Source organism: Tetrao urogallus (assembly GCF_951394365.1).
Source record: "Tetrao urogallus genome assembly, chromosome: 26".
NCBI classification, from domain to species: domain Eukaryota; kingdom Metazoa; phylum Chordata; class Aves; order Galliformes; family Phasianidae; genus Tetrao; species Tetrao urogallus.
This window is the reverse complement of record NC_136839.1, coordinates 1,911,297-2,053,253: the sequence shown is the minus strand read 5'-3', so window position 1 is coordinate 2,053,253 and position 141,957 is coordinate 1,911,297. Positions and strand designations below refer to the sequence as shown.

Here is a 141,957-nt window from a genome sequence, read left to right as displayed (position 1 = left end):
GGGGGAACAGAGACGGAAAATGGGATAATGTTTCCCTCAGTTCCCATTGTCCCAGAGCTGGACTTTGTTTGAGAGGAGGCGATGATTTACCCTGGGGCTCGGGGGGGTTGATTTACAGAGCAGTAAAACCCAGCAGCATTGTCTCCATCGTTGGGGCTGTTTATTTTTTCCCTTGGAAAAGCTGTATCCGTTATCTTCCTTCCGCTAGAAATCCCATCCGAGCTGATAAAAGCTCCTTACTGCTCCTGGGGGGGGGGTTTGCACCGTGCTCAGGGCTCTGTCCATCCCCAAGCCCTGCTCACCTGCATCCACTGAGGGGGGGAGATGGGGAGGAAGCCAGGTGTGGTGGAGTTTAATTGGTTTTAAATGAATATGGAGGAGGCTGAAAGGTGTAGGGAGTGTTCTTGGTTTCCTTGGGAAGTGCTTGCTGCTGCCAGGGGCCAAGGAGAGGTCTGTGGGTTTGTTCCAATTAGGGGTAACAAAGCTGTGTTTTCCTTTCCCCTCGGCCCTAGCAAAGTGTTGAACATGCTGTGGGTCCAGGTGAGCTCTCTCCCAGTGGGAACATCCAATGAGGGCTGCAGCACGGAATGGGTGGGAGAGCAGAGCCAGGAGCCCCACAGGCACAGCAGGTATGGAGCGGGGTGTCAGCCAAGAGGGGAGGAAACAATGAATAAAATCATGTAAAATCTCCTATGAGCTCTGTATGACGTCTCTGGCACAGGAGCCCACTGCTGGATTTTCCTAGGAGACCCCACTGCTGCCTTGCTCCATATCACCAGGTAAGGCTGTGCTGGGGGTGCCCAAAGCCTCGGGGTGTGCAGAACTGGGGACTGGGGACACAGGGAGGTGATGGGGATGTTTCCAGGCTCTTCAAACTCCAGCAGGAGTGGAGAAGAGGAGGGCTTTGCTCAGCTGCCAGCGGAGGGGAAGCAGGTGGGGATGTGGCGTTTGATGGGTGTCGAAAGCATCACGATGTGGTGTCAGCCTTGGGGACGGACAAACAGATCCCACAGCACCAGGAGCTTGGGGTCAGAGAACCAAAGTGACAGCCTGAGACACAACGCCTGCAGGGCCGGAGGCAACAGCATCAATCCTCCCTTCAGAAGGCTTCATTTCCATCCCCAGCATCGCTCCTTTTCGTTTTGCATGTGTCAGCAACAGCCAGCGGGGCCGCTCTGCTGTCACATCCCCACGCTCTGTCCCTGCACACATCGAGCAGACGGAGACGTTTTAATTAACAAAATCACAGCGTCGCGTCTCGGTGCCGGATTGAAGAGGCAGCGCTGGGAGCGAGCGGCTGCTTCCATGCTGTTGTGCCCAGAAAGGCCCCACGTCCCCAACGGGCGGCTGAAGGTCACACAGATGGGTGTTTGGTTGTGTTTTTTTTTTGCCCCTTGAGTCATTTTCCATTTGATTAAGGAAAGAGATGCGTGGCAGCAGGAGTTGGGAAATCTCAGGCTCTATCTTGAGATGAACTGCGACTTGCAGTGCTCGTGCACGGAAGATGCTCCTTTGTTCTCTGTTCATTTGTAGGGGGAGAGGAGCCAACGGGCTGGGCAGAGATTTCTCAATCCCAGTGAAAGTCTTGAGGTCACTTTTTGAGTCTCTGCTGCTGCATCCCGCTGCAAGAGAAACACAAACTCATGTGGAACGTGTTTAGATTGGAGCTCTGTTACCAACACCAGATTTCAGCAGGATGGTGCTGAGCCTTGGCCAGATATCAGCTTTCCCCCTCTCATCTATTTATCTGCTGCAAATTCATCGAACACCTATTCCTGGTGCCAGTCATTTAACCAAAGAGCAAACTGATTTACCTGGTGAATGAAACATCTTCAGTATGCAGACCCTCCTTTCCCCCTTCTTTTGCTCCATGCCGGCCAGCTGCTGGGCTTTGCAAAACAATTTGCTATGACCGAATGCTACACAGCTGTTTCTCACTGTGAAATTCTTCAGAGGTGGATTATTTGTCACTCCTCCAGCTTAATAATAATAATCCATTAATGCATTTCTTTGTCATCCTTTGAGAGAAGAAAACGCTCCCATGTGGTTTTACGGCGGCGGCGCTTTTCCACGCACGCACGCAGAGCTCCATCTCGCCCAAACAGCTCCCACAGCGCTGAAAATGAAGTCTTAAAATATGACAGCCTGGGTCAGGAGTGTCTTAAAACCACTGCATAACAGGCGTGTAAAAGAGATGGGGAAAGTGAATGTTTCCGATGTGCCGGCGGCCGCGGAGGCCCGGCTCCCTTTGTGCTCTCTGGGAAACTTGTGAAAATATTAGTTCTCCATCAGCACTGGATCACGGTTGTCCCATGGGTTGGGGGGGGAAGCTGTGGTTTGTCTCTGTGCATCGCAGCACAGCTGGAGGGCGGCGGGCAGATGTGTGATGAGTGCATCCTATTCCAGATGTGCTGTGTGAAGCTGTGCCTCTCGGGGCTGTGCACGGTGCCACCTCCTGCATGCAGACATGGGGCTGCTCGCTCGGGTTGGTGGTTTCTGCCCTTGCTGCAGTTGCTCTGAGCCAGGTAAGGGCTGAGGCAAAGGCTTCATCCATCCCTCACCATAGGATGCCACGTGCTCCAGCCCATGGACTGCAACAGTCGCAGCACTGTGAGATTGCAGCCTGGCCAAACCCCTCCCTGCAAGCCTCTGGGGGAGTGAAGGAGCAGTGGGTGCTCAGCGTGGCTTCGCTCTGTGCACCTGGCCGATGTTGTCCCCATGTGCTCCCCACGTGGCTGCATCCAAACCTTGCATTGCAGCCACCCACACTGGGGGCATCCTTCGATCAGCACCAGATCAGCCTCACAGCCAGCACCCCACAGCCAGAACACTGAGGTTCCCAATTCCCAGTGGCAGCCTTCCCCTGAGTTGGCCAAACCTTCCTTATAGAACCACCAAGGTTGGAAAAGACCTCTAAGATCATCCAGTCCAACCATTCACCTATCACCAGTATTTCCCACTAAACCACATCCTTCAGTACAACATCTAAATGTTTCTTGAACACACATCCAAGGGCGATGACTCCACCTCCTTGGGTTGGCCAACCCTTCATTGAGTTGGCGAAAGGTTCTTGCGCTTGACCTGCAAACCTCCCCTCCCCATGCCCCATTTCACCCCACAGCACCAGCACTTTCCAACCCAATGGGCAGTGAGGATGCGTAGTGTTAAATTTTTGAGATGCTGCTGGGATCAAGGGAAGGCAGGGGGTTGTGGAAACCCCATAGGTGGCCAGCGCTGAAACTCTGTGATGCACAGCTTCAAATGAAGGCTCAGATCCACTGAAATGCAACCTGCTGGGAGCTGGATGCTGCGAGTGAATTCAGCGCAGAGCAACATTGGTGCCAAAATTCGGACAACTTGCTGTGCTTCAAGGAAATTAAAAAGCCCTTTCTGCTGTTTTTGCTTACCCAAATGCTGGCAGCCTCAGCTGACCCTGCGCACCGAAGGAATCAGCGTTCTGAGCAGGCTCAGGGTTGGATTTGCTTCTTACAGCTTCCTGTCCTGATGAGAAAGGCAAAGTTATTTTGGGAACATCATGAATGAAAACCGAGAGGTGACCGAGGCAGCCGCGGGGTGGGAGCAGCCAGAGACAACACTTCTACCCACAGAAGATGCTCCGGAGGCTGTTCGCCTTTGATTCCTTCTCCCCAGTGCAATGAGGAGCAATTATCCTTCCCATAAAAGACTCCTTCTTTTAGGGGACTCGTAGTGACTTCAAAGAAAGGGCAGGTCTCTCTGGGGAACAAAGTCGTCGTTTGAGTGACTCTGGGCTGATGAAAAGCGCCCGCCTGCTGCTGCCCAGCCCTCTGCACCCACCAAGGGTTGGTTCAAAGCGAGCAGCCCCAGAGGATAGTGCATTCCATGCAGTGATCCCATGCTGCAGGACCCTGTTCCAGCCAAGACCTGAAGCTCTGGTGCTCACCTGGCACTGCCCATAGGGCTGAGCTGCATTTTGGGACTCACTCCTTGCAAACAGGAGCTGCTTCCCAGCTGCTGCTGTGGATATAGGTGGGAGGATGGGCTGGAGGCACAGGGACCCCATACTCAAACATTGCAGCAGCCTCGTGGGGAAGCAGCCCGGCTTCCCAAGCTCTCAGCATCCAATTGCCAGCAGCCCCGTGGGATGTGATGTGCTGAAAGGATCCCCATTTCATCCCTCATGTGCAGAAGGAGAGTACAAAGAAGCCACACAAGCACCAGAAGCCTTGCTGGAGCCACTTGGGGCTGTGCTACCCCATGCAGCGATGGGAGGGAGCTGGGTTGCAAAAAGGCAGAAGGCACCAGAAAAGCTCTCTGGTTTCAGGTGTCCTGAGCACTGCTGACTTGATCTTATCTTCAGCTCCAGGTAGGGGTTATCTCTGCTCCCTGTGATGAAAGCACTGTGAGAGACAGTGCTGGCAGGAGAGGTGAGGTGAATGCCATTTGATAACACAGGTGTCTGCCTTTACTTGGGATAAAGGCAGCCCTGAGGTGCATGCAGAAAGACCCCTGTCCCACCTTGTGTCCCTGCCCCTGTTGTCCCCTGCATCCCCAGCTTGGGTACAGGACACCTCTGCTCCCCCACCCCAGCTCCCCATTGCTTTGTACTGATGATCTGCAGCCTCCACCTACCATCTCCTCCAAGCTGGAATTCCCAGCTTCTGGATTCAGCCACCTCCACGTTTTGGTCGGATTTCAGAGTCCAACACACTTTTTCAGGACCCATTTTTCTCCCACTTCACTCTGTCCCATCTCAACCCAGCGTTAGCAGTTAGCAAAGCTGAGGCTGCAAGCAGAAGCCTGGATGTGGTGGGGGATCATGCAACGAGGGGCTGGGATGTAAATTTTGGCAGAAACCCTCTCTGAGGCTTTCTGGCTCCCAGCGATGCTCCAATCTGCTAATTGACTGCACGCATCCCAAGCTGAGCTCTGACTTCCAGCTTGTGCATCGCTCAGCACAGCCGCACGGATGCGTGGGATGCGCAGCATCCTTGTGTCACGTTTGTAGGGAACAATGGGGCTGCTGAGCAAAGCCAGCCCTATACGGGGACACCACAGGCATCACTCTGTGTCTCCCCTCCCCAAGAAGCTGCATAGATTCATTTTCCTGGCAAATGAACAGTGGGTAAGGGGGCAAATAATGCTGGAGCCCAGGTGGCCCTTATCACTGCCCAGTCCCAATGGGATGCTGGCAGGGGGATGGGGAGGGAAAGAGGGAATGAGTGGTCTGGGAGTGCTTGCTTGTGGGGATTAAAGGCTCAATCTTGAGATGAGAGAAGGAAATGAGAATTAAATCAGTTTCTAGCGCCTGTTCGATGTTGGGGGAGGATTTATGGCTGGGGTTGGGACGGCAGCACAGCTGGCGAGGGGACCCTGCAGTGAGGGAGGGTCTGGGGGGGAGGCAGTGGGGGTCAGGGGCCCTCCTTGCTCCTGGAGCAGGGAACAGTACTAGGCAACTGGGTTCTTATGGGTACAGGGTATTGTGGGGGGAACAGAGGTGCCATGAGGCTACACCCTAGGGGAGTCTGGGGGGTCTGAATCCCAGGCCATGGGCATTGTGGAAGCAATAAGATAAAGCCCTTCACCTGCTGCCCTCACCTTTCACACCTCCCCTGTGCCCCCAGCAGCTGTGTGTGTCAAAGCAGCGTTAGGTCCCCCACTCCCTCCCTCCCTAAATCCCACCTTGCCCAGCCTTTCCTGACCCCCGTCCGTCACTTTTCTCTGCCTCCATCTCCTTTTTCTCCCTCTCTCCCTTTTCCTTTTGTTTTCCCTGCCTGCCATCATTCACCACACAGGATGTTGAGCTGAAAAAGCTTCATCCACCCCATCGCCAGTGGGGCAAGGACACAGTCATCACCGTGCCCCCACCAGCAATGGGGTGGCAATGGGGCGCCTGGCAGGAGCTGCCCATAAAACGAAGAAAGTTAATCATGGAGCTAATTGAAACCAGCAGCTCTGGCGCGTTCTGAGCAGAGGGGAGGAAGGAAGGGGGTGGGAAGCTGGGGCTGGGTTGGGTGGGGGGTGGTGTCTTTGGGGTTTTGTGTTTGTGTTTTTTAAGCCATGGAACAAATCCATATGGTTGCGCAGGCAATTCCCAGGAACTCTTAGCCTGGGCTCAATCATGAAATGTCTCAATCCTTTCACTCCGAGTGTAAAACTGAGGTTCTTTGGGAGGAAATTGTTTGTTTGGTGGTGCTTTCCTGAGGCTGTGCAGGCAGCTCTGCCATGGGGGGTATTTCCCTCCCCCCCCTCTCAGAGCTGTGTGGCTGTGATCCACCCCCAGGAGGATCGTGCTTTTTGCCCATCATCCCCATGCGTGGTGTGGGACTGTGACACCCATCAGACTCATGGATGGGAGCAGGCTGGATGTCTTCCCCATGTCCCTGTGCAGCGTGGGTCCAGGGCACCCGTCAGACTCAGAGATGGGAGCAGGAATGGGTGGGTGAGGGTCTATGGGTGCTGCAGTCCCATCACTGTGCTCTCACCAGCTCCACTGCCAGCGCTGTGTGAGTCTCATCCCTCCCTCACTAATTTCCCTCATTGCACCCATAATAATTAACGCATCCCCAGCCCAGGCTGCCCTCCTGTTTCAGCTTAGAAGCCATCACTCGGTGCTGCAAAGCATGGGCAGGTTCAGCCCACTGCTGGGTGCTGCTTCCCATGGGATGTTTGGGAAAACCTGAATGGTGCTGAGATCCATGTGTGTGGATCTGCAACTCTTCTCCACCTCCAGGCTCTGACCTTGCAGCCATGTGAGCGATCCTTTGGGTGCTTTCCAGCGCTGAACCGAAGCATCTCTGCAGAAAAACCCTGATTATTCCAGGCTGCAAAGCAGGTCTGCAGCAATTAGAGATGGAACAAAACCCTTCCAGCTCCGGAGCCGCGCAGGGGAAAAACGAATTTGCGTGGGATGGATTTGAGCTTGAAGACAGACTGCCCCAGCCCTGAGCACTGAGGGTGGCAGAGACGTGCCCAGGGTGGGGAGGGGGCTGCCATCCCCACTGCCTTCCCACGACCCTCCTGGCACCCGTCCCGCTCACAAAACCAGAACTCCTTATTCCTGAGAACTTAATCCGGTAGTTTTGTGCAGCAAAACTCCAGCGGCCGTCAGCTGGGAGCGGGGGCTGCGCTCGGCAGCACGGGAAAGTCTCGTTTTGCATCTAATGAAAATTTCATTCTTGGTTGTTCTTTCTTTCTTTATATACATATATACATTATTTTTTTTTCCCTCTTGACTACAAAAAGGAGACGTTTCCAACACGCAGCAGCTGGAGATAAAAACGGATAAAATATTTATTCTAAAATGAGACAGTAATAAACGAACCTGGGAGCTCGTATCTGAGAAGGATTTACGTCTGCTTTGTCTTTCAGATGGGAAAAATGAGTCAGCCCAGGGCTGCAGTGAATGCACCGTGCTGCTTTTTCCACCTTTCAAGGGAATGAGAGCCCTGTCAGCCACCTTGCAGCCTAGGCCTGGGTCTCAGCTGCTTTTTGCCCCTGAGCAGAGGACTTTTCCCATCTCTTTGGAGCAGTCCCATCCCACGGCGGGCGCAAAGCCGGACTTCCATTTGCCTGGGAATGAAAATCTCCCTCATCTGTCCCACGCTGCCTTTGAAACAGGAGAAAGTCATCCCTGCCAGGTCCTGGGGAGGCTTTTTCCTGCTCATGGTGATTTTGTCTTCAGCTGTGTTTGGAAGGAAACCAGCACGGCCACTTTCTCCCGGTCTCCGTAAATCATTCACCCCCCCCCCCACTCTTCTTTCCCCTTTCATACTAAAATAAAGGAAATAATTAAAAGAGCAGGAAAATGAGCTGCTGGCAGGTTTCCTACAGACCCTCTCGGTGCTGTGATGCCGTTGCTTGGCCATAGGGCAGCCTCTCCATAGCAGGGCACTGCTGGCAGCCCACTGTCCTCATGCAAAGCAGAGCAATGTAGTTTGCCCCGGTGGCTCCTCGGCAGCATTTGCAAATGGTCACTGCATCTTGCATCACTGGTGCAGCAGCAAACTGCATTTCACAGTAATGCTTTGAGGAAAATCAGGGAGATGTCCCCCATTTATCCCTGGGCTTTCCTAGCTGAGGGTTGCTATGGGGTTTGCTGAGCGCCTCCTTTGCATCCTTACTCTCAGGTTCTTGGATCTGGGTTTTCTCAGCATGTTTTGGGCAATGTTTCATACCCCTCATGCACTTACAGAGATGATTCAACACAGCATCAGTAGGAACTTCACGTACATGGAGGAGACCGTTGCCTTGCTGAGGTATCAACTCTCACACTGTCTCCACCTTTAATTCTCTACCTGAATGCACCCACCTGGGGCTGTTTCCCTCTCCCTGCTTGCAGGGCCACATCTATTAAAACCCAGACCTCTCCTCCCATCCCCATGCTCTGTTTCTGGCTGTGGCCCAGCAGGGTCACCTGGGGGATATTTAGGTGTGAGGAGGGGCAGAGCAGATCTCCCCTCTGTCTTTGCTGCCCTGTGCATGATGAGGAGGTTTTCCCCTTGTCTAAGGGGGTGAGGTGGGTTGTGCTTTAGAGGTGTCTTCTGTCTTTGCTTGTCATGTGGACAATCCTTCCCATATGAGTGAGGGAGGGCTGTCTGTTGGCTGCGTGACATTGGGGTGGCTTTGTGGCTGCAGGGGATGGTGTTGGTTCTGTCCCCACCCAGATGTCCTCATCTCACAACTCTGTGTGCCAGGACATCTGCACCCTGCCCCACTGTGTCCCCTGTCCATGTGGGGACATCCTGAGTCACCTTTCTCCCTGTTCTGTTCTGCCTTGGAAGGCAGTGGCACATTGCTTCTGCCCTCTGGGGCCAGGCTTATCCCATTTCAGTCCCAGCACTGCTTTCTGCTGGGGCTTGAGGATGTGCACCAGCATCAAGAATCACAGAGGCTCAGGCCATGCACATCTGAGCCTGGCCGATGGGACAGCACAGCCCCTTGTGATGCAATGCCTGCTTCCCATTACAGGGGAATGCAGCCCATATGGTGGGCAGATTTCTGCCTGGGGGTGGGAGGGGGGAGCTGAGCTCTGTTGCTGCAGGCACTGCTGGCAGCTCACGGTGCCCTGGGGAGGTCAGGACCTGAGTGCCCCAAATCCCCCCTGCCCTGCACCTGCTGTCCCCATCATAGCCTTGGGGTGACCTGCAAGAGCACTTGCTTGTCTCCTTTGTGGAGGCAGACAGATGCTTGGGGAAGAAATGGAGGTGAGATTAGTGCTCCTCAGCTGCAGCTGGGTGCTGTGAGCTGTTGTTTCATGTAAAGCCCTGCTGCAATTATGGAAGCTCCATTCTCATTGTTGTTCCTACACAGAAGGAGGGTTGCAGCTCCCTGCTCATGCATGGGGTGAAAGCATATTGATACACTGTGGAGGGGGGGGGGGGGGTAGTTTTATTTCTCTTTTTCTCAGTGACTGTTGAGGTTTGGGGGCAGGGTTGTGCCCAGGAGGCAGTGCCCCTTCCCCCACCCCAGGGATGGAATGGGATGGAGGCATCTGCTAGGACATGGGGATTAAAAGGGGTGATGGCCCCATACCATGGCTTGTGGGGGTTCGGAGCTTATCTCAGACCCTGTGCCAAGGATAAGATGGCTCAGCCAAGCAATAGCAAGTGACTGGAGAGGGAGTTTGGGTCCAGTCCTGTCCCCATGTTCCAGTGCTGACAGCTGCCCTCCTTTGTCCCTTACTGAGCTCACTGCAGCAGAGGTGAGGTTAAGCCTGGGGTTGACCTCTCCCTCTCCAGATACCCATAAGTGAGGGGAAGGAAACTTCCCAGCACCCTTCCCAAAGCCTTGCTCAGCAGCCCATGCAAACATCAGATTCCTTTCCAGATCTTATTATTACTTTTTTTTTCCCCCTCCTGAACTAACCATAAATCAGATTGCTCTCCCCAAGGGCCATCTACTGCAGCTGACCCTGCACGTGAAGACCACCTAGCAAAGCTCCTTCTCTGAAGTACTGCTTCAGCCATGAATATGGGGACAATGCAGGAGTGAAGGGTACACATGGACCCCCCCCATACACACACACAATTCTGTCTATAGGTCCAACTTCTCCTGGGTGCTGCAGGCAGACACCTTCCAGCTCTGCTTTCAGCCTGGCTCTGCTCCTCTTCTCTGCTCCAGCCTTTTTCCCAGGGGAGGATGGAGATTAAGAGGAAGCAGATTAAACCTAATGGATTGATTGCAATTATTTCCCCTTGTTTATTTGCAGTACCATGTGGGAGCCTGGAAAAAAAAAAAGGGAAGGGAGTGATCTTTTATGTGTCTGTAGTCCTGGTCCTCATTACATTTCCTGCCAGCCGAAAATAAAACCAGTTACATTGGAGCATCCTATTTCAAGCTCTCATAAACTGCAATGTGTAAATACTTCTGTGCAAACCCACACGCAACCTTATGCAAAGTTATGGAGCAGCAGCCCCATGCAGTCCCCACTGCCCTTTTATTTCCCTGCTTGCCCATAACTAGGGACATGGCATCAGCTCTTTGCTGTAAGACTCTTCTGGGGGGGGAATGTTGACCTGTCACCGAGAGTGCTGGAGCTCATCCAAAGCCTGGTCCTCCATCAGACAGGGATGTTTTCACCCTAAATTTGGTTGACCAAAGCCAAAGTGTGTGTATTTAGAATCAAAAATCCCTATTTGGGAATGAAGCCTTCCGGCCTCTTCCTGGACTCAAAGCAAGAATTTGCCCCTATCCCAGTAAACATGCCTTGATCTGGAGTTTTGTGTAGGACCTGAGGTTGACCCTGCGTGCACTGCTGACAGCTCAGGGTGCAGAATGGGCTGATGGTTGGACTGGATGCTTTTAGTCAACCTAAATGAGTCTTTGACTCTTGCTTGGGGAAAACCAAGAGGCACGCCAACGTTGTGATGCTCTTTATTGGCACCCAACTGATACACAATGATAGAACCGCCGAGCCGACCCCCGTGCAGATGCCCTCCCACCTCATGCTGCTCAGCCCTCCCAGCACACCCACAAACTCCTTCTACGATTTCTTCACCGTAAGACTCTCTAATAAACTGGCATTGGTATTACAGAAGGGATCGGGGGAACAAGTGGAGAAACTCACGTTCTTTGTACAACAGAAACATTAGAAAAGGACACAGAACGTACCGACGAGCACTAACTTTGGCTTGTTTTTCCCTTTTTCTTTTTTTTTTTTTTTTTTTTTATTTATTGTTAATATTATTCTTTTTCCTGCAATGTGGGATTCGAGGCATCCCGTGGCTTCTCTTTGGATGCTGAGTTTGTCTCTGTTTTCTCAGCCGTGAGGTTGGTCAAAGGGTGAGGAAACGACCCTTTGCTATGGCAATAGAAACCTGAGACCGTGGCAATATTGTCCTGAAGAAAAGCGATTTATGTCTAGCACTGCAAACGTGGGCTTGGCCAGACTGAAGCAGGCAGTTTGGGATCCGAAGTTGGCGGTACCCAGTGCTTGGTTTGAGTCACTTCTTCCAGAAAAAAAAAAAAGGGTCTGATGAAACCAACAATGCAACAACCAGCATTTACACTTGTCCCAAAGCATCCGTGGGAATGGCTTGGTCTGGAGGAGTCAGTGCCCCAGCCAGGGGATTACATCTGGGGCAGTTCCCTTGGACTTCAGTGGTGGGAGAGATTCAGGATGCAGAGATGGAAAACATGGACCTGTTGGGATTGAATCTTCCCGTCCAACAAGTTCAGTGTGTGGAGCCAGTGGTCAAGGTATGGCACAATTGTTCTCATGAAGGGGTCTCTGCTCTTGCTGCATGGAGGCTTTGCATGAGATGCTGAACATCCCAGTGTGATCCAAATGCAGCCTGTGCTCTATTATTTTCTGAAACACAGGCAGCAACATTCCAAAGGCTTTTAAAGGAATTAAGTGCTCAGTTCCCATTGAGATTAGCTTTGAGAATCCCAGCCTGACTGAGGCTGGAGGCACCTCTGGGTCCACCCGGTGCCCCCCAAGGGATGGTGCCCACAACCACATCCAGGTAGGCTTTGGAGATCTCCAGCAAGGAGAATCCACAACCTATTTGGGCAACCTGAAGTGCTTCCTGATAGTCAAAGTGAAACAGCCTGCAAAGAACAAAGCTCCCCCTGCAACAAAAAAGGAATGGCCAAATCCTTCAATTCTTTTGAGTTTCGCGATCATTTTTGGAGCGTGCATGTGTGCATTTCCCTGCATTCTCCATTGAGTCTTTAAGGCCAGTCTTTAAGACAAGGTGGGAATGAGGACATGGCTGCAAAAGGGAAAGCTCAGTTTGCAGGCACGATGCTGTGAGCGAGCAGCCCGCGGTGCGCTGCAGCAGAGGTCATCCACACCAGACGTAGAAACATTGAGCATTAGTAAAACGACACAGAATTATTTACAAGTCTTGCTTAGCTCCTTAAAGAGGGAAAGAAAATCACCTTCTGCACTTGGTAAAGCTTCTGAATGAAGCACGAGGTGAGAGGGGAGGCTGGGATGAATGCAGATCCATGCGTGAACTCGCCTTGCAGTCCTTGCTCTGCCAACAGCCTTCGGAAGAGGGAGGTGGTGAACCTGCCCCATTGAGTATGACATGCTCCAGGACTATGGGGACATCCTCCAGGACTATGGGGACGTCCTCCAGGACCATGGCTCAGGGTGTTCACCTGGCAGCTGCTCCTCCAGCATCACTGCTGGGAGAGGAGCTGGGGCTGGGACCCCAAAGCTATGAGCTAGGGGTCAGGTGAGGGCTGGCATGGGGCACCTGGGTGGCTTTGATCCCGGGCCAGTGCAGTGAGGGGACACCTGGTTTGTGGTGAAGGAAGGATGAGCAAAGCCCTTTTGTCACATCCCTGTTGCAGGCACTTTTTCAGCCCTTTAGAACTTTGGTGTTCCCCTCCTGGAGCTCTCCTTAGGGCTGCCCCGAGTGTTTGGTGTCTGCTCTGCATCAAGACCAAACCCTGCCAGCCCTGAGCATGGGGACAGCCCACCCCGAGTTACACAGTGTAGGTGAGGCTGCTGGAAACAGAGTCCTTTCCCCCAGCCCACCCTCAGGCACAGCCCCATCCCCAAATCCTGCTGCAACTGCTCTGCTGCTCTCTGTGCCCACCTCAGCTCTGCTCTTCGCTTGCAGCTTGGGGAAAGCAGCTGAATTTGGGGGCATCAGATGGGAGCAGAAGACAACAGTGAGAAAGACAATGGAAAAAAGGGTAGGATGGGGACCTGGAACCAGGAGAAGGCGTTAGAAATGGAGAGAGGAGAGACCTGAGAGTGGTGCTCACTCCTGCCCTCAAGACTGCCTCGGGAGCAGGCACCGAGCAGGACCCTGAGCCCGGGTTATGGGCTGCCAGGGGGAGGCGGTGGTGGGAGGGGGCGATACCGAAAACAGGAGCTCAGTGCATACAGGGCCATAAAGCGAGGAGGGGTGGGGGGCCCCCTCTTCCTCCCCACCTTCCTCTCCAGGGCTCTCGGTGCCAGGGAGGGGGGAGGCAATGAGGCAGCAGGGCAGGGGACCCCTGGCTGCACCTCCCCCCCCCAGGCCGCCCTTCACACCGGTGAGGTGGCGGTGGACTCGCTGTACAAGCTCTCAGCGATGTCCCCACGTTGGATCTTCCGGAGAGCCACCAGGAGGGCATCGAGAGTGGCCGTCTCCTTGGCCGACCAGTCGGCCAGCAGCGCTCGGGCGGGCGATTCCTCCCGCGTGAAGCAGTCTATGAGGTCCTCCTTGTAGCCCAGCTCCCCGGCCAGCTGCCGCCACGTCTCCTCCGCCGAGCTGCTCAGCAGTTTCTCCACTTCCTCCTGCTTGCTGGGCGGCAGGCTGGCATACAGGTTCCCGTCTCCCTTTGGTGCTGGGGAGGGCAAGCAATGGGGGAACGTGTTAAGGAGCTGCGATGCTGCGCACCCCTTCCACCCCGCAGCCCTCATCACCCTACCTGGTCCCTGCGTGCTCTGGTTGGGCGGCTGCTGGTCGTGCAAGCTCTGGCTGTCCACTGAAATGCCGCTGTCGCTGTGCAGCTTCTCCCCCTCCGGGGAAGGCGTCTGGTTCACAGGGCGGTTGTTGGCTCCCTGCTTGTTCTGCTTGCAGCTGTTCCACCTGCACAGAAAGTGGTGGTGGCACTGTCACTGTCCCCCTGATCAGCATCCCTTTGCTTGCACCTTTCCTTCTGGGATTGGGTCCGTTGCTTTGTGCCCTGCTTGAGAGCATTTTCCCAAGGAGATGTGTATTTTTCATGCAACTTTTGGCTCAACCTCTACAGCAGATGCACCAGGTTAAATCAGCTCTGCTTTTGCAGGTGCCCAGCTCCTGAACTTTGCAATGGACCAGGACCAAGCCCCCTTCTGCATGGACCCACACACACGTGCCTGTGCCCCTGGGGCACATAGGGCTGTATGCAGGTCCCCACGTGCATCGCTGCACCCACATGATGGCACAGCTGTGGCTGCTGCCTTCCCATGGTCACACCCGTGCCTTAACACCTATACTGCTGCCTTCTCGTGGTCTGTGCACGTGATGATTTGTGCCCTCTGGGGCTGGAGCGGAGCCACCACTGAGTCCAGGGTAGTGACAGGGATTTGGATGGATGAGATCGGTTTGGGCAGCACACATGGAGCTCAGCAGATGCATGAGCCCAGGGATGAAGTCCTGGTTGAGAAGGGATGTGAGGGGGCACTGACCCCCCTCGTGGTGCCCCCAGAGATGCACAGAAAGCAGCCAAGCCAGTCCTGACCTGCAGGGCCAGGTGCACACCCTGGGATGAGCTGCTGACTATGATCGGATATGATGTGCATGAGCAGGGGGGGCTGAGCAGGGGGTGTTTGTGATAAGGGTGTGGGAGAGCACGGCTTGCACCCCTATCCTGCTGCAATCTTCCCTTTCCTCCCCTCAGCTGCATTTTTTGGCATTTCAGCTCCTGCCCTCCCTCATTTTGCAGCACTCTTGCTGAGTGCTCCAAACTCAGGACCTCAAAGCAGGGGACACAGCCTGCTTCCCACTACCCACATCCCCACGGTGCTGCCCCAGCCCTTTACCTTTTGAAGGCAATGTAAGCCACCAGCCCCACCACCACGGCTGCCAGGATGGAGCAGTACACAGGGATGAGGTTATCAGCAGTGCCACGGCTCACGACAGGCTGCGAGCTGCCCATGACGGTGGTGACAATGTCTGCCAGGGTGGTGGCCATCCCCTCGGTGTTGAAGGGGTCCCTGGTGATTGGCTCGGGGCTGTCAGAACCTGCCAGGGATGGGGTGTGCGTTGTCCAGCGCGGGTGGAGGTCTGTCAGGAGGGAAAAGGAATGACAAGAGTCAGCCATGTACCTGGTGGTGTCCTCCAGTGACTCTGGCACAGCCCCTCGTTTTCATGCTTATCCTTGCAACCACCTCATCCCCAAGACCCCAGGAAGAACTGAAGCTGTTCCCAGATCCAAATGGTGCCTGATGGTGGCTGTGGTGCTGGGACATAGCTTTGAAGGCTTTTCTTTCCTTGCACTGGGTTTACTCAAGTCCTTCCAGCAGAGGAAAATCATTGTCTCCTGTTGCTTATGGATATCCAGCCCAGCACAAGCAGCATTTATCCTTTCTGAGGTTTTGTATCAGGAGAGAAAAGCAGCTCTTCTCCCAGCTACGCAAGCCTGCTGGTGAGCCTTGGGCTCCTGTCTCTGGTCCCAGAGAGCTGATGTTGGACATGGTCCCTCAGATGCATCCGCAGCTGCTTCCCATCTACTCCACATGCAGGCAGAGCAGCTGCCTCTGCAGCTCACAAGGAGCCACTTCTGCCTGCATTCATCTGCTGCCAGCAGCACCAGAGCCGGGATTCAGGCCCTGGGAGGGGGGGACCTCACTCATCCCCTTCCCCTGTCCCCTGCCTGCTAGGTGTGCACTGCCAGCCCAGCTCCATTGTGGGAGTAACCCTGTTCACACCCATACACCCGCACACAGATGTCTCATGGAGCAGATATATCTTGTCTTGCACCACAATGTGTTCACCCGTGGCTGCCCAAACAGCCCCTCAATGCCTGCCTCTCTCAGCTCTCCCCATGCCCTCCTCCAGGGACTTCCCCTGTGCCCACTGTGAGTTCTGCAGGGCCATGTCCCTGCTCTGCCTCCTCAGAGCTGTGCCATTTCCTTGCCCCCACCGTGCCCCAAACACCTTTCCTGGGCACAGCCCAATTCCTGCTCTCAGCAGAGCCTATTCCTGCACAAATATACAGCCCTGATGCAACACCCAATCCAGTGCAACACCCAGTTTGGCTCTTGCAGCCTCTGCTCTTGCATTCTGGACCCTCCAGCTCCACCACAGCACATGGATCACGCTGTGTTCTGTCTGCTGGCTGTCCCAGGGTGGGAAGGAAGCCGTGGCATCTCCCAGTGCCACCCCCCAAGCCGGACCCCTCTGCCCTTTCAGAGCATCGCTCCAGTGGCGGCATGGCTGCATCCGGCGGGGCCCCGCTGGCAGCTAACAAAGCTCACCCTGTGCTCCTTGACTTATGGCTCCATTTACTCGACCCCACCAAGGGATCAGCCAAAGGGAGCTGCGCTGGCCGCCGCCTCACACTGTGAATCAGTAGCGGATGGGACAAAGCCTCTTTCTCTGTCACTGCACTCAGGGCAGGGAACTGCACTGCTGCTGCCAAGGAACAGCCAAGGAAGAACCCAGCGCCAGCCCCCCCTGAAAACCTCTCAAACAGCCCCCACCAGAGTCTGGGGGCTGCACAGAGTGGAGCAGAGGGGCTGCTGTATTGAATGATGCAAAATCTCCTGCTGCTCCCCAGCTCTTTTGGAAGGCAGCAGCAGTTAATTCCCACGAGAAAGCCACGAGCTGTCAAATTCCCTTTTGATGAAGGCTCTGGTGGCTGCAAAAGCAGCATCAGAGCTGCTGAACCTCTTGGCTGAGCTCATTAGGAAGCTGCATAATGAAATGCCCAAGGGGACCTCAGCTGGACATGAGATCCTCTCTTCTCCACCACCCTTGGGGATCTGCACCCACCTCCCCATTCCAAAGGAGAAACTGTGGCACAGAGCACTACACCTGCTTGTGCTGGCACCATGAGACACAGAGAGCCCTGCTCTCCCCTCCAAGATGGAAAAAGGCAGCATTACCTCTGCACTCCGCATCGGAGGTGGCCGTGCACTCCTTCACCATCACCTCGTTCTCCTCACAGATGGTGCAGGGCAGGCAGGGATCCACGAAATTGGCCTCATCAGAGAAGGTGCCCTCAGGGCATTCCTCACAGACAGTGTCCTGTGTGTCCCGGCAGGGGAACATGAGGCCAAAGCCCACCTCACAGATGCTGCACTCCTTGCAGCTCCCGCTCAGCTCATTCTGGAAATAGCCGTAGGCGCAGCGGCAAACGGCGTCATCTGACTCCACGCAGGGTGCAGACATGCTGTGCAGCCCCACGCACTGCGTGCAGGGCTTGCACGGTTCTGTGGCACTCACTGTGTCCGAATAGGTCACACCTGGGGGGGGGGACAGAGGGTGGGGTGAGGAAAGAGACCGTGGGGACATCCCCATCCCTGCTGGTCACATTGAACACCAGCGTTGGCTTCAGTGCTGCCCTCAGTTCCCATCCAGTCCAGGGGAGCTGGGTTTGTGCAGGAGCCACAACTCTTCACCATTTTCCTCCTCCTCTGAGATATAGGGTGTTTTTCCCTGCTTAGCTCCCCAAAAAAACACCTAGCCCCTTCCAGCCCCAGGCATCTCTGCAGGCTCCTGCTGCCCTTTCCCTTCCCATGAACAGCATCCTCCTTTTTGTAGCAATTCCCCATGCTGAGCCATTGACTCAGGTCCCTTGAACTCCTGCAGCCTTCAGCACACCCAACCAGCTGTGACCATGCACTCAGTGCCTCATCCTATAGCATCCTCCCCATTCCCCATCTGTAGACACTCCCCACGGCCATGCTGGTACCCTACAGTCATTGCATCACAAAAGCTTTCTCCTCTTCATCCTTCCTGGTGGGGTCTCTTGGGGTATCACTGCCCTGTGCCCCTTCCTTGGCCTCGCAGGAAGTCAGGGAACACAGAAGGTGATGAGAACAGGAGGTTACAACACTAACTGGTGACTCCTCTGACCCTGGGGCTCTGGGCTCTCCAGTTTCACTGAGCAGGATTCACTTGGCCATGTAAATCAATCCTCTTCTGAAGCCCTCCAAGCTGCCCCCGCACTGCTGCCCTCCTGATCCCCAAGGTGCTTGGGCTATTTTTGTTTTATTTTTAACACAGGAAGCTGGGATTAGTGCCTGTCCTGGAGGGCACAGCTGGTCTCCCTGAACTGTGCGCTTCACAGCGGTTCCCCCACAGCCCATGATGCCAATCCCCACCTCCTCAATGGAGAAGGTATTGGGGGATCAAGTGCAACCTGCCTGCTAGCCCTGCTCTTGGAAAGGGCAACTACTCACACATCTGCCTTTAGATTAGAGGTGGCAATTTCCTCCAAGTGACAGTGGGGCTGTGCACCCACCCTGTGCCTGCAAAACTTTCTGCTGTGGCCTCCCAGCACCTTTGGTGGCCTCCAGCTTCACTGGGTGTCCCACAGGAGACTGAGGATCCACACAGGGCTGCTCAGGTGCCTCACTTTTGGGACAGAGGGGAAAGGAGAGCCCTGAGACCCCTGTGAAGGGCTCCAAAGGACAAAGCAATGCACCCCAAAAGGACAGGGAAACAGCACTGAGATGGCATAGGGCTGAGAACAGCTTCCCAAAGCCATTCTCCAGTGGGGACAGCATCTTCTTACAGCAACCACCCCACACCTCAGCTACACCCCAAGTGTGCAAATGTGCCCAAACCAGCACACATAGGCAATGGCAAAGGGTGCAGGGGCAGAGATGCTCCGGGTCGACTGTCAGCGTGCACTGCACCCATTAACCTGGGCTCTTGGCTTGCATTATTCTGAATTATTGATAGATACCATTAGAGCAGGGAAGTGGCCAGGAAAGGCATACGGCTGAGTGGGCACATTTGCAATGGCAGCAAGGTATCTGAGCTGAGCAATTACAGCTGAGATTCAAACAGGGCCCCCTCCCTCCTGCAGCAACAGAGGCTGGCGAAGGAGATAAATAAATCATGAGGCAGAAATCAGGAGGGGGGGGGGGGGGGGGTGGCTGGCAAGGGTAGAGGGAAGGAAGAAGGGAAATCATAAAAAAAGCAAGTGGCCATTTGGTCTGATGGAGGGAACATCGCCTCCAGGCTTTGGCAGGGGAGGTGCTTTGATAGTAGGACATTTCTTGTGAAACAGTTTGAGCAGTGAGTTGAGAAGGCAGTGAATCGGGAAGAAGGCCAAGGCAAAGCCTCGGAGGCAGCCCAGGGTGGAGGTGGGGATGTCATGACCAAGGGCTACACCCTAATTCCTCCCTGCTGGCTCTGCTTGGTAACTGGGGCACTCTGTGCGAAGGAGCTGCACCCACAGCACCCAGGGAATCCCATGGAGGAGAAGGATGGGAGCAGCTCCACAAAAGATCCTGTCCCCATCCCAGTAGAGGCTGGGATGCTCCAAGCTATCTCTCCTCCTAGAAATCTTGCCCTGAGCTCAGAGGATAGCTGGGAACCCTCCTGCGTCACCTGCACCCCAGTGCCCACCCAGCATAAGCATCAGCATCTCCCCATCATAGCACCTAGATGATAAGATGATAATCCTGCTGGCATTAACAGTGCATGACCACAGCTGGGTCAGAGCTGAGGGTATAAAGCAAGAGAGTTTGCAGTGGAATTATCCCCATCTGTGGCTCTTCAACATGTATTCTTTTCCCTCTTGGTGCAATGGGGGAGCCAGGTCATCTCCTTGGTGCTGCTTCCCATCAGAGTGGTAGGGGCTTGGTCCTGTCCTGGGGTTCATGCTGTGCTGTCAGGACAGCCCCACTGTGCAGTGGGGTGAGCAGGGGGGGTGCTGTATTTTGGAGGCCCCCAGGTAAAGGATGAAAGGGCTATGAGGCATTTGGAGGGCTCAAAGGGGAAATAGAGGCACGGGAGCTACAGGGAGCAGCAAAACCAAGCAAAGCACAAAGTGCAATGCAGTGTTTGCTCCTGGCTGCTGTCATCACTGCAGGGGTGGAGAAAGGAGCCCGATGCTTTCCAGCTCAGCTCCCTGACCCAACAGATCTGGTGCCAGGGGTTAACCCTGCTGCAAGAATGCAACTGTTGGGGCAGGAAAGAGCAAGCTGGTACGCAAACCAGAATAGCAGCATTCACAAAGCTACCAACAGCCATGACTGAACTGATTCACCCAGGTCCTGCTCTCCCCCATAATCTCTGCATCCTCCAGGGAGTGTAGAAACCCCCTTCATCTCCCACTTCCCAGAAAGGACATGGGAATAATCCATCTCCTAGCCTGGAATTGCAGGGAGTTATAGGAAATGCTGCTCTAAGTAACCCTGGTGTGCAATGCAACCCTTCCATGCCCTCTGGATTTGCTGCCCTGCATCCTGGGAGCTGGGCTGGGGCCAGGAACAGCGAGCAAACCTGCCCCAAGGTTGCAACCAGGGGGATGCAGCTCGGAGGGCAAGCGTTGCTCATTGATTTTGCAGAAAGGCAGAGGTATTTTTAGCACTGCTCTGACACTGCTCTGTGCTGGTGCTGCTCAGGTTATGGGGCTTCTCTCCCCCCTCCTCTCTGACTCTTTTTACTTCCCCTACAATCATGCTCTGCCAATTCTGCCTTTCAAATCAGAGCTTGGCTGGCACAGATCCCCCTACAAATATTTGTCCCCAGGTCTTCAAAGAGCTTGCAGCAGTAAATTTGCAGGGTAGATCGTTTTCTGCCTATCATGGCATTGTTTAAGCAGTAATAGCTGGACCACTTCATCTGCAAGCATTTAACCAGCTCTCCTGCGCAAAGCTCCGGCCGACATTTATGAAGCATTTGACATAGGCAATGTGCCTGGAGTCAGCCAGCAGAAAGCTCCCCGCCTCTCTTGGGGACTCATGATTTGCTTCTCTCCCCTCCGACTTGCTTTTATTTCGCAGCCTTTACAAGGTAAAAGTAGCAATAGTACAGGTGGCTCCTGAGATATCCCCATGGCTGGGTTGGAAAGCAGTGTGGGGAGAGGAAAATCCAGGAGGCAATTGCGAGCAAGGAGCCATCCATGCAATGGAGGAACTGGAAGGGAATCTGATGCCTGGCACCAATGGGTCCCCAAACAGGGAGAGCTGCTGGCATTTGCTGGGCAGGCATTGGGGAAATACTGGAAACAATGCTGAGATTTGAGGCTCTGTGCAATGGGAAAATGGAACCCAGTGACACAAAGCGCATCCACACAATGGATGTCCATAGGACAGACACACAGGTGCCCACTCGTGTTCCCCAAAAGCCCCCATGTATCACTACTTACTGTCCAGGCAGGGCTCACAGACGGTCTGGTTGACCCCACAGGGCTGCACAACGCCCTCGCCCAGGTTGCAGGCTTTGCAGCACTCACCACTCGTCGTGTACATCTCGGTCAAGCACTTTTCCTTGGAGCCCCAGGTGGGTCCCTGGGAGAAAAAAACAGCCCGGAGATGATTCTTGTTACAGGAATTGCAACGATGGGCAGAGAGATGTTGCATCCAGGGAGGGTTGTGCTGTGGGGTGGAATTCAATGTCTGGGCTAAAGGGGAGGCTGTGTGTTAGGTATAGGGTTTGGGAGAAAGGGGAGGTAAATGACTTTCCTATGCAAAGCTCACTCATTTGCAAAGCTTCTGCTAAGTAGTGCTGATTGAAGGAGGCAATGACAACCCTTGGTCTGGGCTTGTGGGTCTTAGGCGGATGCTGGCTTTTCTGTAGGGTTACAGCCTTACATCCCGTCACAGAAGTCGTTTTCTCTATGGATGCTGTGCTGTCACAGCCCTCCCCTGCCTGGGAAAAGCTGCCAGCCCAAGTGAAGGGTTCAGAGGGCTAAGGTCCCATTTCTGCACTGGGATCAGAAATCAGCCCCTTCGGTGGAAATGAAGACTTTGACAGGAGCGCAGAGAGCTTCAGCTGTCTGACAGGAATAAGTGTACTAGCTTATAAAACCTGTCATCACATATGGAAGCAATAAATGTGCCATGAGCAGTGCGGTTAGAACCTCTGCACATCCACTTTGTAACATGGGGAGCAGAGATGGCCATTCCCCAGAGCACTCCTTGGCCAGGGGTGATGTGTGGGGCTGGCTTTGCTCCTCCTGCTCACAGTCAGGAGGGTCGGGAGTTTCCTCGTGCGGCAGCTGGGATGAGTTTGTACAGAAGGAGGACGGGGCAGATGGTGTCAGGGCAGATGGTGCTGTTGGGCTGCGGGTCGGACACACTGAGAATGAGGCAATGAGGAGGCAGGGCAATGCTCAGAGCTGGGGCCACCCGAAGGGACAGCAGCAACAGCGGTGCTGTGACCATCCAGGGTCGGTTCTATGCGCTTGCTCTCAGGGCGATGGTGCTCGATGGGGAGGCTGCTGTCGGGGATGTGCTCCTTTCGGGGGGACTGTCCCTTTGCCACCAAGATGAGGCTGATTTGGGGGGGTGGGGGGGGGGGGGAAGAATTCTCCCGGCAGCAGAGGAGCTCCCAGTCCCCGTGCATCTGGACTCCTCGTCAGCCGTTTGGCCGCCGCTCTGCACAATGCGCTGTTATGAACTCATGGACGCATCAGCCGGCATAAGCCGGCCCGGCCCGAGACAATGGAGCGCCAATTATAGGCATCTGAATGACAAAGTGCTCCAATTACCCTTCGCTTGGAAGCGTGTGCCTTCCTTCAGCGCCGCTTTGCCAGCCCGGCTTGGCACCGATCCCCAGTTGCGCGGGTAGGATGCTTGGCACTGGGGGACCCACCCAGCACCCTCAAATAACTGCTGGGAAATGGGCTTGGGGATGAGCAAAGAGCTCGCTCTGCAACAGGGACAGCTCTAGGCAGCAGCGATGCCCGTTGCAGAGAGTGGAGCTGGAGCTCAACCCGTTGCTTCCTTTTCCCCAGCACCTGCAGCGTGTCCCCCTGCTCGGGAAGGTTTGGGGAAGCGGGGAGCATCCGAACTTGGCTATAAATAGTGTTGGAAAGGCCGCAGCGGTGCAGCTGGGGCCGCAGCAGCCAGCTCTCCCACGCCGCCCGCGCCTGAGGCAGCTGCAAAGCAACCCCACAGGGACAGAACCCGGCTGCGTTGCTTCCTCTGTGCCAAACCGGACCGGACCCCCCCAGCCCCGACCTCCCCCCAGCTGTCCAACGCTCCACGATCCCCTCCTCGTAGGGCTGTCCTATCCTCCGCGTTTCTAAACGACGTGGAAAACGCACCTTCCAGCCCCAGATGCTGCACCTCCCCCCCCCCTCCCCACGCCTACGTTTCCCTTTCTGCATCTCGAGCGCCGAAACATCCATAAAGATTAACACGCTTATAAGAGGGGCACATGGTCTGCATTAGCCCGCTGAAATGTGCATGTTATTAACACAACTCCCGTTGACAAAGCCACAGGTATTAACACCATAAAGCATTTTGACAGCTGGACTGAGGGGGGGAGAAGGAAGGGGGACGCGCTGAGGGTGCGAGCAACACCTTTGAAAGCTTTTAATTGCTTTTGGAGTAGTTTTGGCGTTCCCCTGCCCTACAGGGGGTGGCGTTGGAAGAAGATGTGCGCAGCGCAGCAGCATCATCTCCCAAACCCTGGCAAGGAAATCTGTGCTGCTCCGAAACGGGGAACGGCGGCAATGCTACAGCTGGAGACGGGCCCAGCAGCAAGCCTGGATCCGAACGGCCCGCAAGGCTGACAGACGGGTTCTGTGTATTTTGGCGAGGCACCCTGTCTAGAAAAGGCCAAAGCTCTGGATCCCTACACTCCCCAAACTTTGGGCAGTGGGAGAAGCCACGTCTGAGCTGTGTGGGTCCTGCAAAGCTCTGCCTCCCCCCCCAAAAATCAGCTTCAGTCTGAGCAGCACAGGTAACGTGCCATGGAAATGGGGTGCTGGGGGTACAGCCACAGCTGTGAGGCACGTTTGACCTGTCCTGCTCAAAGCTAAGAGGAGCAGTGGGTTTCCAACTACAGCAGATCTCTATGGGGCTGGGTGGGCTCGGCAGGTGCAATCCTAGGGGCAGCTCAGACCTGAGGGGTTGGCTGCAGGATATGGGGGACACCAAGCCCAGCTTGGAGCCATGAGCCATCCATACTGCTCTCCCCCTCAGTCTCCACATGAACCTGCTGAAGCAGCAGCTTTAACGCCCTGCCCCAGAGCTTCCTGCTGCCCACTGAGCCCTCTGGGACCCCACAGATCCTCCTGCAGCAAAAGCCCCATTTCTGCCCTGGGTGGCTCAGTGCATCCCCACATCCCCTGCTCTGTGTGTCTCCTTCTTTTCTGGTCCCCCTTATCCCTAAGTTTTATCTCCGGCACAGGCTGAGGCTGTGCCCATCCCGGTTTTGCCCTTCACATTGAGCAGTGAGTTTGGAGCCAGGAAGGGAAGGTCTGTGAGAGTTTTTGAAGGTGTGGGGTTCGGGAGGTGGGGGCACAGAGCTGGGGCTGCTTTCTTCCCATAACCTCCTGTGGGGAAAAGGGGCAGCAGAGCCCAGCTCGGTGCCAGCAGGACGCGAGGGGCTGCACGAGAAATCCCTATGGTGTCCATCCCTATGGTGTCCCCACCACCACCACCACCCACCTCCCCACTCCTCTCCCTCTGCACCCAAACCTTCTGGGACCCTCCATCCCCATACAATTGGCACTCCCACTTGCCGATACCCCCGGGACCCTGCAAGCAGAACCCCACAGTCCCGTGGTACCCCTCCGTCCCACCCCCACCCGGTGCCAGCGGGACTGGGGCAGCCCGTGCTCTCCCTGCCCGCTCCCCTCTGGATCCGGCCCCCCTGGGCTCAGCCCGCAGCCCCGCACTCACCGCCTGCAGCAGGAGCAGCAGCAGCGGTACGAACCCGGCCATGGTGCGCCGGGGCCGCCTCGCATCCCCCGGGCTGCCCTCCCTCTGCCGCCCGCCGCCTCGGCAGCACCAGAAAAGGGCTGCAAGTCCCTCCTCCTCCTCCTCTCCGCCCCCGGAGCATCACGGCGAGCAGCCGAGCCAGCACCCTCCTCTGTCGGTACACAAAGCCCGGACCCCTCCCCAGCACCCACCTCCCCCCCACGAAACGCTTTCGGCTGCATTTGGTCTCAGTCCAGCCGTCCCCTCCACCCTTCAATGATTCGCGTCCATCTCTCCCCACACACTCTTCCCTGCTGTCTGTCTGCCTGTCCGTCGCTCACACACCCACGTCCATCCATCTCTGCACACTTCGCTCCAGCCGTCCACCAGCACCGTCCTCACGATGGGTTTGCAAATGGGTTCGTTAATTAGAAGAACAGAGCGAGGCTCCGGGCTGCAGCTGGGATGGGGTGACCAGATCCCCTCTGGCTGCACGGCCAAGGGACAATATCCAGCAGGTGACACCCCCAGCACCCAAACTCAGCACTGTCACAGCAATCCCAGCCACAGAGAGAATTTCCCTTTGTCACTGCAAGAGAGGCTGCAGTGCCCAGAGCCACCTGCTTCTGTTTGTAGTTCCACCCGCAGGTGCAAAACAACACATGGACATCCTTCCTCTCCTACAGCCCCAACATGTGCTGCTCCCCTGCATTTCACTTTACTACAGAGCTGCTCTGTCCCCATCCTGCCCAGCCCCAGCCCCGTGCTTGTGAGCTCAGCTGCGTGTCAGGGAGTGGAGCTGGAAATGTCACGGCCTTTCCCCAGCTCGGTTTGGCTCCTGCCTTGGTGTGTCAGCACCAAAAACTCTCTTTGTAAGGTTTGCTGGAAAAAAAGAATGCAGCCAGTTTTGTGTGGCTTTGGTGAGAAGGTTTGCTGGAAGCTGCTCAGAAATGCTGGCGCCGGGGTTGGGAGGAATGAAGGATTCCTTCACCCCCTGCTCACGTCACTCTGCCCCCAGTGCTTTCACCTAGCATAGGATGGAGCAGTGGTGTCTGTGGGTCTGTCTGTGCCACCCTGCTGCTGCCCATCTCTCAGCTTTACTGTGTTGGGATCACAACATTACCCTGTTGGCAGACACAAGCTGCATTCCCTCTCGAGCAGCGAGCTCCTAACCTTAGTGACTCTATAAGTCTACAATCTGTGATGCTTGCGTGGTTGGCAGCTCCTGGCCCGCTGTATAACCAATAGATATATAGGTGTTATAATTAAGAAATACACAAGAGTTTGGCTAAGCAGGTTATTATACCAAAAAAAGAATAGATAGAGGGCTTATACCCTTATCCAGGGCTCACTGGAAAACTCCAAAAGGAGGTATCTCCAGAAAGAGATCCTTCCCCACTCCTAAATGGTTCTAGGAGAGGTGCAGCCAGGCTCCATCCCTTCCGGCAGCACAGGTGAATTGCTTTCACTTGTGCTCCCAGGGCTGACTCATTGCTCACCTAAGGTGATCAATCAGAGGTTCAGGCTGGGATCAGCAGTTCCCATACACCCGCTCACACCGTGCTGTGGGAAGCTGGGACTGGGGCTTTGAGGAAAGTCCCTCTTTAAATAAGATTAACCCGAAGCCAAAGCTGCTGTTTGTCCTCTGATGCAGTGACATGGGAACACGTGTGAGCCACATGGTGGTGGGTTCAGGGCCAGCTGGGGACAGGGCAGCATGCACAGAGCCTGCATGTGGGGGTGGGGACACGGGGATGGGACGGCTGCCACCCACCATGAGGCAAGCATTGCCCTTTTCAATGCTTGGATGATTGGAAATGGGGCAAAGCTTGTGGACATCTGGCAGAGCCAGGCACAGCGGGGGGAGCAGCTTGGGTCTTATAACTCCAATTGCCTTTGCTGTTCTGCTGCAGTGAGCTGAGCGGAAGCTGAGCTGCTGCCATGGGTCCATTTCATCCATTCACAGAATTGTAGGGGTTGGAAGGGACCTCCAGAGATCATTGAGTCCAACCCCCCTGCCAAAGCAGGTTTCCTCCACCCCAGGCTGTGGCCTTTCCCCGTGGGACGCACCGCCGTGCTGCAGCACTCCCCTGGAGGGGGGACGACAGGAGGAACTCTCTCAAGTCCCAGAGCAGAGCTCGGGTGTTTTATGATGCTCAGACACCACCACGAGTGTCACCCCAAGAAAAACCTCACCGCAGTGATGCAAAGCAGAGACGGACGGACAGAGACGGCCGCTCAGATGGGCTGCATCTGCACGGGGCCGGGCAAGCAGCCAGCACAAGTAAGTGGAAACTGCTGCTCCATCCCAACCCGTGTGGCTCCTTTGGTTAAAGCACTCCTAGAGCTATACGTTAACCCCCACCTCATGCTTTTTTTTTCTCCCCCAGAAAGGTTGCGGCCCTTTCCTGGCTCTGTGCAATGACAAAAGGCCTCTTAAAAGTCTGCTGTCACCTCTCAGAATTAAAACAAAGGCTCTGCATTTGCTCAGAGATCGTCCTCAGGGCTGCTAGCACTGAAGCTAGCACTGGCTGCTGCCCTGCAAATCCCATCCCCAACCAAGAGGTCTGCCCACCCTCAACCAGCTCCCTGTGCCACAGCACGGCCAGCCATGCTCTGGGGCAGCTCCTGGCCATTGAGGGGGGCTGAAATTGTGGCTCAGTGATGCTCCAGGTCCTCCTGAGCCACAGTGAGATACGCTGCAGTGACACCATGCTTGCCTCCAGCAATGCTGGTTGGTGAGAGCAGGTTGGAGAACGGAGAGCAGCCCATCTGCCTGTAAGGAAAAGAGGGGCTTCTGGATTTGCTGCTGGCTCCTGACCGCATTTTGGGCTCGGAGATCATACACAGAGGATTCACTGCTGGGGGAGCACCGTGGGGTTCCCTGGGTTGGCTGGGCTCATCCTTATTTGTGAATGTGAGCATCAAGGAATGGGGCTGAGAGCAAGCAGGGAGGGCTCCTGAGGGGAAGCATCATTCCTGGGAGAGACAGCTGTGCCCCATGGGCCTCCCCCCACTGGAGCAGGGAGGTTTAATTAGCAAAAGTCCAATTACAGCTTGGCAAAACACTGCATCCAGTCCCTCCCAAGGACACAGCGCCCGTCTCGCTCTATCCTTATCTTCCTTCAGGCTCATCCAGGTCTGCCCCCATGCGCTTTGCAAAGACCAAAGGTCTCCAAGCTATGTTTTCCGACCCTCCCACCACCCTACAAGGACTCCTGGAAATAGCACAAACACAGAAGTTCAGAGCAAATTCCTGCCTTCAAACTTCTTATCGGTTTCGCTAAAAAGCGTTGGGAATTCCCAACTTTACCAAGTATTCCCAACTATACCGTAGGAGTTGGTAGTTTCCCAACGAAGACAGCAACACAGTAATGCCACATTATAAATAAAGATGAATAGATAATACACGTTGGGAAAATATCACCGTGCTGCCCCGGGGCTGAGAGAGTGAATAAAGGGCTACAGAGAAATGCACGGGTGGGATGTGGTGCTGCAGTGTTATGGGGTGGGCTTCCAGGGCTGAGAATAAGGCTGGGGGCTGTGCTGTGCACTTTGATGAGGGCCAAGGCCACCTCTGGAGAGCAGGAAGGGAAAAGGGATGAGTGGAAGCTGAAGGCTCCCTCTGGTTCTCCATGCAGTCAATGGGATTTGGGCATGTAGAAGCTTTTAGGGCTTTTGAGCACAGCAGGGTTCTCACTCCCATCCCCTGCCAGGTGCTGTTGCAGCCCCAAACCCATCTGCTCTGCACTGAAGGGGTGATGGGGAGCGATGGGGGGAACAGATCCATCCCCAGCTGTGGTTTAGGGACTGCTGATCATTGCCCCAGGTGAGGTGCAGGAGCACTGGGCTGCTGCAGGCTTGGGCAGCAGCATTTTACCATTCAGGGGAAAACTGCTCTCTTGATTTAGAAAGCCAGGGAGGGACTGCCTGTAAAACCTTCCCCTTTTTCCTTATGTGGGGGTTACACACAGGCTGCAGAATGTGTGGGGTGCTGTAAAACCCAGAGCCTGTTCTGGGCAGGCAGTAATTCCTATGGTATGGGACTCAGATGGTGATTTTGGGGTTGATTTCACCTATTCAGCCATTCCCAATTGGACTGGGGGTAAAAGACCCCCCAATCTCAGAGTGATCTCTTTGCACTGCTGTACCCGTTGGTGTTGGAGTACAGATGGGAATCACACAGAGATCAGTGCTGGGGGAGATGCACAGCAGTGAGGAGAGTGGAGGGCATGGGGGAGATGGGGGTACGTGGTGAGGAGCTGCATGGCATGGGGCTGCCCTGCTGCTGTGCTTTGATTTGGGCTCCTGATAGGAGATCTTAGCTCTTGGGTGTCCTTGATGAAACCGTGGGGTCAGAGTGATGGGGCTGTGTTTGGGTGCCTGTCATGGGGCAAAGGCTCTGAGCACCCTGAATGCAGGGCTCTGAGCCAGGAGGGTTCACATCCCACCCATAAGGGAAGGCAACGGAGGGATGCAACATTCCCCAAACTCACACAAACCTGATTTCCATTACTATCAAAGTGTCCCAACCTGGTTTTGATTACCCTCCTTGATTTCCATGCCTGTAATTTCTCCTAATGCCTCTCTCCAACCGTTCCCCCGCTCTTTTTCAGCTGTTAATCTCCAGCCCCAAGCTCTCCTTTCCTTCCTTTTCCCCATCCTTTTTGTGCCATCCATCACCGTGCACAGAGGGGGGGGGGCGGGGGGGTCACAGTGCTGCAGGGACGAACCTCGGGTTCCTTATAAGGACAGCCCAAAGGAATCTCCCATCAGCAGAGCCCACGCTGTCCAGGAAATTCAATCCTTCCTCGGGATGGAGCAATGGCAAAATCGTGAGATGGTAAAAATAGAGCCGTGGTTTCCCTCCCTGAGAAAGCAAAGCAGTTGTGCACGATTTACAATAACACTCAGAGCCAGGCAGGGGGGGGAGAAAATCGCTCCTCGTGGTGCATATAATAAAGGACATAAATATGTCTGCAGCAGCAACATTATCAATATTTTTCTGCTTAAGTTATGGATTAGTTCCACATGCCAGGGGCAGGGCTGGCTTTCTTCTCACCAGCCTGGCTTTTGGGAACTGATTGTTTCACTTTTGTTGCTGATGGATCAAGAATTTTGCTATTAGGAGGAAATGAATGTCAAATCCTTCATGGCATCGATGAGGATGGAGCAGGGCAGGCGGGAGGAACAGAGTGAGGCAGGATGGGGCTTCTTTCCCTTTCCCTCTTCTCCTTCTTTTCTGCTCCTCTCCTCTCCTTTCCCTTCTCATTTCCTTCCCCTCTCCCATTCCTTCCCCTTCCTTCCCTTTCTCTTCTTTCCTTTCCCCTTCCACGTTCCCCTACTTCATTTCAAAGTAGATATTTATTTTAATTCCTTCTGTACTCAGACCATTATAGAATGCTTTCCAAACTGTTTAGCAGCATGCACGTAGCCCAGACAGGATCCAGAGGCAGTTCTGCCCCCCTCTTCCCCTTTTCTATCATCACAACGAGCCCAATTCAAAACATTGCAACATTGCCAACTCTGCTGTGCCCCAGTTTCCCCATGTGTAAAGCAGTGGAGCTGATCCCTGCCTCTCACAGGTATTTGGGAAGCCAAGCTGCTTTCTTGCCACGTGCTAAGGGATGCTGGCACTGAGTTTATTACTTGGTAAAACTAGAACTGCCAGTCCACAGCTCAGAGTGTTTTGTGCTCTGCCAGTCTCAGGGCTGTTGCCTGTCTCTATATCAATGCCATGGGGACAGGGACATGCAGCAACCCCCACCCACCTCAAACTCACCCACTTTGCCTTCCTTCATCCAAATTCCAAAAACCCAGCAAGCCTCCAGGCAGCAAAACTGACCCATGGAGAGCACTGACAGCGCTGTGCTGCTGCTCCTTCCTTCTCGCAGCTGTCAGGAAGCAGCCCAGACATCCACCTGGGGCTGCAATTCCCATTTTTCTCCCTTTGCTGCCGCACTCAGGACCCCACCCCACTGTGCCCACCTGCACTCCCCCACCCCAACTCTCTCCCAACAGTAAGATCCATCACCACACCCGCCCTGCTGCCCATCTCTCATCCTGCATCCCGGTCACTGGCCCTGTAGGGCGTTAAATTCACTTTGTTTCCCATTTCTCCCCGCTCTGTGCATTTCTGGCCCAGTCCCGTGACATCTGCAGTGAGCAGGGGGTGTAGGTTTGGGGCAGGGGTTGGAGCAGGGGGAGTTTTCCTGTTCAGTAGAGCAGCTGCAGTGCCCCAACCCCATTTATTTTCCTTCTTGCTGGTGCTCCTCAGGTTTTGCTGAATTCACTGCTGAGCAATTCCCAAAAACAAATTTCCCATCCTGCTCCTCCCTCCATCCAACTCCATGGAGCCCCCCCCAAATCACACAGCGGGGCAGCACCTCCTCCTGCGTCAGGAATCCCATCTCCCAGGGATGAAAGCAGATTCTCCTCTGAGCTTTCCTCAAATCTGGGATATGAGTTCCCTCACTCCTTTGCCCCCAAATCAGGGGACAGTGGGATGCAGCAGCTGGGAGCAACCTGAGCATCTCACACAGCATCCCAGCTCCTCCAAGTGCCGCTGGAATGGAGCACTGCATCATCCTTCACCTCTCCAGGCTTTCTCCAATCCTTTAATTAGGATAATAAACTCCATCAGATTACAGATTCCTAATGAACTCAGCTAAAGCACTGCATGTGATGGATGCTGCCCTGTTGTAACGTCTCATGGATGCAGGGCTAACCTACAAGGAGCTCGAGTAGAATATATGTACACATATGATTTATATTTCTTCCTTTTTGCCCCCAAATTGCATAGTGCACAGTACTGGAAGGGGAGCACAGAGTGCCCTTGGTATGAGGCAGTCCCTGTGCCCTGTGGTTTTGATTAAAATGCAAAACAGCCAGTGGAAAACAAAGAGAGCCATGGAGCTGGGTTTGTTTAACTGGGATAATGATGCTGTTGATGATGTCAGCAAACTGGGGGGTCTCGAGTGACCCCCGACGGCCCCGTTCCTCTGATTGCTGTGTGGTTCCTCCAGACCTGTCCCGCTGATGGATGAGCCCTTCCCATTGCCTTCAGCAAGGGCAAAAGGTGATGCCTGTGCCTCCCCTTGAGATTTGGGGTGACTTTGGGGCTTTTTGGAGCCAGGCTGGGGGCTATGAGGTGGGGGCAGCTCTGGCTGCAGGGTCTCTCCAGCGCCAGAACTGCTTTACATCAATGCCCCCCAGAGCTCACTGTTGAGGGTTTGCCTTGGGTAATCTGGGGGTTCACACCTCAATTTGACTCCTAGCAGAGATAGTGCAAGGGATAAACCATAAAGGATGGAAGCAGAGATTGCAAATGAAGCCCCGAGCTGATGCTTGGAGGTACTGTCCCTATGGCAACTGCTTTCAGCGCCCCATCCGCAGCGCCCGCACCATTCATCTCCTTTTGTGTGCATCTGTGCACAAAAGAGGGACAGGGAACCTCCCAGAAAGAGTATATGGGAGCTGGGGGGGCTTTGAGGGGAGGAGGGGAAGGGAGGGATTTGCCTGCAAAGCTGTGGGGGCCCAGCTGTGACCCCCTCCTCCCACATACTGGGGTGTCAGATGGCCAGATTCCAGACCCCCAAATGCTTCCTTCCACCTCCAGCACCCCCAGGTTTAGGGAACAGCTTGGGGAGCTTTCAGTCTTTGTGTCACTTGGTTGAGACCCTTTTGTATGCTTTTTCTTCCAATTTGGAGGGTGCTGTTATAGCCCCCACTCAGTGATCTCAGCATGGCCCAGATGGGAATCCCCACAGCACAGTCTAGCTGGGCTGAGCTAAGGGCTTGACAGTGGGTGGGTGAAAGGAAGCGATGCTGGGAGGGCAAAGGCATTGCTCTTGGTAGAAAAGCAGAACTTGTGCTGCTTGTGGGTGAGTTTTCATGGTATTATTGGAGTGTTGCTCCTGCTTGAGCCTCTTAGAAAGCCTACAGGCTCTATCTTTTTGCAAGCACTGCAAGTTGGAGGCCCAGAGCGATCGTGGCCCTTCCCAGGGCTCGGCTGGATGCATTAACCAGCAGTGGTGTGGTTGGGAGAAATGCATTTCCATCCATCTCCCTGCAGGAGAGGGGCTCTGATTAACGCCTGGCAGCGAAGCGCTCATCACGGTGAGGAGAGTAATGGGGAGAGGGGCTCCTTCCAGGCTCATCACTATTCCTGCAGGGAATAAATCGCTGAGAATTACTGCTGAGAGCTGAGGGAGGGAGCGGGATGGGGGGTGAAGGATGTGGGCGAATGCATCTGCTCCCCCTGGGTGGTGTCCCCAGGCAGGAGGGTGAAGCCCTGAGGCTATCGTGGGTTGTGCTTGGGGAAATGTCACCCTGGAGTGAGACCCCTCATATTATCTGGCAGAATTTAACCCATAAATAGGGAGGGTGTGGGCTGAGCTGCAGCAGAGGAGCTCAGGGTACTGATGTGAGGCTGGGAGGAGTGGGACAGCAGCTCCTGGTCCCACGGTGCTGAGCCTGGCACTGAGCCGGTGCTTGGCCTCAGCTTCCACGCATCTCCAGAGCATCTTCCCAGCAGTTCTGATTGAATCAAAAGGGAGCTAATTTCCCAGTGTGCTGAGATGATGAGCTAAACTAATTGCTGCCTTCATTCCCTATGCAAATCAGCCAGTCGCTGGCCCGTGCTAACAAAGCCTGCAGCATCTGCAAGGAGCTGGGCTGTGTGCGCTGATTGCTGCTGACCCAGCTCTGTGTCTGCTGCCTTTATGGCATCCACACAGATCCCAGCTCCATCCCCTCTAGCACCCTGCTCAGAGTCAGCCTCTGCCCTTTCAGCATTATGGTCTCAATCACATTGTGGGTTTTTTGTTTGGTTAAATGAACTCTTTTGCAGTGGGTTATGGCTTTGCAGCTGTCTGGCGGGCAGTCTGCAAGCCCAAACCGGAGCCAAGGAAGGAAACAGTGCGTTGTGCTCTGGAAATCAGGTGAGAGCTTTAGAAAGGTCAGATGAATGAAGATCAATTGGCTCAGAGTAATCTGATTGGGATGAGCAGCACTGTCTGCGGGAGATGCAGCTCTTCCTCAGACCTGCTGGAATTCTCCAAGTAAACAACGCTGAGGGCAGGGAGGAAATTGGTAAATGCAATTTTATCCTGGCTTCTAGAAAGGTTTTAATGAGGTCCATGACATGGGATGGAAATACAGCTGCCAGGGGCTGGATGTTTGCAGCGGTGACCCGGGCGAGGAGAAAAGCCACCAGGGAGGAGCAGTGCCCAGTTTACGGTGTTTTAGTGATTAACCTTCACGGGAACTCCCCAGCTGCAGGTGCTGGGATGCCTCAGCGAGGTCCCTCTGCCCCACGCTGCTGCAGGATGCTTTAACGTCTTAATAAATCGCGGGCGGTTTGCTCCGAGAGCCGTGCAGCCCGACGCTCGCTGCACATTGGAGCCGGGCGGGAGGCACAGGATGCTGGGCTGCAGACTCCCCCGGGAGCTTCGAGACAGGCTGAGAGCAAACAAACCATTACGGCGGCTGCTGTCGCCAAAACTCTCCCCTGTGTTCTCTCCGCCGCGCGCAAACAGCACAACAAACACGCACGTGTCCGCAGATCGTGCTCGGCTGGGGGGAGCTGGGGGCTGTGCTTGGAGTATGGGGGGGTCAGGGATGAATTTCTGCTGGGATGGGCTGAAGTGGGTGGGGAGGATGTGCAGGGCAGGGGTGGACTTTAGGGTTGGGCGTTTGGAGAAGTTCAAGGTTCCTTCCAACCCGTTCTATTCTCCGGAGCATCCCTTGTGTGGATGCAAGGAGTGAAACCAAAGACGTGCTGCATTTTCTGGCAGTTGGAGCATGAGAGCAGCTCGGGGTGGCTTTTTTTTACCCACCTCCACCAACCCCAGGCACGAGAAGGTATAAGGGATCCATTCTTCACCTCCCAGGGGTGGCTCAGCCCCCCAACCCCCACTCCTCCCCAGAGGGTGGGGGCCACAGATCCATTATTCTGCCCTCTGGGTGCCTCTGAAGTCCTGGGCAGCCCCAGATGGACAAGGGACAGACCCGGAACCCCGCTGAAACCTGAGCTGAAGCCGCTGGCAGTGATGGATGGGCTGGGGGCAGGCGGCCGCTTCTGAACCTCTCCTTGTTGTAAAAGCATTACGGCTCCCTGGCTAATAAAGAGAGGGATTTGCTGAAGCTGCTCGAGGTCCCATTTTCTCTGGAACCCATTTCCATGGCATGAATCACCAAGAGGAATGAACTCAATTAGTTCAGACAGAAGCAGGAGATAAATCAGGTCCCATTAGAAAACCCTGAGGTTAATTTATGGCCCCGAGCAGCACTGGCTGTCTCCCTTCTCTCTTCCCCATAAGCAACCTGCTTCAGAGCGAGCCAAGAGCAAGATGGGACCACTGTTATCTTTCCCTGCCATGGGAGATGCGCCGGAGCTATTCAACCAGCTCAGCCCTTTGCCTTGACCAGATGACCCAGATCCGCCAGAGCAGCATTTTTGGTGTGTTTTTTTTGTGTGTGTGTGTGCAGGGAGCATTCATTCATTCTCTTGTTCATTCATTCACTGAGTGTTTCCTGCGAAGGGATGCTTGGAAGAAAGCAGGAGCCTTCCAAGAAATCTGGGCTGGCATTTCCTTTGCAGCAGCCCACAGCCTGGATGCTGGAGCTTTGCCCCATTGCTATGTAAAGGAGTTACATGGGGATGCATCCTGCTCTCCCAACTCCTCTCTTTGGATGATTGGATCCCTGTTAGAAGGAGAGGTGCTGCTGATGGGGGGAGAGCTCTGGGAGGAGCCAATGAACACAAGCCTGGTCTCTGCCCCTCCTGTAAGCCCTGAACCTGGAGCTGGGCACTTGGTGAGTGCAGTGAAGCTGCACTTTTACAGCAGGAACGAGATCAAGATGCTCCTATGAATAATGCAGCTGCTCTGGTCTCCTTCCAGTCAATGGAGAGGGACAGGAATCTTCCGATGACAATTTATATCTTAGACTGAATCATTGCCAAGGATGAAAGAGGCATCTCCATCCTTGGCTGAGGGATCTGAACACAGAGCAGGTGCAAAAGCTGGCTGCTCTTTGCCCTCCCCTTTCCTCTCAGAAGAGCAGTGGGCTTCCTTAGAGGACATTGCCCATGTGGGCACGGTGCCTGCTTGCTTTGGGTGCAGTGGGCAAAATAAAAAATAAATAGCTGGTGCACTTCAACCATTAGCATGCAGGAAATCTAATTACAGAGCATCCTTTGCACCAACTCCAGCATGGATGAGTACTGCAGCTCTGAAGCTGATTTGGGCCCATCTGGGGGTGGTTTTTGCCTCCTGGGGGTGAAGAAGGAAATGCTTTTCTTGCTGTAGCTGCCAAGAAAGATTCTGAGTGGGAAAGCTTGGGAGAAGCCTCCAGCAGCAGCTGTGGTGCTCACGGGCTGCAGCCTCGTGCCACAGCACTGGTTCTTGTCTGGATGGATGAAGCAGAGCCCAGTGCAGAAACTGGCTCTCACCTTGCACATGGACAGCCCTGGAACTGCACTGTTGCATCCCATGGCTGAGCAGCTCCTGCTGCACAGGTGGATAATGAGAGGAGCAACTAGAAAAGTGCATTTCCCCCCACATTCGTTTCTGAGAGGTGTGGGGTCGCTTGAACCGCAAGAAGCATTTCTCACCACTCAGATGCCTGGATGTGGAGATTTCAGTTTGTTTTGGCTGGAGGTCTTTGTTGGGGATGGGAACATGATCCACTGTCACGTCCTTTCTCATCAGCTTGAGCACTTGGCTTGACTGTGCTGCATAAACAACTTACCCCCAACTCAGCAGCTACTCCTTGTTCCAGATTTCTGAAATATCCCTTGTTTCCTTTCTATTTCCTTTCTGTCTGATGCTTGTTTAACCAGCCGGAGCTTGGAAAGCTTTTAATGATCCTTTGCACAGCATCCACCGTGTCAAAGCTGGGTCATGCTTTGCTATCCTGCATCTTCTGCTCTCAGCAGGTTTCCCTGGGACTCCCAGAGAGTTGATCCAGGAGTGAGAAGCATCTTTCATCCCCCATCTCTGGTGTGGTCTGACAGAGGTGAGCATGGAGGTGGGGCAGGAGCTTCCCTTTGGCTCCTGCATCCCACTCCACATCCAGCATCCCTGCTCATATCCAGCATCCTGGTCTATGCCCTGCCAGAAACAGCAGCCGTGCTGAGATGCAAACCAGCTGATGGCAGCCTGTGCTGGGCAGCTCAGCTCAGAGACTGCATTAATTGTGGGAAGCAGTGGCTGCAGGGCACAGACAGAGGAGCTGGAGGCAGTGATTGATCCGTCTGCTGCGGTGTCCTGGGGTCCTGCCGTGAGCCCAGGCAGGCACTGACAGCACTCTGCTGCAGGACAGCAGTGCCTGTGCCATGCAGGGTGGGTGACAGCACCCTGACAGCACCCAGGTTTTTGGGAGGGGCAGCTTGGATGTGATGCTGCATGGCTCAGCACTGAGCCCTGCTGATGCTCTCTGAGAAAACTCCCATGAAAATCTACATTTCCAGCGCCTCCTGGGAACATCAAAACTCAACAAAACCATGCAGCCTGCTTTTATTTTTCCCCTTTTTGAATTTAATTTACAAAAGAAAAAAAAAAAAAAAACAAAAAAAACAACTGTGCATCCCCCCCAGTCGCCATCTGCTCCATTGAATGTGGCTCTGGTATGTTCCCCTCCAGGCAGTCCTTCCTGGGCTGCTCCATCCCCATGCCTGCATCCCCAGTACCACACAGGGACCAGCCCTCACCCCTTCCATATCCACAAGCTCCAAGGGCAGCAAAGCTGCCATAAAACAGAAAACCTTGGGAAAAAAAACTCTTCCATTAACGTGTCCCTGGAGTAACCAGAGCCGGCCCCGGCGCACTGGGGCTCTCCATCACGGCGAATTAACGCACGCTCCCTGGATAACGTTGCAGAGTTTGGGGCAATCTGCTGCTAACAGAGTTTCCCAAAGATATTAAGGGCTGGCAGGGATTTGGGTAAAAGCAACAGCTTTGCTTCGTGCTTTTCCAGACTGATCATCCTTTCCCCTGCAGCTGCCTGTGGCAAGGACACAAAAAAGGGAAGAGAGATGAGAAGGAAGGCGTGGGATTCCCCCAACCTCAGCCCCAGCTCACCCCAACCACCTTCTCTATCCATGCTCTCACCAAGCTCTGGGCAGTGGGGTGTGTGCAGGAAGGAGGTGGTGACCCAAACACACCATCTCAATCAGACCCCCAAATATCCCCATCTCTGCCCAACCCTCTGTCAAGCAGCGCTGGGAATGGCCACAAGCTTAATATTTATTAACCATCATAAAACTTCCATTCTGAGGCCCCCGGGAGCAAAGCTGCTGCATTTCAGACTTCCGAGCCACTGCCTGGGGATGTGACCCCATGTCGGGGGGCTTTGCATGGAGTAGGGACATTGGGATGCTGCTGGCCCTTATTACTGCCTAGTGCATCCTTGAAGCATCCAGCCGTCCTGATGGGGTTTGGCCATCCAGTGGGTTCTTTCCCCCTGGTTCTGCCTACCTCACCTGCTTGGGATGAAAGATCAGCTTTGGAAGAGGGGGAGAGCAGAGGTCCTCACCATCAGTCTGTTTAACTGGCAGAGAGCACAAGGCTTAATTGAATTCAATGATTTAAGGGTTTCTCTTCTGCTGCAGAGGTGCTGAACAGCTGTGACCACGTCCCAGCTTCAGAGGGAGGGGTTTCTGTTCCCCACCATGCTGTCGCCCATCCCGAGCACCTTCACAGATAATTAATCCTTCATCCGAGCAATAAAAGAATACTTTCTCCCTGTTTTCCTTCCCTTTTGCAAATCAATTCCAGGCATTGGGAACAGCAGCTCCAAGCTCTGCAAGATTATGCTCCTCCAGGTCCGGGACCACAAGCAATGGATTCTGCACTCCCAGCTCCTCTGGTTGGCTCTGCCATTAGCCCGGCAGATTGCTCAATTAGCGGCAATTTGAAAACTGAGCTCGGACCCTAATGCAGAGCCCTGGGCTAATTGCGGGGTAATGAACCCCAGCCGGGCTGGCTCCCAGCGCCTGCAGTTCTTGCTCTGAGGGATTTTGGCTATGGGTGCGAGCTGCTCCTCGAACCACTCCTCCCTCCCCAAGCAGTGCTCCAATGTTGGAGGGCTGCATGCCAAAATGCCTCTGCCGGGGGCTGTCAGCAGCTGAGCCCACACTCAGCGTGCAGGTGGCACATCCCAAGCACATCCTCAACACCACAGCCTCCCCTTGCCCATCTCCAGCACGGACGTTGATCTCCTGCCTCTGTCTCCAGAGGATCTGAGAGATTCAGGCTCTCCTGAGACCTGTGCAGGGCTCTGCCTCCCTTTACACCGTCCCCTGGGACCCATTCAGCCCTGGAAAGTCTGGCTCCAATAAACTTCAAAGCTTCCTCCATGCGCGGCCATTAGACAAAGTGTTTTTTTCATCTCCATTTCGTGCTCAGATTCATTATTTCTGCTCCCTGCTGCCGAGGCTCCCCTCGAGAAACTGCTAAGGAGCAGAGCTGGGGTGCCAGGGGCTTCCTGCCATGGGGCAAGGTTTGCCGTGAAGTGCACAGATTTGATTTTCAGCTCTGCAGAAAGCAAAGCAAAAAACGGGGGGACTGCGCATGATGCATCCTCCGTGCAAGGAATTATCCTGCAAACGAGAGCACAGAGGGGCAGCAATGGGGGGGTGCTGTCTCCAGAGCTTGATATGAGCTCTGCAGATCCCCCGTGGGGCCGGATCCCTCCCTGCTTTGGGGCCAGCTCAGCTTCTAGTGGAAGATTCAAGGACATGAACTGCCACAGGGCTGAAGGACAGAGCTGGGGGCTGCCCAGCGGATGTCCCCCAGCCCCAGGCAGACAAAGAGCCTTTTAGAGGGCTCAGCCGAATGGGATGAAAATGCTCATAATTGGCTTTCTCAGCATCTTTCGCCCTATGCTTTGTGATCTGGAAGAGCAGATGAGTTAAGGATGGGTTGGAACAGCCCCTGAGCTGCCTCTTTCCCAGTATCTGCAAATTAAACATGATGTGTGTCAGTGGGGAATTTGGAGAATCAACTGGCAGACAATTAAAGTGCATTGAGATCTGGGTGTATGGAGAAAGAGGCAGCAGAAAGCGTTGGTCTCGGAGAGGTCCTGGTCGTTAGCGGTGCCGGGGAATGAAGATGCTGGGACAGAGCCATCGGGGAAGTAATGCCTGGGGACTGGTGGAAATGCATTTGGCAGAGAAAGCCCCAATCCTTTTAGAAGCTCACAGAGTTAAAGGGAAGGGTTCAGGTGGTGTTTGGCTGGAACTCACATGGCAACTGCCAAAATCCTCCCCTTGGCTCAACCTCGGCCATGGGCACAGCAATGGGACGATTGTGCCCATGACCATGAGGTGAAGGCATGAAGTGAAGGTGAAACTTTTTGCTTTTGCAGAATCCCTCAAAACACCCCCCAGAATCCTGCTGCACGTTGCTGAGATAACCGTTGCCAATATGAGCCCCAAGAGCCACTGCAGGACCCCAGCCTGGGGTCATGTCAGCAGCACAGAATCACAGAATACCCTCAGTTGGAAGGGACTCATAAAGATCATCAAATCCAACTGCTGGCCCCAGCACGGGGCCTCGCTGCCATTCGGGGACCAGGCGGTGACTCACAGTCCCATGGTTGCTGCGGTCCCCCCCGGGCGCCAGCACTCTGCCTGCAGGACAAAAGCAGCCCAGCCTGACCTCAGCCGGCATTTTGGGGAGGTTTCTTTTCACGTCCGCTTCCACAAAGCGTCGGATTGTTTCCTTCAGCGATAGCATTTCTGCCTCCTACAAAGGGGGGGAAAGAGGGGGAGGCTCTTCTCCAGGGACTCCTGACAAGTGATAGGAGTGGCACTTGTGCCCATCACCTCCCGGCTGCTGCAGCACGGATCCAGCCCTGTGCTGGCTGTGGCTGTGGGGTGCTCAAAGGGGACGCACAGAGGATGCTCTCCTTGTCCCGCATCCCCTGGGAAGAAAACCGGGTGCAACATTTCAGGGCTCCAGCACTGTGCCTCTGGAGGGATGCAGGCTCAAGGGGATGAAGCGACAATGGCAGAGATGGGGGACAGCACCAGAGAAGAAGGGGAATAAAAAGCACACAAACAGATTGCACACACATGCACACGCGTCGCCGCAGCGGGAAGCGATCAATGCGGCCGCTGGGAGCAGCCCAGCGGGACCGGGGTCACACAGACAACAGCAAGCACCTGGGACTAATTGCACTAAATAAATGAGCAATTAAGGATATTACAGGAAGACTAAAACATCCCAGACCTCTCCTTGACCCCCTCGCAGTTCCTCTGGAAACAGCCAGCAGGTCCAGGTTTCTCTGCTCGGCCACTGACAGTGGGATGGGAGCTTTGGATCCCCCCCCCCCCCCCCTTCCCCAAGATGTCAACCTGCTCCTGGGCCAGGGGGCACAGCAGGGCGGGCAGCTGCCTGTAGCAGGGTGAGAATAAGTGTTATTGTGTGACGGACTGGCACAGAGAGACAGGGCAGGTTTTGTCCCTGTACAGAGGGAGTCCAGCATTGGAGCATCCCAGCTCTGCACAGTGGGTGGAATGTGGTGGTCCTGGTGTGAAAGCAGAAGGCTGGACTGAGTGCTTTGCTCTAGAGCTGTCCCCATAACGCTCAGAACCACGCACAGTGCATCAGCACTTCCCAGTGAGGGATCTTCCCCTCTGAGAGGACCCCAGCACCATAGACTTCTCCTCAAAGCCTAGCTATGTCTCCCCCAGACAAAGATTTTTGCTTTCAGTACACCAGGGACTGCTCCTGTATTTTCCAGCATACCCACATCCCCAATAAAGTCACTCCCACCACCCAAAAATAGGCTCCAAAAGAGGACCCAGGGCTTCTCCACCACCCCTCTGCCCACCCTCATGCCTGTGCTAGCACAGGGCAGCTCCCTGCAGAGCTTCCTGTAACACAGGGGCACAAATAGAAATGCTTTTAGAGCCCCTCTGCAATGGGGTGCAGGGCAGAGTGCAGCCAGCAATGAATATAACATGAATGGCAGCACAGCAAAGCATTGATCACCACTGTGTTCAGGTGGGTGCACTCCTTGGGGGGGGAGCAGCAGATGGATGGGAGAAGTGATGAAGATGTCAAAAGAAAGAAAAAAAGGGGAGGGAAAAAGAGGAGAGAGGAGCCCCCAAGGCTGGGGGTAAAGATGACATGTAGTGCTGCTTGGGATATGAGCAGCTGAGTGCATCTTCAGGTGAGCATGACTGTGCTGAGCTTTGGGAAGAGGAAAGCCTCCTCATTATGCTCCTCATCATGTGATAGGGAATTAACAAGCAGTTAATGAGCTAATGAGGAGGAGAGTTCAGCCCCTCCTGGGGCTATAAGTATAGGTGTAGTGTCTGACCCTTATTTTTTGGTTTGTACAGCCCTGAGCATCACAGAAGCCTTTGTCTGCAGTGCTGCAATCTTCACCAGTGGGAGATAAAGAGCAGAAGCTGAGGTACGGCTGAGGCTTTGGGTTGGTGCTGCTGTGGGATGGGTGCTGTGGGGTCCCTCCAGGCTGGGCTTTTCCTGCTCCCCCCCCCCATGTCCCCTTTGCTCTCTGAGCACATGCTCAGCCAATAGTCCATTTGTTGGGAAGGAAATAAAAATGTATCCAATTAAAAAGCTGATAGCCACAACGAGAAGAGGGTCAGTGGTTCACTGCTAATGCAAGCAGATTTTCTTCTGATTCATTAAGTCATTAACTCCCTTTTAATTGGAACTCCTTTATGGGGAATGCATTTTACCTTTACAGAGAAAATGGGAATTGAGCAACGGAGTAAACCCTGCTTGCAGCACGCTGTGCTGCTGGGGAGCCAGGTACCTGCTGCTGGGAGCTCTGCTGGAGGCTCAGGATCACATCCTGTGTGTGTTCCAGCGGCAGGATCTGCAGCAGACCCCAAAGCACAGCCCTGTGGGGTAGAGGAATGAAAGAAAGGGATGTGGATGAGGCTCCATCCCTTCCCCTTTTCTGGTTTTTTTTTTCAGCTAAATTGGGGAGGTGGGGGGGAAGGAGCTGGGGAATGGCTGGATGGTGTGAGGAAAGAGCTAGGAAATGGTTGGGTGGTGTGAGGAACCATAACAGGACTGTTGGTTTTGAGGGCCACAGCGTTCCCTTGCTCAGCCCCAGCTTCCTGGGGCTGCTGGCCGGCAATTAGCAGCCATTACAGCCTCGCTGGGAGCAGCACAGGGATTAATGCAGCTGCTTTCAGCCTGCTGTTCTCTGCCACCGAGGAGGAAACTTTGTTAAGCAGCGATAAGCATCGAGAGCAGCATCCAGGCCAGCAGAGCCAGCCTGGCCCCGGTGCCCGCGGCTCTGCCGGACTCTGGGAAGCCCAATGTTTCCAATTCCAGCCACATGGGTGGTTGCTACAAGCGGCTTCACCCCAAAATGTTGCCTGTTGGGATTAGGGATAATCACAGCTTGCTCCAGACCCTCCAGGATTTTCCAGCCTCAGACTCAGCACAGCTGTGCCAGGCGGGTTTGCTTCCCCAGGGTGAGTCAGGTGAAGTTGCCCAAATGAAAGACAGGCTCAATTTTAAAGCAGATTAATTAAACTGCATTAAGGCCCTGTGTGGACAGAGTTCAGAATGAAAACAGCCTTTAACTCGATTTCTCTGACTTGCAAATTGTGGCAGGAAAGTCAGCTGAAATCACATTAAGGCCGTTTCCACTCTGAACCGTGTCCTCACAGGGGTTTAATGTAGTTTAACTAATTTGATTTAAATGCTCATTGAGATTAACTGGGTTACATGCCCTGTGTGGGGCTTGGATCTGCTCGGGCTCAGGTCCGGGCAGGAGGAATGTGGTAGCAGTCTGAGCCCCGTCCTGTTGTGTGCAAACCAAAAGCACATTTTGGGTTGGAAAAATTGAATTTCTGCTGAAAGCAATTCTCTCATCTGAAGGATGTCATGAAACAACAACAGCAACGCACACATGGAAATGGAGGTGGCTCAGGGAATGCATCGATTGCAAAAAGAATGAGGGGGGAAAAAAGGAAACAAAAGTGAAGTCATCGTGCACAAATACCCTCTGCTCAGTGGTTTTTGGCTGCAAGGCTTAGGGCAGGACTGCAGCAGCTTGGGATGCACACCCCTGAGGCTGTTGGCCGATGGGCACTTGAATTCTCCGGCGTTTGCACATCTCATGCCATACATTTTTTTTCTGGGAGCACTCAGGGCTGGGGGACGCTTGGGAGGCTGCACAAGAGGAGGCTTTTTGTTCCTGACATCGCCACGGCTGCATCGCTGGAGGACAATGAGCCGCTTCTTGCAGCCCGGGCTGGCATCTTGGCTTACTAAGATTTTGCCTTGTGGAGGAATGTTCCCCTAAAATACAGTGGATGGCTGCAGCATTAAAGACTCCAATGAAGGTGACAGCTTGCAGTCCTGGGAAAAGGGAATGCTGCCTTTGCTGCCTGTTAGTGGGATTGAGCCCTGTGTTGCTGCGGTACGTAGCTCCGTGGCCTCGTTCACATCAATCCCTGGGGTGCAAAGAGGTGTCAAACGCTTCTGGCTGCTTTGCGGAGAGGAAACGCTGCTTTTCCGGCAGTGAGCAGGAGGTCTGTGGGGGTTTAGTGCAGCTGTTGTGTGCTGTGATGGCTTTCAGATCCTATCCTGTCCCATGCGCCGATCGTGGCTCAGGGCTGATGATGCCGGATGGTTTTTATATCTATCTGCCATTTCAGGCTGTGTTTTTGCAATGAGGATGGATTTTCCCACTGAGTTGCACTGGGCTTGAGATGCTGAGTGTGGAGACTGCAGCTTCAAAATAAGCAGAAGAACACAGAGCCTCCATCCCAGCTCCGGAGATGTAATTCCCTATCCCCACTGGGAGAATTCAGACTTACTTTCATCCCCCTGAATTTAGAGGCTGGATCAGGGACAATGGGAAACGTGCTGTGTCCCCAACACCGTATAGCAGCACTTCAGCCGGTGCTGCTAGCGTCACCCTGCCTGAAGTGCCCTCCGGCTGTTCCCTGCACAAAGGGCCCATTTTCTTCCAGTTTTGCCATTTTTGAAAGCTGCCTCTGAGCCTTCGCCCCATGGGTGTCACCAACCCTGGGCCGGGGGAGAGGGGGTGGAGCATAAATGGGGTCCAGCAGATCTCCTGGGGGATTCAGATGCCCCATTGTGATTCAGGGGGGACGTTGGGGATTATTGATAAGCCAGCTCATCAGTGATCACCCCAGTGCTGTGATTTGCACTGTGGTTTCTGGGACCTTTCCCAGTTATCATCATTTCCACGTGTTGTTTTCCCTCTTTGGGAAATGCTCGTTTTGCATGGTGAGGGAAAAGGAACGGAGCAGCATAATCTGCAGCAGGGGACGTGCCCACAATGGATGCATGGTGTGGAGCCATCCTTGCTAGAGGGATGCTCACAAATCCTGAGTTTAATGCCTGAATTGTGCCCTAGTGAACCCCACGCTGACAGGCATAAGTATCATGGTGTTTATAATGGCTTTGTCGCCGGTTAAGAAGGTATTTGATGAGGCGAAGCAAGACAAAGACCTCCTGGGGCGAAGTCATCCTTTGGGTAAATGCCAGCGCTGGTGAAGGGAGAAGACTACATCTCCCAGGGTGCCCTACGGCCATCATGGCCGCCAGATTGTGCGGTGCTAAATACTACCAATCCCAGAATGCAACGCGGTCCAACATGGCTGACCGGAAGTGCTTCCGGAAGACTACATGTCCCAGCTCCTGGCTGGAGGACTACAGCTCCCAATACGCTGTCACGTTCCGACAGGCTTGGCCCAGCAGAGGTATGGCCCAGTCAACGGCGGTGACATCGCTTCTGCCGTCCGCTCCTCGCAGCTCTGCGGCTCCGGGTCTCTGGAGGGAGCAGCAGCCCACCCAAGGCCTACTGGGCGCCTCAGTAAGGAGTAGTGCGCAAGCGTCGGGCCGCGGCGCGCGCGCACAGCCTCACTGCGCATGCGTTCTTCGCGCAATCGGCGCGCGAGTTTTCCGGGCGCAGCAATGCGCATGCTTGCCATTCAGGCAGACGGCAGCGCGCTTGCGCGGCGGCAGGGCGAGAGGCGGTTTTGCGCATGCGTCCCGCCGTAGGGCGGAAGCGCCCATGCGCGGAGCCGCGCGCTCTGAGGCTGAGGGGCAGCCGCTGCCTCGCCCCGCTCCGGGCAGCAGAGGGCAGCGCTGGCGCGGAGCTCTGTGGAGAAGCGAAGTCTTTCTTGTCTTTGCGTCACTTGGGCTCCGCGCTGACTGACTCATAAGAACGCTCGAGGCCCAAAATGAACATGATTTTATTGTCTGTCGGTTCTGGATGTTCTGGGGTGAATCATTGCGGGTGATCTAAGTGTCCCAGCGTGGTACGTTTAATGTGTAAAAGCACAGATTTCAGCACGTATATAATGGTGAAGGTTGGGGGGGAGGGGAAGGAAAAAACCACAGACAGCTGCACCTGTGCAAAATGACAGCGCGGGGCTGCAGTCACCTCTTCATCTCAGCCTGCTCTGCCCATGGACGGCGGGTGGGATCGTTCCCTCATGGGATGCTCTGCTGTGTTGGGCGTGGGATGGAGCAGCTTTGGGTTTGGGTTGTGAGACCCCCCCCACTGCCAGCTGAGAGGAAAACGACTGCTTTAACATACAGAGGAGGGCAGCAGGACGGCTGAATGGAAATAGGGTTTTGCTGGGAGTGTAGAACCATGGGGTGGTTAAGAATCGTTGAATGATTGGGCTGGAAAAGACCTTAAGGATCATCAGGCTCCAACCTTGTGCCATGGGCTGGCTGCCCCCAAGCAGATCAGGCTGCCCAGAGCCCCATCCAGCCTGGCTTTGGAGACCTCCAGGGATGGGGCACCCGTGCTTCTCTGGGCAGCAGTGCCAGAGCCTCATCCCCCTCTATGCAAAGAATTTCCTCCTTTCATCCAACCTAAATATCCCCTCGTTTAGTTTAAAACCAGCTCTCCTTGTCCTATCGCTATCAGACTGCGTAAAAAGTCAGTCCTCCTCCTGCTTATAAGCTCTCTTCAAGTGTGGGAATGCCATGATAAGGTCTTCCTGGAGCCTGCTCTAACCTTAACATGTCCAGCTGCCTCAGCCTTTCTTCATAGGAGAGGTGCTCCAGCCCTTTGGTCATCTTCACAGCTCTCCTCTGGAGCCACTCCAACAGCTCAGCGTCCTTCTTGTGTTGGGATTGAGTTGGGTTCCAGTTCTCACCGTATCCTGACGTTCAGTAAGGCAAGCAGCTTCAGCTTTAAAACCAGAAGAGTGTTTTTTCCCTCTCATTCAAGCTAGTCATGTAGAAAACTCCGTGTAACACTTTAAAGAGATACTGAATGCCAGCACTTTGAGGTGCAAATCTTCACTGACATCTTTTTGGTCATTTCCGTAGAGAAGGTTGTCAATTCTAGGGATGATCTCAAAGGATCTCCAAGGATTTGGTCCATGCTTCATGAAAAAGCATCTACGAGTACGGAAGACAGTGTTGATTTGCAATGAGCATGCTGCTAAACGGCATCAGGGCAGGGACCTCTTTGGCACAACAGTCTAACCTTACTGCCTCTCCAGTTTCTATTAGGCTACGTAAATTAGATCTGTACAGAACAATTATACAAAAGGGATCATCCTTCCAGAAAGTAGGAAAACCTAATTATTTCTTTACTATACAAAAACTCCTTCAGGTTAGCAGTCTTGAATGCTGTTTGTGAACAATGACTCATATGCTTCTGCTCTTAAGGGAGGTGATCAGAGTTTATTTTGCAAAGTTTGGCAGGCAGATTATCTTCCAATTTCATCTTCAGAGCACGCATACTTTTAGGCATCTTCTGGACTGAGTCTAAGCTTCAGCATTCATTTTTAAGGCTTTCAGCTGTATCCTGTCATCACCGTCTTCACCGTTGGAGATGGAACTCATTTCTTGAATATTCAGGAGATCCCCAGTACTGCAAGTCTTCCCTGCGTTACCAGAACTCATTCTGAGGACTCTTTTTGGAAGGTCTTCCTTTCTTGAGCTAATCTTCTGAAGTTTAAAAGGGAGTTTGTTTTTTTCTTCTGCGATATCAATGCAGTCAAGTGAACAAACCTTTTCTTTTCTGCTTTTGTTGTCAACAGGACTGTTCCAAGGGGACGACAGAGACAGGTTTTCTTCTTGCTCTTTGACGCTGTAAGGAGGAGTGGGGACTTCAAATGTAGCATGAAACTGAGAATAATCGACACGGAAAAAGCCATCTTCCAGGGACATCACTGGGAGGAATCTGTGACCCCAAAGAACTTCATCTTCCGTATATGAGGTCCTAGCTTGGCAAGTCATTCCTGTGGAGGCAGAGACAAGAGAATGACGTTGTAACATAAGCAAGTGAGTAGACCAGGGATGCAGCTTAGGACAAGAGTCACATAAGAATGCTGTGCTCCTCTACATGCCTGCAGAGGCCAGCTAGGAACTGGCAGAGAGTGTCTCAAATGTATTCTTAAATCAGTAGTGCAGAACCCTATGGCTAAGAAAGCCATTTAGCATGGTGCAGACCAACGAAGGTTGATATCTTATGATAGGATGTTACAGAGCATTCAAGGATCAACAACTGCCAAGACTGAAGACAAAGACTTACAATTAGAGCACACGTGTCACCACGTTACAGTGTCTTACCTGTAGTCTCAACAATTCCTTCAAGGATGACAACTATTTCAAACTGCTCGCTTCTTAGCGATCTTTGTGAGAGACAGAAAAAGGGGCTCTTTGAGTTAATTTCATGACAGATGGTTAATGGAGAAACCAAGAACAGCTGGTCAGCTCCAGTTCCAAATCCGACGTCCAGCTCACACTGATCTAGTGGCAGAAATTCCCCCTCTGGTGTCTGTCGGGACTAGAGATGGAAAGACAGCTCAGTAAGCACTGTGTGAAGCAAAACACAAGGAGCAATGCAATGGAATTTAAAACTGCCTCTCTGCTAACATTATTAGTTCTGCATTGGGTCATCGTGTAGAGATAGGAGTGCTTTGCATGTGAAGTTGATAGATACGACCAGTGTTGGCATTTATCGTGCCACCTCATGGTCTCATCATCATCTACAGACTTCACAGAATCACCCGGGTTGGAAGGGACCTCAAGGATCATGTAGTTCCAACCCCCCTGCCTAGCAGGGCCACCAAACATACACATTTAGCTCAGGTTGCCCAGGACCCCGTCCAACCTGGCCTTGAACACGTCCAAGGACGGGGCATCCACAACCTCCCTGGGCAGCCCGTTCCAGGGCCCAACCACTCTCCTTGTAAAGAACTTCCCCCTAACATCCAACCTAAATCTTCCCTCTTTCAACATGGATCCATTTCCCCTAGTCCTGCTATTGTCAGCCCTTTTGAAGAGGTGTAGGTTCCCTTCAGGTATTGATAGGCTGCAATGAGGTCGCCCCGCAGCCTTCTCTTCTCCAGGCTGAACAAACCCAACTCCCTCAGCCTGTCCTCACAGGGGAGGTGCTCCAGCCCCCTCATCATCTTAGTTGCCCTCCTCTGGACCCTTTCCAAAATACCTATGTCTTTCTTGTACTGAGGGCTCCACACCATTGTGCCATTATACATATTTTACAAATCACTGACAATAATATCAGGTACCACACTTTCCTCCTTATGGCAGATGCTTGTTATGGACATCTTGCAGCAAAAGTTCCCATTGGTGAGAACAGAATCAACAAGTTAGGCATGCTTTCATGAATTGTTTGGATTCACGTTACATTATTTTTGTATTTTCTTTTGCAGAAACTGTGATGTACATGTAAGGACTTTAAGGTAAGCAGCATAGTAATGGCAAAGCACATCTGGTGAGTCTCATTTGCACAGAGTTGTCCGAATCAGTGTTACTGATGATAATGCTAATGATGCTTCCCTTCCCAATTACTACATGCCACATACCACATGGTATTTCTTATTGGTGTTATTCAGCTAAGTTCCCCATTTGCATCATTTCATTGGTCTATTAAAAATACTGATGGGTTAGGTGTTTTTTTGTTGTTTTTTTTTCTAGCTTCCTAAAATTTTCCTAGCATTCAAAACACAACTGAGAACATGCAGCAGTTGACCAGGCAGGTCCTCCACTGATGGCTTTAAACTGCTGGAAACTGATTGTTAAAATTAAAGCTTTGCAGAGCCTATTTAAGATCCTATTATTTAAAATCCTTTCTGTTTTATTGCTCGATTAGAAAGCACGTGATTGTTTGAGAAGCTTATTATTGATCATGAATGAGAGATAATTGCGTAGCTGCTAGTTTGTTCTGTCTGTTTTGATAAATGTGTTGGTTCCATTACGTGGAATCTCTGTCCATTAGTGATGGGGAACAAGCTGAAGCAAGCAGTTTTGCTGTTGACTCCAATCTAATAGGTTTTCTTCAGGGAAAAGAAAGTTTCTATCTTTAACAACAACAAATCCCAAGCAACAGCTGTACTTTGAGATTGTCTCTCTGATTTCTGGTGTATTAAAAAAGCTGAATATCTAACTGCCTGGCATTTACTGTGATTCCTGAACCAGTTTAGATAGCTGGTGGAGTACTGAGCCTTACTCACGCAATACACTACAATGCATTGTTTTATTTATCTGTTATGTGTTTGGTTTTCTGCTCAAAATAAATAAGTAAATAAATGTATCTCAATGTATCTCCTCCTATCTAAATAACCAAAGTTGTCCCTTAGGTAAGAGATGGTTTCTCCACGGCTGAGGAGGACAAGGGACACATCAGCTGACTGCTTCTAAAAGTGTCCTCAGGTATTACAGTGCTTTGAAAGGTAAAACAGAGCAGTAGGAAAGAAAAAGGGATCAACCCCCCCTGCTACTTACGATTGTGACACTGTTACATGCAAAGGTGCAATCAAACTACTGCAAAAATATCCCTCGTCTTTTTTTGAGGGAAGCTGCAATCCAGGCTGCAGACAACACTGCTGGTTTTGTTGCCTGGCTACTGTTCAGCAGGTGCACAACTCAGCTGGCAGAGTACAATTTTTGCTCCAAGGCAACAAGGCTTAACATGAACTGTATGAACCACACGTGAGCCTGAAATTTCCCCGAAGTTTTATAGAATGCTATTACCAAAGATGTGCATATTTGCACAAATCACTGCCTGAATGATCTGTTTCCATCTACAAACAGTTTTTCTCTGGGGAAAAGTCTACTGAGTTGATTTGATTGAAGTAAACAAATCCGGTGAGGATGATTAGAGGTAACAGACCTGGGAGGAAAGCAAAAGGTTGTGCTTGAGGTATTCAGCACCTGCACACGGGACTGATTTATGCAGAGCATGGAGAATTTTGAAGAGGAGCTTATTTGTTAAGTAAAAATAAACGATCCTAAACAAAGAGTTTCATAGCTCTCACACGTTAAGACTTCCAGCCATCAACCTCTGTTGCACACAGCTGTCCTCACAGGAGCACAGAAGGCAGCACAGGACTGTAAACTGCCAGCAGTTTGGAAGGGACGGCTGAGATTCTTTATTTTGACCTCCCACAAAGCCAGATAACTTTCACAGATGAATGCACACTTGAACCAGGACACAAATAGTTAGAAATGCCCCAGCTTTGATTTTCAGTGTGGCAACAGTTGGGAAATCCAAAGGTCTACGTGAGTTGCACCAAAGGTTAATTGCCTCACAATGAAGAAAAAACCCAAACTCCTTAGGTGTGTAGATTTATTCATCTGTACCTTTCTGCCACTGGATTCTACATTCCTCAGCTTTCCAAATCAAGCTCTCCTATGCTACCAGCTGGAAAACTCTATGGAAAGCTATCACACCAACATTATGATGGTTATCAGTGAAATCCACTGAATATCCTAGGACATTTGTCATGCCAGCAGTAAATGCCACTCAGACAGACTTAGATTGGTGTACTTTTTTTTTTTTTTTTTTTTTTTTTTTTTTTTTTTTTTTTTAAACAAAGGTAAGACCTCCATTAGTCCAACTGAAACATGAAGCTTAATACTAAATACAGCTCCTATCTCAATGGCAAAGTGGGGTAAGGCACACTCCTTCACATTGTGTGACACAAGTAAACATGTTGCTATCTAATCCAACACAGGAGTGTAGCAAGATCAGCTGTCAGCAGCACTGCAGGAAGCACAGAGCACAAAACAGGCAGGACTTGCTACAGAGAGATGGTTTGGGAGTTACATCACATCCATCATGGGCTTACAGGATGCACAAAGGAAGCTGCTGCAAAGCAGCTGATGTAAATTCATCTGCTGCTGGAACAGCTGCTGCCTCTGCTGGGACAGCATGTCCTGTTCAAGGGGCACCTCAACAAACTGGTGAGGATTTAGAAGAAAGCTGAGGGCTACTGTGGGCTAGAAGACACCACTTGTAGTGAGCACTGAGTGTGCAGCTTGTGTACATTTACTTGTCAACATTCTTGTGGCAATAGCTTTGATTTGCCAAAGGTCGCCAAGAAGCTTGAAGACAAATCAAGGGCATTGGTGATCATTTGTAAGAGCTGTAAGAGCTCAGGTATTACTCAGGGATTCACTGCTTAATGTGTGAAACAGCTATTGTAAGATGAATCAGTCCTTATCAAATGCTCTCCTGTTTTCTCTACAAACCAGCATTGTGCAGCGATAGAATTATTAGCAGTGCACCAGGCTGTGTGTTCAGTGTGTCATTTCAAAAGAAGTTTACAGTGAATTGCCATCAGTGTAAGAATCACAGCTGTGAAACTGCTCCTGTTCTGCTTTGACTTGCATTCCATCTTGGATGATGGCCAGAAATAAATACTTTAAAGGAGGATTTCTGATCATTTTCGGTGCTAGAAATCAGCAAAAATAATGGATTATCTGGCTTTCTGATTCCTACAAAAATGCTCCATTGTAATTCTCAGCAGTTCTTTTTCATGTACAAATCCAACTGCTTTTTGAATCTTAGTAGAGCTCCATTTTAAAAGGAATTCTTTGACAAGAAAAATTAGCAGCTAAGTCAAGCATTCAGCACAAAGCAGAGGAAAAGCAGTCCTTCACATTTACTGTTGTCTTATCAGCTACTGTATCAGGCTTGTTTCTGCAGATTATTAAAATGGCCAAGCAGTTGCTCCGAAAAGAGGATTACCACAGAGAACATGAAACATTTATGACATTCATATTCTGAAATTAACATAATCATCAGGATTCAGCTGCTGATGCAGCCCATCAGGCATGCCCCTGTGACAAGGCACAGCTGCTCTGAGCTGTTCTGTTGCTTCCTCTCGACATGCCACTCAACCACACAGTATTTTCCTCCTATTCTATTCTTGCCCAGTATATCTGAGGTCTCCCATGGCTGCCAAACAGTTCTGCCTCCTCTATTTATCTATTAGTTGAATTTGAGTTCCAGTCCTTTTTTTGCATTCTGAATTATACTGACCCTTGTCAGTGCTTAACAGATAGATAGCAGTAAAAATCAAAGGCTTTTCCACTCAAGCTCTGCAGTGCTGGAAGGCCACAGGCAGGACCCATGGGGTAAAGAACTACAAGTGAAAGCCCCCCTGAGGGACAAAAAGGGGGTTCAGGGCAGCTTGGCTGCTCTTGGGGCAAGTGGTTTCTCTCGACCCGTGCTCTCCCAGCATCACCCACCACAACCTGCTGCCTCATCCTGCTTCCACTCCAGGCCTCACCTTGATCAGCTTGCAGCGGATCTGGGCAGAAACCATGTGGCTGTTGCGGAGGTTGCCGACCCGGAACATGAGGCAGAGCTTGCCATCCCGCTGCGAGACCACTGCGGCACGGCTGAACATGAGGGTCTCAGCTCTCTTTTTGGGCTGCGACATCTTGATGAACATGCAGCCGATGAGGAACGCGTCGACGATGGAGCCCAGCAGCGACTGGAAGAGGAAGAGCACGATGCCCTCAGGGCAGCGCTCGGTAATGTAGCGATGCCCGTAGCCAATGGTGGCTTCGGTCTCTATGAAGAAAAGGAAGGCGGAGGGAAAGTTGTACACGTTGGCCACGCACGGACTGTAGGTGTCATCGTGTGCCCGGTGCAGGTCGCCTCGCAGGTAGGCAATGCCCCACCACATGGAAGCCATGACCAGCCAGGCGACCGTGTAGGTCAGCAGGAAGATGAGCAGGTTCCAACGCCATTTGAGATCCACCAGCGTGGTGAAGAGGTCGGAGAGGTAACGGCTGCTCTCACCCCCCAGGTTCCCGTGTTGCACGTTGCAACGTCCGTTCTTGTCCACAAAGCGCTGCCGCTCTCTGCGGCTACCGGCAGCGGCCGGGCCCACCGCCTGGTACTCATCGCCGAACTTCCTCCTCACTGCAGCCATGCCCTCGCCGGGATGTGGGATGCAGGGATTCCCGTTCAGCCGGAGCCGCCGCCGGCGCTGCCCGCAGCCGACGGGAGAGCCGGGCCGGTGGGCGGCAGCGGGGCGGAGCGGAGCTCGCTGAGTCCCAGGGGATCGGGATGGCAGTGAGGTTTCCCCCCTCCCAGCGCCTGGCAGCCCCGCTTTGGTCCACGCAGCCGGCGCCCTGCTGTATCCCAACCTCGTCTCGCTGTAGCAGCCGGGTAGCGGAGTGAGAATAATGACGGGAGCGGCAGCCAGGCATCCGCCGAGAGGCCGAGCTGCCGGCAGCTCCGGGATTTTAAAGGGAATTCCTGAAATAGGTCAGCGTTTAAAGGGATGCGATCATGCTAATGCTTAGCCTGAGTTTAAATGAAAATAAAGATTGCAAAGGCAAACGAGGTCTTATCTATCAGAATTAGATAGTAATTACATCTACGAGTTGTGCATTTGTGTTTATGGTCCAATTAGCAGAGATGCTGTTCAGAAGAGCTCCCTAAGAGCTTAAGTGATTTTAATGCAGTTCTCATGTTTTTTAATGGACAGAAAAGATCCGAAATTGGCAATTATTGTGTTAGAAGCTCTAATTGGGGTTAGGCTAGTGATTTTTATTGCCCAGCATATTAATATTTAAAAAGTGTTTTTTCCTCCTCAAAAATAATCAGTATTTTAATTCTCAGTTACATAAGAGCAGCACTGTAATTCAAGTCACTCATTCCAACACCTGATTTTTGGCAAATCATTCTCATTACAAAATAGTGGCCGGTGTTTATTGGCATTTTTAGAAAACAGCCTATAATCACTGGTAATTGTGTGTTGCTTCAGTTCTGAATAAGCCATTAGTGTGTGCAGAGTTTAATGTCAGTGTTCTACCGTGTGCTACAGAAGGATCTTTAAGATGTTCACACCACACGATAGAAGCCTGTTTGTTCCATCTTCAGCCCTGGGGAGCAGTGTCTGCATTTCTTTTATTGTTCTCTCACTCTGCAATGTCTTCCATCACCCATCTCCTTAAAGGAAAACAAAAATCCCCCAAACCTCTCAAACGTCCTCAGCCAATCCTTTCCACAGCAATACGCAAGGACAAAACACGTCAGCCCTGATGGTTTAATGATTATTAAGACATTAGGGATCATTGCTCTTCTTTCTCTCTCTCTTTTTTTTTTTTAAACTCTTCCTCAATCTCTGCATGCTACATCTAAAGTCAGATTACAAGTATGTGGGGAGGGAGCATTATTTTGGATGTTGCTTGCTGTCAGTGACATAAATCCCACTTTAGACAGATTCAGCTTAACTAGATGGAGTTTATTTAGAGATTATGGGTTACATTCGTACAAAGGCTGTAGACATCAAAGTTGAAACTGAGGTTTTCTAAAATTCCTGCCTCGCTTATTGCCAGTTCTGCATGCTTTCAGGCTTTCGAAGATGATGGTGGTCACCCAGTTCAACAGAAGAGGGATTCAGTTTCCTTGAAGGTGAATCTCCAGCTTGTGGGGGAAGCACGCTGCTCAGTGCAGGGGCTGCTTGCACTGCACAAATGCAGCACTTCGTGCCTTATTCAGCAATGCACTCATTGCTCACCGCTACGTGTGCTGGTGAAGCTGTGTTCCAGAACAGCAAGATTGCTCTGAGTACAGCAGGGTGGGTTTGAGGTTAACCAGCAGTAGACCCATGCAGCTTGCCTGTAGATGCCACCTTCAGTCGTGGCCAACCTGATGTTCTTGTGTTTGAAGGAGGATGTGCCCCCACATTGCGCCAGGGGAGGTTCAGGTGGGGCATTAGGGACAATTTCTACTCCAAAGAACAGTCAGGCACCAGCAAAGGCTGCCCAGGGGGTGGGGGGGGTCACCATCCCTGGAGGTATTCCAGAATGATGGGGATGTGACACTTGGGGCCATGGGGATGGGTTGGGGTTGGACCTGGGGATCTGAGAGGTCTTATCCAGCGTTTATGACTCCGCTGCTCTTTACAGTGCTGGGCAATGAACAACCCCAGCTACTAGCATAGGTTTGACCTGTTGGAGAGCAGCATAGAGGAAAGGGACCTGTGGGTACAGCTTACAGCACTGTGCCCTTGTGGCATCCTGGGGTGCGTTAGCAGGGCTGAGGTTAGCAGGGAAAGATCGATTCTCCTCCCCTTTCCCCTGCCCTGGTGAGACCAGATCTGGAATATTGTGTCCAGTTCTGGGTCCCGCGATTCAAGAAGGGCAGAAAACTGCTTGGAGAGCCGACAGCAGAGCCGCAGAAAGGATGAAGGGAGTGGAGCATCTCCCTGACGAGGGAGCTTGGGGCTCTTTAGCTTGGAGGAGAAGGAGGGGTGACCTCATTAATATTTATAAATATGCAAAGGATGTGCGTCGGGAGCATGGAGCCAGGCTCTTCTCAGCGACATCCAACGACAGGACGAGGGGCAGTGGGTGCGAGCTGGAACACAGCAGGTCTCACATGAGGAAAAACTTCTTGACAGTAAAGGTAACAGCACCGCGCGGGCTGCCCAGGGAGGCGGCGGGCTCTCAAAGCCCTCGTCTTGAGGGCCTTTCCCACCGCCCCCCCGGCAGCTCGGGGGAGGGGAGGAGGGCGGTGCGTCAGCGGCTCTCGGAGCGCATGAGCGCGGCCGGCAGCGGAGCGTGGGAGGCGGGAGCTGCTCCGTCGGGACGGGCAGCGCAGCGCAACGCGGGGCTTCGCGCCCGCACCGCAGGTAACGGCTGTGACGCTGAGGGACCGCGGCGCCGCCATTTTGCGGGCGGGCGGGGCCGGGCTCTGAGGTGCGGGGATGCGCTGGTGGAGAGCGGCGCGGGGCAGCGCTCGGGGCGGCCGAGAGGCGACTGCAGAGCACGGCTGAGGGTGCGGGGGTGCGGGGATGGAGCGGGGCGTGCGGGCGGAGCGGGATGGAGCTGTGCCGTGCTGCAGCCGCCGTCCGCTCCGAGCGATCTCTCCCCTCGCTGGGCTGATGTCCGCCTTCTGGCGTGAGCAGTTCCACCCCTCGGCCCTGTAGGTTAGAGGAGCCCGCCGTAGGCTGAACCGCAGCAGGTTCGTTCCCTCAGGTGGTGGCTGTGCCGTCGCTGTGCCCGTGGGCAGCAGGCCTCGTCCAGCAGAGCGCTCTACAAAACGACTCAATGGCACGGGGTGGGGGATTTTAGGCAAAAAGGGCACTTTGGTTTTTCAGCCTCCCTTGCAACGTGCCGAGTGCCTGGGGTTGAGTTTAGTGCCTTGAGAACACCAGCAGTTTATGGCTGGGCACGGGATGCACGGCATTCCTTTGAGCGTTCAGCCCAGCAGCACAGCCTGGTGGGGTTTTACAGAGCATGGGATCGTCCCTTGGGAGAAACATCCATTCTAACACCAGTCCGGTGACCCACAGTTCTCTGTTGGGTTTTTGAGATGTTAAAGCAGTTTTCCAGGCTCCTGGGCTGGATGCTTTTGGATTAAGAGTCTAGAAGACAAGTTTGTTTGCTTTGGTTTTGGTGCTCGATAAGTGTGGCTGGGGGAGGCACGTATTCTAACAAAGACAGCAGGCAATTAAAGTTGACTTTATTGATGATCAGAGAACACGTTAAGTAAATGTCAAGTGAAATGGAGTAGTGAATGAACCAAACTGGTTGAATGAATTGGGTGTATGTTTGTTCCGGCATGAAGTGAGGGATAGAGGATGGAACGTGCTTATTTCTGTAAAGCAGTGTGTAGTAGAAACAGCCTTGAAAGTTAATTAAATAAGTGTGTTGCTTTGATGATCAGAGCGCTGGAGCAGCTCTCCTATGAGGAGAGGTTGAGGGAACTGGGCTTGTTCAGCTTGGAGAAGAGAAAGCTCCAGGGAGACCTTATGGTGGCCTTCCAGTGCTTGAAGGGAGCATATAAACAGGAGGGAGAACGGCTGTTTGTGAGGGTGGATGGTGACAGGACAAGGGGGAATGGTTTTAAAGTGAGACAGGGGAGGTTGAGGTTGGATATTATGGGGGAATCTTTTGACCCAGAGGGTGGTGAGGCACTGGCACAGGTTGCCCAAGGAGGCTGTGGATGCTCCATCCCTGCAGGCATTCAAGGCCAGGCTGGATGTGGCTCTGGGCAGCCTGGTCTGCTGGTTGGTGACCCTGCACATAGCAGGGGGTTGGAACCAGATGAGCACTGAGGTCCTTTTCAACCGAGGCCATTCTATGATTCTATGATTCAGTTTTGCTCTTTGAAATGTAAATTTTCCGGAGTCATTTGCCCTCCAGAGAAGTCAGCTATAAAAGCATCCAATGGAATTTTTTTTGTACAACGGATTTTTGTAGTCAGCTGTAATTTTTGTAGCATCCTTATTACCATGCCCAAGGTTGACTCCTGCTAGCTTTGATGAGTTGCTTCTAATTGTAGCACGGCCTGCATTGGAATGCCAGAACATCTCATGATAGCATCATCCTGCACACTCTGTTCCTGTGCATGTGGTGCTGATCAGTGTTTTCAGCCTTCCATTCTGTATCATGCTTTCTCTTTTCATTTTTCAATGACTCTTTAGGCCTTTTAAAGCTGTGGCTCTCTTGAGAATAGAACAGGGAAGCATCTGTTCACTTTGCCATCAGCTTTGTACAAGATGTTATTATATAACACAGTATCTTACTTTATTGTGTGTTATTGCATGCGCGGAACAACTGCAGGGTTGTGCCTGACTCAGGTTAAACCAAACAGAAAAATGTATAGTGGTAAATGACTGCTTTTACATGATCTCCCTTCTTCTCACGTGCTTGAACTTAGATTTTTATCTTTGCTGATTTCAGAACTGCCTCTGACTCTCAGTCCAGAAAGAAGAAGCAGTCGTGTTGATTTAAGTTGAACATTTGTGTCTAAGATTACAAACAAAGCCATGCCAGTGCTTTCGGAAGACTCAGGTAATGAATCTGCATGCTTTCAACAGAGCAGTGACTGAAACCCTGGTGTGTGTGTGCTTTTCATGCAGGAAATGAACTCACACTGCAGTTAAATAAGATAGAATGAAGATGGTTCAACTAGATTTCATAGCAGTTCACCTGAAGGAATATACAGGGGCAGAGGAGTGTGAAAAATGGAGCTGAACGAAGTTATTAAGAGTTAAAAGGTGCCTAGAGGTAGAAAGAACAGGATAATGTTTGCAAGCAGAGTACTTTGGGAAGCAGAGCTGATGGCTGTGGCACAAAGGCAGTGGTTCGGTGATCTTCCATGTCTGTTTTGGAACTGTGATAACTTCAGGTTTGTCAGAGGATTGGCCATTGCAGAAGCAAAGGGAATACGTGAAGGGGAAAAGATCAAAAATAGTGGCTTTAGAAGGTGTTGCTTTTGTAGCTTTGGCTGTAAAGTGATGTGTGTTGTATCTCAAGATGCATTTACTGCTTAAGAAGGAAGCATTAAAAATGGCTGGGCGACAAGCACCCACCTCTGTGCAGACAATAGCAATCAAGGTGGTACCCAAGTAGATGTAGTTGACATTAAGCCTGCAGTAGAGGGACCTGTAAGATGTGCTTTCTACAAAATCTTTTGTTCTGTCTTGAATTTAAACGCAGGCTTACACGAAACTTTAGCCCTTTTGACATCTCAGCTGCGACCTGATTCAAATCATAAGGAGGAAATGGGGTTCCTTAAGGATGTCTTCAGTGAAAAGAGTCTCAGCTACCTGATGAAGGTAAAAGTTTATCAATCTACATTTTCCTTGCTGGTTATTTATTCTCTGTTTCCTTGGTTTATCCACAACTTTGCCAAATCTAATTTGGTGTTGTGCAGCATTCTGTGTTGACCAAAACACACATTTATTTAAATGTCAACGTGAAGAAAATGCAATGAAAATCAAGATACTTTGTTCAAACAAAACCATTTCTGCCTGATATTAGATGTTCATGTTGAGTTGTGTGATGGGAATCAAATGAGAAGGGCTGTTTGTAAGATTTGGTCAGTAGTTAGTTACATCTCATTAGTTTAATTAGTCAAATTAGGAACACTTCATAGTTTACTTGATGCAGTTGCCAAAAAGCAGGTACTGTACCCAGTAGCTGAAAAGCAGCATGAGGTGACTTCATTTTTCCCTTGTGCTGCAGAAGCTTTAACAGATTCCTTAGCATTAGCAAAAAGAAGACCAAACAAAACCAACACCTCATAGATGAAAAATAACCCCGAGAGGTGATTTTTTCTGATATTTATCTCAGAAAAGTTACAAATAAAAGTAGGTGGAATGTTTTTATTTATTTTAAGAAGCTTTGTATCTTTTTCAGATTCACGAAAAGCTCCGGCATTATGAAAGACAGAGTCCAACTCCTGTTCTGCACAGCGCAGCAGGATTAGTTGAAGATGTGAGTAAAAACTCCTGATCTCCTTTTTTATCCCTTTTCTCTTTAAATCCACTCTTCCAACAAATCAAAGCCGTTGTGTTCTGTGGGTATTTGTATGGGATATATGAGAAGGTATTTCTCTTCTTCCTCAGTTCTCTTGGAAATCTATTGGCAAATTTTATTCATAGCTGGTCAAGGAAATGTCAAAAATACTGTGTCATGTGTCCAGTGAAGGCAGACCACAAGTAGAGCAGAGGAATGATCATAGAATCACCAAGGTTGGAAAAGACCTTCAAGATTATCCAGTCCAACCGTTCACCTATTCCCAACAGCTCCCACTAAACCATGTCCCTCAACACAACATCCAGCCTTTCCTTGAACACCCCCAGGCTCGGTGACTCCACCATCTCCCTGGGCATCCATCCCAGTGCCTGACCACCCTTTCTGAACAGTAATACTTCCTCATGTCCAGCCTGAATCTCCCCTGCCGTAGCTTGAAGCCATTCCCTCTGCTCCTATCACTGATGACACGAGAGAAGAGGCCGACCCCCAGCTCACTACAACCTCCCTTCAGGAAGTTATAGAGAGCAATGAGGTCTCCCCTGAGCCTCCTCTTCTCCAGGCTGAACATTCCCAGCTCCTTCAGCCTCATGATATTAAATGTTCTTCCTGTGGGACAGGCAGCAAGAGACATCAGAATATTCCACTTAGGAATTCCATCTCAAGGACATGAGACTGTTACAATCCAGGTTGCATTGCTGTTCACAGAATGTGTTCGGGTGTCCAGGCTTTGCAGGGTGATAAGGAAACTTTTGTTGCATGATGCACACAAATAAAGCCAGCTGGTTGCAAACAGTGTTGAAGTGCTTTATTGCAGAGCGAACACCAGAGGGTTTTTTTTCATGCACTGCTTATGGATTCTGTATGGATTGTATGGAATTATGGACACCTTTTGTTTAGAAGTTGCTCGTTTTTGTTTTGAAGGTAATAGAAGAATTGCAGACTGCGCCAGTGAATAATGAAGAAAAAGAGCTGCTTCAGCTGCTGTCAACACCGCATCTCAGGGTAAAGAAACAAACAAACAAACCACCAAAACACACCAGAGAATTGCTCAAGTTTCTTTGCATAACTCCAACAGCATTCTGCACAGGAAAATTACATTGGACAATCCTAAGAGAAAGCAAAAGCCTTTAGCACCAAATACTGACTTCTTCAGTTACTGTTATCTAGAAGGCCAGTAAGAAACCACCTATTCCTGCTTCAGGGCTTATGTGTAGGATTTTCGCAAGCTTTTGGGGATGTTTCTCTTTCTTTGTGTGTCTGTTTTTATGTTTGCTGTCATGTCTGGAAGGTGAGAATTGGAAGCCATGATGTTGCTCCATTGTGTTACTGTTTCTTACTTGGTTCACGCAGGCAATGCTTGTAGTTCATGACACTGTAGCACAGAAGAACTTCGACCCTGTCCTTCCACCTCTGCCAGATAACTTTGATGATGATTTTGATGAAGAATCGGTGAAAATTGTTCGGCTTGTGAAAAATAAAGAGCCCTTGGTACGTATCAGATAATCCACATCTAGTCATAACATTCTGTGTTGGCACGGAGTCATTGTAAATACAGAGGAGGTGCATGAAGGGCACCACCAGGGATTCTACAGAAAGTGAGAGTGCTTTGAAGTAAAACTGCCTGAAAGAACTTTGGTAAATACAGATTCATCGTTTTGAATACACACTGTATAGACGTGTTTGTAACTTGCTGGGAATGTTACTTCTGAGGAAACTGTATGTTAAAGTCATTATGCTCATTATATGCAGTAATTCTTGTCATAGCTAGCATACAATGAGTGAATACCTTCCTCTACACGAGTGTCAGTGATGTATTTTAGGAGTGTGTTTACTAGCTGTAAATGAACGGTATATTGACAAGATACAAATAGAAAGAAATGGTTTCCTAAGAAAAAATAATTACAGTGGGGCAGGGGTCTGCTGCAGTGCTTTTTGGAACTGTGTGTGACAGCAGATAGTGGGAGAGAGCAGAGGCTTAAGTCCTGATTAAAGTTTTATATTGCCAGCAGAGCTTGGAGGTTTAAAGAACTCATAAAACTCTGTAATTCCTTGGCTTTCCTCACCCTTTATGCATAGCAGGAGTGGCTCTGTTGTATAAAGATTCAGAAGACACATAAAGAAAGCGCTTTGCAAGGTATTGTTTTGTGTGCTTCAGTCCATATATCACCACCATGACAGTGTGATGTAAAACTGAGCACAGTGATCAGACAGAGAGGGAGCACTGGGCTTTCCTGCAGCCCTGTGACGTGGCCACCAGCTAAAGTTCAGTAGCAGTGAAAGCTGTGAAGGTGGAAGACGAAATCTGTATGAATTCTAAATGAATTCCAGTTTAGAAGACGTAGTTTATTTCACTGCTCAGTATATCCTAAGCAAATTTCTTATGATGGTTTCTTTTTTTGGGGGGGCTGTGCTTTATTTCAGGGAGCTACCATCAGAAGAGATGAGCATACAGGGGCTGTGATTGTAGCAAGGATCATGAGAGGTGGTGCAGCTGATCGCAGTGGTAAATTTCGTGAGCAAAACCAGCTCTTTGGGCATGGGTGTTTAAAATACACATTGACTATTTTATGAAAAAGATAGGGCTCACTTAATTCACTTAATTCATAGTAGGAAACTGTTGGATGCCAAGTCTGAACTGGAACGTGTATTCTGTGCAGTCAGTGGAGGGAGACTTACATTGCTGGGGAATTAATCATCCCAGCAGGCCTTGGAATGGGATTCCAGTGTTGGAATTGCCTTTCTTCCTCACTGACTGGGAGGGGAACCTGCATGGCAGGCTCACTTGGCAGCTGAATTTCAAGTGCCTGGTGGCAGGAGAGACTTCCCTCCATAGGCTGCTGTGCACCACGCTTCCAGATTCTACAGGGTTAATTCACGTGGTGTTTGACTTTGTTCTCTAGAAGGTGCTTGTTCAGAGTTTATGCAATAAGCTGAATTGGCCTTACGTGTGATTTATAGAATCCAAGCCTCGTGTACTTTTTAATGTACAGGTAATACAATCCCAAAATTAATGAATTACTGTGATGGAAAAATATTAGCTAATTACAGCTTTTTTCTTGACTGTTACCGTTTTTCATGTTGGCATAATCTGATAAATGTAATGAAATGAGTGGAGCTGTGCTTCGCATTTCCGTGTTTCATCAGGAATCTATTATTTTAATTAGATACATTTTTGTTTAAAATAACCACTAGGAAAAATGCCAGCAGAGATGGGAGGAGGAGGTGTAAGTATCAGAGAAAAGGAAAGAAAAGAGGGGGGTTTTAACTTTCAATCTTACATCTTGGTGTAGTTGGTGTTTTCAGTATGTTGTGAGTTGTTTGCTGTTTCCTTTGCTCACAAATTCTTCTCTGTCACTGAACAGTAGTTATACTGTGCACAAATGCAGTATTTCTTACTTAACCAGATAAGCAAATGTAAAATTCTTAAGGGCCTTTTCGTGGCTTGTTTAAAAATCAAGTTGATTCGTCCAACAATCTTTCTGGGACTGCGTGGTTTTGATCTGTCAGCTCACAGCCACGTTATTCCTGTCTTTATAGCCAGCACCTGTCTCCTGATGGTACAGGATTTGATCATCCTTGGGAAGCTATTGCAGTTTTTCATTCTTTGTGCTGATCCAAATGTAGAGGAGGTGATTTTCCAAAGCATCTTGCCAAATATCCACTCCCTGCTCCGGTCTTTATGACTCTGGTGCATGAAAAGAACTGCCACGTGGATTAAGAGCAGGAGATTTCAGAGCACACTGCCAGCAGAAGCACTTGGCTGTAGAGGGAAATCCACTAAGTTGAGAGAGAGAGAGGAGGAAGGCACAGGCATTAACCTGGGTCAGATGTCAGAGGAGAGCTGCTCTCTGTTCTACAGGCTTTAACTTACTTCTCTTTTCAGGTCTTGTCCACGTTGGAGATGAACTGAGAGAAGTCAATGGTATTGCTGTGCTTCACAAACGACCCGAAGAAATAAGTCAGATTTTGGTCTGCACTGATTTCTGTTTCGAGATCTTTTCTATTGGGTGATCTAGTAATTATGATAGATGCTGAAATTTAACCTTGAGCTTAAGATGTGTGTGTAGAGCTAACAGATGGAATCCCTGCTTGTCTTTACAATAAGGGTTTTTCTTCTCAACGTGGATTATTTAGTCCTCTCCTTTTGACTTCAGAAACTTCCATGGAACTGAATCGGTACCAAGTAAGATACAAATATAAAGTTATGTGTTGCTTTGTCAAGAACATTCCTTTCATGCTTTGTTTATGACAAGCAAATTGCAAATTAAATGTGTATTCTTAATAGAAAAGCAGCTTATTCATGATGTGGTTATGCCAGGAAGCTGAAGAAAGTTAGTTGTGTGCCCATTAGTGCTGTCAGTCTGTCCTTTACTAGCAGATTCTCAAGCTCTTGCTCCAAGCTGCTCAAAGCCACAAATCTTTAAGTCTTTCTGAACTCCTACATCTGTGGTCATCCCATTGTGTTGCAGGAAGTGTCCCAGCTCTTACTCATCTCTGACTCCCCTCTTGCAGTTTGATTCCCTCTCTCCTGTGCTGAGTGGGGTCAGTGATGCAGTGAGAAGAAAAGCAAAGCTAAGAGGCTGAAAGTCTCTGGCATCAGTTCCATCACCTAACTTAAATTTGTACTGAATTGTACTGGATGAGGAGAATGACTGCTTTTGGTTCAGGGGAAGAAACCAAAACTGTACTTTGAAATCTTGTATGAAGCTGATTTGGGGGGACCCTGGGGTAGTGTTTGTCTGCCCTATTTTAAATGCCTGCATTGTGATAGTTTTCTTTCTATGTTTTGTTTCTGAAGAAGACCTACAACTGTTTGCCCACGCTGATCCCCCTGCTTTCTATTTCTATCTGTGCAGAGTAACAGGCTCCTCTAGGACAGTTATCTCATACAAGGGAATGTGTCTAAAAATAGACCAGATGAACCTATTCTGAATTTTCAAGCACCTACAATCACTTCTTAATTTACTGTAACTAACAAATGACATTTTTTAGCGAAGATGTTTAGAGTTGGATGTGTTTACTTAGGGAATGTTTATATTTGCACCCTAACAAGTAAGAAAAAAGAGCTGCAACCTGGGAAAACACCTGTTTTCTCAGCCAAGAGCCTTAAAATATTCAGGCTTCAAAAACCTAAGTTGGTATCAAACTAAAAGCCATGGAAGTTTTTAATACTTCATGAGCTGTAATCCAGAAACGAATGTGATTGCTAAAAGGAAATGAAAGAATTTTAGTGCAAGTCTGAATAGATTCTAGCTGAGGGATTACTGTTGGTGTCTCCAGGGGATTACAGTGCTGTGGAAGATTCATGGAACATCATGACAGTTAAATAGGGGATTAGCTTTGCCTGTTAAAGTTCTGAGAAGAAGACTGACTGGCTCCTAAATTGGGACTTGGATCGTCTGCATTGTCCTTACACTGATTTCAAAGTAAAAAAACGTTTTCCTTTCTCTCAGGCACAGTCTCAGGGATCGATAACATTAAAAATAATTCCAGCCATCAAAGAAGAAGATCGTCTAAAAGACAGCAAGGTATGCAGAGCCTGGTAGAATACCAAAGCACTGTTTTCATACTTGCATTTATCTCAGATTCCTGTTGGTTCAGTAAGAATCATCACAGAATGAGACCCATAATGTAACTGAAAAGACAATAGAGCCCCTTCTTGACGTAAAAGATTGTGCCGTATTGCTCAGTGTAAGTACTTGGGTGAATTCTGTTGTCCTTATCCTGGCACGTGGTCATTCATAATCTAGCTGCTGCTTTTGGTTTGCATAATTAAGCCTGGTGTTCCTGCCAGTCTCCTCTTGCTGTGACAGCTGTTATCTGCCCATTATCACTGGGCATTTTGCCACTCACTTGAGTCAAAACAGATCTGCCCTCCAACAGAGCTGCGTTCGTCACTTGGCCATATCAGGCCTTTGCATTTGGCCTCCTTTATCAGCAATGACTTCGTTGTGTCAGTGGTCCCCTCCAGGATTCCTTCTCAACCTCCCTACTTCCCTGCTGTTTGCAGACGAATTCTTCCTTGGAACCCCTCAAACTACATCTAGAAATATTTCTGCTCTGATATATGCAGTAGTGCCAGGATACAAATCCAAAGTTAAGTATCAGATGTTGATTAAAGAAATGTTATAAGTACAGCCTTCACAGTAAAGCTACTTTGCCATAAATCCCTGTTTATAGTTTTCTCTTTCCCCTTCTATTTTTCCTGTGTTGCATTTTGTGTTTAGGTAGGCTGTGCTTAATTGGGACTTTGAGTTTCACGTTGCACAGGGACAACACATAATGACTGAGTAGGTGCTTGGAAGTTAGTTTATTTTTCTGCATGAGCAAGTCAAAATACAAGTGCAGTTTACCAGGATTCAATATTTTTGAGTACCACAAAGCATAAGAAGGAGAAAAAGTGTATATATTTTTCTAGTTAATGATGTTATTGTCAGAAAAGCACCTTCTTAAGGTACGCTGTAATTCCAAAAAGGACAAGAAGAAAGGATGCGTTACTTTCTTTTGAAGGTGTTTATGAGGGCCCTTTTCTGCTATAATCCCAAAGAAGACAGAGCCATTCCCTGCCAGGAGGCTGGTTTGCCCTTTAAGAGACGACACATCCTGGAGGTTGTAAGCCAAGATGATCCTACATGGTGGCAAGCAAAGCGTGTTGGAGACACCAACCTCAGAGCAGGCTTGATCCCCTCGAAGCAGTTCCAAGAAAGGTTTGTCCATGAAGATTACAGGTTTTTATTGTTTTTATGAACTAACCATATGGTATCACACGTTTTTGTGCTGCTTTCTCTTTTTTTTGCAGGAAATAAAGGGCAGAATCATGCCATGCTTGGAGGACAGTGCTAGAAGGTTTCGTATTCCCCAGTTATATAATGAACTTCCCAGCTTTCTTAGGGTGGTTTCCAGCTGGTTTGTGCTTTGTAGCATGAGAACAGAAGCACTTGCTATAGAAGTGGGCCTGAGACCAAACGTGGAATATATGTCCTTGAACCTCTTGGCTTATGGAGACAGACTGTTTCACAGACTTGTATTTCCATAGCGTGAGGATTTATTCTAACAGTCTTTAGTTTATGCATTAAATAACTGTGCAAGAAAAAGTGTAGCTGATGTTTCTTCTGGTTCCTAAGAGAGTCTTCAGCTTAGACCCAGATATCATCAGGGCTAGAAGGTTTTTCTGTTTTCACAGTAAGATAAAGGTATCTTAGAAAACAAAGCAAAAAAATGCTCCTGATGCCTTTTATTTGCAGGACAGCTGTAGATTTAAGAAGGGACCTGATTTTGGTCGCATGTGATTCTTACTCCACGTTGCTGGATGCGTCTTCTCTGATTGTAGATGTTGAATCAGAAACAGTTTCTATTTTTTTCAAGGAAAAATGCCATTTTGTTCTTTGTTTTCAATGATGTATGTGTAACTTACACTATAAATTCTTTTTGATGTGAAGCTTTAATGGTTAAAATCTAATTATTTTCTCTTTAGACGACTGACGTACAGAAGAAGTATGGGCACCCAGCCGAACCCCAGAACTGTGAAGAAGCCCTTATGTAAGTCTGTTCAGTCCCTGAAGTGATTTTATAGTTGATTTTCACTTCTCAGGATTTGTTTTTAATGTGTTTTCAATAATAGCACTTTTGTATTTGTCCCGTGTTTTCTGCCACTGGTTGATCTACGTAGATATGAGTTGCCACATGGGAAGAGTTCAGTTTGAGCTTTATCCAGTGTTACAGGTGCCTGCTGGCTTAAAATCATGGCTGACCTTCTCTTCCTGCTCTCAAGAACGTGAGGCCTTAGGTGGTTTTTTAGATACTTGAGAATTTCTTCGTGTTGACTTCAAATAACCCAGCTGTTAGTGAGGTGTGGGAGAGCCATGGGGCTGCATGGTGCCACACTCATGTAGACCAGGAATCTGGAAATAGTCCTCCTTCAGTGCTAGAAGCAAGCTTCTGTCCTGTGATGCTGTGGCACATCTCGTGGAGAAGTGCTCTTGTGCTGTGAAGTGGAGGGCAGATGCTCAACCGAATTATAATGCAGCATGAGTCATTTAAGTTAATCTTTCCTGTATCAGTTACATCCAATGTTAGGAGGCACTTAATGAGGGTTGTTACTTATTCAGACATCATCGAGATAATTAAGCAGGTTTTATTATAAAATTATTATCATTTACTACTAAATCCTAGCAAAAAAGTCTTTGATCAATTGATAAGGGTACATTACTGCATGTTTTTTGAGATATAAAAGCCTGATAAGCAAATAAAACACAGAGGAACCTTCCTTTCCATTCCCTCTAATTCTATGCAGTCATTTGTCAGCCTTTTAATCTTATCAACTCTGTCTTTCATGCTAACTGCAGATGATCAGACTTCTGATAAAGGTAGGTGCCCTCCTAAATCATTTTCTGTCTGAAGGTAACCAGCCAATTCATTTCCTAAAATATTTGGTAAGCCCTCAAGCAAAGGGAGCAGTAGATGGAGCTTATTCATACAGCTGTTTCATCTTGATTTTACAATTTAAACTAATTTAATTTGGATTGAGTTAAGCAGTGATGGTTTCCAAATATCCCTTTCCTCACCAACTACCCAGATGCATACAGCAGGCACTAAGGTATCTTCCTCCTTTTCTCCCCCCTTCTCTTCCCCACATCCTCCCCACTTCTTTCTTTGCAGAGGACTGTGACTGTGAGGGATATTTCAATGGACATTACATAGGTGAGAAACCAAAATCCACTTCTTCCCTGCAAGAAAAAACTCCAAACTAATGTACCAATGCTAATTTTCTTTATTAATAATAGAGTTAATTTCACATACTTTGTGAACTAGTTATCTCTGTCTGAAGGGCTAATTGGACGTTTGCATAACCGGTGCTCAGCAGCTCAAGGTGACTTGAGGAGGTTTTGGCATAGATGGGGGGTGCTTGGTTTTCTACCTGATGCACAGACTGGTCATGGATCAGATCAGCATATGTGCAGTCATTTGATTATTAAAAGAAAAATACTAGAGGGAATGTCTCTATTGAAAGGCAGTACCTTCTAGCTGAACAAGCTCGACAGTGGAAATAAATGGAGACATGGTTCAGTGCCTCTTCTGCCTTTCCTCCACAGCTGGCTTACGCAGGAGCTTTAGGTTAAGTCGTAAAGAGAAGGAGAACAATCCTACCGAAGCAAAGCAGGCAGAGCAGGCAGATGCTGCAGAGCTCCTAACATATGAGGAGGTCACAAAGTACCAGCAGCAGCCTGGGGAGCAGCAGAGGCTGATTGTTTTGATTGGTAAGAGGTGGAATTGATCCAGAGTATCACCTTCCTCTTTCCCTTTTTGCCTTCACTCCAAAAGCTTTTTATTTATTATTATTATTATTATTATTTTGTTGTCTTCTTTTAAATGACAAAAAAAACCACCAAAAACCCTCACCAGGATAGACCTCATGAATCGAATGGCTAGAACAGATGTAACTTATTCTCTTTACAGTAGATCTTCCCCACAAGAAATAATCAGACCATTCTCTTTTTGTTAGGTTGTTTGGGAGCCAGATTAAACGAGCTCAAGCAGAAAGTTGTGTCAGAGAACCCACAGGAGTACGGTGTTGCAGTTCCACGTGAGTAGAATTTACTGACACTGTGTTGCCACTTTGTTCCATCGATTCTGTTGAAAAGCCCAGTGCTAGCTGCACTGGGGAATGGGGATTCATTGCATTGATCAGTCAGTGCTTCAGCTATTGACTGTTTGTGTGTGGAAATTGTTTTCTCATCATAAAAGTCTGAGTGGATCGGAGTACAACTTCATGCACGTGCATAATGTGTTGTATATAACTGAGAATGTAAACTGCTGTAACCAACAGGAGTTTTCCAGCAGTGGGTGAATATCTGCCTAACTGTGGAGCTGGAAGTGCAGACACAAATCAAATCAGAGTTTGCATTTGTTTCTGTTACTTTAAGGGATGGGATTTCGTGTTTGAGAAGAGAATAAACTTAAATAAATACTGCATAATATTAGCAGTCTTGAACTCTGAGGGAAGATGTCTGATTGCATATAAGCCATCAAGGACCCAATTCTACAAACAGCCAGGCATGTTCATACTTAAACTTCACAGGCAACACAGCAGAATTTTATCTACTTTCTGTGTTTATTTTCTGAGTTTCAAAGAACAGGAATCCAATACCCAAACTAACTTCATTTTCAATCCTGTAATGTAGTTTACAGCAAAATACTAACGTCACTTATATGTTATATTAATTTTGACTGCCTTGGTTGAGGTCATGAAAACATGACTGAAACTGAACAGAGATGGTAGCGTTGTCTGCAGAAGCTGACCTGTGTGCTGTGCTTTGCTTCCACTTTCTTTTAGATACAACAAGGTCAAAGAAAAGTCATGAGAAAGAGGGAGTCGAATACAACTTTGTCTCTAAGCAATCATTTGAGACAGATGTGCAGCAAAACAAGTGAGTTAATTTTAAAATACGGATATAACTGAGTATGTTTTGAAAATATTGCTAAGTAAATGTCATGTAATGTGAATACCAAAATCAGGAAAAACTGGAGGAGCCATTTTGGAAGGGTTCTGTTTTCCAGGAACAACTTTTATTCAGTTTGGACTGTTAGTGTGAAGCAAGAATTATACTGAGAGACAACTTAGAAACAACAGAGGAGAGGTAGGAATACCAGAAGTTAGAATTTAAGCCTATGATTGATCTGAACTGAGCCTCGTGAAAGTAACAGATACTTAGTTGGTCCTACTTTATTCTTTGTTTAATATGATGGGCAACATGAGGAAATTTAATTCATAATTCCACTTCAAAGTGAGTTGTAGGCTGAGCCCATCAGTGTGAAGGACTTTCTGTAAGATCAGGCTTGTTTCCTAGAAGTGCAGATTTTGGCTAACCTCCCAGAAGGTGGAAGAATCCAAGTCCATTTCCTTGCCAGCTTTGTTCTATTTCATCTGAGAAACAACTTCTTTGTTTTAGTAGACTTGAACAGCAATCAACTGAATCAATGCAGCTTCTTCCCCTGTTTTTCAGTAGTGCTGATTCACTAGCAGTATCATGGGAAGAAGACAACTGTTACTAAGCAACCAAAGGAAAAAATGAGAAAAAGAAACCCTTTTTTTCCCCACCTTCCTTCCCTCCACAATATTTGACTGTTGTGACTTTGGGAAACAGCTATCAGATGTTGAAAGTTAAATGTGCCTTGTGGGCTGTATTTAAGAAACATACATTTACTTTTTAGATTTGTGGAACATGGAGAATACAAAGAAAACCTGTATGGCACAAGTCTTGAGGCAATCCGGTCTGTGATGGCCAAAAAGAAGGTTTGTTTGGTGGATGTGGTTCCTGAAGTAAGTTCAGCAGTTTCTTGTAAGGAAAGTAAATATTTCTAGTAATGCTGCCTGCCTGAGTAACAAACACTGTTCACCGTTTGGGGCTGCTGTGCAGAGAGCAGTGATGTTTTTTGAACACCTTTCTGACAGGTGGCTGGGCTGCTGGCTGAGTTGGTTACAAGAAGCAAACCATAACTTGCCTGTCACATCATTCCTTTTGTCCTTCTTTCATGTCCTTGTTCCTGGGGCTGTGGTGCAGAGCAAGGTGTCCCTGCAGTCAGACCATGCTCACATGCTTTTGTAATACCTGAAAGGATGCTGATATTAACTTTCTCCTTGAAGAACGAAAGCATGCTGTGGTTAGATGTGGCATGAAGGCCTGGGTGTGACACAAGTGAAACTGTTGAACCCAGCATGAGCAGATCACTGGCACACAGTGTACGTAATATGACATGAGAAAAGAAAATACATCTGTTCACAGGCAGTGAAGCACTTGAGGACTCCTGAATTTAAGCCTTATGTTATCTTTGTGAAGCCCCTCATTCCAGAAAAGAAAAAAAATGTCCTAAAATCTCCTGTGTCAGAAGAAATCTCGACACCCCTTGTAAGTATTCTAACCTTAATCTCTATTTTGCAGTGTGAGAGAAGTGCCTTAGCTCCCTCTTGTCATATGTTTCTTCCCCCTCCCTAATGCCTCTTGCTCCTTCATCTCAGCTCCCAGACCTCTCCTCCCCTTTCCTAACGCTTTGGTTCATTTCTTGCAAAGTCATGATGTAGTGTGCTAGCATCCATAAAAATGCTAATAAGTAATTACAGATGCATACTGAAAACATCAAATCATCTTCTTGTGTTGGTCAGCAGGATGAAGAGCAGCAGGAAATTATTAATTCAGCAGCATTCATTGAAGAGCACTATGGGCATTTAATTGACACTACGCTGGTGAAAGAAGATCTCCAGAGTGCATGTAATCAGCTTAAAACTGTGCTAGATAAGCTAAACAAGGATTCATTTTGGGTGCCAGTCAGCTGGGTTAGGTCATAGTTTGCTATCATCTGTTTAAAGGAAAGAATTTATTTAAAAAGCCTTGTAAATATATGGATGACAAAAGGGAAATGTGTTGATTTCACTGCAAAACTGCCATTCTCTCTAGAAAGTAATATGTAAAGACTACAGGGGAAAAATAAAGTCAGAAGCTGATACTGCCTTCTTGAATTGGAATCCTGAGTACCAGCTGTGCACTCTCAGCCTGAACAGGTTAGTAAAAGACTGGAGTGACTTTTAGACTGCAAATATTGCACTTTGTAAGGGAAAAATGTGCAGAGGGTCCCATACTCCAAAAGCACTGAAGCGATGTTAGAAGCTTCAGCGTTTGGCCAGACCTCGTGTGGCATCTGAACAAGATTCTTCATCCAGGAGCAAGTCTGCTACTTCAGGGGCGAGGGAGAGAGCCCTCACCCTGTCAGTTCCTTAAATGTCCAGCTGGCTTTCTTCCACTCAGTATTTCTGGTTGCAAACCCTTTCTAATTAGGCACAACAAGTAAATCGTCTGTGTTTTAGCAGCTGAGGGGTGGCGGTGGGACTTTTGTTCGTATTGTTGGTTCTGTTTTTCGAGCTCAGCCCTTTCCCCATGCTTCTGGCTGTCTTGCATAGGTAGTAATTAGTCTGCTCAGCTATGGCTTTTGCCCGCTTTCCCAGTCGCTCTCTTCCTAACAGCACAGGATAGATGTTAAGCAACCTGTAAACATACCTGTGTGATTGATCCAGCTCATAACCCGGGGACGTTCTTTAGCCTACCTGAAAAGTGTGTATGGTGTAAAACATGACTTGAAGAAGCTTATTTTCTACAAGGCATCTTTGCAAATGCCAACTGCTGGGGCGCCACGTGGACAGCAACAGAGCAGCTCTGCAAAGGCTGCCAGGAGGGGAGGCTGAAACGCCAGGAAGCTGAGCTACAGCACTGAATCATCATTCTCCCAGCACTTACGAAAACCTTTGTTACAAATCAAGTGAAGGCAACCTTATGTTACCTTTGTGGCATGGCACTTGGCTCCATCACGTCTTGAAGAGGAAATTTTATCTGTTGGAGGACTTGGCAGAAAGAATATGCAGCTTTTTAAGGTGGGCAGGTCCAAGAAAACGCATTGATTTTGTGAGTACAGTGCAGGTGTGTATTACCTGAAACTTGTTCCTGTTTTCCATTGCCTGTTGAGTTCTAATCTTTCCTCTGTACTGTGCCCTCTAACAACACCTTCTGGTACACTGGTCTCATTCTTTTAACAGTGTGATGTTATTCTTGTTCCAGAGCATTCAGCAAAACTGACACCACTACTTATTAAAAGCGTATTTCTTATTTAGTGTCTCCGAATCTACATTAACTCCAGCCCAAAAAGTTGTCTGTCCATCTTCTCCGAATGCTAACTTCCAAGTATCACCCTGCAAAGAACAGCACTTCCTGCAGGCTGCTAGAACTGCTCTGGCTTGTCAGAAAACACGCTGCCAGACTGGAAGCCTCCCAGCAGCTGTACAAGGATTCCCTCATGTGGTTGTGGCCCATCAGCTCTGCCAATAAGCTGCTGCAGCTTTGGCCCAGCACAGCCACCAAAGGGATGCGAGTAGGAAGAGACAGGAAAAAAAAAATGAGTGCAGTAGTTTAACAGCATCTCAAGCTAAGCAGATTTATTAAAATATCAATCAATATCACACCAGATCGATCTCACCACAGGATATATATTGCAGTTTTCAGGGTAAAATATACAACTCCCATTAAACATGACCTAAAATGTTCAGTGTCAGTTAAATAATTTTTTTTTTTTTTTTTTTGAGTTATGTGCAGATATTCCACATTGATGTACACTCCCACAGATCATAACTTAGATACTATCAGAAACATTTGTTTCGCTTTTCTGATTGAGGACTTTTTTAGGTTCAAAGTAAATGATGGGGAGAGAATATGGAAATGTGTACTAAAGAAAAACAAACAGTCAGTGCTTCTATGTATTCTCCTCTTTATTCTGACAGTCTCAGGAACAGGCACACGTAACAGATGTCTGTTTCCAGGACAAGATTCCAATTCAGACAACACCGAGTCAAGGCCAGGCCTGGTTTGTGCTCTGCAGTGAGGAGGGGCAAAAAGAAGAGATTATAAAGAAAGTCAGCATGCAAACTTCCTTGAGTTTGAAGTCCTGCTTTGTAAGCAGTACCAGCAACCCCAAGTCAAAACATTTCAGCAAACTGAACCTCTTTCTCCCTTCTCCCTCTCTCTCCTTCCCTTGCCCATGCTTGAAATTAACGTAGCCTTTCCTATTTGTAGTGTGCAAGGAAGAGCTGTGCTTAACAGCCACAGTACCTGAGGTTGTCAGGCAGCTCCCTGTCCTTACACTGACTGCATCTGAACTGCTTTCCTTTCTCAAATGAGTCGAGCAGAGTACAGCCAGGGAACGCTCAGGCACACAGCTTATTCAAAACCAGGTGAGTTTATCTCCAGCCACATTTGTTGTTAGGATTAAGATGGCAACTTACTATAGAACATACACATTTCACATGTGCACGGATTAGAATCCTGCTACGTCCACCCCAGCTTCTTTGTTTTTTAGGAAATGGCACCTGGTGTATAAAAACATACCTCAGTCTCTTGGGAGGAGATGCAGCATTGTTTGGCAGTCTATTTAAACTGTCTCGTGTTCTGCCAAGGAAAAAAGATTGATGGGTTTTATCACCAAATCTAATTATGCATTGTTAAACAAACACAACACCTAAGGAAGTACGCTTCATCCTTTTTTCCTGCCCTTACCCATCTGCTTCATCTCCTGTCTATTACTCACTTACTCAATCCAGGATTCAGTTGTGGTGGCTTTAGGTACATCCATACCTGAGAACTTTAAGATACCTTAACCCCAGTTGTCAGAGGTATACAAAAATTCAGCTACGTGCCTGCCATTCCATTTCAAACTTCTTTTGATCGTAGGTAGGCTTACTGTTAGCAAGCCTTTTCAGGAGTCCATGATTTTCCACCGTGATGGTCATTATTTTCCTGTTCTGTTTATCGCTTGTTGACCTGGGAGCAGAAATGAACACCTTTGTCAAAACAAACAGGAAGGAGAGGACATGTGGAAAAAGCACCCTTCCTTCCCCCCCATACACCTGGAAGGAAGGGTAGAACAGCAGCTACCTTCTGTAAAAGCATTTATTCCAACAATCCACCCTTGCTGGCCCTCGTTGGATGGCAGCAAGGTTCTCAAGGAGCTTCTTATTGTCTCTTTCAATCTGACTGATTCGCTTTTGATCCTCCTGTGCAAGAGAAAGTTTGCAGTGCTGTTCTCAGGAGACTTTCCTGGGCTGGCTCTCACTGTTACGTTGCCCCTTTATGTTTAAAAACAAACACCTCAATTCTCAACCATATCCCCAAAGCACCAGGCTCTGGAGCTGTGCTTTGTCACTGGTTCCTTGCTTTCCTCTCCCAGCTCCATGATGTATTATATACATAAACAAACTTGACACGAAAGCAGTAACGCATTGTTTTCTTTCTCTTGCCCTTACCCCTCCTCACATGAATTCTGTCACCCTGCTCTCTGTGTTCCAGCAGATTCCCTGCTACCTGAAGCACTGTTATCACACAGATGTGGGGTTACAAATACCTGAATCTTCCTCAGGTTAACATACTGCCAGCTCTGTGCATGCGGAGCCGTTTTATCCACCCAATGTCTTGCTTGAAAGACACAGGAAAAAAAAACAAAAAGAAAAAAGAAAAAAACAAAACACCTGAAGTGAAAACAAGTTTTGTGATATTACCGAGCCCCAAATCCCTCCATGCAGCCTTTCTCTGGTCAGCAACACGAGTCAGACAGCCCACAGCACCCAGTTTTGTCTTCATCCCAGCTCTTAGACTACGCTGACGTAATTTCCCACGTTCACCAGCAAAGAAGTCATCTTTCTTCTCTCCAGTCTTGTCCTCAACCCCAGGAAACATAGGAAAGCGACCCACCTTAGTGGCCTGTTGCCAGAACACCACCACAACCAGCAGAGGCCATTTTACGCCCCACAGAGCAGCAGTCATTTATCTCCCCCTGTTCCCATACGTCCCTCCCACCTGTTCCTGTGACTTTGTTCAAGTTACCACAGGCTCCCATCTTCCAAATTTGATTTTCCAGTCTCCTTGGGGTGGTCATGCTCTTGCTTGCAGCGGTACTTGGAGATTCCAGCCCTTGAATTATGACACACACTGCTCATAGATGGGTAGGATTCCATCCCTTGGTGAGCAGCTTGCAGCATGCACACCCAGTGGCTGTAGGGCAACCAGCTGAAACTTCTGCTCTTGGAAGTGGATACAATGAATGTTATTTCGCAGGGGTGTTTCAAAGACTGAAACAAGGAGGTAGGTATGAAGGAGCACCCCTTCAGCTGGCTTTATCAATGGAAACATCTGCTCAAAGCCATCAAACACCACAACAGAATCTGTCTTCACCTTCCTCAGACTGACTGCAATAGAGGCGATATGTGACCCATTGCAAGACAAACAGATGTAAAAACCCAATAAAGGCATTTTATTCTCTTGTGACAGTTTCTCATGTGTTCTTTTCACAGATGAAAACAGCTCCAAAGCATTTATAGAGAACAAGCTGCAATAGTTGCAAAGGAAAGCTGAAGTTTGTACACCTTGCCTTCAGCTGCTGTACAGCAGCATTAATGTTAGATCCCTGGTGTCACTCAGGAAAGCCCTCCTAATAATTTAACTTGATAGCAATGGATTAAAATGTGCACCCTAAGCAAGGCAACATTTCTGTTCCAATCTGACATCATCCTGTAATGACAGAACATCTTTGGATTTGTCATTTATCTCCGAACGCTCCAGCTTCCATTTTAAACACTTTTAACATCCCCAAGTTTTTACTTAGTACTGTTACCGTGTTACCTAACAAAGCCTTCCTAGCAGTATTGCTACCAAACCCAGAACCAAAGCATCCTACAAGACTCAAAGCTCATTTTCAAGAAAAGGCAGTGAGTTTTGGAGCAGAGAGAAGGTAAAAAGCAGCAGCTATCTTGTAGAACTTCATCATGAGATCGGCAATGGACACACTCTTGTTACTGCACAACCTTCCATCACCAGCACATTCTATACTGAACCCACCTCTCACCCTGCAATCGCTGAATCAGAGTAGAAACCCAGGTTTGCAGATTATTCTGTCAACTGCAGAAGTACCCACGCTGTCAGCTGGCCCAAAATGATGACTCCAAAGCACCTCTGATCCTCAGCACCACGCAATGAAGAGCAGCAAGGGATAACCTACAGTGTACAGCACAGGAAGCATTTGCTTCCTGCAGAACGTTACTGAATACGACTGTTCACTACAAACCTCACATTTAGCAGTGACTCAGCTTGTTGTCTGCAGAGCCGCAGTGATTCTGACTGCTTAAAACCATCTGAAATAGAGTGGAAATGTCACTGCTTAGGGTGACTCCTGAGCAGGGAGTGCATTAAAGAGAAGCTGGCAGCCTGAAAGACTCCTGTGCCACTTTGGGGAGGAGAAGCTTTACAGCAACGTTCCAAAATGGAAAACTCTTATGCCAAGGCAGGAATTCTAGAAAAAGTAAATGTCAAATGCCAAAAGCATACTGTAAGAGTATGACTTACTAGTAACAAATCTGAGTTATCAGAAAAAGCATTAAATTGATACCTGCAGATATCAGATGTGCATAACAGAAAGAAACTGTACTTTGTTAGTGAATAAAAGAGTATTTTGTTAATCAGTTTGGTATCAAATCTACACAACTGGAGCAGGTCAAACAAGGCACAGAGCAGCTCCTGAAAGCCCTCAGTGTATTCTTCTGAACTGCACTCCGTTTGGACAGAACAGCCACCTGCAGACCTAAGAAAGTGGGCAGTATGCAGTGCACACGCTTTTCTCCTGCTGTGACGATTCCTTTAGCTGGACTCTCTTCTTCTCTGTGCTTTTATCCAAAAGATTTGGCGTCTGCAGGATCTTTATCACTAGTTCCTCAAAGGCATGCTGCACTCCATCCTCTGTTTTGGCACTGGTCTCTGTGGGCAGGAAGAAAAAAAGGGGAAAAAATAAAAATAAAAATCAAAGACTTCATCTTATTTGCAAGCCTCCAGCCTCTCAGACTGTGAGTTTTAAAGATGACCTTAAAAAAATTCATGAGGATATAGAACTCGTGCCTACACAGCTCATGAAGGAATCTCACTGTCAGAAAAAAGCACTGTCAGTTACAGAACAGCACACAAACAATGCATGAACATAAGCACTTCTGGCACGGTTCCGTACCTATGAACAGCAACGAGCGTTTCTTAGCAAACTGGAGTCCCTCTCTTCTCTCTACTTCCCGATCAGGCTGCAGAGATGAATGAAGAAATGACTCAAGTGAGCTGTATTTGCAAGCTTAAGGAACTCCCTGGAAAAGCAGCACTGTAGAATTGAAGTTTCTTGCTGGAAAGAAAGAAAAAGTCTATAAAATCACGTCGCAGCCATCAACTGAATATCCCTCCCTCTGCAGTCAGCTCAAAAGCATTAAGTAGTATTGGTGTCAGGCAGAGCCAATGGAGGGTCAAACTGAAGAGCAGCAACACCGAATCAGCAGGAAATTAAGATGTAGTTATCTTCTGAATCAAGGGGGAGCAAAGGAAATGCCAGAAAGGAAGTTACAATAGTCAAACAGCTGAAGAAGCATACCAAAGATGTCTGACATTTGTCAGACTGGGTAAGTGGAAAAGGAGGATTTCCCCAAAATCCCAAGACAAGTACAAAGTGCTCGATGCAGATACACAGGCAGCTAAGAATTCCAACTACCTACTTCAGGACAGCCACGCTGGAATCCTCCTGAAGTAAAGCAAGAGTGAAACACATCTCGCTAAGCAATGTGCATCTAGGATATGTCAAAAATGCCCAGAGATGTCCAGAGGTGTGTGCACCTCACCCACACAGACGTATGATTAACAGCCAGCTGAAGGTAAGAGCAGAATCCTTCCCCACCACCTGCCCAAGGCACGGTCGGCTCAAAGAGGCAGAGGAGCTGTTCTGTTGCACTGCTGTTAAATTAAAAGGTATTTCACAGTTCCCAGCCAGAAACTTCCACTGTTTTCCAGTAATTGAATCTCTCTCATTAACTGCATCTCTCCAGGAGCACATCCACAAAATTCCAATACGAGCTGCTTCTCAAATGAGGCAGCAAAAGGAGCCTCCCCAGCCCAAGTTCCAGAGCCCATCCTCCTCACACAAGAAATGCGATCGTTTCAGAGCTTATCTCGCATTTATTCTGTCTCATGATTGAGTCGCCTGCAGAAGAGTGTAAGACGATGCATTTCTGAACTGACCTTATCAGTTTTATTGCCAACTAACATCTTCACAGCGTCGCTTTTGGTGGTGTATATCTCCAGCTCGTTCAGCCAGCTCTCTAAGCCTGTGAAAGTGTCTTTCCTTGTAACATCATACACTGGTAAAGGAAGAAAAGGAGCTTAGCAGTTGCAAAGTCTTGATCAGCGCTTACTTCATCATGGCACTGAGGCCAGAAAAATAATATTCTGCACCTGCAGCCCTCACAAGCCCTGAGAACGACTCCCTGCTTTTTCTAATTGGTGTTCACACTGAAAAAAACTAAGCAGGTATTCCTTGTGCTGCAAATCTCGTGTTCTATAGCAAACCACATCAGTCATCAGTAACAAATAAATACAGATAAACAGTAAAGCCGCTAAGGGAAACAAAAGGCAAAACCCAATGTTCCCTTCTAACCAGAAATTCACCAGAACAGTTACTACAAAGCTGACGATTCACCCGATGGTTTGCAGGGTGACTTGGCTGAAACGCAAAACGTTTGGAAGCAGCAGAATTTCCCAGCAGCAGTTTTGCAAACTCAGAGTTTGAGCGAAGGATTCAAAGCGCTGCGAAACAAAACCCAGCTGTTCCCCTGATTCTCTCAGTCCCCTTTTGCAGTTTAGATTGGAAAACCAAGCTTCCTGCAGTCACGTTTCCCTCCCATACTCCTCCTACCTAAAACAATCCCTTGAGTTCCTCGGTAATAACTGGGATTCAGTGACCTAAAGCGCTCTTGGCCCGCTGTGTCCTTGGGGGAAAAAAAAAGAAAACACACACAAACAACAAGAAAACAACAAGAAGAATGAGCAGTTTTATTCAATTATTGCTAAGTTGTGTCACACTCTCTCTAGAGTCTTCCAAATACTCCACTCTACGCAGAACAAACAATAAGAAGGCAAAAAAGTGACAGCGTTTACTATTGTTACCAAAGAAGTGTTTAGATTTACGTGCAGATTGTCATAGACAGACCAACAGCTATGTTATCATTTATTTCTACTTTCTTAGACCTGGCAGTGTATTCACTTAGTACAGGTTATGCTTACTAAGGAGGTTATAATGAACACACAGATACTAAAGTCAAAGCCTCTCCTTCACTTTGATGCTTGGTACATGCATCGAAGCTTTTCTTTAACATTCTCCAAGCACCAGTTTTCCCTTCCAGCTCATCAGCAGCCTCTCCAGATGGCTGTTACCGCTGTAAAGCTCCTTTTCCAGCTACACAACCTGTGTAGGTTTCCATTCCACAGCAAGCAGGCCCACCCCTGCATGGTTATGAGGTTTCCTATGAGTCCCAGCAAGGCTCTGCTCAGAACACAGCCAGCACACACAGCTGGAGCAATTGCAACCTCAACAGTCCCACTCTACTTTCCATACACAGAGCCATAAAGAAAAAAACAAGAAATAACACAAGTTCTGATGCCAATATTCCCTGTGTTACCACCAGCCCTAGGCACATTTCTTTCCAGTAGTCCCAATAGCTTAATCCAGAATGGAGCGTTCTTTCTTAAATACTTGTGCCCCAACACCTGAAAAGCCCTTCATGGGCCTACAGTCCATCTAGGAGAAAACACTCAGTGCTTTAATAACATTACAGGTAAACCTGAACACACTCTGCACTCCGATTTCCCAGTTTTCACATGCTGGAAACACAGCACCAGAAGTTTGAAGCAACCAAAATAAAGCATCCGCTGTGCATCCGGTACAGCACACAGACTGTTTGCTGCACAGCCCCTACAGGAGATCTCTATGTTCCCACATCTGCCCCAAACCAAACCTACCCATATTGCAAGCTGCACCGTGTGGCCATCTACCACCATCTTCTTCACTTTAAAATCAACACCTAAGATGCAAAATAAGAGGGGAAAGGCTGTGGGAACAACGCGGAGGAACAGCGGTGCCTGCAGCTCCTCACAGCCCCATCCCCTCACATCACTCCCTGTCCCCCCACTGACCCCATCCCTTCACAGCACCCTGTCCTCCCCTCACACCCAACATCCCCTCACACCCTCCATCTCCTCCCCTTGCAGCCTCTACCCTCTCACAGTGCTTTCTGTACCCCTACAGGAGCCTCCATCTCCTCACAGCCCCCATCCCCACCTCCTCACACCCCCAAACCCAATGTCCTCTCACAGCTTCCATGCTGACACACCACCCCTCATCCCCTCACAGCCAATGCCTCTTCACAGCATTCCCCATCCCCTCACAGCTGTCCCTGTCCCCCCACAGCCTCCATCCCCTCACAGCCTCCATCCCCTCACAGCCTCCATCCCCTCACAGTACCCCCTTATCCCCATCCCCTCACAGCCAATGCCCCTTCACAGTACCCCCTCACAGCCCCCCCCAGCCTCTCACAGTCCCATTTCTTCGCAGACCTCCCCCCCCCATCCCTCATAGCCCCCATCCCCTCAAAGTCCCCATCCCCATCCCCAACCCTCACAGCTAATGTCCCTTCACAGACCCCCCCCATTCCCTCACAGCCCCCATTCCTTTACAGTCCCCCCTCCATCCCCGGCTCACAGCCCCATCCCCGCTCACAGCCCCATCCCCGCTCACAGCCTCATCCCCGCTCACAGCCCCATCCCCGCTCACAGCCCCATCCCCGCTCACAGCCCCATCCCCGCTCACAGCCCCATCCCCGCTCACATATGGTCGGTTTCATGCTCGGCTCGAAGGATCCCTCAGCGAACCTCAGCAAAAGGCTGCACGAACACAAACCGGCACTCAGCACTGCGGCACACAGCGCGCAGCTGCCCACCCCGCCCGGTCCCGGTCCCGGTCCCACCTGGACTTCCCCACGGCGCTGTCTCCGACCAGGATCAGCTTCACGGTGATGCCGGTTCCGTCCATATCCCCGCGCAGCGCCCGCCGCCTGCCCGCTATGCCCGACCAGCTGCTCGGACTCCGCCCCTCGCTCGGCGGTGCCGGGCGGGGCGGGGCGATCCGTGCCGATCGGCGGAGCTAACGGAGCCTCGCGAGCGTCCGGATCCGGCCATGTCCGATTATCGGATCTCGGTGGAGGAGCTGAACGACCTCCTTGCGAACGGCAGCGGTTGCTACAGCCTGCCAAGCGCGCACAGCAACGAGGTGGTGCCGCGCATCCACGTGGGGAACGCGTGAGTGCGCCGGGCCGGGAGCGGGCGGCCCGCGAGGGGCTGCGTAGGGCTGCGAGCAGCGGGAGGGGCCAAGCCGCCCCCCCCCCGGGCATCCATAGGGAGCCGCGGAGCCTGGCTGGCTGCAGGGCCTGAGCACGGCGCCGTGCGGGCTCCTATGGCACCCAGCGGGCGCTGCCCATAAATGGCACCTGCTGCAGAGCCCGGCTGCGGGCGGAGGGGCTGAATGAAGCGCACGCACAGTTCAGGAGCGAAACGCCCCGTGTTGGGCTTGAAGTTTTTTTTTTTTCCTAATTCCTAATTTGGGGCTTCTAATTTTGGGGAGGTTGTTCGGTGTTTATAAATAGCTGAAGTGTGGGAGGCGAAGGGACGTGGGCAGCCTCTTGTCTGGGGACAAGGACGAGGGGAAATGAGCTCAAACTGGAGCATGGGAAGTGCTGCACCAATATGCAAAAGGGCTTCACGGTGAGGGTGATGATGGAGCACTGGGATGGGCTGCCCAGGGAGGTGGTGGGGTTTCCTTCTCTGGAGATATTCCAGACCCATCTGGATGCCGACCTGTGCAGCCTGATGTAGGGAGCTGCTTGGGCAGCGGGTTGGACTCAATGATCTCTGAAGTTCCCTTCCAAGCCCTGCAGTTCTGTGATTCCCCTGCTGCCTCCTATCCTTGTCCATGGTTACCCAAGGGACGGGATGCTGTGAGGTGACAGGGCAGCAATAGCTGTGTGTGCCACAGAGCTGCTCAGGCCCTGTGTCTGCAGTGCATTCCTTTATCCCATTCTGTTCCAGCATCTGCTCGGAGCTGGAGACCTCAGTGTGCTGCGTGTCAGCTCTGTGCTCGGCTCCCTTCTCCATTTCAGCCTTCATTGCACAAATGTTACTATCTTTGCAGAGCTGCTGGGAGCACTTCATGGGGGGAGCAGGAGAATAAAGTAACGCGGTCGTTTGCTCTGACAAATCTCCTCTCTGCCTTGGAGGGTTCAAGCACTGCCTGCAATGTGAGGCTGCTCCCACAGCTACCGGGGGCAGGGATTTTATAACAGAGAGAGAATTTACAGAGTAATGACATCCACGGAGAGTTTTACCACGGAGAGGTTGGAATGTCAACACCCAGCATGAAAGAAACAGAACTTAAACAGAGTTTGGACAGGAATTCATGGCAAGAAATTAAGACATCTGAGTGAGAATTCAGACAGTTCTGCTCGAAGCCTTTTACAATATTATGCATATTTTTTCTCTCCTTATGAATGACTCAACCTCGGGTAAAAGTAACAGCGCTGAGACGTTCAGGAGGATGAGACTGAATGGGGTCACAGCGTGGGATAACAATTTGTCTGTCAAGTACCACGTCTCCCTTGCAGTACATGGAAGTTATCATTAATGCAAACACAGAGGTGAAATGATAAAATAAAAAGAGAGCTTTTGCATATCACAGCAGACAGTTGTAACCTTTCAAAGCGATCAGACGAGAGTTCTGAAGATGAGTCAAAATGCAATATCACTAAAACAAGAAAGATCAGATTGGTGACGTTCACACAAGTGTGTTTTTCAAGCAGCAGCACAGTCAGACAATTCAGATGATATCAGAAGTACAAATAATGTCTTATCACGGCCAGCATCAGGATATATTTGAGTGTAATCTCATGGTAAATGAGCAGGACAGCTGGACAGAATGCATCTTGGCCAGGCTTGCAGAGCACGTATCTGAGTGTTCTGGCTGCTTGAGTGTGTATGGTTAACCCACGAAGCAATTCTTTGTTCCTAATGGGCTCAAAGTGCAGTAAGGAATCTGAAAGATCCCCAAAATCCCAATCCTAATCCCCAAATTAACATTAAGTTGTGTGGTGGAGGAGCAGTTTTGCATGGACGTAACAGTAGAAATGAAAATGCACTGTGGGGCAGTTTTTGCTCCGTATTACAGATGTGGTTTATTTGCTTGGGTGAACGGGTGCAAAGCAGATTCCCATGGATCCCAACCACTATCAGATATGCACTGACCCACGCACTGTTCCTTGTGCCACACTCACCACTTAAACAGAGGAACTCGCAGGTGAATTAACGCTTTTTGTTTTGGCCTTGCTCTGTAGGATTTACTTTTGTGTTGCAAGCAGAATTCCCTTGGCCCTGATACTTGTCCCCTGGCACAGATGATGTCCTGCCAGATGGAAAAATCTGTCAACATTTGTTTGGGTAATGAAGTCCTTTACAAATACTTGGCCCGTTGCCCGTAGTTGTTTGGCACCGAGAGAAGATGTAGAAACTTCACTCATGCCTAAGAATTCGTGCGTGAGGATAATTTAAGGGGTGAAGGGTCGTTAGGAGGAAAGGAATGCTCGAGATGTTCATAAAGCCTTGAATTATGTGAACGTTGCCCTATGCAGCCACGCGGTGTGATAACATACATCTTACTTTCTGTGTTTCTGTATTCCTGTGGCCTGAGAAGGAGCATTGGAGGCCGCCAGCAGAGGCTGCTTGTAGCTGGTTCTTAAATTAGCACATGGAGAGAGTGGTTAATCATAGGAGCAATTAGCCAGGCATTTCTGCGATCTCCTAAGTTTCCTTAGTTCAATCAGAATTTAATGTTCACAGCTACAGCTGTGCCGTAGTAGGGAGCAGAGGATTAAGTCCCAGTGTTCGGCTGCCAGCCAGGAAAGGAGCGTTCTCTGACATGCAAGTAGTGACCAAGGCTCTGAATATTTCCGCGTGTCAAATCTTTAGCTAATTTGAGCGCTGTATATTTAGCATCCCTGGGCAGAAAAATGCAACCTTTCGGTCATCAGTAGCTTTTGGGGACGTCGTCAATACCGAGACACCGAGTTCTAATCGTTTTCTTGACACTTTTTGTCACACAGGTTCATAGCCAAGAACATTATGAAGCTGCAGCGCCTGGGGATAACCCATGTTCTGAATGCAGCAGAGGGGAAGTCATTCATGCATGTGAACACTAATGCAGAATTCTATGAAGGCACAGGCATCACATACCATGGCATTAAAGCTAACGATACGCAGGAATTTAACCTCAGTCGATATTTTGAGGAGGCAGCTGATTTTATTGAGAAAGCACTTTCCCAGAAGGATGGTAAGGCAAACTGAAATGTCTTTCTGCCTTGTTTTCTGTCCGCTGCGTATGGTTTAGCTCTTTATTTCACTGCTTGAAATGGTTCTTTGCTCCGATTTTCAGTTGGACAGGCAAACCAGTGATTCAGATCAAGCCTTGGCATCAAAGACACCTGAATATTCAATAAAACATCTTAGTCATCTCTCTATGGATGTGGACCTCCAGTATATGTTAAGTGGAAGTCTGACATTTTAGGGATGACTTTGCAAAGTGAAACAGCAACTGCATCCTGAAGTAGTGGCTGTCTGGGAAGACGTGTCCTTATTATTCCTCAGACAGATGAAAAGCCCAGAAAGCAAATACAGGATCTAAAAGTAGTTTTACAGCATTGGAAGGCAAAAATGATGCAGGTAATGCATTGCTGAACTCGCTGTATGTTTGCTTCTCAAACATACAGTAAGGATAGAGCCTGTCTCTATGATCTTATTATTATTTTATGTCACAATTACCCCATTAGTCCCTGGATTCCAGGAAGGCTGGAGATGATTGGTGAAATGCTGTTGATTGCCACATTTCTCTAACAGTGTTTCCACAGAGCAGAAATCCTGGGGCATAGTGCAGTGGGTCAGAAGGTGCTTCTGCTCTGACTGTTGCAGCATACCGCTCGTTTCTACATATGCTTGATTTCTTTCTTGCTTCGTGACTAAATGTGAGCGAAGAGGAATGAGGATTCCCACAGTTCCAGGAGTTCTGTCCCTGAAGTGGGCAAAAGGGGAGCTGCAGCTGGGATGCAAAGTTAAATGCCAGCTCTTGCAATTAGTTCTATGACCCACTGATGCAGCCTGCAGTAGGAAGAAGTGTTCAGCAATGCCAGCTGTGCATTGGTCCCCACCAACTTCAGCTAATCTGATCAGAATCGATAGCAGCACTTCTGTTTTGCCATTCTTTCCATCTAAATATTGCCTCCTGTGACTGCTGCTGTTTTCCTGCCGTGGTAAACAAAAGAACTTTGTAGCTGGGTGGCGGTGGAGCCAGGTTTGAGATTAACTCACTACTTAAATACGATAGGGGATTTTTTTTTGCAGTGAAGGGTAGAGCAAAAGCAGTAGCGAAGTGATGAGGGATGCAGTACTGCTCCCTCCTGCAGTTTCATTTCAGCTTTGTAGCTGCATGAGGTTCTGGAGGGGAGCAAAGTGAAGGCAGGGCTGCTGTACCCAGATCAGCCCAGGATTCTCACTGCCTTTCACAGAGGAAGGCCAGAAACCCTTTTGCTTCTGACCGTAGAAAGGAAGTCAGTTCTCTTCCACATGCTTAAGAATCTTTGAATCCTGCTAATTCATGGCTGCAGGCTCTCAGGAAATGTAAAGAATTAATTGTTTTAGCTGTTCAACTCGCTTCTGATTAGAGGTTTGCCTCAAGCTGAGCAGAATATGCAGCTCAAGGCAAATATGGTAACAGGCTTCCGAGCAAGTCGTGGCCTCAGCAAGTCTGTGTGGTTCATCTGTTCTGTGGTCTCAGGAAAGAATTTACTCTGGAGGGGAAGCCCGGGGTTGTATTTTGTGTCTGGAAAAGCAGGGCAAAGAGGAAGCAGCTGAGAAGCAATAAAAATGAGTTAGGTTTCTCAGAGGGAGCAGCAGCCTGCTTAATTATTGTTGGATGCCAACTTGTCAGCGTTTTTCCAATAAACATGGGAATAATTTCCCTAATCAGTTAGCTGGAAGCTTTTCATTGGTGCTGGCAGAAGGTACTTCTGGTTCTTGTTATTGCATAATTAGTGGTTTCTTTTACTTGAGTGTTAGTGTGATTCATAGAGAGCCAGACAAGCAGCCAGGTATGATCCAGCACGGAGTTATCATGGGAATTGACAGCAGTGCAGCCAGAAGGGTGGGTGTCCTTGAGGAGATACAGTATGTAACCAACAGCATCTGTCTGCAGCGTATTTTAAACTGTGCATCATTGATTCGTGCTGTTTGGTACCCAGTCATCCTTAGGTACAAGACATCCTGAAATAGAGATTGGAGAAATATAGATAGGTGCAGGCTGGCCTTCATAATGCAGCAGCAAATACACTGTAGTGTGAGTGATGTAGAACTGTTAATTCTGCATTATCCACACGTCAGGCTGTAGCAGCTATCGCAGCGATAGCATCGAGTTTTACATATCTCCATCAGAATTCCCAATGCAGAGTCCTCGGGGTACCGAAGGACTAACTGTTGCGATTTATTTCATGCTGCATTTCCATCCTCTGTTCCATTATAACCCACGTTATGACCTGTTTTCCCTGCAGGACAAGTGTTTGTGCATTGCCGTGAGGGCTACAGCCGTTCTCCTACGCTGGTCATCGCCTACCTCATGCTTCGCCAGAACATGGATGTCAAGTCTGCTTTGGTCACTGTCCGGCAAAAGAGAGAGATTGGCCCTAATGATGGCTTCCTAAGGCAGCTTTGTCAGCTAAATGAGCAGTTAGTGAAGGAAGGCAAAGTGAAGCCCTGAAACAGAGCGCTGTAGTGTTTTTGGGGTGTTTTCTCAAACCATCAGAGGATATATTAAGTGCTTTAGATTCCTAACCCCCCAACCGCCAAGCTAAGTCACGTTGTGTGAGGGAGGCAGAATTCCTGCTCTTGTCTAGTGAGGGGATCTTTCTCAAACTGTGGGTCTGTCTTTCAAGGTGGCACAACTTGTTGTGTCGCTTGTGGGAGTTGTTGCAATATAGAGGTGTCTTTAGAGGGGTCGCTCGGGTGAGGACAGCTGTTCACACATATTTCAGTGCCCCTTTGCAGGCTTTGTAACATGCTTGGCATTGACATCCCGTTGCCTCATTCAAGCTTTGTATTTTACTCCACCAGAGCACTGTTTGCTGAGAGCCCCCATACATCTCTCACTCCTCATTGAAGTACTGTGTTTTCTAAAGCTTCTTTTTCATGCACACAGGTGCCTCGAGTTTGAGTGTAGGAGCTTCGAGGAACAGAGCAGCATATATGCAAATGCACAGATGCACTCTTGCAAAAAGAAATGCAGTATTGTGTTCAGTGTGGATATATGCAATACACAGTGTGTGGTAGTAAAGCCATTCAGAGCCTGACCTTGATGCACACTGTATTTCCAAGACTGTTTGTACCACTTGCTGTTGTGATTGACGTGAAATAGTCTGATATTAAAGTTTATTTTTATTATAAACTCACACTCTGAAGAAAATGTGGAGTAAATGTTGAGAAAAGAACTGCAGCAAGGGAAGAAGAATGGCTGTACTTAGGAGTGCTTGTACTGGGTGTATGATAAAGCGTGAAGTACCAGAATGGAATGGCTTCTGAGGTTTGTATTGAACCACAGTCTCCCTGTCCTTATGCTGTTGCTGTTTATTAATGTGGAATAGCAAGATGATATCTACAGATTTCTTCCAGCATTGCAGTGCAGGTGTGCTTACAGAGCATTTTGTTGGTACACTCTGACTTGAATTATTTGCATGGCTCCATTCAATAGAAACCACCGTTGTTACATGCCACGTGGAACAGAAAGCGTTTCCTTTCTATTAAAATAAATCATACCTTGATTCTGTTGGACATGCAGATGAAATGAGTCATTGCAGTGATGGGAGAGGGAGCCTTGTTTACGGTATGCTCGAGTGGGTCTGTGTGTGCCTGTCAGTTATTGCAGTGCTGTTACTGCAGAGGATCTCCTTCTACAGCCTCAGAATTGTTGGCTGTGCTGTCAGAACCCTGGGAGGTTTGTGATCCCTTTTGAGCCGTGCTTTAATGTAGGTCTAGGTTTAAAATCCTTGTATTAGTAATCCACCTGAATCAAATCCAGTTTTATGTATTTGTCTCACTATAAAAAAATCACAGGACAGACATTGTTAAGCTTCTTCAAAAATTTTGTAACACGAGGGTGGAGGGGAACAAAGAAAATTCTATTAGCAATTGATTTAAAGTGCTGAAACAGTAGATCCTGTGGTAAGGAACTGATGGGTGACTCAGAAAGGACGTTATTTTAGCAGTATTTGAGGCTAAGCAGGGACTGTAAAATCCACATCTGCCATAGAACAAAGATATCTGCCAAGTCAAATCCAGCGCAGTGAAAGAGATGCAGCAGCTTGGGCTTTTTGTGCTCAGTTGGAGAAGTTGGAAGGTAGAGGGGAGCGGGGGCGAGGAGCTCTTATCTTACAGCAAGGAACAAAGGAGGATGTTCAGATAGATAATCATCCCTCTGAAATGATGATACATGCAAAAATGAATCCATCTGAGCTGCGTCTCCCAGCCATCAGCACTCGAGGGAAGTTTCCAACTCAGAATTTCGATCCAAAGGAAAAATTGTGTTTTCTGAGTGCTGTCCTCATCCTTCGGTTTGTGCTGTTGGCAGTGATAATCTTGTGTCTAATAAGCTCTTCTGAGATGTAAGTAATTCAAGGCCAGGCTGGATGTGGCTCTGGGCAGCCTGGTCTGGTGGTTGGCAACCCTGCACATAGCAGGGGGTTGAAACCAGGTGAGCATTGTGGTCCTTTGCAACCCAGGCCATTCTATGGTTCTGTGATAATGCTGAATGCTTTCCAAGAGCGCGTTGCAGTTGGACACACTTAGCAAAGTTATTTCAAAATTAGAGTTAACAGCATCCTAAGACCAGACTGGCAGCTGTAATACGTTGTGTTGTAATTCCCTTTAAACTCATGTGAGTGTTGGACACATTTTCCTCCTAAAGATGTGTATGTCTGGCTTACCTCCCAGTGCCAGAAGAGTGCATCTTCCAGCAGTACCCTGCAGATCCAAGTGCTCTGTGTGTGTGTGTGTGTGTGTGCTCCTTGAGCTGGAGCAGCACTCCCATCCGACCCATCCTCCTCCTGCTGAACAAGGCAAAAACAGCACACAACACATCAGCAATGTTCCTCACCAAAGTGTTCCCACTTCTGTTGTGCAGAACTAGTTAAATCTGCTACAACTGGAGGCAGTGGTTTGTTTTGGTCACAACCCTGAGGAAGTATCTTCCAGGGGGTTACAGGTGAGAATGAGTGTCCTTATTCCTCATACAGCAAACGCATCCTGTGCATTACAATGGCATTACAATGGCATTACAGTGCAGAAGCCAGGTGAGCGTTTGCTGTTGCTTTTTCATTAGGAGTTGGATTTGGAAATCTACATCACCATTCTGAAACTGCTGTTGACATCTGTACATCATATAACGATCAAACTGGCATTGACAGCAGTTCCCCTTCCCTTTTCACAGCCCCTCTCTTTCTCCAACACGTTCTTGTATACCTGGAGCTCAAAAGTTCCTTTTTAAATATAAAGCAAGTACTGCTAAATAGATATATGTGTTATATATATATATGTACATATGGGAACAAAAAGTGCTGTGGGAAGGTTTGATGGCACTGACCTGACATTGAGCTGGTGGCTGAGCTGCTGCCTTATGTCTGTCTGTAACTTTCGAATGGGCAGTGACTGTATTCCAGTTTTTATCCTTTGGACAACGAATCCATTCCTTCTGTTTTGGAAACAAGCCCTGTAAGTGGAAGCTGTGGGAGTAAGTCAGCTGAGGGCTTTTTGGTTGGTTTTTGTTGTGTTTTTTTTTTTCTTCTCCATATTTTAATTCCCTGCCAAGGTAGCTGGCCAGCTGACTCACCAGATGGAGCTGTAGGCTCGTTGTTCCCCACTAAGCAGCCCTCGTTCCATCCCTGACCAAAGCTGTTACGTGAATCTGATGTCTTGGCACCAGCAAGGCAAGCAGCCAGAACCATTCAGCAGCACATTTGCTGATCTCTGGTGTGAGAACGATACGGATCCGTTTGCTCTTGGTGACGTAGAGGAGTCCATGCTGTAGCATTGGGGCTGCAGGGTGCAGAAGAGGTAAATGGCTCTGCGGGATCCCTGGGAGAGAACAGGGCTCGGGCATGGGCAGCTCAGCAGTATTTTGGGGAGAGGACTGCTTGGGAAGCAAGGGAGTCCTTCAGAAAGTGGATTGCTGGGGCAGTGTGTAGGTGATGGGCCAGAGTTCATAGAGCTCAGGCTGTGCACATCCCTGAGGGTGTGGATGCCCCACAGACCCCCCTTGGTCGAGGGAGGGCAGTGACACGTGGCAGAACTGACTGCAACAACTGGGTTATGCAGATGTCTTCAAAGGGCAGAGTGACAACAGTAGGACACAAAATCTTGAGCCCAGAAAGCAGCAGCCACGGATTCAGGATGAGCACACAATACTGTTTTACCCCCTCTACCTGCACCCCAGTCATGTCCTGGAAGCACAGAAGCACATATCTGATCCTTAATGAGGCCAAGGGAGAATTTTTTTCAGCTCTCATTATGGCAAACCCAAACTCAGCGCATTCTCAAAGTGTCCTTGGTAGAAATCACAAACGTTTGTCGTTTGCTTTTTTATTTTCTCTTGTGCTTCATTAACAGAGCAGAAATCAATTGTTCCTGGGGGCTGCAGCCTGAACTGTTCCTGCTTGCTGTGCTGTGAGCAGGCAAGCAGCTACAGGACGTGGAAGAATGTGTTTGTAGTTAAGGAATCTGAACGTCCCTGGGATTCTTTTCTTACTGCTGTCAGGCTGCCCTTGTTGAGGTTTTGTGCCAGAGGCAAAGTGCAGCTTCTCATTTTCACCTTCAGAGTTTTGCTTGCTGCTTCTCCCAGCGGGTGATACAGATAAATGTTCAGACAGCTTCTAAGAGAGGGCATCGTTCAAGTGCTTAGAGAAACCTTAAGAAAACCTTTACATCTTTTTCTTGACAATACATTGTTGTGAATGCGCTTCCTGATCACTTTTGGAAATATTCTCTGTGCAGAAATTAACACAAACTGAGCTTTTATAGACAAAGTTATGCCATTCTGAACACATTTGAATAGGGTAAGAATCATAGAATGGCTTGGGTTGGAGGGGACCTCAAGGATCACGAAGTTCCAACCCCCTGCCACCCCCAGGGCCACCAACCTCCCCATTTCATAGCAGCCCAGGCTCCCCTGGGCCCCATCCAACCTGGCCTTGAACACCTCCAGGGATGGACGGGGCATCACAGCCTCTCTGGGCAGCTGTTCCAGCAGCTCACTGCTCTCATAGTAAAGAACTTCCCTTGAGGAGCAGTTAGCAGTGCTCACTGATGATGGGGGCTCTCCCATTCATCCCTTGGCTGTGTTCTGTTGTGCCATGTGTTGTCCTATAGCACTTGGAAGAGGGTTGCTGAGCTGGTGATGTTCCTGTCTGACAAAACACACAGTTTGGTTCCCATCATCCTTACTTCTAAAACAATTAAAGAAACAAAAGAAATCACACGGCTCAATTATAAGGCTTGCAAGTAGAGCCCAAGAGATCATCACACACAATTTCAAGCTTAACTCATTAAGCACCATAGCCCAGCTTGTTTTCAAAGAAAGATAAAACCAAAATCCTGCATGGAAGATACCCAAGGTGGTGTCTGTCATTTCTTCAGAAGCCATTTCCCTCAGTGCTCCCATGGTGCTCCAACACAACATTCCTCCCTGCTGCATGGATCTGGAATCCAAACGCATTGATTTGGAACTGAGAAAAATTACAGTTGGAAAAAGCTTTGCAACGCCTCAGAATTTGGGTTTGGGGTGCCTGTGAGGCCATCACTATTCACATCACAATTGCTTTGGGTAGAAGAGGCGTTCTTAATTGAAAGAAATGCAGTCGTGCTGCTGCAGCCCATTGAATGGAGCAGGGAGGCTGAAGCTCCCCCAGCTCAGCACACAAACGCCTCCGCTGTGCGTGTCTGGGGGTGTGGAAGGGCAAAGAGGTGAAATGCCCTCAGGTCATCACTGCTGTTTGGATGGATTATTTATCATCAGGGTCACCCCACAGGAGAGCACATCTCCGCTTCACGTTTGGTGACACCTGTTTTCTGTGCCAGGGCAGGGGAATGGCTGGAATGGAATGCAAGCCTTAGGTAACGAGTTCCCTACAGGAACAGGGGGAAACCAGACAGCCCCAACTGCTCCCACCCCTCACAGAGGCAGAGGAGAACTCAGAGGCTCCTGTTGACGTTCTGAGCAATGTTTCAAAGTGCTGAAACTCGGTGAATCGCTTTGGAATCTCTTCTACATGCATGGGGATGGATGCGACAGACGTTGCAGGAACATGCACAGGTGTCCTTCGCTGCTCTGAGAGCACATTTGCTTTCAGTAGCTGTGATGAGCTCAGTGCAGGGTCTGCTCTCACTGAAGGGCTCTTCCTGATTGATGTATTTAGTCTGATAGCATCTGCAAACACCACAGAAATATTTGTGGCCTTGAGATGCAGAAATCACCCAACCGTCCTCATTATTGTCTACAATTCTGCAAGGAAAAAGAATACCATAAATGAGATTTTGGAACACGATGCATTAATAACACTTAGGCATAGCTGCCTTGGGCATAAGGGCATCATCTCTGTCTTTTTCTTAGTTGCATCATGCACAGAAATCAGCCTGGCCACGATCCTGTGTTTAAAATAATCTCATGTGCTGCACCCAAGCCTTGTGCAAAACACCAGCAGAAGGAGCAGCGTGCAGTGATCCCACAGTGCATGTATTGAAAATAAGGGAGAAAAAAAAAGGGAGAGCACCTCAGAAAGCAGCACCTGGCTGCTTGCCCCGACAGCCACACTCCTCAGAGCTGATTTCTGTTAAATAAAGCAACTTCTCATTTTGGAAGGAAGCTCTTTCCTTGTTTCTTTCGGTGCGTTTGTGACACAAGATGCCAGAACCCCAAAAACTACAGAGAAAGTGGGGCTGCAGTGCACACTGCTCCCATCAACCCGCACTGCTGCCAGACACAAAACCCAACAGCACGAGGAGTTTGGAGGTGGAAGTTGTAGAGTCCTGTCAACCAAGCCACCCCCACGCACCAGTTCTATTTCACACTGACAAAAGCTGAGATGAATGAGTTGCTGTCTGGCCCTTCCCACTTTGGACAGCCATTGGCTGGCTTGGTTCTAAAAAGGATTTAAAAAAGGGGAATGATTTGCCTGTGCTTGGGAACTGAGGCTGTCAGGGTGCTGAGGAGCCGAGCCGTGAGCTGCCACCATGCAGATCTCCTGGGCTGTGTGCTCTGTCTGCGTCCTCATCCAAATCGCATCCCGGGCAGCTGGAGGATGGCAAGTGTTCAAAAATGATGCGACAGAAATCATCCCTGAGATCACCGAAAATACAGAGACCCCCATGGAGCAGATTTACAGCAACAACAACACGATGAACCAGGCAAAGCATGGGGGAAGGCACATACAGCAAACTCCGGATCCTAATGGTAAGACAAATCACATTAGATTGCTGTTTTGGACCCTAACAGTTTGCAAGAGATTAGGTGTTATCAGAACCTGTTTTTTAGTCAAATAGGTGTGGAAGGGAATTAAAGACTGAGGAGGAATCAGGGTGGTGGGGTCTGAGACCCCCAGCACAAGTGGTGCTCAGCTGGGTGAGCTGTGCTGCTCCGTGTCCTTTGCTAACAGTGGATTTTTGGCTGGATTGCAGGAGGAGTTAGAGCACTTCCAAAAGGAATTCATGCCCAAGTGAATGGGAGAGGACCCTCTTTGGCAGAGGTTTGGAAGTAGGTTGGCTACTTAATAGATTTACTGTGTTTGGGCAAATGTGTGATGTTCACAATGATGCAAAACAGCTTTGGGAGGACGGACGGAAGGCAGAGAGAGCAAAGGAGTTTTTAGAGGAGCACTTCTGGAAACAGGGCAACTCAGTTCTTTCAGACCTGCATTTGGATGCCAAATGCAGCTCACTCAAAGCTCACCCCATCACAGGGGTCAGAAGGGACACATCTGGAGGTTAAAATCATAATATTAAAAGAAAAAAAAAGCTAATGATATTTTTGAGTGCTGCTTCATGGAGGTCTGAAATTCCCCAAAGGGAGCACTGTGCTTCCTGCAGGCAGCCCCACATCCCCAACTCAAGGCAGGTTGCTTCACTTACATCTGCAAATCCTCATTTGGAGCCTCTGATTGCTCTGATATCCACTGGGGTCCATACCACTGAAATGTGCATGGGGTTTGGGGTGAAAAGGAGGGAGTAAAAGGTATTAACTGGACAGGGTATCAGGGTATGCAATAGCCTTGTATACTTATTTTTATGTCTTTGACATAAGGAATGAAAATGCTGATCCAAAAGCAGCCAGACCTTCCGGGGTCACACGAGGTTGCAGAACAGCATCAATAATTTTGCAGCCTGTGCACTCTGTGCATGCACAGGGCAGGTGATATATGCACAGAAAGGACTGGCAGACTCAGGCTTCCATTTGTAAGCTGCGGATTTCCATCACAAGTCGTGCTCATGACTCAAAATTATACCTTCTCCCTAAGAGAAGAACATAACCGTGTGTTCCTCTAGATGGAGTTGTTTGATAAACATCTTCAAAAATCAAATTCTGTGTGTTGCAAGCTGGTCAAGTAGCAGAGCATCCCAAGTGGCAAAAGAGGCACCTTTGGAAAAGGACAGTTCCTACAGTGAGAAAGTTTGTCTAAATCCTGAATGTTAAAAGATTTCTATTTCCTGATGTTTCATTAATCTATAGTTATCCAGTAGGAAAAAAATAAGGGGGAAAATGCCCCACAAAGTTCCTTATCATCTGAAAGGTGCCTCTGAAAGATTTGGGATTACCACAGAAAGCAGTAAGCTTAGAGAACATTATGACTGAAGAGTGGAAATTCCATAGCCCTGTTGATTTCCCTCACCTCGCATGTTAGCTCAGAGACACTTAAGAAAAACTGCCCTTCTGCAGAAGAGTTTAAATCTGGAAGGAACCTCTGAGGTCAATAGAGTTGAACCAGAGCATTGGGGAAGGCTTTGTCCATGGCAAATGAAGCCAGTAGAGTAAGCGCTGGTGCTGGGCACCCCCTGAGCTCAGTGCTCACCAGCACAGCCCTGCGTGGGGTCTGCCCTGTGGTGGGGGCAGGCGTGGATTCATCAACCTATCCATGGTGGTTCAAGGGTCTTACAACCAGAGCAGCCTTGGCATCTTTGGAGACCTCAAACCCATCATTCAAGGTGACTGAATTACAGTCTGCTTGGGTTGGAAGGGACCTTACAGCCCATCCAGTTTCAACCTTCTTGCCATGGGCTGGGTGCCCCCCAGCAGCTCAGGCAGCCCACTGACCATCCATGGCCATGGGACCTGCAGGGATGGGGCACCCACTGCTCTGGGCAGCAGTGCCAGCATCTCATAACCCTCTGAGCAAAGAATTTCCTGCTCTCATTTGATTTAAATCTCCTCTCTTTCAAAAACCATTCCCCCTTGTCCTGTCACAATCAGGACAAAAGCACTATCAGTGTAAAAAAATCACTCTCCATCTTTTTTATGAGCCCCCTTTAAGTACTGGAAGGCCACAATGACATCTCCCCACAGCTTTCTCTTCTCCAGGCCAGCTCTCAACCTGACTCCATAGGAGAGGTGCTCCAACCTCTGAGCATCCTCACGACCACCTCCAGACCCTCTCCAACATCTCCACATCCTTCTCAACGCTGAGGGCTCAGAGCTGATGGCTTCCTTGTGGATGGGAAGGCAGCAGCCACACGCTAACACCCTTCTCCTTTGCAGATGTCTCCGACTTCAGCTGCAGAGAGATGCGCATCACCCGCTACGTGACGGAGGGGCCGTGCCGCAGCCTGAAGCCCGTGAAGGAGCTGGTTTGCTCGGGGCAGTGCGTCCCATCCCACCTCCTGCCCAACTCCATCGGCAGAGGGAAGTGGTGGAGGCAGAACTCCCCGGATTATCGCTGCATCCCGGCTCACACCCGCACGCAGCGCATCCAGATGGCGTGTCCCGACGATGAGACTCGGACTTACAAATTCCGAGCGGTCACAGCCTGCAAGTGCAAGCGATACACTCGATACCACAACCAGTCCGAGCTGAAGGACTTTGGGAAGGAGCCCGCCAGGCAGCAGAAGAACAAGAAGTCACGTCTGTCCCGAGCCAGGAGCAGCAAACCAAACCAGCATGAGCTGGAAAACGCCTATTAGGAGGTCGTGCCAAGTGATGCAGCCCAGCAGCTCTGGATATTTTATACCATATACAGCGGCATGCACAGGCCGAGCACGAGGGTCTGACTGCAGGTGGTTCCAATTCCTTCTGCTACGCTGGGTCTAAGGCTCACATAGTCAAAATCCATCAGATGATAGCGGTTATGGTCTGATAAGAGAATGAGATAAACCGAGCTGGTGGGAGCAGCAGCTACGTTCAGTTTGAGAGGAGGGGACACCCTGGGGGTCAGCATGAGGCCACCTGGTTTGTACAAGGAGAGGGAGGCGAGGCTGTTAGGGTACAGTCACAGCACACCTGGTTAGGAGTCGTTCTGCTTGTGGACGTGGATGCCACATCCTTTTCCCTTTTCTGAATCCCGTGGTGCAGGACAAGTGAGGTGGGGCACTGCAGTCCCATTGGGTTGGGGATGCTGGGGTTGGGGAGGCTGGAGCTGAGTCTCAGCTGGAGTCAGGCTGCCAGAAGGGAACGTCCTCTGCCAGGTGTCCTCATGCCCCAGTGGTTTCCTTCGAGAAAGAAAACCAAAATATGACATTTGTGCTCTCGTAAGTGTGACCAATCCATGTCACACTTCTAATTAGAATGCTGTAGGGCCAACAGGTTCAGAACTGAGAACTGACAACCAAACCATCCTATTCTTTTAGGAGCAAGGGTTGGGGTTAGGACCAGTTAAGTAAGTTCTCCTAAGGGAAGCAGTTTTAGGAAATGGATGCTCCTCTCAAGAGAGATAACCTCACTGATGTTTGTCTTGTAAACAGCTAATGATGTGCACAGTTTAGCATTAAAAAATACTGATTAGTCCTTGTTTCCTAGTACACAACTGACTTTAGTATCAACCTAGATATCTCAATGTACATTTCCTGTTCTGTAGCCTTTGAATGACTTGGCCATGCACCTTGTAGAGCTAAGACTGTGCAAGCCAAGTTCTGGGAGAAGGGTTCTGCATGAGAAGTGGGCCTCTGCTAATCTGAAAGTCATGAATTCCTTTAGAAAAGTCTTTGTTATGTGCAGCTCTGGTACATCCTTAGTTTGACAGCAACTGTACTTCTCAACATTCAGACTGAAGTTTGCGTTTTTCCATTAAAGAATATTACTGGGAAGTGAATAGCCACACGCTGTACGTATCCTGTAGAAGTGCTAGGCCTAGAATCAGACGAACACAACTTGGGATAAAGGCAGTTCCTCTCTGTTCTTATTTTCTGTCTAGAGCTTATGCAGAGATCATATCAACTATGGCAATTTGCCATGTTGATTATAGATTTTGCAGTTATTTTATGTGGGACCAGAATCTAGAGAGAAAAGCTATTGTTTCAAAGAGTGAATTATGTATTTATTTTGTCTCAAAAATTATTTATGCAACGTTTTCCCTTGTAGAGAATGAGAAGTTAAACTGCTTGAAAAATCTTAGTCTGTTATTTTGAATTTTAAATACATTGGTAATAAAGTAGAAACAATGATTAATTATGGGAAGACTCGTTGACTTTCAGCTGCAATATGGAGCTGTTTGCTGTAAAGGCAGTGAATTACAGAACTGGGGCTTGGCTCCAGCCTGGGACGTACGTTTCTATGATGCAGAGCACCGAGATCCTTAATTTCCAATTAATAAATGACACTTCTCTAAGGTTACTCCATATTGGAGCTTCTCACCCCTGGCATGACCATTTCTCATGGAAATATCAGCTTGGGCAGATGTGGAGCTCAGAGCCCCACGTCACCATTCTCATTTCTACTCCCCAGGGAAAGAGCAGCTCAGCAGATTTCAGCTCCCCACCTCCTCCCAGTAGCACTGATTCACAGGTTCTCAACCTGGTAAACCCACTAAAAAACCCAAGAAGGCCACTGACTTTCAATCAAGAACTCTTGGTTGACATTTGATTAGAATCATAGAATCATAAAGGTTGGAAAAGACCTCTCAGATCCCCAAATCCCACCCCAACCCATTGCCACCATGCCCACTCACCGTGTCCCTCATTGCTTCACATTTCACTCATTGGAAGACACCAAGCAAGAGCTGCAAAGCAGCAGCCAGTTTTTAAGATAACAACGTAGACCAATGCCCAATGCAATTTAAAAGGTTAAAAAACAAAGCCCATGAGCACATGCTGGTTGCAGGTCTTTCACAGATTAAGGATCTGCTGCAAGTGAGCCACCAGCATCTTTCTCCCTAAAGATCACCACCAAAAAAACAACCATAAAACCAAACCAAGAGAGAAAGAAACCATCAAGAAAAGAAAAACACCAACAACTCCCATGCATTCTCTTCTACCAGGTGTGCAGACGTATCCTGCTGTTAAGCTGCCATTCAGAGTTTCGCACTTTTCTGCCTTACAACTAGATCTCTGTGCACTGGAAAAGCATTTACAAGAACACCTAGAACAGGACAGAAATATAGAGGTGCTTTAATTAATCCTGACTGTGTTTGCTGGAAGCATTTCTTAGGGCCCAAGGGCCATGCTGAGCACAGGCAATGCCACATCAACCAGAGATTTGAGAATGAGCATCTGCAAGAGAATTCCATTTGTCTCTCACACCAAATCTATGCACTCCCAGTTCCTCCCAAACAAAAGTATTCACAACATACCCAGAGGAAACCACTGGAAACAGCAATTTTATGGGCTAACCTTGAACTGTGTTCCTATGCACATGGCTTCCATGGGACAAACTCAGAGCAACACAACCTCCCAAGGGATTTTTGTAAGGCCCAAACACACCTGCTATTATATTCAGTGAAAGATAAACTCACAGGCAGCTGAAATCCACCAAGTGCCAATGGTTCTGCTTGACATTGAGCTCTATAATTACAAATAGAGTCACTCCATCCATCCCAGACCCAGGCAGCATCTCATGCAAGAGCTCCACAGCAGTGCCCAAGGAAGTCAACCCTGAGAAATACAGAAGGAAAAGCAGAAGGAATAATCACATACTGTTTTAGCCACCTGGTATTAACTTGTAATTAGCTTGTTGCACTCAAGGAGCAAAGTATATGGGAGCACAGAGTGAATTTTCTGTAGTAAACAGGTCTTAAATTAATATGAAATGTATTTAAATGTAGCTTGAGTTTGGATTGAATGCACTGTACAGCTGAATAGACTGAAAGCCCTGTGCTAGGCAGGTAGTGGGAGCCCACCTTTACCTAAGCCACATTTTTGGGAAAGCCAGCCCAGGTTATGCTTTCATACAACCACAGAACAATTCAGGTTGGAAAAAACCTCTAAGATCCCCAAGTCCAACCCCAACCCATCCCCACTGACCATGACCCTCAGTGCCACATCTCCACAGTTCTTGAACACTTCCAATGATGGTGAGAATCCCTTTGTGCCACAAACAGCCATCCCAGGTGGGGCAGCTGTGGTGTGAATCAATTTCTGCCATGTCTTGGCAACTCCAGTTGGCATTTTCCTGCCACTTGGGTGCTCTCTATTGAAATCACCTCTTAAGAATCTACACAGCCCCCAGAATGTTTTTTTGGTGCCTGAAGGAGAAATGCCATCACCTCCATCCCAAAGGGAAGGATCCCCATCTCCTCACTGAGCCACAAACCCAAATTCTTGCACCTCCCTATTGAAGGCTTCCACATCAGACTGAGTTTCTGGTATCAGCCTTCAGGTTGAGTTTTTATTTCTCCACTGCCTTCCAGGCAACTTAAGATGTGCTCTCAGCCAAGGAATTAAAGTGTATTTATTTAGTGGTTATCAAGCCCCTGAATTGAACAGACATCTTTATCACGTTGCCAACAATTTAATGCTTGTGGCATGAGGTTCATTCGACGTCTGAAAAGAAAGCTGCTCAGCTCTGACTAAATAAATAAGTGAGGTCATCCTTCATTCAGGCTACCAGATTCTTTGGTGCAAACATTATGAGAGGCCTTGGGACATAGTGGCTCCTCTGAGACTATTTCCATCTGGATTAGATTCTCTAATCTCTTCTTCCTTCCTTCCTCCCATCTATTTCCTTCCCTTTCACTATAAAGTAGCCACTATTTAACACTGATGTTCCCAGTCTTTTAGAATGGGGTGGGTATTTTTTTTAAACCAGAAATAAGGCTTAATTTAAGGTAATTACTCTTCCATTTGGAGGGTTTTGCTATTTGCAGGGCCTTATTTTTTTTTCTAGTCAAACTAGCAGAAGTTAGTTCTAAAAGTGACCGTTTTCTGCTAAAGTTGTTCTTCACTCCTTATGAATTTCTGGGTGGCTGCAAACAAAAGTATTGCTCTCAGGAAATAGTTACCAAGGGGAGAAGGCAGCAGCCTTCCAATGAAGGGAGAAACTGTGTGTGGAATTTCAGCCTGCTCGTCATTCACACGGGCCTCAGGATAAACTTGCCTTCAGATCAATGGTGTGAAGGTCTTCCTAGTGGAAAACAGTGTTTTTCTAGAATGAGTTTTGTTGTTAACATCCACAGTGTGGCATCAAGAGGTAGAAAGCTGATGTGAGGATTAGTCTTTGCACTTGCAAGTGCCATAACAGCAGGGCTGTGAGGAGTGAAAGGTATCAATGAATGGAAACATCCAATGGGGCACAGGTCAGGGACAAGAACAGGTGAGTAGGATAACTTCACTGGGAAAACTGGCATCATTTTGGAATTTCAGTGTCATATCCTCAGACACATCCCTCCTTTTGAGCTGGAAATGCTGTTTGACCAGAACGGAAGGATTTCAGACAGTTTTCCATGTTTTGGGAATGCTTGGAACCAAAGGGCAGGCAACTGACTTCTGCACTGAGTAATCAACTCCATCCACATTCAATGTACTCTTAAGCTACGCAACCCTCAAACATGTAATTCTGTCTTGGGAAGCAGTAGTCACTCTGATTTGGATTTGCTTGTATTTCTCTGCAAACAGCAATGAGAATTTAACTTTTAATATAGAGATATGTAACATATTTTAATATGCTACATAGCAGGCAAACAGGTGGCCCAAAAGGAGGGGAAATTATGTGCTTGATATCTAAAGTGATGAGAAAGAAGGGGACAGATCCTTTAGCAGGACCTGTTGTGATAGGACAAGGGAAGGTGGTTTCCAACTAAAAGAAGGGGATTTAGATGGGATACAAGGAAAAAGTTTGCCCAGGGAGGTGCTGGGTTCTCCATCCCTGGAGACACCCATAGCCAAGTGAATGGGACTCTGAGCAGCAGATCAAACTGTGGGTGCTCCCATTCACTGCAAGGAGTGAGACCAGCTGCCCTTCAAGGGTCCCTCCCAACTCAAAACACTCTATGACACAATTCTATGAAAACCATCTGGGGCATTTCATGGTATTTTAGTCATGGAGGTCATAGCACTCCTCTAGGAAAAATAACTGATGTGTAAAGCGTCCACGGTAGATCAATTATACTAAATGAATACGTGCTAGAAGAAAGCCTGCAGGTACATTAGGAAAACATCCAGGCTACAGAGTTCTTCATGTGCCCAGCGAAGGCAGCAAAGGCTGTGAGGTATAAATATGAAATAATAGCAGAAGGAAATTAAAACAAAACCAAACAAAAGCAAGTTGAACGTTCTGGAACTTCCAAGAAAAACCAAAGGCTCAGCCTGAGAGCAGCACGCGGTGCCCTGAGCAGTGAGGGCTGTGCAAGATTTAATTGCAGAGTGAGCAACGAGGCAGAGCCCATCCCAGCAAGGGGAGAGGACAGAGTTAGCTGCTTTTTTTCTCTTAGAACATCAGGTTTTTTTTGCTATCTCACCTAGGATATGGTTTCTTATATAAATATATATAGTGTGATGTTCTGCATTTTCAGCTCTATTTTATTTTTTATTTTATTTTATTTTTGCCTTCAAAAACACTGGAAAGTGTTTTTAATGACTGTGGGAGTGATTAAGATGTGCATGTGTTCAAAACAAGCCTCAGTGTGTGAGTGCTATGGGGAGTCTGGAACTGCTGCTCTGGGGCAGTTGCTCTACTGTTGCTCTCCTCGCTGTGTTTTATACCATCATTACTGATCCCAAAGAGCTCTTCCAATTACTAGAAGTTGACCAGCAATTCATTCCCATAGACTCCCTTACCCATGTAATCATCACTGCTGATGACATTCTCCACTCCTGAGCAGTGCTACCATCCTACCCATAAAGAAGCTATGAATACAGCACTAGCTTTTTAAGCTAGAGAAAGAGCACTACTCCTCTCCTCACAGTTAAACCCAAATCCATGATCGCTGTCATGCTCCTAACCTGATTCACCTTCTCACTACTTATTCAACCAAAATATTCACCTCCACAAACCCCCCATCAAATAAAACTACGCCAACAAAACCCACCCCTTGGGCCTGATCATGAACCTAAGCTTCTTTGACCAATTTTCAAGCCTTTTCCTTCTAGGAATGCCACTAATCCTCATATCTTTCTTGTTCCCAGCCCTCCTATTCCCACCACCTTGTGACCGATGAATCAACGACAACCTCTCAACCCTACAATTATCATTCACCCACCTAATTACAAAACAACTAATACTTCCCCTCAACAAAACCAGCCATAAAAGAGCACTCATCTTAACCTTACTTATACTCCTGCCCCTCTCAATCAACTGCCTTGGCCTCTTCCCTTACACCTTCACCCCAGATGTCAATAAACACGGCCCTAGCCCTCCCACTATGACTTGCCAACCTACTAACAGACCTATGTGACCAACTCTCAGCCTTTCTTGGCCATCTAGCCCCTGAAGGAACCCCCACACAACCAATCTCAGCATTAATCATAATCAAAACGACCAACCTACACATCCCACAGTAGCCCTAGATGTACGTTTAACAGCGAACCTCACAGCTGGTCCCCTATTTATCCAACTCATCTCCACAGTTACAACCACCCTATTACCAATAATTCCCTCCATCTCCATCCCAGCAGCACTCATTCTCTTCTCACTAAACACCCTAGAAGTAGCAGTAGCAAAACCAGTTTAAGTAATTTCCCAGGAAGATGGAAAAGTTATGTTCCATAAAAATATCCACCTAGTGGGAGGCCTGAAGCTGTATATAAGCTCTTAAAAAGAAAAGGGCGAATGTACGTTCCTTTCTAACTCATCCCATAGCATGCAGAAGGCGTGAAGTGAATCATTACATAACTTTAAAAGCACAAACTTCCAGTTCAGAGTGTTTCTTTGTGCCCAGAGAGGCTGCAGCTTCTCCATACAAGGAGAAATGAGCATATACTGAAAGGATACAGATATGAAAGACAGCAGTGAAGAGTAGGACGGATGTATTACAATTTTGGGGCAATTTTTACCTTTTTTAAGGAAAAAGAGCTGGGCTATTGGCAAGTGGAATCAGAAAACCCAACATGGCGTTGGTTGGTTGACCAAAGCTTGGAGCCCTGCGTGCTCCTGGTGCTCTGTATCCTAAATTACAATATCTGGCAAGAAAAAAAAAAAACCAACACACAACACATTTTTTGCCTTTGATTCTCGGTTAAAGCAGACTGAGAAAATCCCTTTATAATTGGTTAATAGTTCACGGGGCTAAAATTGTTGTTGTAGCACAATCTGTGGGAACAACACAGGAGAAACATTTCCTGCAGAAGGAATGCTGAAGTTTAATTACCGCACATGGCATGAGAGAGGATTTCAATGTTTCAGGCCCCGTGCTCAGGCAGTTACTAGGGAGCCGGCTCGTGCAGGAATACCTCTGCCATCCCCTAATCTCTGCTGTGCCCGAGAACAGCAGAGGGGCCCCATTCTCAGGGTGGGAGGAAGGAATGCTGCACATTTTGCTTCCCCAGCCCTTCTCGTTGGCGTTGCTACGCCGGGTGCTTTAATTAATAACTGTCGACATCTTGTCATTTATCATTACTGAAACAGGAGGTGGGGACCTGCCATATGCATGCTGTACGAATAAATGAAAGTTTTCTCCAGCAGTCCCATGGCTCTGCTGCTGTCAGTCACCAGCAGGGCCCTTCCTGCAGCCCCCATAGCATCTCGCTCTCAGCACAGTGTGAAACAAACTGATGGAAATAAGGAACAATGTTTTATGATAAGGGTGGTTGAGGTGCTGGTGCAGGTTGCTCAGAGAGGTGGTGGTTGTTCTGCCCATGGAGACACCCAAGGTGAGACTGATGGGGCTCTGAGCATCTCATTGAGATGTGGGTGTGCCAACTCCAACCCAACTCAAGCCATTCTATGAAACCTGTGTCTTGTAGGGAGCTCAGGGATGGAACTCATGATGAACTGTGCACGATTAGATTGAGATGAGCAGCAAGGAAGAAGGTTTTGGGAACAAAGATGTGTGTAGAGGTGGGTTCTTGAGACAGTGGGGAATCACAAAATCATTTGAATAGTAGAATATCCCAAGCTGGAAGGGACCATTGGGATCATGGAGTCCAACTCCTGACTCCATACAACACCACACAAAACAGGGACATCCTGATCAGGTGTTCAAAACCCCATCCAGCCCAACCTTGGGTGTCTCCAGGGATGGGGCACCCACCATACGATCCAAGACAAAATCCTGTAGCAGGGATTTCCAAAAGGAACAGGGACTGGAGATATCCAACAGGAGGAGCACTCCACATGTCACCCAAAGCAGAAAGAAGGCCATGCTGGAGCCCGGGGGTCGTGTGGCTGAACCAGGAGAGCATTTTAACCATACAGCCCTGCTGGCCGCAGCTAATTGCCCTGTTTGGCTGGAGCCAGGCTGAAATAGCACCAGGAAATGAGCTCATGATGCACGGAGCCTCGTCTGCAGGTGATAAGTAAGGGCCCAACAAATTAATCTCATCAACTGCATTCATCTTCGGATGCTGCTCTGTGCCAGGCCACAATGTGTGGGCTGAGGGCTATTTTTTTCATGTCTCTGCCTTAAACGGGTGGTTTGAATGACCATGATCCAACCATGCTATTCTGTGCTGTCTGCGTCCTCAGTTCTTCTTGCAGAAATGGGCAGAAGCTCTGGGCTGCATCTCACAGCCAGGAGACAAATTACAGTGCTGACAGCTTGCTGTTGTCAGTGTGCTTTGGATTACACACTCTGTAAATCTAACGAAGGGAATTTATTGGTTTCCTTAATCTTTTCCTCCTTAATGCCGAGCATCTTTATTAATAATTGTAATTTAATCACTGACGATGCCATTCAGAATGCACTACACTCTTTAAATGCATTCTTCACCATGTTATTAAGCTCTTGGATGATCAGAAGTCACATCCTGTGGGGTCACTTTGGGGGTGTTCAAGGAAAGGCTGGATGTTGTGTTGAGGGACATGGTTTAGTGGGAGCTATTGGGAATAGGCGAACGGTTGGACTGGATGATCTTTTAGGTCTTTTCCAACCTTGGTGATTCTATGATTCTATGATTCTATCCGTGTGAAATGGAAAGAAGTGTTGCCTTAGGTTTAGGAATGGGATTTAAGAGTTGGTGTGCTATTAAAAAACGAAACCAGCACCCATAAAGAACACATTAATTCAGAGAGAAACACAAGCCCCATTTTAAAGAACTTTTATTTTCTTCCCTCCCAAAATATGCATCCAAATGGTCAGTGCATTTTGCTGTTACACATATGCTTTGCAGCAGAAAGCACCAACCCTTGCAGCCCTCTCCATTCCTCACACATCCTTGCTCCCATGCGCTCTGCTGCGTTCCCTCTTTCTGCTGTTCATTCTGCACTTAGCAAAGAGAAGGTTTTCGTTTCACCAAACCTACTATTTGTTCTCCAACCGATCATTTGAGGAGCACAAAGTCTGTGTGCAGAGTCTAAAGATAAGTTTATGGGTATGTGCCCAACACGTGCCCAGATCACACAGTGCAGCGAGAAATAACCATTGCGCTGCAACACCAGAGAGCTTACTGATGAATTGCAATTGTGAGCAATTCGTTGCACAACCATGTGTGCACAAGGGATGCACCTAACAGCTGCTCCCAGAGCTCAGCAATACCCAAATTCCCTTATGCTCATGCACAGAGCCTGCGCCAGCATGCTGGGAAACACGGAGGTGATGGCAGAGCCACTGCAGCAACAACACAGCTCTGCAGAACAGCATTCAGCTCAAACTCAAACAGAGGTAATTGCATATAGGCACACCGAGAGGAAAGGGGAGAGCAAAGCTCAGAAGCTGCTCGGTTCATTAGCAGGCACACGATGTTTTCAAACAGGCTGCAACTACAGCAGCTGGAATTCACTATCAGGATGGCATGTTTGGGTTTAATTCTATGGGAGGTGAAGACTCAGGGGGACGAACCCGTTCTCTGCCTCATTCTTTCAGCTGGATCTGCACCCTCAGTGCTGCCTGGAGGTGCTCACAGCTCCCTTGCATGACAAGTGGCCAATTTGGCTCCTGCAAGAATTCCTGCCTTCAAACCCTAATTATCGCGCTGGCGCGGCGGAGCGGTTTCCTCCTTGTTTGTATTTACTCACAAAGTCCCTCCTGCATGGGGTGCTGTGATAAATATAATTCCACTCGTGGCTAATTTGGTGTTTTTGGGGAGAGAGGGGAGAAGGGAGGGTAATTTCATGGTAAACCATAATTACCAGTACAACGACTCCCTTAATTACCAATCCAATCTGAGGGGGTTGCTGAGGCTCGAATCAGCCTAATTTGAATTCCGCTTGTTCGTAATAAATAAATAGTAATTGCTCTCTGGATCTAGCCTACATTGTTTTAAAATGGAAAACCATTGTGAAGTGGGAAGTTTTATGGCTGTTTGTGTTTCGTTTTACCCACTTCCTAATCCCGTTACGCTGACAGCCCAGCACTGAACTGAGCTGAGCTGCCATCCACGTCCTGCATGGCTGCTGCTGCTCCTGGGGGCAGAGAGCTGGGCAGGATGGGGCACTCATGGGGAGCACCACCACCTTCTTTCACTCTAGAAACTGCAATAGTTGGCATTGGGAATATTAAGCTCTAACAGCCCTATATATCCCTTTCATGTTCTAATGCCCCTACATATCTCTACAATGCTCTAAAGCCACTAAATATCCTTATAATGCTCTAACAGCCCTGTATATCTCTATTATGCTCTAACAGCCCTATATATCCTTATCGTGCTCTGAGAGCCCTATATATCCCTATTATGCTCCAACACCACTATATTTTCTTATCATGCTCTAACACTCCTAGAAATGCACTGGCTTCTAACCTGTATCTGTGTTCAGCTGACCTGACAGCTGCTTTATATTTTCAGTTCCCTAAAAACACTCAGGCAACATGGAAATTAGTGCAAACACCATTTTAGGGCAGCAGCTTGAAGTCTTGTAGCTCCTTCTAATGACTGAGAGCAATGCTGACTGCAAGAATGAGTGTGAAGAGACAAAACCTGCTCCCCCAAATCCCATCCAGTAAGTCAGTCCTTCATATTGTCTGGAATCTTAATGTATGAACATATTTTCCCTTACAACAAAAGTGATTCCTCTGACTTCTAAGCATCCCAAATGTATGATAGGAGCAGGAAATCCTGGTGTTGGGACACACAGCCTTGCTGGGAGCAGTGCACAGCCATAGTGCAGCTCGCGCACTATGCAGTGCAAGGATTGGTATCTCCATTGAGCCCCATTTTTAGATTTATTTTATTTTTTTTTAGATAAGCTGTTCTCAGAGTTTCTGAGCAAATTCCTCCTCATTGCAAGAGGGCTCGGTGCCCTGGGAACCCAGCGAGGGGCATGCAGAGGAGCTGCTCATGCTCTTTCTTACCGAGCTAAAAATCCCTCCTTCTATCAATCAAACCCTCCATGAGGCTCGCAGCCTCCTCACCTTCAGACATTATCCTGCTGCCACTGTCATGGCAACCACAGAGGCTGCTCCAGCAGAGAAATCCGCCTGGGAGTTTTAGGGGAGATTAGGGAAGAGCTCAGAGATGGGACAAAGCTGCACTAAGGCTCAGCCCCCATCACCCATCCCAAGTGCTGCCCATGAGCCTCCAACCACTGCTGCTGGTGGTCCCTGCCATCATTCTGAGCATCCATCCATGACATTCAGAGCCCTGCACCACGTCCTCCCCACGCAGGTCCACAACCGTGTGGGGGATCAGGAACCACAGCCCTGGGAATCTCACACACCTCATCAGGCATTCAGCCAAAGCTCTGCTTCAGCCTGGGTTTTATCATGTTTATTATGATAGTTAAGGTGCTGATGGCTGGGCTTTGGTTCGTTGGCCCCCAGTATGTTTGCCATCTCTTGTGAAGCTCCTAAGAATCAAAGTTGGCCTTAGCCCATAGAAAATGGTTGGGGAGTTCTATGAGACAAACATCTGCAGGAGAAGAGAGAAATCCCACTTGGAACACGACAGATGCCACCTGGCATTATTACTTCTGTCCTTGAGCCAAAAATAACTGCAAAGCAACTCATTAAGCAGCTCAGTTCCCCATAGAAAAAGCCTGTTGCATCTTCTGCAATGCATTCAGTGTATTTTCCTGTTCTTTGATTACAGAAAACAATTACGACAGCAGGCCAGCATCCACAACGTCTTATTGTTTGCACTAGAGCTGATCAAAGAAAGCTTTATAATCCCAATGGAGAGCTACCTATTAGCTCTCCTTTACATGAGATTTTTGTCCAAGCTGTACCATAACATCACATCCTACACACTTGGGCTCCTGCTGCCATCGCATCTCCATTTCCCTCACCTCATAATTCCCAAGGATGGGATTCGGAAGGCAGCTTCCCTCCTTTAGCCACTCACTCTTGCAATCGCTTCCCGCTAAAAACAAACAAACAAAAAACCTAAGGCAAACCCTGGGATCATTTGACAATTATTTGTTTCATAAGGGGAAGAGAAAAGAACAGGATGTCGTGCTGAAGAAAATGTGAAAATCGATTCTTTTTTTCCTGCATTAACCATAAGTGTTACATCCTGAATTACCGTGGTGCCGCGCTGTCTTCGAGCAATGAACCACAGCAGCGACCGTCGCGGTCACCTTCTAGCAAAGGATTTTTGTTCCTCAGACTTTTTTTTTTTTTCTTTTTTTTTTTTCCCACAATAGCAACAGCCCAGTGACAAGAAGGAAAATAGCTCCTTCGCTCGGTCCCAGACAGCAATCTGGCAAACACAGTTATAATTTGCTGCAGGGGCCTGAAGCGTCGACGCTATAAACGTAGAATAAAAACAAAGGAGGCTGCGGCCATGGGAAGAAGGATGGAGCTGGGGAGAGCAGAGCGTGAATTCAGCAGATCCAGACCCATGGCCATACAGGACACGGAGCTCAAAGAGCCCTCGTTTTCCTGTTGGGAAAACAAGCTGTGTCGTTTTTCTTTGGAAAAGGCCATAAGGATGGTTTTGCCTCAAGCCGTGACTTCCCACTCCTTCCACATTGACCTGGAATGGTTGGCTTTACTCACTGAGCAAACTGGGGGGTCATGAGCTGCTCCCCATGCTCAGGGCTGTGCTTGAATCACAGAATCACAGGGGTTTGGACAGGACTTCAAGGGATCAGTGAGCCCACTCCCTTTGCTAAGCAGGTTCCCCACAGCAGGCTGCCAGATGGGCATCCAGATGGCTCTTTACCTCCATAGAAGGAGACTCCACCACCACTCTGGGCAATCTGTGCCAATGCTCTGTCATCCTTATTGTGATGAAGTTTTGTATGTTAGTATGGAACTCACTATGTACAAGTTTTAGGCCATTGCCCCTTGTCTTATCCCTGTGCACCGCCGAGAAAAGCAAGAGAAGAGCAAGGATTTCTTTCTTGCACGGCATTCTTCATCCCTTCCCTTTGCCCATTCCACCCCCAGGGCTGCGCTGTGGACTCAGGGGAACCCCTAGAAGTGCTCCTACCTTCACCATGAGCAGAGATTTGTCACATTGCAGACCCAAAGGGAACTCAGCCCCTGACCCAAGCTTGAGCAGCATCGTGCTGCGTGCTGGGCGTGGGGTGAAACCATGGGATGGAGATGCAGCGTGTGATGCAAAGCTCAGCTGCAGCCTCACCGTTGTAATTAAGTGGCACCGAAGTGGACCTGCAGGCGGACACCTCCACCTCGTGGTGAAAAATCGAAGTATCTTAGGGAAAGAAAAGAAAAAAAACAGAGAAAACAGAGAAAGAAAAGGAAGGGAGGAAGGGAGGAAGGGAGGGAGGGAGGGAGGGAGGGAGGGAGGGAGGAAGGAAGGAAGGAAGGAAGGAAGGAAGGAAGGAAGGAAGGAAGGAAGGAAGGAAGGAAGGAAGGAAGGAAGGAAGGAAGGAAGGAAGGAAGGAAGGAAGGAAGGAAGGAAGGAAGGAAGGAAGGAAGGAAGGAAGGAAGGAAGGAAGGAAGGAAGGAAGGAAGGAAGGAAGGAAGGAAGGAAGGAAGGAAGGAAGGAAGGAAGGAAGGAAGGAAGGAAGGAAGGAAGGAAGGAAGGAAGGAAGGAAGGAAGGAAGGAAGGAAGGAAGGAAGGAAGGAAGGAAGGAAGGAAGGAAGGAAGGAAGGAAGGAAGGAAGGAAGGAAGGAAGGAAGGAAGCCACGCTCATTGGAATGCTCTTTTCTCCACCTTAAATTGACCTTTCTAATTGATTTTCCAAAGCAAACGGTGCTCGTTAGCATCGTGAAAGATTAACCTCATCGATGTACAACAGTGCATCGTATGGCATAAAGATGCCACGCTGATCCCCCCTCCACGTGCAGAGATCTGCATCCTGCACAGCACAAATTGCTTTCTGATGTCAGTTTTAAAGCATTCTCCTGTTTGTCCATTGAATTGATTTAACACTGAAGTGTTAACAAGCTAAGTACAACCTATAGAATCCCATTAAATGCAGTTTTGGAAGGCATATGGGTTTCTTGTAGTTGCAGACAACTCTCAGCATCCTATAATTAACTCAAGCCTGTCCATCAGCACCACAGATAGCATGGCCATCATTTTAATCAGAAAATTATACACACATATATATTTATTTAAGAGCCTTCAGAGAAAAGGATGGTTTGTATCTCCTCTTCTTCCAAACCTCCATTGACACAAAGCGTTTCTGTGCTGACTGCTGTTTGTTTGCATCACTTCTGCTCGTTGCCTATGGGAAGGAGCTGGGAAGCTCTGCAGAGTGGAGGGGAATTTATCCAAACTGCTTTCATTCGTTCTGGTGTCCTGGAATCCAATTCCTTCGTCCCAGAGCTCAGTCCTGCAGGGAAGGTGCTGCCCCACAGGCGGGCATTGCATGCTGCCATTGCAGACATCGAGTTCCACGATTGCATCTTTATTTAGCCCCAGTTTTCAGACTTCCAGATGATTTATCCCTCAGTCTGCAGGAAGCTATAAATCACTCCCTTATGAGCTAAAAAAGAAAAGAGAACCCTAAAAAAGTCAATTGCCATTTGACATTATACCTTACTATTACTAACTTCTTTCAACTGCAATAAAGCATCCATCTGCTTTTTAATTTACAGGCGATTAATAAGTCACCTTTTAAACAGTTCTTCTCATTTTCTGCTCCATAATTAAAAGGGAAAAAAAAAAAAGAAAAGAGCCACTTTGTGGCACGGAGTTGACTGAAGGGATTTACCCATCGCTTTCCAGAAGCCAGCGGGTAATGAACTCCATCAGCCTGCCTGTATTGCCCCCAATGTTCCAGGCGTCCATCACACACAGACAGTTGCACTGCTTCTCCTTTTTTGTTGTTGGTTTTATTGGAAATGTGACATGAAAATCCTCCCGCAGTTACCGGAGCTTTTCATCCACATTTACAGTCGGGAAATTAAAAGGCAGATTTTCAACCCAATCCAATCATTGTCTTGGATCTGTCAGATTCTCCCAATGTCCAAAAGATCTGAAAAGCCATTGACCCACAGAGAAGTGATTTTCAGAGCATCTCAGTGCACTCAGCATGGCAGACACTCGCAGTAACAGTGCTGGGTGAAGCAGCTTTAGGCCGTCCTGATCCCTTCTTGTTCCATTTGCTACTTTTCATCGGAATAAAGCATGAAAGCATTTGCAATATTAATTGAAAAATTAGCTGGCTGAGGTTTTCATAGGAACCTCTTCTTAGTCATATTTAATTCTGTAGTAAAAAGCCTCCTGCTTTGCTCTGTGTGGTCTTGGCTTTGCACATAAAAGGAATTCTTCCCCCAGCCGGACTCAGATTGATTTCACACCCCACGCATTAACACTTCTATTTCCACGTTTTCAGCCTCTGTCCCTTCCCTCAAACCTCCATGCACCCACAGCACCTTATTTTCTGTCCCGTACTTTGCCACCACGACCACCAAACCCATCGCGCTGCATTGACGCACGCAGCCAGCGGAGGGAGGTGCGGTGCCGCCAACGATTAATTAAGGAGGGAAGGGAGCATCAATTAGCAGCGCAGCTTGCCTCCCCTCCTCCCCAAGGCGTAAAACCCCAAAGGCAGCGGCTGCCATGTGCAAAGGCTGGGCTTTAATTGCTGTGCGGGATCCCATTGGACCCCTTTTACACAGAGCTCTGTTGCTTTCTTCCAAACTACGATCCCCACTCTGTGCCAACGTCCCAAAGAGCAAAACTTTAAACACACATACACACATACATATATACTTCTCCCTCCCCCAATTTTTTATTGTCTCATTTCAGTGCCATTTCAACATAGGGATGAATTTTGGTCCTTCCAGAAATCTTTTCCATAATTTCCCATTTAACTGCACAAATGGTTCTATAGAATGGAATCACAGAGCACAGCAGCAAAGCGCAGTCACAAGGAAAGCGGTGCCCAACTGCAGCACTGGAGAAAGAAATGTAAAAGCTCATCAGCTAGCAAACAACCCTCTGATATGGATTTACTGTTTGGATCTCCAGAAAGAGGATTCTTCCTACGAATGGAACGCTGTTTGGATCTCCAGATTCTTCCTGTAGATGACAACGTTGCATTCTGTCCCACCTCAAAACACATGAACTGAAGAAGGAGGATAGAAAGAAGAAAGATAGATTTGTTGATCCGTGACCTCCCCCAAAAATGCCTCCAAAAGGTTCAACGTCGTGCTCCTCTCAGCTCCTTGGGGATGCCGTGGTTCCTGTTTCGTTAACGTGGTCTGATGAAAACAACAGATGAGCTTTGCGATCTGCCAAAAGCTGAGCTAATTTTTGTGTTTTTCAAAGAAAAAGAAAGAAATTCGGCTGTCAAAATCTTTAACTCTTCCTTCGCTGGCCCGAAACGTTGTTTGTGATTTCATAGAAAGCTTCTGGTGCTTTGGATGCCATTCAGAACAGTTGGCTCTTCTTGAAACAGCCACATGGTGGAAGGGCAAGGCTCTTTGGTTAAAAAAAAAAAATAGAAGGTGATTTATTCAAGTTCTTTTGGCAAATGGCCTTAAGAATTAAATGCTGGAGCTGAGACTCTGCATGGTTTTATAGCTTTTCAGGGAAAGGAGATTCCTCATCTCTTCACAGGGTATCAAATCCAGAAGATTAATAAAAATGGAAGGGGAAGGGGAAGGGGAAGGGGAAGGGGAAGGGGAAGGGGAAGGGGAAGGGGAAGGGGAAGGGGAAGGGGAAGGGGAAGGGGAAGGGGAAGGGGAAGGGGAGAGAGAGAAGAGGGAAGGGAAGGGAAGGGAAGGGAAGGGAAGGGAAGGGAAGGGAAGGGAAGGGAAGGGAAGGGAAGGGAAGGGAAGGGAAGGGAAGGGAAGGGAAGGGAAGGGAAGGGAAGGGAAGGGAAGGGAAGGGAAGGGAAGGGAAGGGAAGGGAAGGGAAGGGAAGGGAAGGGAAGGGAAGGGAAGGGAAGGGAAGGGAAGGGAAGGGAAGGGAAGGGAAGGGAAGGGAAGGGAAGGGAAAAGGTCCTGGAGCTGCAGTCTGCTCCCTTAGCACACTGCTTTGAAATCATGGAACACATTTTGCTCTGTGTTGTCGCCAAATCTCAAGACAGAGATATGTATGTTTGTATATGTGTATGTGTACCAATTTTCATTCACACATTCCTGCAAATCTTGTGAGTTTTTCTGCTCCCTCAATCCCATTGCCCGTAGCTCCCATCACATTTCTAAAACCCAAACCTCCACACTGGAGCCATAAAAGTAGCAAACAAAATAGTGAGCTTTCAAACAGAAAGGTTACAAGCATCAGGTTATGTGCTGTGCAGTGTTATCAAGCAGTTTCCAGACAGAATTTTTCCCCTCTAATATTATCCCAGACCTGGAGTTGGCCACCTCTCTTCTGCTTTTTGTTTCTGCTGCTCTTTCTCCTCAAATAAATTATCACATAAATGTCTCTGAGCACATCTTGAGCTTCCTGTACCTGAAACAGCTTTTTTTTTCTTTTTTTTTCCTTTTTGCTCCTGTGAAGCCAGCAGGTTTAATTAATACCGGAAATATTGACTTAGTGCTAAGAGAAACATTATCATTAAATTAGAATCCTGGGGGTAGCGGTGCCAGCTGTGGGGTGAGAAAGACAGAGTGGGGAAGGGGAAAGGAAGGAGAATATGGCAGGGAAAAGTCTTTGGGGTGAGCAACCAGGGCTGCAGCCCATGGAGCCACTGGGAATCTGTGTGCAGGGGGCAAAAACAGGGGCAAATTCAGGAAAAGCTGCAGAGAAAAAATGAAAAGGCAACGGTAGGATAGAAGGTGAAGATTGAAGGAAAGAGAGAAAAAGAGAGAAAGAAAGGAAGAGGAAAAAAAGAAGAGGAAAAAGGAAGAGGGGAAAAGAAGAGGAATAAAAAGAAGAGGAATAAAAAGAAGAGGAAAGAAGAAGAGGGAAAAAGATGAAGGAGAGAAAAGGAGAGACAAAAGAAGAGGAAAAAGGAAGGAGAGAAAAAAAGACGGAGATATAAAAGAAGAACTGGGGGAAAAAAAGAAGGGGGAAAAGAAGAAGGAGAAAAGAATAAGAAGAAAAGAAGATGGGGAAAAAGAAGCAGGGGGAAAAAAGAAAGAGAAAAAAGAAAAAAAAAGAGAAAAGAAGGAGGAAAAAAAGGAGGAAAAAAAGATGGGGGAAAATAAGGGGGAAGAAAGAAGAAATGGAAAATAATGAGAAAAAAGGAGGAAAAAAGAAGGAGAAAAAATAAGATTAAAAAAAAAGAGGAAAAAAAAGGGAGAAAAGAAAGAAAAAGAGAGAAAAAAAAAAAAGAGAGAGAGAAAAGAGAGAAAAAAAAGAAGAAAAGAAAGAGAAGAGGAAAAAGGTATTTTAAGATACCAGACTTTGCATTGCCAGGTTCTTCATCATTTGAAGAGGTGAAAATTACGAGCTCTTCTGAAAAGTGCTTTATTCAGACTGAGCTTTTTATCACCTGTACTTCTTGTGTTTGTAGGAAATTGCATAGGCTGAGAGGTGAGAAGTGTGCAAGTGCTTTGGAAGAAAGGAAAGGGCAAATGCAACAGATAGAAGATCTGCCAATCTCTTTAGAGGTATGAAAATGATGAGTGCATGTAGTCACATGCAGCTTGCGAATGGCTCAGCACAACTGAGGCCAAATACGTAATAAATGCGATGCAGCTCTCACTGTTTCCATTGCTGGAGTCCCAAGGAAAGCAGTAGGAAGGAAGAGGAGACAGCAAAGTTTCCAAATGAACACAGTAACTGAGCTCCATCCTTTCTCCCTTCATTATTTTTTTTAAGTCAACTGTTTGGAACAGACCAGCTGAAATAGGAGGTGGAGGATAAGAAAAGTCATTAAATCAACTGAAATATTGTCATAAGATTGCCCCTGAAATCACGCTTTTGGAAGCACCACAGCAGAGAGACAATCCAGATTAATTAATGTATCAATCACGAGATCACCCAGACTCAATGCTCCCTGCCATTGCACAGCCTGCGTTGGGCAGAAATGCAGCTCCAGCATCAATCTCTGGGATGGAAAGCTTCACAAATCCTAAGCTCGTGCTTTGCTTAACAAAACACTGCTTGGATGTGTATGGCTCTCACTGCTCACTGTTCTCACCCTTGTGCTGGGTGAGGAAATGCTCATTCCACCGCTGCTCCCCTCCAGTCGCCTTTGTGTGCAGAAGCAATTGGGGGTGTTTGCCTCAAACCTCAGGAGATGCAATAGGAACCTGCTTTAACCTGCTTGCTGATTTTGCAGCTGAAGCATGAGAATGATGTTAGGATGAAAATGAACAACAGATGATAGGATTGAACGTATACATATATATAATTTAAACTTCTTTTACTGTGCCTTTTGGACAAAATTCTTCCAGGCTTAAAGCATGAATGGCCATGTAACCCAGGGTAGGTATTATACTTCAGCCTGAGAAGATGTTTGGGGCCTTTTCTCCGGCACAATTTCCCCAAAATCACATCATTGCTGCATGAGCTCCCCCTACAAACAGACAGCAATCCCATTCCTAGAAGTTTGGAGAGACAAGTCTACCAAACAGCTGATACCACCGTGACAAACCGCTGCTTTTTTTGAGGTAACACAGCCTTTCTCTCTCCATTACCTCCCCCAAAACCATAAAAACCCTCACACTGGTTTCCTGCAAATCCAGGCCTTTTAAACCAGACTAATTTGCCATAGGGGATTACAGCAAAACGCAAGTTAATGTTTCCTGACGTTTTGTCCAATACCTAATGTCTTTTAATACAGCTCTTTAACCACACAGCTCTTTAGCTTTCATTTCAAGGAGATCATCTTTCCCTCCCAGGTTCACTGCCTCGATTAGCCCAAGCTTTACACTTTTTCTGTTCTTTTATTCCTTCAGGATGCTGAGAAAACTATTAAATTGACAGATGGACCCAGAGAGCCCATCTCTGGGCTTGGCATTTCCTCTCCAGCTCAGCCCCAGCCCCTTGCAGGTGGAGTGCAGCCCTCCAGGACCCGGTTCCCCCTCCTTCCTGCTCATGCTCCATCTCTCTGTGTGTTTACTCCTTTGCTTACCACTCACGTGCCCGCTCTGGCATTTCTCCAGCCACCATCTTTATGCATGGTGGAGCAGACAACTTCACCCTCAATACCTGCAAACCAACAGCTGCAATAAATCGGGACAGCAGCTCTCAGTACACGCCGTGGTTACTGTTCCTACAGACATACGAGTCTGATACTGAACCCAGATCTTGTTGTGTAGATATATCCTTATGTAGATCCCTTGCATAGATCCCAACTCATCCCACCATGCTCACTACTGCATCCCTCAGTGCCACATCCTCATGGTTCTTGAACACCTCCAGGGACAGTGACTCCACCACCCCCCCTGGGCAGCCGTGCCAATGGCTCACACAACTCTTTATGAGAAGAAATTGTTCCTATTATCCAACCTGAGCCTCCCCTGGTGCAACACGAAGCCATCACCTCCCATCCTATCTCTGTTACGTTGGAGCAGAGGCAGACCCCCCTCTCAATTCAATCCCCTTTCAGGGCACTGTAGAGAGCCATGAGGTCTCCCCCTGAGCCTTCTCTTCTGCCAGCTGAACCATCCCAGTTCCTTCAGCCTCTCCTCATAAGATTTGTGCTCCAGACCCTTCACGGCTTCAATGTCCTTCTCTGGACACACTCCAGCACCTCAAAGCTTATTTCTGCCAGGCGGGAATAAGAATTGTGACCCAACAGCTACAAAATGCCTCTGAAAATGCACTTCAGAGCTTCTGAGTGCTAGGACCCAGTTCTGTAATCCTTTGACCCACCAAAACCACCCAGATAATGAGGCAAGGCTCAGGATAGGCCCAGCCTCTTGTTGGGAGCCCTTCTTCTCCCCATTCCCTGCATGTGGCGTTGCAGTTTTGCAGACTCACAAAAGCAGACATAAGAGAGCAAAGAATCAACAACAATCTTGGAGTGCAATGTCTTCCACGTGGCAGAGGATGACTTCCTAATGGAATATTGAACTGCCTCCAGGAGCATCTGCCGTGCCAACAAGCACAACCTCACATCAGCACCAGTGTATTTATTGTGGGTCTTTGCTGATACAGAAGCCTCAGCTGGCCCACGTTTGTTTTTCACCTCTATTTCTGAGTTTCTTGCTGCAGTGGGTTTGAAGCCTATCGCACCCATCCATCCTATATTTCCCGCCCAGCCTGGGGTCTGGCAGAAGAGATGTTGATTCTGCGGAGGTTAAAGGTGGCTGCCTCGTCCAACAAATGGGCTCCGGCAAGAGGGGAGGGCTGTTGTTTTTGCTTCCTGAAGTGTCAGGAAGATGTAGAGAGCAAACAAGCCCCCGCTGGGCCGCTGAGTGACAGCAGCAGCTGCAGGGAGTGCTGGGGCAGTGAGGGACCGGGGGGTTCCCACATTTGGGGAGGGTCTGCCGTCTCCTTTTCCCACATCTGAAGTCAGAGGAACAACAACAGAGAGAGCTCTGTGGGGAAAATGGGGTCCGAGTGGTTGAACTGGGGGTGCAAAGCGATGTGCGAGAACTGAACCGTGCGTCACGGTCAGAGCCCTGCTGGGGTCCCATGGGAACCTGAACCTTCCCCTGGATAAAAGGAGCAATGCATCGACTGATAATCCTCCCTTCCCTTCTGTTTCCCTTAATATACGTGCACGGACATAAATGAGAAGTAGGTAGTTGTTTAATTAGCTGGAACTGGGAGCAGGGCTGAAAAACACAGACCTAGGCTTGAGCTCATGCAAATCTCTACTACCCAGCATGACTTCGGTGGGTGAACACAAATGAAATATTCTGCATTGGCAAAACCACTCTGGGCTCTAGCCTGGATCCTGCTGGTGCCCAAAATATCCACGCATCCTTTGCCACCTGGCCTTCCAGACAGAGCAATCTGTGCTCTTTCCTCCTGCCAGGCAGTGGGAAACGTGTTTGAATGTTTGCTCTCTGAACAGGTTGAATTATGCAGGAGAGCCCTTCCTGGAGGATGAATTGTGTTTGGCATTTTGCAAGAAAGTCACATTAATGTGAAGGTAAAAGGTGATTGTTCTTGATCAGAAAGATCTGGGCTAAGCCCACCTGATTGCTTGGAAAAGCCCAAGCTATAACCCAGCAGGGATTGGGATGAGCACACCTCTCCTTCCATTTGATTCCTCTAAATGTCACAGCGCTGAATTATACAGAAGCCAAATAAAAGTAGCACTTAAAGCCATGGGAAAAAAAGAAAAAGAAAAAATGGAGGCTCTGTGCCCATCTGGTAAATCCCTCTGTGATTATGAGAGCACAAACCCAGCCCAAATGGTGGGAGAAGGGGAAAGAGATGGACCTATGGAGAGGCACAGCAAAGCAACGGAGAAGGTCGCGAGCAGATTACAGAAACACAGCACACATGGCTGTGTAAATCACCCCTAAAAACACACAAACCGTTGCAGCAACCCCACTGCAGCTCTGCAGTGATATTCGGGGTGTTCCCAGGTGCCACCTCTCCGTGTCAAAGGGATGGAGAGCAGATTCCCTGCTAACACCCACGCAGCAGCAGCAGATCTGGGGTCTGCGGATCTGCTTTCTGTTAAAAAGAACCATAAAACTTTCAACAAAAGATGAAAAACACGTCTCACATTGGCACAAAGGCAGATTTCCTTGTAAGAAGGAGTGGCATACGGAGAACTCCCTGGAAAGCAGGATAGAGAAAGAATAACTGCCACCGGCAGTAACCATCAGCAAAGACAAGTGTTACAAAGCTAAAAGAACAAAAATCCCTCAAAACTGTGCACGTGCACACAAGTCATCTAAAAATATATTACAGCCTGGCCTTAAATCATAAATAATCAGTGAAGCACTTTCTTACTTTTATTTCCCACTTTGCTTCTTGGATTCTGGCATCTGTTGAATTCCGTATTAAGGCTTTTTCCAACCCCAAGACTCGGGGAATTTTGTTAACAGTGCAATAAAAATAACTTCATAGTGTCACAGGGAAACATTAAAGCCTTTTTTTTGTGTGTGTGCATGTGTGCTGCTCTTTACCCCCCTCTCCCCCCCCCAACCACCTTTTTTGGGGGGGAAAAGAAAAAAATACAGACATTGTTTCTTTAAAAGTCTCCATCTGCAAATCCCATTAGATGTGCATATAAGGTTTCGGATGATTAATAGGTGCTGCTTTGCTTTGGTTGGAGGGAGCGGGTGTGTGTACGTTAACCCCTCCCTCCCCTCTCTCACATTTCACTTCACAAAGTTGTCACTCTCTCCCCAACACAGTATTTAAAAAGTGTTTCCCTCATGTCCAGCACTTCACAAGGACTCCAGCATCAGCCTTGGGACCCCGTTTGGGGCGATCTCCTCCTCCATCCATTTGGGACAATGAAGAGCTCGAGAAGAGTTTTCCAACTAACAAACCTCCAACCGCACAAACCCCCCAGCCAAAGTGTCGCTTAGGGAGGAAATCTGGGCTGTCAAATTTGGAAACATTTCCCCTCCTCTCTTCTCCTGCTTGAGGAACCCAAGTGACGAGCACGGGACAAGGATGGACCCCACCGGCGGCAGCTGCATGCGCAGCCCCCAGCCCCCAGCCCCACTCTGGGGTTGCCTGCGAGGTGCTGACGTCCCTACGGCCCCGGGGTTGGGTCACTGCCCTCCAACCCCTTTTTCCTTCCACCCCAAGGCGGATTTTGCTGCTTATTCCGAATTCTCAGCCTCCTGCTTGCTGAGCGCTGCCCACTGCGTCCCAACCGAGGAGCAGCCCCCAGTCTTCCGTCCCCACTCTGAGTGGCAGCAAGCAGCGACAGAGGCCCGGAGACTGCTGAGCCCAGGGCTGACGTTGGCCTCTGGGGACTCAGAGAGTCCCAACCTCGTGAGCACAGCAGCAGGTGTAAGAGAAGATTACGAGGTGCCGGTAAACAGCGCGATGGAGACAGAGAGAAAGGCATCCAAAAGGAAAAAGGAACACTCAGGTAGGTGGCGTGGAAGTGGGGGTGTGGGGTGGGATGGGGAGAGCACCTCTAGGAGTAAAGCTACTGGAGAAAAATGGATGGATGGATGGACGGATGGACGGATGGATGGATGGATGGATGGATGGATGGATGGATGGATGGATGGATGGGGAAAATATTTTGTAATTCTTGACTGAGGAAAACGATTCAGTATCTCAATGGAAATGAAGTTGCTTGTCCTTTGATGACCTTTGGCGTTTGGGTTTTGATCCTTATTAGCTGAACCCGTCCCTTTAGGCAGCAGCAGGGTGCCAACTCAGTGCCACGCTGTGCTCAGAGCCCTAGGATGGTAGTTCCACTCCACTGCTGCTGTCCAAGGGTGACAGAATGGGGATCAAAGGGCTGAGATCCCACCAGCTGCCCCTGTTAGCTGGGAATGCCACCCTGAGGTTTTGAACTGCCCACCAGCACAATGCCCAGCAACGTGGAAAACAATCACAGTTTTCATTGTGCCATCCTTGCCAACAAACCACCTTCTTCCTGCAGCACAGCGTTCAAGAATTTCAGACAGATGACATCTGGTTTGTTACTATTTCGATTCTCCAGATATGTGAAAAATGCATAACAGTGCATTCTCCTAGAGAAGCTGTTAAGATTCAGATGCTTACATGCATATATTTGCTACAGTATTCATTTGCAAACCGCAGAATGTTGAGAAGCAGGGGGTATTTTCCAGCATCCCCACTTTACGGTTTGAGAGCCAAGACATGGAAATGTTTCTCAGACGTAGAAAAGATCAAAATGCTCTTAAATCCTTAAAACTTTCTTTAAAGCACTGATAGATTCAGAGCAGCTACAGAAAGGCTTTGCTTTGGGATAGCAATGGGGGTATCTGCAGTAAGACCTCACGTGTGAGCACACGCATCCCTTTCTCTTCCTCTACCAGCATCCATTATTTAGATGCCTTTTTCAGCCCTGATGTCCCAGGCACAGCAGTGAGCTGGAGATGTCAGTTGATTCTGGGGGAGCCTTGGGGGCCACAGCCATCAGTATTCACCCCTCTATTCGATGCTGCACAGTTTAGCAAGCCATTTATAGAAAGCTCTTTGTAATTACAGCATTAAAGAGGCTGGAAGGTGTTGTAATGACTTTGGGTTTAATACATCTTTCATTTACTACCAAGTGAAGACCTAGCAACACCGCTCAAGCAGTAAGGAAACTCCAACCCACAACCCTAAACCAAATCAGCCTTTAAAACCATAAGATAAGCACTGAAAGTTTTGGGATGCCCACTGGGTGGAGGTTGAGCCTCAAGAAACACCTCCCTCCAAATTTACATTGAATGTTGTTGAGAATGGCCAACTGCAGACGGGCAGTTTGGATACCCCAACTTCATCCATACATATAGCTGAAGAATAAGGCATGAGCTGAAGGATAAGGCAGCAAGAAATAGAATAGAAATATGTAATTATATATAATGAAATAGTGATTTGGACAATTTTGCTCAGTCATGACATTGGATAAAGAGGGTGCTCCATGCTTGCAAGTCCCATTAACAGCCACAATGGCATAAACAGCAGCACATGAAGGCAGGTAGCAATTGAAAACCTGAGCAAGAAAAGCATAGGGAAGCCCCTCAGCAATTTAAAGTGATCTGGGGGCAGAGCTCCATCTGTCACCACCCCAAGTGCTCCACTTCATGAGGTGCCCACTGAAGTTACTTCTGGTTATTCCTTTGTCGTCAGCTGCCAAACGAATCAGCTCCCCATGAAGTCACTTCACTTGGCCAACGTTCCCGAGAGCTTTCAGGATTTTACGCCCCGTGTGATGGCAAAATCCATCTTACTACTTGATTTTGCAATAAATCTGCCCTCAAACTCTTTGCTACGGGGAGAAAGCAACGGTATGCAGATACTTCAGATTTTTATTACGCCTTCTGCTGAGGGAAAAGCTGCACTGACAGTGGTTTGCAGAATAGCAAACACCAGGTGCCTCCACCAGGCCTGTGGATCACTGCAGTGACCAAACATCCCGCGTTACTATAGGTGACCCCCATGCTTGAGCTTAAGCTGCTCTGAGGGATAGCAGCCCCCCTGCAATGCCCAAATCCTGCACTGTGTGGTCCTTGCATCTTCCCTAAGGCAGTTTGCCAGCTAACTGCAAGCCTGTGCGCCACACATCCCCTAACAACACCAAGTGGGGCACTGCCTGCTCTGTTCCCAGAGCCTATTTCAGATGATTCACATTGTTTGGAGATGAAGAGCAGTGACATCCTCACAGTGACACCCTCAGTGCCATTTGCCCAATGGTTTCTGCTCAGCTTAGAAGCAGCTGAACGCCTTCAGGACTGGGTGCTGAGTCAGGGAATGCCACTTCCCCAGCATTGCTCATTTTCCCATGCTCTCCCCCCTCCCAATGTACCCACGCTAAATGCTAGCCTAGGGTGCTCACTCAGCAGCCTTCCTTTCCCCCTGCACCATGCACTCATACTGCATCACAAACTGTGCTCACAGCAAAATGCTCCCTTTGCCTTCAGTTTGCAGCCAAAATCAGGGGAGCAGCAATGTGCATGCATGGAGTGAAAGGCACAGGGAAGGAAACTATCGAGAGTGCTGAGTGGATGCAGTGAGAGCTTCCTTCCTCCTGCTGCTCACTTCGGCCCTTCCTCCTGCAGTTCAAGTGATGCACCCCATCCCAACTTCACCCCTCGAAGCAAAGGCTGACAGTGCTGAGCCCAAGGGGACACAACACGCTTTGACATCTCTGTAGGGCACACACTCACACAGGTCAGTGTAACTGCAAATTGCACGCCTGCTTGCCTCTTAGAAAGCCAGCCCTCCAGCAGCAAGGCAGAAGGCAGCAGCAGGTCACGGAAGGAGAGGACAGCATTCACCAAGGAGCAGCTGAGGGAGCTGGAGGCGGAATTTGCCCATCACAATTACCTGACAAGGCTCAGGAGATACGAGATCGCCGTGAACTTGGACCTCACTGAGAGACAGGTACTCAAACCCCATCCCCTGCTGTTTCTCCCTAACGCTGTAACGCTCCAGGCTGTGCTTCTGCAATGGCACAGAGGTCTGTCACTCTGCAGGATATTGTTTTGTGGGCACGGCAGTGTTGGGTTGATCGGAATCGATGATCTTAGTGGTCTTTTCCAACCTCTCGATTCTCTGATTTTAACATGAAACCTCCACACTCTTTTAAAAGACATTTGCTAAAAATCTCTGTAAGCAGTTAATATCTGGAATTCTGCTTCTCTAAACAAACAAAAAAAGCCATCTGGGACACCTCCTGAGCCATTTGTACAAAGCTTATAGATAGAATCTGGATGCTACCAGCCTCCAGTTATCACGAGGTTATTGGAATGACACACTTGATACACATGCTATTCCTGGGCCAGGCAGCTTTGTGTGGTGATGAGGAAAGAAAAAAACGCTGAGTTTTATGGGGGCAAAAATTTGTCCTCTCATTGTGACCTCATTCAGAGTTTCCTTATCAAAGTTCAGTGGGTAGAGTAGGAATTGCTCAGTTAAGTGAAGCCAATTAAAAATCCTGACGGATCAGACTGGATGGAGTGGTTGTCAGATGGCATTTGGGTGCACTGTGCCTGTTGGATTGCCATGTATACCTGATGGATTCCAGGCAAAGCACTGTGCTACCCTTGCTGGTCTCTGAAAATCTGCCTGGAGCACCTTCATTGGATAGGGAGCACTTAAACCTGGGAGCTTCCTTCTGTTTTTTTTTTCTCTAGAATTCCACAAAATACATCTATTGACACACAGGTATCAGCCTGCTGGAGGCAATAACTCATTATGTCCTTTTCATCCTCCAGGTCAAAGTGTGGTTCCAGAACAGAAGGATGAAGTGGAAACGCGTTAAGGGTGGGCAACCGGTGTCCCCCCCTGAGCCTGATGCAGAGGATGCTGATTCCACCACATCCCCCAGCTCTGAGTAGTGCCATAAAGAGATGCTTGGAGAGGGTGTGACACTGCAGAAGGACACTGCAGCCCCGTATGGTGGCCCTGTGGGGCACAGACTGAGAGGTGTGCAGTGCCGGAGCTGGCGGAGGAAAATGGAAAGCACAAAATAAGGCAATGGAGAGCAGGACTTTGAGCTTTGTGTGAATGGAACTCTCTTACTGCCATAGGGCTACCTTCACAAAAAGGAGCCCAAAAAGAAAAAGATAAAAGCCACTGTATGTATACCAGGAATAATATTGTTCAGGCTCCCAAACGCTCAGAAAATGTGAGTTATCAGCTAGAAAGAGGCCAGAGGGTGATTACACAGCTCTGTTCACCTCCAGCCTTTCCTTGGTCGCTTTTGCTCATCCTTCACTTGGACTTGGGCTCTGAGAATCACTGAGGTTGGAATAAACCTCTCAGATCCCCAAGTCCAACCCCAACCCATCCCTCCGTGCCCACTGACCGTGTCCCCAAGTGCCACATCCCCACATGGGGAGGAGCACCTCCAGGGATGGGAGCACCTCACCCCCTGGGCAGCTGTGCCAATAGCCAACCTCTCTTCCTGAGAACAGTTTTCTCCTCACATCCACACTCAAAGCAGCCCTTACCAAACAGCCCATGCCTCATCTTTATCCTTCCATTCTAGTTTGCTTCCATATGTCATCATCTCCACCTCTGGAAGGGTCTGACTGAATCCCAGGACACTTTAAAGCCAATTTCAAAGCTTAAGAAGTGCATAAAAGCAGCTTTCTAGCATAGGATGACCACAGCAGCCAGACCTGAACACTCCTTCCCTTGCACACTGGTCCTCTTTCAACCCAAACCTGTAATATAGCTAATGATTATGTTTTAGGAAAGCATAGTGTCTGTTCCCTTATCTTGTGTCCTTTTGTTTAATGTATTCTAATGCAACTTTACCATATTTCAAACAGAACTCTACACTGGCATCACATAGAATGGCTATTAAACACAAGTTTCAGTATTCTCAGATACTTGAAAGGTAACCATTATTTGCTATGTTTGGAACATCTTCGTCCCACCTCACTGCAATGCATTCTTGTTAGGTTTTAACCTGGTCTGCAGATATGCTGGATGTAAAACTGCATATCTGCATGATGAAACAAATTATCAAAGAGCTGTTTCAGTGGATGACTCCAATATTATCCCAACACCTGATCCATTCTGTGGGCACACAGGGCTGGAATTGAGTTCCTCTTTTCCTTATGAGCTCTTAATCCAATTTCATGCAACACCCATTGGGATCTGGAAGTTTGTGAGCTGCTTATTTGGGGATGAAAACTTGGAGGCTCTTGGTGACCAACAAACCAACAGCAGCTCCTGGTCCAGAAAGAGTCATTACTCAATAATAATAAATCTTCCCTTTCATGGTAGCTGCTAACAGAAGTGTATAGCAACCTAATTCTCACAGGAGTGACCCAGTGGGGTCTCTCTGGGTACTGACCCATAACTACAACCCAGATCTGTGCTGTGTTGGGCAGCTCTCACCCCGAACCATCTGCTCATCTGCAACCCAGCTGCTTTGCAATGGGGCATCAAAGCCTCTGACCACCAAATCCTTTCAGGTCAAAATAGTGTCAGACATTACAGTTTTCCCAAGGAAATGATGCAGTGCACCATTCAACCAGGTGTGTCAGGGAAGCTTTACAAGAGTCATTGTTGTCATTAAGTAGATTTGCAGCTAGTAGTAATTAGCAGTCAGCAGAGCCGATCCTGGCTGTGCCCTGCAATGAGGTGACTGTGCTATCAAATGATGATCTTCATAGCAGCTTTCGTGCTGGCATCAGCTGGTAACCCTCCAAGGGCTCTCAGAACTGAGCAATAAAGGTCATCTTTAAACACTCCAAATGCTTTGGCATTTGAGGCAGACAGAATAAACTCTCGCACGTTATCACCAGAAGCAGCAAAGCAGCAGCCAGGGAGTGACAGCATTGGTTATTTTTGTTTTGAATTGGAAAGAAAAGAAAGAAAAAAAAAACACACACAAAAAAAAACCATTTCTATGGGTCACTGATGGACTGAAACAATTGCATTTTAAACAACGCCCTCCAAGCATTTTGCACACCCACCCAACAGCCCTCCAGCAGGCAGGACCCTAAGCAAGCTCCCATCCTTCCCACACATCCCAAACTCACTGCTGTGAGCTGAGCAGCTGCCCAAGAGTTAGAACCTTGGTGGGGAAATTCCTCCTGGTTTATCACATCCCTGTGAAGCCCTACAGGGCATTGCAGCTAGATGTGAACTTGGTTGCATCCAAAGAGCAGCCCAGCCTCGGTGGAAACTCGACCAAGTGAAATGCTCTCAGAGTGCAAACAGTGGCATCAGCCTTTGGAAATCACTGCAGTACGTGGAGCAGCTCTCCCTGCCCCACACCTCCCACTGCTGCAAATCTGGCTGCCTGGAAGGAGCCCTCCTCTGTGGGATTACAAGCTGGTGAAAGGCTGGAGGAGCGCAGACTTGCTCACAAACTGCACTTTTCACCGAGGCCGGTCATAAAAGGCGTCCAATAAAAACACGACACTTCCTTTTCCATAAGGTATTACTTAAGTGGAGATGGCTGCATTTCATCATGGAGGCAGCAAAGTGAAAAATTGGAAGCAACAGCTCCGTTTCCCTTCAAACACTTTTGCAAGGCTATGACATATCCTTGCTAATGTTTTCTTAAACCACCTGCTTGGACTTCTCCCTGACAGCACAAAAGGCAAAAGATGTGGGGAGAAGAGGCGTGCAGCACAGCAGCAAAGGTGTTTGAATTGGCTGTTTGTCATGCAAAAAAGCTGTGATGTCTTCTCCAACTCCTCCAAGGGGCTCCTTGCAGGGGGTTTATATGACTTTATGTATTTAGATGTATGGATGTGTAGTGGTAGAGCCATGTGAGAGCGTCGCCCTGCAGCTCTCATAGTTGGCATCTCCTTCTTACCAATCACAACAGCAATTGCGTGGATTCTTTTGGATTTAGAAGCTCTTTCCTCCCACCCCTTGAGGCCAAGTCTTGAGCTCGGCTTCTTGCATTCATTTTATGTCTTTCACTTCTCTTACCATTTAAATCCCATTACTTCCTGGGTGTGGAGGAGTCACACCATGGCATTAACCTCTGCTGAGATGCTGCTGCACCGTACGAGCAACAATCTCCATCAATGTAATGTAAAAAAACCTAGCTTGCCATTTCTCTTTCTTCATTGGATACACCTTATCATATGACCAGCAAAGCCTAATGTTTTGCTAAGGAGTGCAAAGGTTAACACACACCAGATGGCAGAGAACCACGTTTCTGGGGAGGCTGCAGAAACACTCAGCTGGAAACGTCAGCATCAGGCCAGAGAGCTGGGACAGAAGCATCAGAGGTCTGAGCATTTAACACAGAAATATCTGGTCTGAACGCAAGCCCTGCAAGACCAACTACTTCTTATACATCTCTAGAGCTGCCCAGTCTCATGCAGCACAACATTTCCACAGCATAGGGTTGTTAAGGTTGGGAAAAAAACACTGAGATCATCAAGGCCAACCATCAACTCATTGCCACCACCATGCACTCTGACCCATGTCCCTGAGTGCCAATGAGCATCTGAATGCATTGGGCTGGTGGCATCTAAAGCCCTCACTTAGGCTGTGAGCACTGTGCTCACCTTCATGAGAAGAGCAATGGAAACAAATATCTCACATTCAACAGCAAAGTGTTTTTTGAGGAGAAAATCACCATTACCAGCACAAAAGCAGAGGTCTTTGGAGTGGCCAGAGCTCCACCCAACCCCCTTTGCCACACTGCTATTGGCACCCAAAGCACTCTGTCCCCTCTCCCCACTCCTGCACTCCCAACAGCTTCCAGCAGTCCTTCACATCCCTGCCAGCCCCCAAGAAGTGACTCACTGCCTCCCACTTGGGACACAGAGACTTCATGCTGACCCCAAACACACGTGGGATGCCCAGCAGCCGTGCAAGAATGGGATTCTCCTCCAGTTCCCCCCATCAGAGATGATGAGCAGAGCCCTTAAACCTCACCTCACAGCCCCTGTGTGACTAAAAAACCAAAGCCTTTGTTTGCACTGTCTGGAAAACTCACAGATCATAATAGTAATCACTTTACAGTCAGAGACACTGAGTGGGTCATAATGTACATGAGCAAAGCTTCCAGATTCTGCATCCAGCCCAATTCCCTATGCAGGGAGCCCAGCACACACAGTGGATCAGGGCAGCTTATGGAGCAGACACACCATTTTTTCTGTCGTTCTGCATTCTTCCCCTCCTCTAGCAGTGCTCCTATTGAGTTTCATCAGCCACTATCTTGTATTTTGGGTAATCCCCTTCCCCTGGGGATGGTGCACTGCCCCTTCAAGAAATACTATATGTCTGTGTTAGAGACCGGACCTGAACACTGGATCCGTGCAGCACTTGTAAGCAGATAGACAGGAAATCCATTTTCTTTCAGTGATTACAGTAGAAGGGCTTCTGTCTGAGTGGAGCTCGCCTGGCGTGGCTGTAAAACAATCCCAGCACTGAGCTATTACCTTTCAGCCCATATTTGTGAATTACAACAGGGCAGTTTCCATTGCAGCTCTGTTTGGGGCAGGTGTCTGCAGAGCCCTCCTATCCCCATCCTTCCCCTGCACAATGCTGCATTGTTTTAATTTCTGCACAAAGGAAGGGTGTTCATCCACCACCAGACTTCTACCCCGCTGCTCCCTCCCTCTATACTGCAATTTTTATTATTATTATTATTGTTTTAATAACTTTTTCACAGGGGTCAGCAGCTGGTTGCCCGGAAGCCCCGTTGGGAACAGATTGCAAAGAGATAATGGGAGTGAATAACAGAGAGAGTGGTGACTTCATACCACGGAGCATTGAGTCATGTTTCAATCTTTCCTTTTTAAAGAAAAAAAAAATAATAGAAGTTTTTCCAGCCTCCTTCTGCAGCTTTTGGGTTAGTGTAAGAAACAGAGAACACCTGAATTGGCACCGAGGCCGCCTGGCAGCTTTTAGGGTTTGATTCATTGGAAGACACCAATGCCCCACAGTTGTACTGCCACACACACAGCATTTCCTCCTCGTGGCAGTTTGTCAGCAGCTGAGCATCAGCCCAACAGTGCTATACTGAAGCTGTAGATGGAAGAGACATCAGGAAAGCACCATTTCCTCCTTTCAGCTCTCCAAGTTAGCATAGACTCTAAGTCACAGGCCTGCATCCGTTTCAGTATTTCCTGACACATTTGTACAAACCCTATGCTCTATCTTGCACCTTCCACCATGAAAAATGACAAAACTTGTAAAATAAGGCCTCTCATTTAACAGAACCTACAAAACAGACTCGTATCAAGCCACTCCAACAGCCCTAATTTAACTGGATTGAGTTAAAGCTATAAAGTTCTATAAAGTTTCACCTTAAGAAACATGTTTTCAGAAGAGAACGAAAGAGCAAGATGAGAAATTATCTGTCTCACAGGAGAACACTTTAAACACATCTCTCCCCCTGTTTATTTGCAGAAGAGAAGACAGACAACTGGGGTATGTTTTACATTACACGACGTAAGGGGTTGAGGCATTCCTGTCTGCACTGAAGACATGTTTATACTGTTGGGTTCCATTACGAATCTGTTTAATATCCTGTGAATGCTCAGAGTCCTTTGCACACTCCAGGCAGGAAGTCTTTAATGCACACACTGAGAAGACATTTCCAACCGTTCCAAGGCTAGACAAGGAGGCATGGAAAAAGTTATTCTACTGCAAGAAGCAAAATCTTCCTGCTCTTGTGCTTCTGTAAGGTTTGTTGGAAAAAGCTGCCCAGTCCCAGTAGAGTGTTCATTAAGACAGAGACAGCCATCATGGAAACAAAGAGCAGAAAGCGTCCTGGTGGCACCCATTGTGTTTGGTGTTGTGGGTTTGGTGTTACCACAAAGCTTCATAGAATCATAGAATCACCAAGGTTGGAAAAGACCTCAAAGCTCATCCAGTCCAACCGTTCACCTATTCCCAACAGCTCCCACTAAACCATGTCCCTCAACACAACATCCAGCCTTTCCTTGAACACCCCCAGGCTCGGTGACTCCACCACCTCCCTGGGCATCCATCCCAGTGCCTGACCACCCTTTCTGAAAAGTAATACTTCCTCATGTCCAGCCTGAATCTCCCCTGCCATAGCTTGAAACCATTCCCTCTGCTCCTATCACTGATGACACGGGAGAAGAGGCCGACCCCCAGCTCACTGCAGCCTCCCTTCAGGAAGTTATAGAGAGCAATGAGGTCTCCCCTGAGCCTCCTCTTCTCCAGGGTGAGCTCCAGGTCTGCTTGGAACAAGGCTCCAACTTAAATAGATAACTTCAAGAATAGAGCAGTCTGCAGTGCCACCCTCCAACTATGAGATGCTGGAAGAGCACTGGGAATGGAACCAGGACTTCTGGAGACCCAACATGGTAGATCAGCAGCATCCTTCTTAATGTGAGGTAACACAAGGAGCGACTCTACTTGTATTTGAGGTCAGCCTAACCCACGGCATCTCACTACTGATGGTACACAACCATTCCTTTCTGTTATTAATTACTATTGTGATAGCTTCCCCACGGAAAAGCAACAAGCAGAGAGAGCAGCAGGGCAGAAAACTGCACCTGAAGCTGAGGATGAAGCTGCAGGTATGGGGCACGGATTGTAAGGCACAAACTCATCCTTTGGAGATCAGCATTGTGGCACTGAGAAAAACAGCCACCCTTCCTTCACTGCTTTTTACATATCTGAAGAATATAACTCACCATTTGGAAAACACAAGGGTAATAATGTTGCATTTGGAATCTGTACACAGCTTCAAATGTGAAACTTGGCTGGAATTTTCACTTTCCTTTAGTTTTTTAGGGCTAGCTTGACTAGCATTATTTTTAGGAGAAAAATGACCTCTCTGATTACTGTCTTCTCTGCTGAAATTTCATTCTGTCTGTGCCAGAATCGAGATGAGGTGATGCCAAGAAATAGGATGAGCTCATCGCATTGAACGCTTTGAGTTTTCGCAGATAAAAAATGATGTTACACCGTCCAGAAGTAGACAGTGGTACACAACAGGGCTAAATGGCAGGTCGTTCCCAATGGCAATTTCGAGCATCTCTTCCTCTTATCACACAGGCCTTTTAAGGAGAAGGCTTCTGAGGTTTCAAGGCAATTGCTCTTGCTGGTGGGCCATCAAGAAGGGAACCAATTGCCCTTCTGCAGGGATGGAATTTCCGACTGCTCGCCATCATTGCACCATTACTGGGCTTTTATGACAATAATAAACAAGCAAGATAAATGGCATTGATAAAAACAACAGTGAAAACACCGAGTTATAAGAAAATTCTCTGGAATTTCCTGCTGCACCATTGCTTGGGCACATGCCACTGGATCATTCCATGCAAGATGGGTCACCTGGCTGCCTCGGATTCTCATTCAATCTGTTCCAAAATACAAATAAAACTTGGAGAAATGCTTTTCATCCATCCTCATTAAAGATATGTGTTGCACATTTTAACTCTGTTGCCAGTCAGCCTGTGGCTCTTCTGTAGGAAGCAATGGGAGGAATATGGCCCGTTCCCTCTCACAACGGGATCGGGGTCCCCCATGACTTTGCCTGTGGTGTCGGCTGTGGTGTCTCACTGACACAATGACCTCATTTGTTATGACTACCAAGAGCTGAGAGCAATGAAACGCAGGGTCTGCAATTAATTGGGGTCAGGTGGAGATGATTTATGATCCGAGGAATGCGCTCACTCCTGACACTATCATACAAACAACAGTATCAACCGAGCTTCGGAATCAAATTCAAGTTGGGATTTCCAGAAAATGAGAAATAGCAGAGAGACCTGAAAGAGGAGGTGGAACGGGGGCAGATGAGGCCAGATCTGGGCTGCAGAGCCTTCACCTTCTCTTCCCAGACTGTCAATCAGCCCACGGGTTCTGACTTATCACGATTCCGAGATGCTGCCAGCAGTGGGTCCACGCCAGGAAAATTTCATCTGTCTGGAATCCGACAGGAAAAAAGAGGTTTGGAAGTTTCAGAGGAAGGTGGGATTTGGGCTGGTTGCAGTGCCTCTGTTTGTGCTCCCCAGCTGGCTCCCGTTAGCAACAAGCTCCCAGAGCAGCCCTGTCAAATGTGTTTTCCATCACTCAGGAACCTTGAGCTTGATCCCAAGATTGCTGTGCAGTGCAGCCCTCTCTTTAGGATCCTGCAGTGAGTTCCCCATGCTTCTGCTCCGCATCCTTAATCTACAGCCTTGTTTTCTCTGTGGGCTTGAGAAAAGGAGCACAGAAAAGCTGTCCTATTTTCAAACCCAAGGCACTCAGACTCCTTTCAGAGGTTAAACACGTATAACGAGATGATGAATTGATTCCACTTTATTCTGTTTTCCTTTATATATATATATATATACATATGTTTCCTTTCCAAGTTACACATCTTTTCCATTCTTCCCTTCCTAACCCTGTGTCCCATTCTTCATTGCATGCAGTGCAGCCATTTGAGCCCAATGCAACCACTGACAAATGCAAACTGGGGACCTCCAATACCAAGAGATATCTCAACCAGCTTGGAAATCCCAGCTGGGAACTGGAGCCCCACAGCCAACCCTACAAGCACCTCATCTCAGCAAATGCACCACACTGTCATTACAGCAGCTATCAATGGCAGTGATTTGACATTCTATGTGCAAGACTGCCAGCTACATGCATCCATTGTGTGGGTCTGTGCACTCTATTGAGCATAAAACCATTGGGAACCACAGAGTCACAGAATGGCCAGGGCTGGAAGGGACCTCAAGGATTATGAATCTCCAACCCCCTGCCACACACAGGGCCACCAACCTCCCCATTTTACAGCAGCCCAGGCTGCCCAGGGCCCCATCCAACCTGGCCTTGAACACCTCCAGGGATGGACGGGGCATCACAGCCTCTGGGCAGCTGTTCCAGTACCAATCTGCTGGAGAGGAAGCCGTTGTCTCCTGATAGTGTGCTGCTCTGAGACCTAAGCACTATCACTACACACACCCTGAAGATTTGGGTTTGTTCCCTTTTCATTGCTTTGCTTTCCTTCTTCTTTATTTAATCTCCCTTTTTTTTTTTTTCTTTCTGTTGTTGTTGCTGGCATTCAGATGAAACAACACACGGGCAGTAAAAGCACTAACAGAGATTGAGACCAAACTTCCCTTCTGCTCCTTCCAGAGCACACATCTCATTCCTTTTGGCTGAGAGGTGTCACACAGACAGTCTTGTATTAATCTGGGGCAGTGGTGCTCTGTTAGGAAAAACCTAAAACCTTGTGGGATACAGAGCTGAGGTCTGGTGTTCCTTTAACCACCGCATTCACGGGGATACAGAAGAGCATCTGATTGAACCCAATCGTCCTCAGATATTGGCTAAGTGCAGAGTGTATTAACCCTTAACTCCCTCTGCCCTAATAGGGTTTTTTCTTACTGTCCCGTAGGGTTATGAACTCAAAACCTGCAGAACTTCTTAGGCAAAATGGATTATCACTTCAGAGGGGTGCAAAACATTCTGTGTAAGAGCAAAAAATCACTGTAAGGGTCTGCACTGAGGGAGATACAGGGTGTGTTAGACCTTATCTAATCGCACTTACTGGGAGAACAGAAGGGCATCCCATGCAGCCATCCCCCATCCCACACCCAGAGCACCCCAGCACAGGGAAGCTGGGAATGTCACTTCTTCCCTATAAACCTTGCTGACCCTCTCTCATCTGTGGGATTGTTACTGGTTGCAGAGTGTGGCAATAAATACATTTGGCAGCGCTCTTGGCTACCTGTAGTTTAACCCCCCAGCCAAGCAGCCCACAATAACACGGGGTATTTATTCAGCTGTGCCTCTCTGTGGATCCTGGGGAGGAAAGAGATGTTCTGATCCCATTAATCACTTCATTCTTTGCTGGAGTAAACAGGAGAAGCCACGGGGGGTTGTCTTTATGTAGGGGATCTGCAGTGCATGGGGTTTGCTGCACCTCCACAGAAAAGCATGAAAGTCCCTCTCTGTAATGAGGGGGAAACGAGTTGGGGTGACTCGTGCCTTACCATCTTAGAGATGGGAAATGGAGCACAGAACAGGAACGAGCAGCAGCCCAGTGCCTTTCTGTCCCTCCCAGCACAACATCTTTCCTGGTACACCACATGTTGTGCCCAGGGGGAAGGACTGGAAATGTTTCTTAACACACAGGCATTGGAAAGAGCACAGTTCAGCTCCCTCTGCTCCTCCCTGGGGAGAGAGGGCACGTGTGGGCTGCTGGCACTCCTGGGATCCAGGGAATCATGCATGGATTTTGGAATTCCCTGCCCTAAAACTTCCACCTTCATCTACAAGACATGAAGACTGACTCTGAGATGAGGACATCACAGACACTCGGGTTTCACAGCCCACTCGTGCTTAAACACCACTTTTCAGACCGTCACAGGTCCAGTAAGGCAGGAGAGAGCCAGAACAGCTCCGAATCCTGGCTCTGCTGGGCTGAACATCTGAGATGTGCCCATGCTGGTATGCTCAAGGCCACTGCTGCTCCGTGAGAGGTGGGTGAGCTGGCAGCATTTCTCAGGCACCACCAAACGCACACCCATCTTAAGTGAAATCCTCCTAAAGCCAAAAAAATTGTTCCCCCCCTCCTTTTCGTCTGAGCCTTCAAAAAGAGTTCAACACCACTTACTGAATCAAAACAGCTTTGGAAAGGCAAATTTAAAACGAATTTCATATAAAGCACGTTGTATTTGTGTATATTTAGACTTGCAGTGCACCACATGCCAGTTTGGCTGGCAAAGAACAACGCAAGTCCCACAGGGCTCCATTCAGAAAACATGGAGTGCTGTAAGGGGATGACTCACTTCTTCCCCTCTCTGAGCACTGGAGTCTTGCTGGCAAGTAGGAAGCTTGGCCAAGCACCAGGACTAAACAGTTTATAAAGAAAACAAGGTAAAATCTGATAAAGTGGGAGCCTCTTTCAGAAAGTGGGGCTTTAATATCACTCTTACTGCAGGCAGACAGGAACCTCAGCTCCTGCAGCTCTACAACATCCCAGACCCAATGAAGCTGCTTTAGAAAATGTTTTCTCACATTGTAATTCTATGGATTTTCTTACCGCTTTGGAAAAGGTTTTCCACCGTCTCCTGGTGTGTAAAGGCCTTTATTTTGTATTAAACCCAAGCAGAAAGGAAGGAAAGTCAGAGGTACCAACTAGAGGCAACAAAAGGGCTGAGTGTCTGGGGGGGAGGGGTTGGTAGATTTGCTATAGCACTTCCAATAGGTTTTAAATGAATCCATGGAAGCAGATCTGATACTTCTGCTTCCACCTGGATGTGCTGGCTTCCTTACTGCTTATCATGTGCAAGAATCAAGTCTGAGAACTGATCACAGCCCTGGATAATGCATTTCTCCAACTTTGCATCACTGAATTTCTCCTCATTTGTACATAGCAAATGGAGGTGGTGGATGATCAAAACCTTCCTGCAAAGTACTTTGCAGGTTCGCTGAGCCAAATTAAGCTGAGCTGGAACTCAGTGCATGCCATAATCTGAATCATCAGATTTTCAGGATGTCTGTGTCTTTCAAGATGTGTTTCCCATTTTTGTTGTGATTTAACCATACCCTCACATCTGTTGGATCCCTGGTTACTTTCTGACATAAGAGTGCAGTTCCATGAGAAGGGGCAGTAGCAAGGTAGAGATTTTGCTTTCTGTCTTCCAGCCTTAATAAACAATCACTGCTGTCCACAGCCAGTCAAAGGAGAGAAGATTTTGGGACCAGAAGAAGACTTCAATGGGAAATCAAATATATACGCATCTTTTTTTTGTGGGTCATGTTAAATTTAGGTGCCAAGGAACCCTCTACTTTGTTATACTCTTTTAGCTCCACCACATTCATCCTCCTTACCACCCCAGGCTGAGGATGCTGTGCTGATTGCTGGGCTGCCAACCAACGTCAGCACACAGGAACTGGCTGAGAGTTCCAGGTGTGCTGCAGATCACTGGGGAAAACGAGCTCAGAGCCCTGCAAGGAAAACCAAGCGCTGGGTCGGTGCTCACCAGCATCACTGCCCACACCGGTGGCCACTCTGCGGCATCTCGCTGCAATCCGAATGGCTGACCCCACCGCCCGGTGCTTCCTCTGCATCCCTTCCATCCCACAGGCACTGCCCCACCAACGTGAGAGCATCTGGGAGCCGAGCTGTCTGTGTTGCCCTCTACTGGGCTGCAGCAGGACGGATGGCTCCTCTGCCACCGCAGGAGCTGGAGGGTTAAAAGTCTGCTGCAAGTTTTGTGGCTTCTTTCCAAAAGGTTTCAGTTAACACCAAAGGTCTCCTGATAGCTCAGTCGCTTTAATAGATTTTTCCCATTGACTTCTCACTTTATAGACTATCATTTCCTTTTCTGCAGGGGAGCTATTTTCTGGGTCACTGATCCAACCAGCTTAAAAGGGATTTCATTGATTAGGTTTTATTGGTGGTTACTTCAGCTGTAATGGGGCGAGTTGCTGGTACCTGCTAACAGCTGTGTGTCTGCCGTGCTACCCCAGCTCTGTGCAGCCACCAGTGAAGTCTGTGCTCCTCTCCTGCCTTAATTGAGTGCTTGCTAATGACCAGCACCTCCTTTACCTCCTTACTAGCTCTGTTGCTTTTGTCCTTACCCATTTCAGCTGCTGACAGTCTCCCACTTGCCACACATGGCACTGTGCTCCAGCAGCTCCAGTCATCCCCCAGCAAATGAAACCAGCATCACCACCAGAGCTGCTAAGGCACCTTCTGTGCTTGTCTCATTTTGGGGGATTCAATTCTGAAGCATTTCTGCTTCCTGCATTGCTGTAAGAGGAGGGGCTGGTTTGCAGCACCTGGCCTTGGGAGCTGGAAAAGAGGACAAGGAAATCCTCTATTTCATTTCCCACAAGATACAAGGAGAAGGAATGGTGGGACACAGGCTGCTTGCTGCTCACTTTCCCCTTTCTCTACAGTCCTCCTCCATAGATCCTGAGCACAAGTTTCTCTATTTGCTGTCACAACTGCTCTGGTACATTATAGGGAGATGACAATCAATTAGCTGCCCACTCTATCACAATAAAGAAGCCACCCAACCTTATATAACTCTTTTTAATTGTTTTCTTACATTATAACATTTTGCTAAACTTATTCTGCCATAAGTTATATCATTTAATTTCTCAAAGTGCTAATAATTTAATTGCTTCCTTCCTGCAGACAAAGTGCCTGAGCTGTCTTCTCTCACTCTGAACATTATAAAAAGTAGCTGGCATGAATACTTAACAGGGACATTTTGTTCAGAAGACCTGATAGGAAAGTGCTGTCTCCAGCTTCTGAGCTGTGTGTAAAACCACCCCAAGACTGAAAGGAACCTGCCCAGATGCTTCCATGTGCATTGAGACTGCAAACACTTTAGAAGCCACCTAAATAAGTGAGGCATAGCGATGTTCCTAAGCAAAGCTCTACGACCAGTGGAATCCTCCTGCTGAAGTGCTCCCATATAACACCACAAAATTGAGACCAGACACTCAGATGAGCAAATAACTCATGTGCCCTTCCTGCAGGTTGCAGGAAAACCAAACAAAGTCATCCTTGCAACTGAAACGTTTGTGCTGGAGAAAGAAAACTTCCCAGCAAGGAAGCACGCTGTGCACTTTGAACCTTGGTCAGTCACCTGTGTCTGCCAATCACCTCCACTCTTTTTCTAGGAATGCAGACCCGTTATGCCAGCTTTGCTTTTGGACTTCCTTCAGCACAGCCTTTATTTCATGTTCTGTCTCAGACTGAGTTATGATGGGGACGCTGCCAAGCATCCCTCTTGGAAATCAGGTGACATTATTCCTTGGATTCCTTCTAGCTCGTTTTTATGGTCCAGTTTGCAAAACAAAAGGACTCAGACTTCCATGACCAGAAGAGCAAAAGCAAAAGGCTGCAGGAACAGCAGCAATCCAGAGCTGGGAGGTTCATGAAGCTGATTTAGAATGACACAAAAACACTCAAAAGTGTTTCCTGGGTCAGGATCTGCGTTCTCTCAGATATTGCATCAACTTAAGGCTAAAATCAACAGCTAAAGAGTGGACTCAGCACCTTCCTCACAACCTCCCCACCCAGGGAACAACGTGGCACTGAAGAATGGCTGAACTCCATCCTGATGGTACGAAACCTGAGCTCTTCACCCAGCTGTTTATTTTTATTAAACTGCAGGTCTGCTTATGCTGTGTTCTAAATGTGTCTCTGCACCTACGGATTTGACAGCAGTCAAGAAAGCTGGAAAGGTTATTTTTGTGTTATAGAGATGGGGAAGGGAGAAGACAACCATGCAGAGACATAAGGCCTCTGCCAGTTCTGTCACTGCCCGCTGGATGGGAAATTAGAAGATCATAAAGCAAACAAATCTAACAGTGGAAAATCCCATCCTGTTCAGAGCACAGCCATATGTTGAAATCAGATCTGAAATAACAAAGGTTCCATTATATCTTAACCAGGAAATGCAGCATTAATAACCAAGAGTCAAAAAGCTATTTTGCAGTGACCTGTATAGCAGAAAGTGCAAAGCAAAGCAGGGGTGTCTGGTGTCTCGTAGACTTTGCAGGACGCTTGAAGTATGAATTGCTGAACGGCAATCTAACTGGGGGATGTATTCTCTTGCAGCTTTCCAACAGCTTAGATTGAGTTTAACTGCTTGAACAAACTGCTAAAAACACGCAAACAGAATCTAATTCAGCAAAACTGAAAAGTCAGAAGATGAACTCCTATGCTTCAGTGGCCTTCTCAAGCCAGAGGAGGTTAAATTCCTGGAGCTGCATTTAAGCACATAGTTGTAATATCTGGGGATGTGGTATAAGTTATCCTGTTCTTGTTTTGCTCCCATGAACAGGTTAAAACTACATTTTGGGGCTGTTTTCCTGACAGTGGGTTCCTGGTAACGCTGGAGCTGCCTTTTTTTTTTTTCCAGCAGAAAGATTAAACTACATTTAAACTAAATACTTTTCCATCATGAGCATGTCGTGCTGATTGCATTGGCTGTAGAGAAAACAGGACAAGATGTACAGTTTCTATATAGTGTTAACAGTAATCTGTGCTCTCGTCCCTTCCTGTGCAGCGAGGGTAAAACTGGTTTTGGTTGCTAAGGCTTTAATTATTCCAACTCCAGATGCACGAGTGAGATTTTTTTTCCAAATCTTGTTGGAACTTGAAGAACTTCCCCGGAACGGGGCTGAAAATAACCTGAAGACTGTTAGAAAATGACTGCAGTGTGGGTGAGAACTGGCAGGCCCTGTCGTGTGCCGCTCTGGGTAGGAGGCTGAAAGTGCAGGCTGGACGCGCTCGGTCGGCGCGGTTCGAGCTCCTTTGCAGCCTTTCATGAATGAACTTCCAGAGTTTTTTTATGAATGGGCGCTCCGTCCTTGAATGAACACCAGAGCGCCGCGCTCTGATTGGTCCCGG

General features: G+C 48.6%; 8 protein-coding genes across 8 annotated transcripts; 4 read left to right on the top strand and 4 right to left on the bottom strand.

Moving 5' to 3' along the window:
* Nucleotides 1-13,471: 13,471 nt before the first annotated feature.
* NGFR (nerve growth factor receptor) lies at nt 13,472-24,772 on the bottom strand (the record flags this gene model as incomplete). Its single annotated transcript, XM_079547005.1, has 6 exons — nt 13,472-13,773; nt 13,858-14,018; nt 14,954-15,197; nt 17,021-17,380; nt 21,244-21,385; nt 24,731-24,772. The coding sequence occupies 6 exons, from the start codon at nt 24,770-24,772 to the stop codon at nt 13,472-13,474; spliced, it is 1,251 nt and encodes a 416-aa protein (XP_079403131.1).
* A 22,742-nt stretch (nt 24,773-47,514) lies between these two features.
* On the bottom strand, nt 47,515-53,942 carry LOC306955659 (G protein-activated inward rectifier potassium channel 1-like; the record flags this gene model as incomplete). Its single annotated transcript, XM_079546995.1, has 3 exons — nt 47,515-47,990; nt 48,322-48,538; nt 53,292-53,942. 3 exons carry the CDS (start codon nt 53,940-53,942, stop codon nt 47,515-47,517), a joined length of 1,344 nt encoding a protein of 447 aa, XP_079403121.1.
* Nucleotides 53,943-53,954: 12 nt separating this feature from the next.
* Nucleotides 53,955-72,634, top strand: MPP3 (MAGUK p55 scaffold protein 3; the record flags this gene model as incomplete). The annotated part of the gene is made up of 19 exons (XM_079547197.1): nt 53,955-54,085; nt 56,515-56,654; nt 59,470-59,588; nt 60,172-60,249; nt 61,213-61,293; nt 61,642-61,779; nt 62,713-62,794; nt 64,175-64,260; nt 65,745-65,819; nt 66,802-66,998; nt 67,766-67,830; nt 68,637-68,657; nt 68,950-68,991; nt 69,384-69,548; nt 69,794-69,874; nt 70,625-70,718; nt 71,503-71,611; nt 72,075-72,197; nt 72,455-72,634. The coding sequence occupies 19 exons, from the start codon at nt 53,955-53,957 to the stop codon at nt 72,632-72,634; spliced, it is 2,007 nt and encodes a 668-aa protein (XP_079403323.1).
* Nucleotides 72,635-75,511: 2,877 nt separating this feature from the next.
* CFAP97D1 (CFAP97 domain containing 1) lies at nt 75,512-76,758 on the bottom strand (the record flags this gene model as incomplete). Its single annotated transcript, XM_079547196.1, has 4 exons — nt 75,512-75,647; nt 75,762-75,880; nt 76,228-76,302; nt 76,669-76,758. 4 exons carry the CDS (start codon nt 76,756-76,758, stop codon nt 75,512-75,514), a joined length of 420 nt encoding a protein of 139 aa, XP_079403322.1.
* Nucleotides 76,759-78,456: 1,698 nt separating this feature from the next.
* LOC306955638 (ras-related protein Rab-18-B-like) lies at nt 78,457-82,764 on the bottom strand (the record flags this gene model as incomplete). The annotated part of the gene is made up of 7 exons (XM_079546960.1): nt 78,457-78,629; nt 78,874-78,940; nt 79,920-80,038; nt 80,593-80,665; nt 81,696-81,757; nt 82,561-82,616; nt 82,700-82,764. 7 exons carry the CDS (start codon nt 82,762-82,764, stop codon nt 78,457-78,459), a joined length of 615 nt encoding a protein of 204 aa, XP_079403086.1.
* A 144-nt stretch (nt 82,765-82,908) lies between these two features.
* DUSP3 (dual specificity phosphatase 3) lies at nt 82,909-88,578 on the top strand (the record flags this gene model as incomplete). Its single annotated transcript, XM_079547284.1, has 3 exons — nt 82,909-83,030; nt 85,880-86,106; nt 88,373-88,578. The coding sequence occupies 3 exons, from the start codon at nt 82,909-82,911 to the stop codon at nt 88,576-88,578; spliced, it is 555 nt and encodes a 184-aa protein (XP_079403410.1).
* Nucleotides 88,579-95,093: 6,515 nt separating this feature from the next.
* Nucleotides 95,094-98,030, top strand: SOST (sclerostin; the record flags this gene model as incomplete). The annotated part of the gene is made up of 2 exons (XM_079547110.1): nt 95,094-95,313; nt 97,609-98,030. The coding sequence occupies 2 exons, from the start codon at nt 95,094-95,096 to the stop codon at nt 98,028-98,030; spliced, it is 642 nt and encodes a 213-aa protein (XP_079403236.1).
* Nucleotides 98,031-122,156: 24,126 nt separating this feature from the next.
* MEOX1 (mesenchyme homeobox 1) lies at nt 122,157-126,517 on the top strand (the record flags this gene model as incomplete). The annotated part of the gene is made up of 3 exons (XM_079546982.1): nt 122,157-122,583; nt 125,389-125,561; nt 126,395-126,517. The coding sequence occupies 3 exons, from the start codon at nt 122,157-122,159 to the stop codon at nt 126,515-126,517; spliced, it is 723 nt and encodes a 240-aa protein (XP_079403108.1).
* Between the last annotated feature and the right edge of the window lie 15,440 nt (nt 126,518-141,957).